Genomic DNA, 144,179 nt, shown 5'->3' on the forward strand with positions numbered 1-144,179 from the left:
AGATATTTGTCATATGTGGTAACACTATGATGTAGTGGAGCTGGGATTACATGAGTTTAGGAATGTGAAGGGTGACAGCTTGGACAAGATGACTATTGTTGAGAGTAACACCTGAACTGGTAGTAGGAGTGAAAACTGATCAGGAGGAGATGGAAACTGGCTCATCTCTGGCCAAGGAACAACTCGTGTAAAAATTTGATCTTTCTTTATTGAGCGGAAAGCGCAGGAGAAGTGCGTCAACGCTAAAAATATAGATGTGTATATATTTAATTGTAGCACGACATCAATTCTTTTTGCAGAATTTATAGCAAGAAAGATTAAGACAGGAGTAGTAAGGTGTGTGATAAAAGCAGTTTCTCTGCTTGCCTTATTTTTTTGGCTTTGCTTTTGCTTGTTTTTGTAGTTCAAAATTCAAAGACAACACTTTTTGTCTTGTGATGAAGACACACAAAGCACCCCTTTTAGACCATGCGATGGTAAATCTTCACTAACTGTCAGTAGAACAAAGCTCGTATTGGAACAGCCAAGGTTTCAACATGCTCAAGAGTGCGAGTCCTCTGCAGAGCACCGGTGCAAAGATAACAGCATGTTCGCATTTTTCAAATAACAAACCTCAAAACCTCTCAAAGCCATATCCCACTAGAATCAGCTGTAATGGATCCAGGTGGGAACTTTATGAGCAGTGAATAGTATTACTTTATTTCCAGACCAGATGGGATGCATTAGGGAGTAGGCCTGGTTAAAAATACAAAACTTTAACCCCCTTACACCAAGTTTGTTCCCAAATGCATTAGGTGGCCAGCAGCTGGGTTTTAAATCTTTCACTTTAAAAACAATGTGGAATAACATTTGGTGGGCTGGGGATTTTTTTTTTTTTTCACACATATGTAAGGTGTGTGTAATGCTGGGTGGTGAGTGGAAGTGTGTAGAGCAAGTGAGAGACTTAAACCGCTGTGCAGATGTGAAAAGGGAAGGAGTTATGTATGGTGATGTAGTGGTGGTGCCTGAGGTGGAACAGCATTTAGGGTTGCATACATGTGCACATACTGCCCAATTTTCAACAGAACAACACATTTTGTGTATTTATTTTCAGCGTTATGAGTACTTTCTGTTCCTTCTGTCATTTAACAAGTTAAAGAGATAGACTTTTATTCTCAGGTATTAATTATTAATAAAAGTTCATAAAGCTGTGCATTGAGTCTGTTCCATAAAGCATATAGTTAGGGCTCGATCAATTGACCCTGAATCCTCCCTTAGTTATGCTGCAACTCAGTTTGTGTTCATACACCACTTTGCATTTAAACACTAGTTATTATTCATCTCTGGCTCTCTTCCACAGTATGCCTTTTGTCCTGTTGTCCTCCCATCACCTCCAGCTAGTTGCGCCAGATGGCTTACCATCCCTGGTACATGTTCTGCCTGAGGTTTATTCTCGCTAAGAGGGAGTTTTTCCTTTCCACTGTTGCCATGTGCTTGCTCATAGGGGGGCATGTGATAGTTGCGGTCTTGTCTGTATCATTTTAGGGTCTTTACCTTACAATATAAAGCACTGTGAGGCAACGGTTGTTGTGAATTGGTGCTAAATGATTAAAACTGAGTTAAATTTAGTTGGAAAATCAAACAACAAAGATGATTACAAAGACAAAAACGTGTGTATGCCATTCTTGAGACACATAAATATTTTGTTTATATAATATTTCATGTAGTAAAAACATTTTTCTGACTGAAATTCTTCCTGGTGCTGCCAATTTCATAAACCCAAAATCTCAGTTTGTTCCTTTTCTTATTTAGAAATATCAGGACCAGCTCGTTATTGCTTAATGTCGACTTCGTTTTGTATATTTTTCGCATTTACACATACACATTTGCTGTAATGGTGATGAATGATGAGCGCAACACTGAGGAGGTTCTATTAAAAACTAATGTATACTCAGGAAAGAGACTTTAGTCCCTTATATCATACAGTCCACTGATGAATGGTGACGCACTTGTTGGAAACATTGATACAGTCTAATGTTTTGACCTGAGCATATATTTTACACCTCAGAACTTTTATAGATAAATGGAGAAAATGTCCTTTTGTGTTCAGAAGCCAACTGCCTGATGTGATGTCACTTGAGCTAGTAGCAAACTTGGAAAAAAAAAAAGAGCTCTGCTCTATTTTAAGACATTTTCAGTTTTTTTGTATGTTCCATTTCTACCAGGGTTTGTCTGTGTAGTCAACTGAGTTCTGATATATCCAGATAGAGACATTTTCACTGAAAAATGTGAGATAACGAATAGTATGCATTTTCTAGATTGTGTGAACCTTTACAGTCAGCATATCTGACAGGCACGTATTTCTCTTTTATGGTGAAATAATGTTGAGATCGGCGGAAAGATTTTAAATTGGCTAGTGGCTTCTCACATGCCGATCTTTATGAAAATGTGCAGCACATGAAATCTTTTATATTGTCGTGAGCTTTATTGATGGCTTTTCCAATAAAGTCTGCTGTTATTGTAAATATGACAGGCCTACTCTGCACTTCTCAGAGATGTTTTTTAAAAGGGAGTGGCTCATACACACACACATGAACATACACACACACAAACCCTTTTCATTGTAAAGGCAGTGTCGGCTGTCCACATATAATAGATGAAATTCTATAAAGGTTTCTCGTGTGAATGCGTGGGTGCATCGCCGTGTTGGGGTGTATCCATATTTTCGACAACAAGCGGTTGCTTGTTTGCGGCTCCACGGTGCATTGTACTTATTAAAGTCAGTAAGAAAGGAGTCTTTGTCACAGCCATCATCTAAACCCAGTCACACGGACCATCTTGTGCCAGAGAGCCCAACTCATTTTTACCACTGCATTCCTGGGCTGTTTGGTAAGCCCATGGGGGTCCTTTTCCCTTCTCGCCACCTCCCTCCCTACACCTCTCGTCTACATTCTTCATTCCATCTTCGTTTGAGTCCTAATGGGAACATTAGTTTTACATGCAAACTTGCCTTCACCTTTAAACTGACCAGTTTAAAAGGTGGCCAGCAGCTTTCAACAGTTGTCCTGACTTCGCTGCCAGCCCTAATCAGAGTGTTGGAGGCAGAAGGTGGCAAAGATTGTTTCTTAAATTTTCTCAAATGAGATCATCTTTGCTGTTTTCGCCACTTCTTTACTTTTAAAGTCAGCAGAAGAAACATATTAAGTGAAACAGAACTTAAGCTAATGCAGTGCTTTAGTCATTTATTATTTTTTTGTGTTGCTCCCCACATCGTTTTAATGGCAGACAAACAAACAATCCATTCACGGGATGCCCAGACTTCCCCAAGAAACTAGACTGTATGTTTATACATTCCTTCTATTTGCGAGGCTATTTGTGGTTGCGTTATTCCAATATTCCATGTTTCACTGTCTCCTGTTGTCTCTCTCAAACATTTTCCAGGTTTTCTCACTCCTAGTCTTCTCCTTCTCTTCCCTGCATCATGTCTGTCTCTTGCCTCAACACTGTTATTCTCTACAATATAAGATTGTTTAGTTAAGAAGTTAGAAGTTTTAATAGTCTTTTCATTACTGCCATCTGCAACTTTTAGACTTGGAATAAATTATTTTCTTTAAAGATACAGTCCCTGCTTTTTAGCTTTAAAATGTGGGTAAGTGAAATGTTTCCTTACAAATGAAGTAGAAGAGCACTCACACCACGAAAAAACAACAACAAAACAAAAACAAGCACACAAAAGCAAACCAAAGTAGAGATGGGAATCGAAAAGAATTTAGGGATTCTAATTCCCTCATTGATTCTTGCTGGCTCCAGTTTGAGAGTTAGTATCATCGCTAAGCAGCATATCAAAGACATATTTGTGCAAATTAATGGTATACTGTGTGGTCACATGTTTGTGCATATTGGAGGCATTTCTCCCCTCTCTTTGTTGTGCACACACACACAAATTTTAGGGTCAAGAAGTCATACGTTTGTAATGGGCGCAACCCACACACTCAACCATGCTCCTCAACCCACAAATGCATTTTTCTTATAAATGTGGCAAAATGTAAAGGGAAATACACAGGCTCTCCAACAGTATAGGATTTATTGTCAAGAAGCATTTATACAACAAGGAACTAATCTCCCAAACATAAAAGTTTATGTGATTTGACTTAAATGTATTATTACATTTCAAATTTTACATTGCGTTATTTGCTTTGATTCAGCCCTCTCGGTTTCCTGAAAGTTGGCCAAATAGTGACTCAGTTGTAGCCTGAGTCATAATACGTCTTTGTATACACACACCCTGCAAATTGCACTTTCTTGAGCTCACACCTTACTAGTAATAGATCTTCATATAATCACATAAGTAGTGTAGTACACCACAAGGCAACTATAGGTCATTTGGTATTTTTGTACTTTGGGACTCGTGTTGTTATATTAACCAATTTCTGTGTATGTATAATAACAAATGCATCCATTGTGCAGGGACTAATGAGATGAATGCAGCTTTTAAACTGGATAACGTGCATCAGACACCACATATTCTGCAATTTAGCATAAAGAATAACTTCAGCATAAATTACAAAAGGACTATTCTCAAGTTTAATCCAGGTTTTTAAGGCCATAATCCTCTCTGAAGTGATGATGAGCTCATTCTGCTGGTAGGATGGTGGCAAGGACACATATTGCTTGTAAAGCATCAGCCTTACACAAAGGGAACATTGTTTTATTTTTCACCCAGCTTTAGTCATTCATAGTCATAATATTTAGTATTTATAATGGCCAGATTTGGCCAAACATTTAGATAAGTTTATCCTGTTTTTAAGATTACTATCCCAGTTCCTGGATTTCTCTATCATAGACTTTATTAGTTTCATCTCCTTTACAGCCAAACCTAGTCATCGGGATTAACTCAATTCTTGGGGCCTAACTCCTGCCTCAGCATGCCAATCATTTGGTCAGGCCCGGACATATATGGCAAGAGGCTTTGTGACTCGATTCTCCCTTGTGTGTCTTGGCAGTGTGTTCTTCTTTGTATTATCTGTTATACCAACCGGCCTTTTCTTCTTTTGCAACTCACCAAAATTTAAGGGGCGACCGTGGCTTAGAGGGGTTGCATCTGACACCGGAAGGTTGCCGGTTCGATCCCTGGGCTCTCTGTCCTGGTCGTTGTGTCCCTGGGCAAGACACTTTACCTACTGGTGATGGCCAGAGGGGCCGATGGCGCGATATGGCAGTCTCGCCTCTGTCAGTCTGCCCCAGGGCAGCTGTGGCTATGACTGTAGCTTGCCTCCACCAGTGTGTGAATGTGAGAGTGAATGAATAGTGGAATTGTAAAGCGCTACATAAAATGCAATCCATCATCAAAATTAGACACCAGAAAAATGGATAAACATTTACTGGACTGATGAGACTTGGTTTCTGGATCGTGTGATCAGAATTTGACATGAACATCATAAAAGGATGGCTCCATCTTTCCCTTTCAGGCAGGTGATGATGTGCAATGGTCTGTGGGATATTATGTATGTGGTATGTGGGAGGAGTAGGACACGCACCATGCCATGAAGCTCAGATCATCTCAAACTGGTCTTTGAACATGACACCGAGTTCGCGATACTCAAAAAACCTACCGACCACATCACCTTAGGTTATATTATTTCCAGCACCTTGTTGAAATTTAGGGCACTTCTTGTCAGGCAACCTTCTAATGTGTTTTTCATGACTGAAGATAAAGTAAAACAAAACATACCCATTTAATATTACCATTGTTATTTAAAAAGTACTTACATTACTAAAGAACATATGACTATGTTTGACTTGCGCTCAACTGGGATTGTTGACTTACTGGCCTTTGGTGACGAACCAAATTTTGTTTTATTTGGATAGAAGTTGCATAAAACTAAACAATATAATCTCAGTGGACTTTAAAGCCAACATCTCTGTATCATAACAGCCTCTTTATTTGACAGTTACTATTGTGTTAGTTATCTATTGGCGTTTATTGATAATAAGGGTTTTTTTTTAACTCAAGAGTCAACATCCTTTGCCAGGTTCGTGTTACTATAAAATGTTAATATTCGGGCTGATTTGTTAAAACAACATGTTTGATTTTCTTAGTTTCGCAGTTTACCTGAAGAAAGTCCCACCCTTTCTTTTCTCATCACAAAACCTGTTTGCACAGACTACAGAGAAATCTTTCAGAGCTGAACACTCTTGGGATATTGCTTTCTTTGTTATATTAATAAAGCATTTCAAAGCAGGCCTCCAAGACTGTGAATGCACATTCTGTACTGCAATAAGTGAGTTGTTGTGCTTCTTTGAGTTGCGGAAACACAGAGTCACTTGGTTCCCTTGACTCTGCAGGTGCTCCAAGTACATTTCATAAACACCTGCTGGGAGTGAGAGTGTATGAAACTCTGTGACCGGTCAGAGCTTGACAGTGTTTGACTGGGTTAGCCCTAAAAAACAGGTTGTGCTGTCCATTAGCCACTTAGGTAACTTTGAGGCAAATAAGTTATATTTAAAAACATTTACCATGACCAGTGGAGCAGTTCTCTGTGGTCCTTGAGAGCCATAATTCTTTACAACACATTTGACATTTCCTTGACCGTATTAGTCAGGGGTGCTTGAAATGTTTCCGAGGACAGGCTAACTTTATCTGCTTGAGTTCCTGGATTGACTGCAATGACAGCACCAGCCCTAACCTCAGCATCAACCCTTCAACAGTTTACAGAGTGAGAGGAATGAGCGAGCTGACCCAAACTTCCCAGGATGAGAAAACTTTAAATCTAAATGTTATTCTTCTGGGTCCTCAAAGGATACATTGTGTAGGGATCCAGAAGGACATACCAGGCAGTGAAAGAGGCTCTTTCTTGTTTTCTGCCCATTGGCCCCCTCCCAGTCTCTCCGGGGCGGCCTGTCTCTCTCTGACAACAGCTGCTTGCTGCCTGTGGAGGCCGGGGGTGAGCGGCGCAGCTCCAGACATCTGTAGGCCCTGAGTTTGGGCCGCCTAGGTCTCTCTTTCTTTTTCACATACACATACATTGGAGCCCACAGTCTGCCCAGCACAAAGGACCACATTCATCCCTCTCATACAGTCTCTACTGGTGAAGAGGCTGTCTGAAGCTCCCAAGCTCTCACTCTTTTTTTTCCTCCTCGCGTCTGTATCTCCTGTCATTTTCTCAGATATTTCACCATTTTCAAACACTCTGTCTCCATTCCTTTATTGAGCTGAATGTTCTTCATTTTCTCTATGTGACTTACATAATCACTGAGCATTAGGAGCCGTGAATGGCAATGGAGGCTACAGGTTGGCAAGTAGTAAGGCGTATTCTCCATTTTGGGAATTATAGCTACCTGTCTTTTGCTTTCAGTGATGTTAACGTGAGGTGTGTCCGAGATATATGTTGTGGGAAAACACACATATGTCTTTGTGCATCTATCTTTGTGCATTTTACCTCCAAGAATAGGCATTCCAGTCAGGAGGACTGCCGACTTAGTTCACAAAAGGATACTGAGAGAGGCCAGGCCGAACAGAGATCCTTTGTACAGAATGAATGTGGCCATGAGAAGTTTGGGAACAGCGTGGTTCGAGAAACATCTAAAAGTTACTTTCAAAAAGCTCCACTGGTAGGAAACCATCTACGTTTAGGTTTTGGACGTCACGGTTGGCCACAAATTGCCTTTGACAAAGTCCGTCACTCTATAGAACACACACATTGTTTTTCCCAGAACATAAATTTAAAAAACAAGTACAGAATCGTTATATAACGATCATAGCGAATCTATATATATATTTGGCAGTTTAACTGAGCACCAAACTAAATGTCAGATTTTAATGGTGTGTCACAATATACTGATATTATAAGATCATACTATGATGGTCATAGCACATGTTTGTGTCCTTGTTTGTAATAATACATAAGTCAGCGTTCTCCCAGTACAATCCAAAGTATGTTTGCGGTGGCTCAGCAAATTGTCTGGCAGTGACAGCGATTAGATGACACATTGTTCAATGGCACACTCTGTTTAAACCTCGTGATTATCCCTGCATGTGTCTTGCTAAGCTGCCCTCAAGCAACACAATGATTTCTGACCACTTCACTGCATACTGTCAGGTGGCTGACAGATTTTGGTTGCAAAATCTGTCAGCCACCTGAACAGGTTGCTTTCTAGGCAGTGTGTTTTGCAGCCTGTCCCAGTTTTGTTAATATATCCCTCTGGACCTAATAAATGAATTCCTTTCATAAAGTTATTTCTCCCGACTTTTCCATTGAACATTTTTTGAGGGTCTAAGCTATTGTATTTTCTGTGTTATTATTAGACTTGCGGAAACATAAAACTTGTTCTCAAAATTCCCGTTTTACTTCCTCATGTCCTCAGTTTTCATTTTTAACAAATGAACCATTGATCTCTTGGGAGCTGCTAATAATACCTTGAAAAAAAGGGTAAACTCTGTTACAGTTTTACTATTAAATTATTTGTAAAGGAGACTGAAAGCTAATGTCTGTTCCCTCAAACCATTCCCATTAGTTTCAGATGATAAAATGACTTTGCAGTTGTTCTTTATTTGACCTTTGGGTGGCAGATGATTATCTTTCCTCCAGTCCCTCGCTGTGTAGCGCTACCTATTTGCATTTGCATTTGATGACACCAGAAACCATCACTTGTTTACAAGTGCATGAGGCACTGACCTGCCTAGATTTCCCATCCTCTGTTTTTATCACTTCCTCACTTCATTTAGACTCCCTTACCCATTTGATGGGTGCCACTAATGTGGCACTTTTACTACGCATACAGTAAAGTACTTAAATGTGCCAAATGTAAATCTATATTTACATTTCAGCCTGTGTGATTTTGAATAGAAATGATGAAGACATGCAGAAGCCGCACACAAATTTGTGAATAATTTGCTGACTGTGGTCGTAAAACACGACACTGACCAGAGTGCATGGTTTACATCAGCATGTTCTGATATCTCCATAAACTTTGTTTTTAACCTCAGTCATGTCCCGCAGGTCCACAGTAAAATCCATCTAAGCTCTACACAGTCAACCACACACTCATGCTCGCACTCACACACACAGTTGGTGGAAAGCACAGCTTGTCTGCTCATCTGCTTTTGATTAGTGATGACATGAGTAATGCCAAATGGGAGATATGGATCTCATTCGTCTGCAGACAAAGCCTTATTCATTGGCAGAAGGCTCAGATGTGGGAAGACAGTTTCTGTAACTTGGACTCAAGCCGGTCTTGTCCTTCAGGGTCTCATGTTATGTGAACAGTGGGGACGACCACATGTGTAAGAGTACATCAGACACTATGTTGTCTTCTTTTCTTAGGAGAGTAGAAAGTGGATTTGTTTTCCATTAGATAGTGTTGATAATGAAACCAGAGTTAATCTGGCATCTTATTGATCTAAGGGAATAATATCAGATATTTTTAAACAAGCTGAAAATCAGGCACATTTTGTAAGTGAAAAAAGAAAGAAAGGAAATTCTTCAAAGGCACTGACCCATAGATCTTGGAGGCATTAAATAATTGTCTACATTATCTGCTGATGTACTTACAACCATTCTTTGCAGTTAGCGTGCAACAAGCGTGTGTGCTTTGGATCTCCTGCAGCATACCAGTAAGCTTTTTATCCATATTTTTTATCCATTCTTGTTTGCTAATGATCTGTTTGGCCAGCAAGATATGTTCTAACCAAATGTCAGTGCGTGGCTGCAGAGATGGAAAGGTGATGGCACACCTTGAGAGGTCCGGCAACCTGCTGATGACAGCTTAACCCTTTTTTTTCCTAACTGCTTTCTGCATGACTAAAGAGGAAAAAATCAACGAGCGCCAGTGCTTGGATAAAACCTTAAGCTCCACCAAAGATGACTAATAATTCAAACAGTCACAAAAAAAAAAAAAAAATCAAACATCAGAAGCACACTCCTGGGCACAAATGTACACTTTACAGTTTAAAACAGCAGCTATCAGATCAGTAGAAGAGTTGTTGTAAAGCGCTTTACTGCAGTTGTCTCTGGTTTATAGGTTCACATTTGAATTGTGGTACAGTAGCTAAATGATAAATGTTGGTTAATTAAATACAAGAAATGACCGACGTCTAGCGCATTTTTCAATTTTACTTTTATTCCAAGCTTCGATTCTGTTTCAATTCTTTAATTGGAGATTGTTTTTACAGTGTGCATTTGTAGTGTAGTTTGCTAAGACTGGAGATGCAGTCATCACTTAGAGGTTGTTGACCTTTAGTCCAACTACAAGCTCATGAAACAAGGCACTCCTGTATGATTGTCCAGTGTCTTTTCACTATATAATCCCCACAGTTAAACTGCATTTGTGCTCTATCTTTCTGTCTCTCTCCCTATGGCTCCTTTCACCTCATTTCTGCTTTAACCCAGAAAACAGTCAGCTTGCCAGTACATATAATGAAATGTAATGGTGGCAGTTATGATATTACATGCACATTTGTTAGGCGATAAATGGACATTGGCACATTCATTTCAGGCCTGTGAGGCATTTTTGATTGTAATGTGTAACTCAAAGATATTCCATTCTTTCCCAGAAACGTACAAAACAAATTTAAGTAACACATGACTCTGTTTTTACTGGCTCGATAGGTCCTGATCAACAAAGCCAACAAAAGCTATCAGGCGTACTTGTTTACATACAATAGGAAGGGCTTACTTGGTTTTTTCCATTGTAGTATGTTTTCTCATGCAATGCACCATGTCATATCCTTCTAAGGCGTAACAATTTCCGTCTCCCAAACAAAACATGCTAGCGCCCGCATTGTGAAGTAACATGAGAGCAAGTGATCTTTTGTCTTTGTCACCATTGTAAATGAAAATCTGTTTGTTCTACTTGATGTCACTCAAGCATAATGCTTTCCCTGTGACAAGCACACTTTGACATTTTGCTATTTAAACATAATGAAAGAGACTAAAGTAACCTTAGCTAGCGTAGTATAATTGCTAACTTCTAATTAGATGAGTTAGGTATCCCTGCAGCTACTTTAGTTTATGCTCCAGTAGCAAATCCAGTTATATAGTAGCCTTAGTTAATGTTAACTGCATCATACAGTTTTTAACTTGTTTTTATATTACACTTCACAATGCACCAGATTTCTATGACATCTAATGCTATGGTAGGCCCACAGTTGTAAAGGCCTTGTGCTTGCAAATGTGTCTCATCCACAGTTCAGTTGCAAGTAAGACTTTTGCCCATTTCTACTTCTAGTCTTTTAATCACAGCAGATGTATTAGACTACATTCTTTTTCAAAATCGACCTGACTATAATACTTATCCACACAATCAGTTTGACAACAACTATGACAGATAGGCATGTAAAACAAGGATTGCATTGTGCGATGATGACACATTCTAAAACTGAAAGAGACTCGTGAGATGAAAACCCCTCACTGATATGTATATATGTGAAAGGTTTCTATTTGAAATATCAAATCTTTGAAAAAACGTGAGGAAGTAGATAAAAAAATATGAAAAAATATTTTGGACTCTTTGTCGCTGGAATGTCTGTGACTTTCTCTCTTGGCATATATATATATGTATATGTGGACTACTTCCACTCCTGTTTCCGTCTTAACCACATGAACTTGTAGTGCATCGATGCAAAAAAGATCGACTACCACGCCACCCGGTTTTTCTGTAATCTCCAAAAACAAGCAAATGTTTCGGGCTTTACTCTCCTGGGCGCTCCCCTCCTTCTGCACCGCATGGAGCAGGGTTCATTTGAAAGCCACTGTTTGTTAAGGCTTTAGCGGTTAGTAAGTGCTTCCTTTGTTTGGTGGGAGCATAGAGACGGGGGTTAATATCTCCCAGAGAGCACATACAAAGAAGGCCTTCAGCTTCCCTGGCCGGAGAGGGGTGGCTAGATGAATGAGGCATGGTCGTGGGGCAAAGGTGCCAGGGAGGGCACGGGAGGGTGGGGAAGTGCAGGGGGCAGGAGGCAGGCAGAGTCCAGCAGGTCACAGGGGTATTAGAACACTGCAGGGGGTCTGAGATGCTGCAGGCTGCTAGAGAATAAAAGGAGCGAAGTCTCAGTTTGGACAGTGACTCTTGATTCAGACAAGACACTAGACTGAGATTACCATCAGAGTCCGATCGGTCTAAAACAACCAGACCAGTCAGCAACTTTGTGATTATGACATTTTGACATTCTTCCTCTTTGTGTCTAGATTATAAAAGCTTTATGTACAGTAGTAAAAGTTTGATTACGTCATGTATTAGCTCTATTTAAACTATGTTATTTGTGGGATTGCCCTGTCCAAATGCGAAAGGTGGTAGGGCAGTATCTGTGCAGTTGCATCAGAAATGCCATTGATACCATCTGACTACACTCGGAACAGTGTGTAAGGGCCACATCCCTCTGAGAAACATAGAGATATGTAAGAGGAGTTGCTAATGAGGAAACTAGGGATTATCACTATTTAGAGCAGGGGTGGGTAATTAATTTTCCCAAGGGGCCACATGAGAAAATGGGGCTGTTGTAGAGGGCCTCATCAATAAGCTTAAGAAGTGATTCAATTAAAATTGCACAGAACTGAGTTTCTGGTGCAGCCCCCCACAACAGCCCACCCCTGCTTTAGAGGAAGAAAGATAAACTAAAAATGTAAATAAATGCAGTTAAGCCATCATGTGACAACTTATTGAATTAGGAGTTAAAATACTGTAATTAATATGTAAGCTTAAAAATTGTCAAGCTCTTGGTTTACATGTTCTTGTAATGTTTCCTCTGCTGTCCAGCGCCCCCGCCCATCTTCCCAGAGCTAATCTAGAATCTGTATCCATATGTATATTTTGGTGCTCCGTTCAACACGAGTGCAGTTTCCCAATAGAGTCTGATTGTGAAGGCTCAGTGTTGCATGATGGAGAACAATGGGATTTCTGTAGTAGTTTTGGATCAGATTCTATTTCATGGGAATTGGTGTGTACTTTGGATTGCTACATGTGTTGGCGTGGGTCATGATACAGATACAAATGGTGGGGGGGACTTGGCTGTGGGGGATGAGAAGTATTTTGAACTAGGATTTGGCAGAAATAAACTTTTCCAGGTATTGATGTACGTGATGTACGAGGAAACACAACTCTAATTATTTCTGTTGTTTGTTCAACAAGAACAGGAAGTCTATCAAATGTGCGTGTTAATAATTACAGATAATGTATTCCAGAGTTCCTCAGAACAATCTTTCTTTTTTAGTTTCACTTCCTTATTAGACGTGTTGCTAGGCTGCATGTCTTGTGTTGGTTTGAAATTATGCTCACAGTGTGTCAGCGAGGGCTGCTTGTGAGGATCTTTTTTGATGTCTCCTTCTCCTCTTCTCCGTCACAAACTCATTGAGAAGAGAGAGAGGGAGATCTGTCTCACTGAGCTCAGTATTCCCACGGAACTCCGACTGGATTCATGCTGCGTCTCAGCCAAACCAATGGTCCCTTTGTGCCTGTCCATCCTAGATTCTCTCTCCTCTACACACTGCCCTCTCTGTACCCTATAGTCCATGACCAACTATTGCCTCTCTTCCTGCTTCACACCCATAACCACTTCAGCAAATCTCAACAAGTTCACTACCCACCTTTGTCTGCAGGCTGGTTAATCTCAAGCTATGATTTTGAAGTATAAAGGTGTGCTTATTATACAATCAATATTAGACTAACTAAAATACAGCTGCAAACACACACTCACTGGCCACTTCATCAAATACACCTTGCTAATACCAGGATGGACCCCTTTTTGCCCTCATAATAGACTTAATTCTTAACTCTGATCTTATTAGCGTATTTACCTGTTTACCTGGGTCCCCCAAGAATAATTCAGAAGCAGTCATAAGAGCAGAATAATAACAGTAGCAAAACACATTTCTTCTCACAGCCTTATTAGTTGTGTAACTAGTGTCATCTAAAGAAAGAAAGTACTGTTGTTACAAGTAATTTGCATAATTTATTAAATTAAACAAAGTTTTCTTTCATATAACTTGCAACTTTTATCAAACATGTGCTCCACATTATCGTGGAGAACATGGGCCATTGCTCAATTAAGCCGTGGCACCAAATCTCTCCAAACAGCAGAGATGGGATCCTGAGACCATAAACACCACACTCGAAACTTTGGCTGTGCTTATTAATTCTGTCCATAGATAATAAGAACAAATCGATGAAAAGCACAAAACTATCTCTCCAATCAGACTTCTTGCTGGCAGTGCAAACCAAGCTCTCACTAAAGCTGTACAGGGACCAGTAACAACTAAAACAAGTAAAGCAAGTCAGGTTTTTACAAGAAACAGAAGTAATTATACTGTAAGAAATTTAGAGTGTACGTAATTTTAAGTGCTGCATTAAACTTTCCTTGTAATTTGGCAGAAAAACAAACAGTAAGTACATTGTAAGTATGGAACCATGTCATAACTTCCAGGTATTGTACAGTAAAGGAGACACAAACTGAGGTTGAGAGTCAACAAGGTGCATTTCTCAGAGACTTTGGTCCTTACTGACATGACAGCATCAGAGTTTTTATGGAGAAACAATTTTGAGCTTGGTGACATGCTGTGTTATCCTGCTGGACAGAGTTATCAGAAGATAGGTACACTGTGGTCATAGAGGAACAGTACTCAGAAAGTCTGTGGTATTTTTAAGATTCTCCTTCTTACTTTGAAGTCTCTCCATATATATCTGATCTTCTGCACATCGCCACTCCCTCCTGTACTCAGAGATTCTAGGGGTTGAGGGGCTGAGGTCGTTTTTACCTAAAATGCAGCCCTTTCTAAAATGTCATACCTCAAAAATAGATGCACTTATTGTGAAGAAAAAAAAAAGTATCCCATAACCACATAACACATGATGAGTCTGGATATGGAATGTTAGGACAACTTCACTCATTGGCAAAGGCAAGGCAGTATTTCTGTTAATGAATTTCTTTTAATTAAAACAGCAGTCTGTAAATGGTCTTTTTGCATCATCAACATTAACATAATCACTTTGCCATTTATGGAGTCAGTTGTCAACAAGTGTTCAACTTAAAGAGTGATTTCCACCAGGTGTGGTTACTTGTGTGTTTAGCACATCATGCTGTGTGACAGTATACAATCTAGGACAGCTAATGAGGTCTTAGCTGTAATTTTAAGGCTGCCTGAAAAATAACAAAAGTTGCAAATGGTCATTTAGCATGTTTCATAAGAAGATTTTATGTAATTGCATTGGCTAAATATTCATTCATATTTAGGATCACTGTCCTGCTGAATGAGGAAATGTTTTCAGGGCATTTTTATGAATTTGTGTACATAGAATATTCTTGAATTGCGCTCATGCTAGCTAAAAAGGTATCTGACCAACCATCAAACAAGCTTTCAGCCACAATGTGAAGACAATTGAAACCTGACATTATATTTCCTTATTTCCACATAGGAATACACCCCAAAAAAGCAATCAGGATTGGAAATTGATCACAGAAACCTTAACTGGAATGCCTCCAAAAGCTATTATTTCATCTAAGAAAGGTAAACACGTTGACTTATGTTTTATTCCTCAATCAGCTAGTTTTTTTCCTCTCTTTCTTGCTGTTTCCTGTTACTGCTAGACATTTTTTCCCTTTTTTTTCCCCGGGTCACTACAGCGGCATTTTCCCCCCAATGAGCTCATCCAGTCCTCACAGCTTTATGTGTGGTGTTGAGTTCTGATTCAAAGCAGGTCTGTGAAAGAATAATATTGCTCTGTTTAATCCCCTTCTCCACCTCTGCACATTCTCCATCCTACAGAACCATAGGAGTGTGCCAACAATAGCACCCCTCCCTTCTTCCTTCACTCCCCGCCACCTACTCTGCTCTCTCCCAGATAAAGTCAGCAGAATGGGTGGCAGGTGTTTGGGTAAAACACCATGTCCATGGGATAGGAAGTATGGGCATGACTTGGCTCAAAAGAATTCAAGTATTGTGGACCAAATGGGAATGTGTATGCAGACAGATACATTGCTGTCATCTGCAAATTACTTACTGTTAAGTTTCAATTCTAGAAACACCATATTAAAATATATCACAAGTGTGAATATTCCATTAGAAAAAAATGTGTTGAAAGGTATCACTGGGCTTTGACTGTTTTGCTTAGCTAAATTAATTTCCTCCAGGTGCGCTAGTGGAGCTCGGCAAGAGAAGCATGGGGTTCTTTGTTTTCAAAATCTGTTCAACTGCACTTTTACAGCAATAGCAGCACCGCTCCAGGTTCACTTAAGTTTGGCAAAGCCCTAAAAGATCGACTGTGACAAGAGAACCGACCATTTGTCACCTGTTGCTGCTCTGAGTCACGATCCAGTCTGCATCAGTGCTGAGCCCATTACACATGCCGTCTAACAACGGTTACCTGTTGTTTACTTTTGCTTTTAATAGAATGGCATCGAGAATAAGTGACCTCTGTACAGATAAAACAGTCGTATGAAGATGCTCTTTGGATTAAAAGGCTTTTACAGTTTCCCTTCATTCACATTGTTCGTATGTCCTGGCACTATGAAACGGAACAGTTTGCTCTTCACTGTCATAGGGAAAACCCAGCATAGCTCGAGAATGAAGTGAACTGTTTTGAAAAAAAAAACCCAGACTCACACGCTCTTTTCCCCTTTAGTTTGATGAATATTCTTTCTCAGGATCATTTTTCATCTGATACAAAGACTTAGGTTTGTCAGAGACTCCGAGGTCTGTGATGTCATTGTTTTTGTGGTCAAGAAAAGAAAGGGGAAATGAGGAGAGTGAGTTCACTATGACCTATGCTTGTCCTGGAGCCTAATACTTTGGTTGGGGGTTTGGGGCTGGGAGAGGGGTCAGCCCTGGCAGCGTCATGCTCTACTCAGCTCTTGGCTCTTTCATCACAGATTAGTCATGATCCATGTTACCTAAAAGAAGAACTCTTGATGCCTTTCTGTTTTTTTCTCCTTACTTCACTTCCAAGTCTGTGCTTTCCCACTTGCGGAGCTTGATCTCTTGATCCAAGTTTGACATTTCAACTACTTTACTACTTTACCCTCCGTCAGATTTGAAGGTGTTGTGAGAATATGGAGATTGACCACAGCTGGAGGAGTAGGCTAAGGTTTTGGGAGATAACAAGAGTATGTGGACATTAGCTGGATTTACAGAGATGAAATTTAAAGAGGGCTTGGCCTTTTGTCCAGTGATTATATTCATCGTGTTTGTACAACTGTCAGGAATGTTTATGAGGATTCCACTAATCTGCTAAATCTCTGTTAGTGTTGTACTCTTACTGATGCACACCCAGGCACAAACACTCACAGAGTCACACACCTTTTACTCATACCTGCTCCCATCAACAACATAACAGCCGTTACCTTTTGTTTTACCCCCCATCCCTCCTGTCTTTCCCCTCTCACCCTATTGCTTTCCTTTGTTTTCCTGTGCTCTCTGCCTTTCCGTGACTTGCTGTCATTAATCTTCCCTCACTAGGGGCAGAAACTTGACTGTGTGCCAGGAAGCGTTCATACAAAGCCAAGACAGCGATCCAAAAACAGAGCCGCTTTTCTTGTTTCCAGAGCACCACGAAGCTCACACTCATGCTGCAGCGGCCCTCGGGGCAGCACTTCTCCACACAGCAGCTGTAAGTGCCCTTAATGTTCACACCGAGCTTAACAATATTTCTGTATACACATGCAGGTTGCCACGTATGACGTGCATACCTTTTTGTCACAGTCACTCATGATTCTTTTAATCCATGTCCATTGTGATCAGTATAATTTTGATCTACGCATTTCTCAGTCAAATATTTCAGCAGACTTTGTCCACTGATGCACTTCGATCTATGTCCTGTTTTTTGCTTCACTCATCTGTACTTGTAATCATAATTTACCTTCAGCCAGGAAGGGAAAATAATTATAGCTACTCCAAGAACATGAGTCAACTTCTGTTGACATTTCAGTGTGATGTTATCAAACTCCGCACACCTATATAACATAATAACAGGTTTACAGGAAGGAACACTCGATGCAAAAATGCAATTCATTCCCAGCATAGTCCTACAATAATAATTAAGCTTTATTCAACATCTCGTGTTCAACGCTTGATTCCTGCATATTCGGTTGTTTGCATTTATATTTACGATTAAAATGAGTATGCCTTATTTGTGTTCTGTATTTTTCAGCCAGTGATGACCAGTCTGGGAGGTGAGCCAGAGTTCACCTGGCTGACTGGGATTCAGTAGGTAAACCAATCCTTGACGTCATCCTCAGTGTGTTGGCAGCAGACTCTGGACTTTGTGTCACAGGTGGTAATTGTGCATTGCAATGCTTGGGAGAAGAATGAGTTGTAATTTCAACGTTTGCCCCTAATAAAAATGCAGATCCTTCACCATCATAAAGAGCTACTGTGAGGTTTATAGTCCATTGTAAGCACTATAAATGCCAGCCAGTAGAAAGAGGTGAGACACCTAATGTTTGTTCTGTGTGTGTGTGTCTAATATATATTGTATATCAGTGGCTTACTCTCGCTTATGTATACATCATCCCTTTCTTTATTAATTTATTACAACCCAAACCTCTAAACCTACACCCACTGATTCCTAAATTATTGTGAGTGATGATACTGTGACCTCCGCATTTAAGAAAAGGGGCCACCAGCAGTGGATGTGTTGCAGTATCTCGTCTTTCAAAAGTAGTGCCCCATTCAGCCCCTATAAACCACACACACACACCAAAACACACGCATACTTTACTTCTTAGAATATATCATCCAACCTTTACAACCCACCACAACATACTACTTAACTTGCCCACTTCTCTTTGCCCTTAGATCTGTTTTCCCCTCAAACCCACATTATCTCGCAATATGGTTGCACATTTAAGTGCTGAGGGTGTATTTCAGATTGTGGGAAATATATACAATGCTGCCACAGATATGGTTTAGTTGTGCTTTGGCCCTGGTGTTATGTTTCTCTTAAAGTGTCTTTTTCTCTAACACTTTGATAGCCATCTGAAAGACAGGATTTTATAAGTTTAGAGTTCATAAAAACAAAGACGCATTCATTTTATATGCAGATGCACAACACCGCTAAGGTTGATGTAGACAGGGTCTGTTATCTTATGAGTCAGAAGTGTCGCTTTGTTCTTTTGTTGTATTTAAATTTGACATGCATCGGCGGATTAATTCATTCTTTTTAAACTCTCTCTGGACTTTGAATGTGCTGAAATACACTTATTTCAAGAACGACTACAGCATAAAATCAATTTCAAGCACGTTAAAAGCTGCCGTGGACTCTTTCTCTGTTGGGATTTTGAATATAGATTTAAGGGGCATACGTGTTAGAGGCACATAATGGTTTAAACAGAGATCATGGGACACTGTATCTACCCAGGGGGAGGGAGAGTATGCTTTCACTCATGGATTGTGATGATCCTCATGTGTGCACTGAGTCGTATACAGTAAGCGTGATATATCACACAAATTATTGCTACTTGACTTCTTAAATGCAAAGATAACACAAACCCCATGTAATTATTTCTTGAAAGGTGGGCTTGCAAATGAAAACCTTCAAATTGTTCAAACAGAACTTCCTTCTCTCTGTGTTTCATCTCTTCTGGCTAAAGGCAACAGTCAGTCACTCATATTTCCCTGTATTTGCCTGCAGGGAGAACACATTAACCTGCCTCTGCTGTCACGCTAGCTTACAGTTGTGTGAGTCAGCGTCAGCAAATGAAATTGGACCTCGGCATACCATTCTCACACATCAAAGGCGCATGCTAAAGTGACTCCATACGCTGAGCCTCCGTGGCATGGTGTACACAGGATTCAAAAGAACCAGTCGGGAAAGAAAACACAAAATGTTCTGAGGTCATTCAGTTTGCGGGAACCAAAAGGGGACAAGGGTGACAAAATAAGAGCTAAAGCTAATTATACTGATACAGTAAATCATAGTAAATGTTTACTTTTATTTTGAAGTGGTTGTTAAGATATATTTACAATTCAGAGCAAGAGGCCATGTTCCTTTTAAATCAGTAATGAGAAATATAGTATAAGAAAGTGGTGATTATGTCATAACAAAAATGAAATATGGCTTTCTAATTTTTGGTAGTTGGAAATCAGCTCTTTTTAGGTTTTTTTTCTTCTGAAAATATGCACCAATGATGACAATCACAACACACTTTTTGCTTTTTATTGTTGATTATTTTTTTGTATTCAGAGGTGCTTTGCCAATGTGCTTCTTTTCTTCTGCTGGAGCGTGCCAGACAGCAGTCATTATCGTCCAACTCAACCCTGTTATTAGATGACTGGCTTGTGGGGAAGACTGTTTGCAAACAGCTGCCTGACGTGACCAGAGAGAAAGTGACACAGACAAACAAGACAGCAACAGAACACCCTGAATTTTGCCTTTGTGACAGCTTTCTCTATTAATAAAACATTACAGTGTGGAAAAAGTGCAGCACTCACCAAATTTAACAAAAAAAAGAGAGAACTTTGATAGCAGCTTTCATTTGCGTGACTTTCTGTCAAAATTACATTAGCCTTCTAACTTCTCAAAAAAGCACAGTTTGTATTATTGGCTAATTTTATGGATACATACTGAAATATTTCCCACATGATGCGGGTAATGAAAGGGAACAATGGTTCCTTGAGGAGCCATGTGGTACAAATTTACAGAGAAAACTTGTTTCACTGTTTAGTTACCACTTTGTTGGTCTCCCTCCAAGCACACCTTGGGGTGTGAAGAAGGACAATACAGCCCTTTCAGAGCTCTGACCCAACCATCACACCTATCCAGGACGGGGACAAAAGCAATTGTTCGCAATGAAAGCAGAGAGAGAGAGAGACAGAAATGAACTCAATATGAAACAATGGACTCAGATGGCAAAAAATATTACACAGTTTAAGTTACAGGAAAGGTGGTGGATTGTAAAAATGTGTGGGAAATTGAGAATTTCTGATATTTTCATTTAGAGTGTTTGTGCCGTATTCAGTGGTCCAGTGACAAGCAGCTGTGGCTGTAAGAAATATCTATTTAGTCCCCTGCACCAATTGCTTCATATCCCCTATCAAACAGCCCCTTTGTGTCACTGTTTCGTCCAAGCACAGTGAAACAGTGAGCTGCATTGACGAGATGCAGACAGATTATCTTGTTTGAATGGCTTTTCCAGAGCAGCAGAAAGGCCAGAACAACAATAGGTAACTTGTTGTAGGCACAACAAATCTAATATTCATTTAACATAGCCTTGTTGTACGCTACCCGTGGGGGCTGCTCAAGCTGGTACAGTAACTGTTTGTATTTGCATAATACACTTCACCTCTGCAGGGCTACTAATTGGGCTGGTTGGAGGGAGCCAAAAGCCCCTGATGAAAGAGAGCAGCAGGCACAGTGATCACAGGAGACAACAATGAAGGGATTGAAATAATTTCTATTGTGGCTGTATGGGACTGTCTTTTCCTCTCTGACAGTCTGACTTTCCCAAATACAAAAAAGAGCAGACAGGGGGTTCACAGGGCAGTAAGGTGGTGCAGTGTTTAGCGCTGTTGCTTCACAGCATGAAGGTCCTGGGATCAAATCCACCTGTTGGCTGCGGCTGTTCTTGTGTGCTCTTTCTGGATATGTTTGCTTCCTCCCAAAGCTGTAGCCATGCATGGGGTTATTTAATTGGTCATTCTTAATTGAGCGTAGGTGTCAATGTGATTGGTTGTGTGGTCCAGGGTGCACCCCACCTTTTACTGCTATGACAGCAGTAAAATGCTGCGATTCTGAATTGGATCAGGAGGAAAAAAAACTGATAGATGGAGGCAGGACTCATGTATTACATTTATTTATCAATTAATCTGAAAGAATCCTAAATCTTTGTTCATATATGATCTAAGCATACTGGAGAACAGCGATGTGTATATGCAGTTGTCTCATGTGTGAACTTTGCAAGCACTTTTGGGTTTGTTACTACGCAGCATGTGAGTATGTGTACAGGCATGCATGTTTGTGTGGGTTTCGCATTGTGTGTATGCGTGTGTGTCCTTGACATGATAAAACGATTCTCCTTTTCTCTTGCATTCATTTTCAGTGATTTCAGCTCTATTCGATGCTGCTAACATTGGCACAGAGGTTTTGGTTTTCCCCTGCTTAGCCATGACGGTCATTAATCATGGATCTTCGTGTATCGGAACCTGACAGGACTTTTCATAGCTTCACAGTTTGTGGTGAAGTGCAGCTCAAAGGAAGTGCGTGACTGAGGTTGGCAGTAGTACTAGAGCTTGAGTCTGCAGACCAGATTTCGACTTGTTTTATTACCTTCCCCAGGAGTTTAAGTGTTAGATCATAATCATTCACGCACACACCAATAAATATTTTGGAAGTTATTCACACATATTTTTGTATGTCAGTAAAAGCTGTACCAAAACCATGTACAACACCTGAAACAGAAAATTGAAGGTTGCACAAGTTGAAAGCGGTTAAAACAGTATAATTTCTTTCTGATTTAAATCTGTGAGAAATCCATTTTTTCCCTTTTCTCATATTTTGGATTGTCAGATCACATCACGATGGTGGTGCTCAGTAGCGTTGCCACCTCACAGAAAGCAGGCTCTGGGCTGTGTTTTCATTTTTCCCTCACTGACCGTACGCACTTTTTAAGTTCATCTAAACTGTCAGTAGATGTGGTTTTCTGTCTCTCTTTTATCCCTATGATGGGCTGGAAACATATCCAGGGTGTACCCCCACCAATGTAGATTATTTTCTAGTGTGCCAAAGGTAATTTTGTTGGTATCGATATTACCAGAAGTGACAGCAGAGCTGGCATGTTTTCATCTTATGAGTCTGTGACAAAATGCGGTTCTTGGAGCACCGTCTATCGTGGAAACTAGCAGAAAGGCAGTTTTGAGTAACCTGGCTGGCAAGCTTTAGCATATGGTGCCAACTCTAAGGGATGCAGTCATGGGATGTGACATGCATGTAGTTGGCAATGAAATATTAAATATTAAGTGCTTGTATATTACTATCTAACCTTAGATAAATTCTTGAAAGCTGCAGGCAGAACCATCTAAGAGCCTAGACTACTACCTAGGAGGATCTTGGGGTTTGGTGTTATGCCCAAGGAAACTTCAACAACACACCAACCCCGTGTTTATCGTTCTCCGGTATCTGAGACTTTGTTGTGGCCAGTGTGATTCCAGGAAGAATTCTAGTTTTGATTCTGGCAACATTAACTTGAATTAAAAAAGCAAATTTACTGAAATAAGTCTCGTTGGTTTTGTCCATAACTTTGAATCGAATTGAATCTTTATTTTGAACATGTTAAAAAAAAATACAAGCACATAGAAATAAAAAAGAGACAAACTTCATGTAATGTAACACAATATTGCAGGACAAGCTGGTTAAAAAAAACCAAATACAACAAACAGGAAGGAGCAACACAGACAAAGGAGACGAACGTTCAGTAACAGAAAACGTGTGTGTAAAGTGTTTGTGAAACCGAATGTTTAGAGTCAATCAGATATTCAACCAGTTTCTCGAGCAACAGAAAGAAACTTCATGTCCTCTATAGGAAACAGGTGCTGAGTCAGTGAGGAGAGGAATTTCAGAAGAATGGGGAGGGAAAGGTAGCGTGTCAGAGGGTGCATGAGCGAGAGACCGAGAATGAGAGGTGTGTGGTGTGTAAAAGAGTGTGAGTAAGCCTTGGAGCTGAGGAAAGAACAAGGGGAGGAGACTCTCCGGGGATTGCGTGCGGACATCAAATGTTTACCTGTAACAAAGAGAAAGGGGAAGGTGTAGAAGGCAAAAAAGGAGAGGAAAAAAAGGCCGTGGTTTACAGGGGTGGGCGGGGACCCAAAGCCTAAAGCATGAGCTTCGCACGCAACTTAACAATACTACCTTTATGAAGACTGTATTTCATTAGTCAGTGAGCACACACACACTCACATGAGATAGCGTTGGTGTTATACATGCCCACAAGCACACACCGACACAAGTCAAGGAATTTAACAGGAATAGATAAGTGGTGGCATTCACACTGCAGCTCTCCTTGTCACACAATGGAAAAGGTTAAGGAAGATCAAAGGCACTTAGATTATTTTAAGGCAAACATGTTTTTTTTTAACACCAAATGGGACAAAATAACTGTTGCCATCTGTGGAACAGCTGGAGTTTCTGTTTGGCAGAGATATTTACTTGCGACTGTCCAAGCTCAACCCAGAACTAAAACTTCTCAAAGCAGATGTTTAGCATTCCCACACATTCCAGACCCTCCCCATAGTTACCCTGTTCATTTTTTTTTCTCTATAATTGCCCAACAAATCACAACAAAATGAGAGACAGCTTTTGTTGCTAAAAGTACAGAGAGTGTCAGTAATTCACCAATAGGCGACCCCCCTTTTACTTTCTTTGGGGGTCTCTCTCAATCTGCAATCTACAGTATCTGCATGACTCTCCGTGTCAAAATTGCCTTATCTGCAACGAGAATAAAAAGGCTGGAAAAACATGGGTTGGCGTAGAACTGATAATAGATTACTATCAACAAGCAGGTCATGTATTTACATTGTGTGCTCTCAATTATAGACCCTTAAAGTGACACCTCTGAATAATCTCTCTACGAATAACATTCACACCTATTGAGACATGTTTTTTTTTCTTTTTTTACCATTTATATTATTATGATTGTGTGTTGTATATTCCCCTTCACTTTTACAAAATCCAACATTTCAACTTTTTGGATATAAAAAAAATATCTGTCAGTCACTGCTCTGATTGGCAACTTGCGTGTAAAAGGCAGAGTTGTTGGGATTTAGCTCAGGGCGCCTGCGGTCAGCGCAATATGTGTACTGTAAATAATTTGGCTGTGTATCTCGTGTGATTGTGTGAGCAGGGAGGGAGAGACGGGCAAGCGAGCTACGCACACACTGGGATCAGGGCTTCCTCTCCTGCGAGTATCAGCAGTCAGAGCGCACGGTACAATAGGGAGCATTGTTCACCTGGCAGGCCCCTGCTTGCCGACTCCCCCTCCATACCTGAGCACAGAGACAGGTGTATTTCTCCTAGTCACGCATAGCCCTGCCACACTCCCAGCTGCCTACACACTGCTTGCCACCAAAATCTACCCCCCTGACCCCTCCCCACACACAGACATTTAGAAAAGCATCCAGAGGAAAAATTAAAAAAAAAGGCTTCATATGCTTATTCTCCAACTAGAGGTGTAAACTTACTCATAGTATTTCCCCTATTTGAACAATTTCAGCCTCACCTTCATTTTTCCCTGTTTAAAATTTTAAACTTCATGAGGGCTCTTTGTAGAGTCACCAAGCCAGAACTCATGCTCCTTGAAATGCATGCACAAGTATGCAGCTGCATGCCCCTTGGTGCTTAGTGTATTCATAATTAGAGCTCTAAATTTAGGTTTTTATAGACTAAGGTTTGCTCTTTGACATAGAAACCCAATAAACCAAGACACCTGCAATGGTCAAACTATGCTACACGCCAGCAAGGGTGTGTTTCTCCGAATAAATTCCGCCTGTGCCCAGTGAAAGAGTGAATGAGTCATACAGGCTACATGTCAGTGGTTCTGTAAGCCTAGTCCAGGCCAAAAGTTCATTTAATTTCTCCTCAAGTGAGAAAACTTGGTTGGGTAAACACTGGAACTCCAGTTACAGTTTGACATCTTAATGCAGGATGAGATAGGAAAGGCTTGAGCGAACTGATTTACCAAAATCTTTACGGTTAGCATCGATTGAATGAGAGGGTTTGAGGGGGATTGTGCCACTGATTACATGGTTTTCTTTGAAAGGCTCTCTCTTCCATAGATCTGACTCCCTAAGGTGCTGGAAGGAATCCAGCTCTATCAGTCTCATAGCACAAGAGGATTAGCTCTTTATCCTGGGTGATTCTATAGAAAAGAGGTACACGCCACATTGTGTCTCATTATGTAAAACTGGTGAAAGCCATTTTTAGTTTCACATGAGAAATTTTCACCCACTTCAGTGAGAAACCTTGCCTTGACCTCTGTTTTGCTACACTTTGCCCATTCCCACAGGCGTGCCAAAAAAACAGGCGGAAATCTGCATGTTGGCTGTATGTGAAATTACATGAGCTGCCAACATGGAATCTAACCTCATGTTTCCTGGCTGATATTTACCCAATTAATTCCCAGGCGGATGTAGAAGCAATAACACTCATGAGAAGTGGGAAAGTGAGAAAATAAAGAACGGAAACCTAAGCAGACTAGAAATTTTGTGGTTGGGGCCATACCAGAGAAACAGCATATAGTTATTGGGAAATATGTGTCATTGTGTCATCCACCCTGTTATTTCTATAAGGTCATTACCATCCTTCCCCCTGTCCCCACCTGTGATCCAGCTTATGTCCCTCTATAAGAGCAGAGGTATGGCCTTCAGTAATGTCTCTCTTTTAGTCTCATAGGCTCTTCTCTATATCCTGCTGAAGCTTAGGTACTCAGGGTCACATAAGGAAACATTTGTTCCCAGTCTGGTTGAATAGAGCCTTGTGTTGGATGTAGTCAAAGAGATACAAGAGGATAGGACATCCAAACAGTCCAACACAAGGGCTCTGCTCTGAAGCCCCTCTCTGTCTGAGCTGGGCCAGTAATGAATGTGCTCTAGTCTTAATCACTCTCAGAGCACACACTGGAGATATGACTGACTCAATTGTCCTCGTCTCTATGTTTTCTACGTTGAAAGCAGAAGGTCATGAGGGTCATCGCTTTCAGTAAATATTAGATTTGTTTCACCCACTCCAGGTGATGGCGGCCCCGCTTGGCTCCTTTGCCAGTAGATTTCCACATATCATAAGTTTTACACTTGCACGACTGTCTGTGGGTGTACACTCAGTCTCGTTTCCTCGGGATTTTTTTTTAATGCATTCCTCCTTTTTCCTCCCATCTGTGTGAGACGCATTCAGCATGGGTTTGTGCTCCCTGGATATGATTATCCTTGTCACACCAATCTGGAAAACATTTGTGTGCACATTAGCACATACCTACAGACGCATGCTGGCATGAGTGGAGACACGGTGTAGGAGGATGCACACAAGTGAGCATAAACACATTTGCAGGCAGTTGCACAAACAACCTGGAAATCCCACCCGCGCATGCTTTAGGGGATACACTAAGAAGCAATGCATTTTCATTTGATTTAATACTGCTGTTCAGCTGGCTGTTGGCTTAACATGAAAGCTGGCACACTGTGTTTACATTCATCACATTGTTTTGGATAAGGGATAAACACCTCTTAATTACCCCATGGCAGATAATTGCCTCAACTAATACTTTAATTCAGTCTTGATTAATGATTAATGAGCTACGAGAGAACTTGTGGAAGAAGCGAGGTCGACACAGTGAACCAGATTAAAAAAGTGCAACCCTCCTTTTCTTTCTTTTTTCCTTTCTTCCTTTTTTTAAAGGAAAGAAAAAAAAACCCTTCACACTGCAGCGGTGGCTTAGGAATGTGAGACAGGAATGCTGTTGAGTTACTATAAAGGGGGTTTGATCACTGAAAACAATGTCTTTGTGTTTTCGTCCCCAGCGCTAGTCACGCAATGCTGTGTGCGCAAACCTCCAGCAACTTTTCAACCCCTGCACACAAGAAAGCCATCAAGTACCTGCAATTGACAGAATCGCGTGCAATTCAGGTACTCCTGGACTGGACTGGATCGCAGCCAAAAGAACAAAGTAAAAAGTGGAATGGAACGGTGCCAGGCCCTGTGTGAATAGGAGTAATGTATAGGGAAGGAAAGTATAATAGACTGATATAACTTCTACGTGAATATACTTTTTTATTTATTCATGTTTTTTTCCCCTTTGGTTTGCGTCAGAGTTTATCAGCTTTACTCCCTTAATCCCAGCTTTGTGTCACTTATATCCTCTCTGCTGTGTTTTAGTCACAAACGCTTCATCAGAGTACTTCTTAAATATGATTAAGTAAAAAACACAACAAAATCACAAATCACAGCAAACATGCATGCAAGCTTTGACTCCACAGTCCACAGTGAGTGAGAAGAAATGTCCAGCTTTACTTAGCTTCAGCTTCTTGTAACTAAGTGGGTTCTGTTCTGATTTTGATCTGTGCTCCATTCCCGTGAATCCAGGCCTCGTTTTGAAGTTTGAGAGCGTGATCCCGGCAATACAAGCAAGCCTGGAGGTGGTTAGGACATGAAAGTGAGGTAAGAAAGACAAGAGATTCATTCATGGGAAGGTGATTCAAGGCACCGACATCTCTGTATCTCTGCACAGCTACAGATGATCATTATTACTCACACACACTGCTCACACGCAACCTGGAATGAAACTGACAGGTGATGAACGATTGCAACAGAGATTGTAACAGCTGATATCCATGACAGCTTTACTGATATTTAGAGAATAATAATACTAATACTACTACTGCTAATAATAATAATGATGATAATATGATCTAATTTCTAATGCCTGTAACTGTTTTAAAAGTTATTTTAAAACTTTTAAAAGTTTAAAAGTTATTTCACCTTTGCTTTACTTTCATTATTTTAAGGTTAACCTGTGAAATCATTTCATTGCGTTCCGTGTTTTCTTTCTTTCTTTTTTTGTCTTTAAAAACTGCTTTTAAGGTTTAAATCTGCTGCTGTTTTCCTATTCCAGTTAACTCCAATTACCGTCATGCATTGCGCAACTACGTTTGGTGAAAGCAGCATGTGCTGAGGCGCTCCGCACAAACTATGGCTCAGTGAAGCTGCGGCTCTTGACGAGAGCGCGTCGTGTCAGCAGAGACTCTGGCTGCAGCTGCCGCTGAGACCATCATTGCGCTGGACCCTAAGGAGGAATCAGCATCTTCGGAAATAATCGTTCTGATTGCTTTGCTGGATTTGCCTGGGCGTAAATCGTTTAATGCTGGGGCTCTTTGGACGCATTAACGGGATTAATCGCGACATTGACAAACGTGGAGAAGTTATTATTATTATTGTTTTGTGTTTTTGTTTAAACGTGATCACGATGGTAGCAGCTGATGGATTGAAAACTCCAGCTATGGATCTTTTCGCGTGTTATAAGGAAATGCTGACTTCAGTCTGGGATGAGTTTCTACTCCTGCCACAGATTCAGCTGCTGGACAAGTCTCTTGGGATATTTGGGATACACGCGTGGTCAAGTGCTGACATTTTCATAGATGGTTAATGTTATATGCTGATTTCGGAAATGAAATCTGTATTTTTTGGATTTTTTATTTTTTTTATTTTGCACAGTTGGATATCTTGGATTATGTTTTGGAAGCTGTGCTCCAGTGGATGTCCAGTGATTTGGATAATATGTGCGCATCTCCTGATTCCGCAGGTATGTGGACAACGTCAATATAAAAACCCCTTTGTCAGCAAAAAATATAAGTATGCTTGACCTATGGAGGTTTGTATTCATGTTATACATTCGTGACGTGACAATGATTTCAGCACTGTCTGCTTTGGCCAAAGGTTCTGTTCTTATCTTCTCAACACACCCACATGGGTGCCCATATCTTCTCTACCAAATTATAATTTATACTGAAATTCTTTTGGAAGTGGACTCATTAGGAACATACTTATACATACAAACACAGAAGGTGTGTTTCTGCTCATTGTCAGTTGGGAGCTGTGTATTTTGACAAAGGAAGCCTCACCAAACTCTCATTAAGTTCACCTGTTCAGTAGGTGAGAACTCTTCTTTATTATTCTCTAACATCATTACACATGCATCTGTAAATGTTAAAGAAGAAGGAAAATGGCTCAATTTAATATTTCACATGCATGTGTTGAGCACAGCCATTGGCTATGCACCTGCACTGCCGGGTGTTCACAGCCTAGAGCGCAATGACCTGTTATAAGTTGTTAAAGACCAGGTGCAGCTGAAATAAATCCACAGTGTGGATACAGTGTTCATAAAAAGGAGCATGCCCTCCCACCGCTCATACAGTAACTCCATTCAAGGTGAGAGGAAAGTGCTTTGAGCACTATAACGTTGACCTCAGTGGTACTGGAACACCTGTCAATCATCTATCTATCTATCTATCTATCTATCTATCTATCTATCTATCTATTTGGAATGTAATTGGATTATGTTGAACCTACAGGTCCATGTGATCACCCAACTGATAAACATGCTCAGAATAGCGTGACATAACCTGCTTTTACAAGCCTTGTGTGACTTAACGGCATTGCATTCATAATGGGTGCTGTATGTGTGTGTCTGTGTCTTCCTTCATTTGCTGAAGCCTCCACTTTCACCTGTCTTCATCTTTCAGTACCCAGTCCTCTCAATCCTACGCACTTCTGTAGCAATGAAGAATTTCTTCTGTTGTGGTTGTGGGAGGGCACAGAGCTCCACTATATGTCCGTATACAGCTTAGAGCACCGACTGAGCACCCCTCTGTCCACACACACACACACACGCACACACACACACATACACACACACACACACACCACCTCTATTAAAAATCTTCTCCAAACAAGACCCCCTTTCTCCACTGAAGAGCGACCCTCTGTCTAATGCCAAGTGACTCTCATGGCCAGCATTGACGGTGGGACACTTGCTTCACAAAAGGAGCTGAAGTGTCAAATAAACTCGGTCAGAGCCCCCGACACACAAGAATTCCTTTATCTGGCACCCTGGGAGGCAGACAAAGACAGACTTTGTGTCAGTGAGCAGGCCTTGACTAAACACTGGGGCTTTTTTCCCCCTTACTCCTCTTCTCACAACTTCTGCCTCTTCTTCCTCCTCCTCCTTTTGTAATTTAAACGGCAAAGCGGGAGCAATATCTGACCCCGGTTGCCCAGCATCTGTCCTGCGCACGGCCAACATCACCCCTTTTCCTGTTTAAGCCCATCAAAAAATAAAGATGCTTTAATGGAAGCCCACGAGTGATCGGATAGACATCAAAGCAGCCATGACGCTTCAGCAAGTGTATTTCTTTTTCTCATTCTTTTGTTTATGTTTGTCATAGCTAAAAATAGCAGGAATTTGCTTTCTCTCAGTTTTCTGTGCCGTCATATGATATGTTTGTGGTGAACCACAGCAAAGAACCATATACACACACTGGGCCAAGACTTAACAACCCTGTATTTACTCCAACCAACGTTTCAGGAGGACCTTGTCATCACTGGCAATTGAGTTTCAGCTTCAAGTTGATTTGTGTTGTCGGGAATATAATAAGCTAATCTAGTTGTTTCTATTTAGTAAGATGCAGCTGATGTTTATTAGACGATTAACACCAGTTTACACTGCCTGAATATAAATGTCACCTAAGCAAATCAGACAGCGCAGACACTGTTTCTACACTGTGGTCTGAAGCAGATTACATATCTAATTACTAGTGATGGGAAAGGATCACGTGTAGCTCCCTATGCTCCTCACAGATCCTCATGTAGCTGTGACAGCCATGTGCATCAGACCCCTAAGAGTGCTATCACAGGCAGATAGTCCCGAGCACCATGCTGTTAAGGTAAACGGATAGAGTTCATGTGGTCGAGCGTGTTAATGGTGTGTTTATGAGCTTAAGCTGAGTGGTGATTTATCATGTCTAAACTCAAGGCTTACCTCAGCTCCCTGGCCCCCGATTGAGCTCACAGGGTGACAACACGCACTGAGCAGCATGACCTCCTGGTGAACTATGACTCAATGTCATGACTGCTTTTGACCACCGAAGAGAAATGGAAGGCAATAGGAACATTTGTTATTCATTATTACACAAACGGCCCTCAGGATTATCTCATCCTGTCCTCAAGTTCAAAGCTTAAGACGCAGGAAGACATCCTTACATCATTAGTGTCAGATAACGACTTAATGAGCTCGAGAAATACCAGCCTTAAAAGAAAATGCTCTTGGTATCTTTTTATATAGAGCACCATTTAAACTTTTGTGTGTGTGTGTGTGTGTGTGTGTGTTTGAATGGGCCCTAAAGTTTGTCTGAACAGGAGAACTGTCATTTATTAGTAGTGCGGGAACAATGGGGAGCTTGTCTCCGGGGTGGTGGGGGCCGGAGGGGGGGGGCAGTGGAGCCAGGGGAGGGTGGCCTGAGATTGGGCAGCAGCCTCTGACCAAGAACAAGCCCCTGTCTGATGGAGAGAACTGCTGACCCTTCCTGAGTAAAATGGCACCTTTGTTTCGAGGTGTATGTGTTTGTGTCTATGTGTTTATGTGTGTGTGTGTGTGTGTGTGTGAAAGGGAGAAGGAGAGAGCTTTTGAAACGCTGGAGCGCTTTATAAAGTGTTTTTCTTCTCAGGGCTTTTGGCAATTGTGTCTCCATATGTGCTGTCTCGTGTTTAAAATTTTGTGATTCTCACACGGTTCAGCTGAAGGTAGGAGGAGAACGCAAACTGAACTGATACAGCAGCTAAATGGTCCAATATCGTGTCCTCTCGTCTTGCTCATAGTTTCAAATTCGCAGAATATTCTGAAGTTTAGAAATCACGAAACATCCTTCAAGAGCAGTCACATCAGAATGTGTACATAGCTTTTGTTAATAACACTGATAACACCCTGATGCTCTGACACCAGATCACCGTCTTAGATTTATTAGCTGTTTTTGGCGTCTTTTAACAGTCTGTGTGGTGCTTTCTTCCTGTAATGATCTCTCATAAGGGAGAGAAGTTGTTTGTTTTAAACATTGGGGTAAAGAAAAATTAAAGGGTACAGAGAGGAGGTGTAAATGCTGGTGGGTAATGGCAGCAGATTGCTGATTTCCTAAAGGGAAACCACAACTTAGAAGGTGGCTCGTGTGTGTATATTTGCCTCAGGGTGGTGTTATCCTGGTGTGGGAGTTACCAGGAAGTGTGAGGCTGAGAGAGGCATCCAGCCTGTGCTTAGGTGGGAATGAAGAAGGCTGTTTTAGAGGAAGTAGCAAACCTGGGTGGAGGGGTTTACTGGAGCGATGCCTGGGAGGTATGACACGAAACCTGACTTCTTTGGTTAAAAATTCCCAGTGCACTTTGTGTTTACACCTTTTGAAGTTACATAGCTGTCATATAGCCTGTCACTTCCTGTTATGTGATAAAAAAACTGTGTTTCCTGGAACTGTAATTGTGATCCTACTACCCCGTGGGCTTTTTACCTTTTGTGCATAAGAAAAACCACACTGACCTCTGCAGGAGTATAGAAGATAGAGAGTGTCAGCCCAAATGTTAAGACCAGAGAGCAAACAGTGAAAATGCACCTCTGTCAGCACGGGCAGACAGCTCTCCATTCTCACAGGATGCTCCACGTACCTCAAACTTGTCCCAAAGAGGAACGATGCTAAATAAAGACTCTTACTTTAATAGTAAAACTCAAATACAAACAGCCCGCTCTGATAGTTTGCAGTGTAACAATGATGACACTAGTTTAAAATGCATGTCTTTTAAAGCAGACTTGGAGTGGACTTTCAGGTGCATTCTTAACCGTCCTTGTATGGGAAAAAAAAATCTGATCGAGAGTTAGAAATACTTTAAATTCCTGACATTTCTCCTTCAGTTTTCTTGCTCCTGTTTTGGAGGGAAAATTCCTCCCTTTGTGTTTTGCTCTCATAAATGTCACATTCCACTGAACCTGTGACCACGTTCCTCCTTTACTTTGCTGGGTGTGGGTTGCCATGGCTGTGTTTCAGCGAGTCACACCTACATAAGTAAGACAGAGTGGGTTTCCTTTCTTTTCCAGTTCAGTCTTTCATTCCTCTTTTCTTTTCTTTTGTCTCCAGTCGGGAGGATAAAGGAGACATTTTCAGTGTGAAGAGGAGCGTGAAATTTCCTGCGTGACCTCCCTGGGACACAGCAGAACACCAGGCTCCTCAGACCACTGTTTATGTGTGTGTTAAGTCATGTGCTCGTGTTGGAGATCCGTGCAATTGCGCAAGCTTTTAGTTTCTTTAAAAGAGATTGAATGTCGTCAACTCGCAGTCGTCTCCACATAGAATGCTTGATTAAGGTTGATTGTTTGATACCTTTGGTTTTCTTGACGCATAGAGGCTCATTGTTAAATTGAAATTTTAGGCCTGATAAGTAGGGGGGCAGATGCTGAGCAGGCCAGTGTGTTGTGCTGTCAAACTATTACTTTGAGCCCTGACAGACAGGGAAGAATTTGCTTGCCAGTGTCACTGAACAGAGTCACAGACTTACAGCACCAAAGCAGTTAAATTGACTGGAAGCTGTCCTCTACGTGGGCTGTCATCAGAAGGCTTCAGTCAAATAAGAGCCATTCATGTTTCCCAGTGGACTGATTTATTTTGTTATCTTACATTGGCTTAAAATGAAATCTGGGCTTCATAGGTGTGATGTTAGTAGTCTGTGTAAAATAACACTGAGAGAATTGCTGTGCTGTAGTGCCATCTGTAGTCAAGCTTTCGGATTATCTTGATGCATGCCTTACATTCTGCTGCACTCTTGTGGTTAATGTGTGCAAAAACATAATCCTGGTTTTCTGGCCTGCATTTCTTTCTGTGGCCACTTAAAATGTGTGGTGCTAATTTGAAACTTTACTCCTACCTCCGGCAGCCAGCAGAAGTGGAAGGGTTGCATCAGGGATGGCATCCAGTGAAAAATCTATGACACAACGAACATGCAGATCTGTCTGCATCCCTGTGGAAGAAGAAGGTTTATCCCTCGGGAAATTAGTTTTCATTAGGATTTCTTTTTTAAGCTTTAACAGGTTTGTGGTGGTTTTCTTTGTGCCTTTTATCTAGCGAATTATGATCACAATATCTTCATTTATTTTGAAGAAAGAAAATCGGGGTTTGAAATCAAAGAGACATTAAAATCAATGACAAAATCATCATAATTACTAGTTAAATATTTTTTAAGGAATTCAAAACATTTCACACATGTCTGTGATTTTTTTTAATGACTTTCAGGAGTTATGAAAATCTCAACAATGGCATTGTCACCTTAACTGATTAAAACTTCCAGTAATTCTGGCTCTCCAAACTACAGCTGGAGAGATCACCCTTTTTTGTTCAGACAACTTTGGCTATGAGTTAGCATGCTAACAAACAACACTTAGAAGTTAAACTTGATAAATATTTTCTAGTGGCTAACAACTTGAGAGTCTTTGATGATATCCTCCTACCCTTCTATCCTCTTTGATCACGCTGTGTGCTGAGGGTTCCAGAGTAAAGCAAAGTAGGGGAGCTGCTGCCGTCAGATATGACACTGGGGTCCAGGTATTACTCATGCTTTGTGGACCTTATGATTTGGGTGCCCCCTCGGGCACTTTGTGCTGTTTGTACAGCGTGTGATTAATCACCCACCACCACATATATATTTAAATGTGCAGGCTGCACTGAAAAAAAGGGGCATTTACAGATTGTGCATTCTTTTCATACTTTTCATACTGTTATCATGATCTCCCATTGTAATGTACACTCACTACACTGAATCTATCTAATGTTCATCTGTCGCAAAAATTCATCTTTGAAATCTGATCTTCTAATTTACAGTGTTTGACAAATTTATATGACAGTCTGTAATGAAAAAAGGAAATCTGTTAAAATCTTGCTCGAAACGAAAAGTTTTATTGTTTTTATTAAGCAAATGAGACAAACTTGAATTTGTTAAGCATTGCAAATTTCATTTTATGTCACAAGCTAAATAAAATATAAATAGAGTCTAAAAATTGATAGACCATAATAAAATAGTTAAAATAAATGAAAATATATCATTTTGGGGACACATTCGCTCGCTCTCTTGTTTTTCTGTGCCTTGTGACATCCCCCACACACTTCCTTGACTTCACCACTAGAGGTCACAATTGGATCTTTTCTGTGGGGTTTCTCAAGGCCCCACTTTCTATTTGTGTTTTATTGTATTATTAAGTGGAATTAGATTACATATATCACCTGTCACAGTAGATAAACATGTTTAATATACAGTTATTACACCTCGCTGACTCTTCTGCCCTCGGTTTAACTGTAAATCACAGCAGAGCTTAATTCTTTCCTTAGTGTGTCCTCTACTGCTAGAGGTTGACTTTTTTATTACTAAAAGTGTTTTTAATATTTTTATACTTTTATACTTACAAATGCTTTGAATAGCATCCATTCACATCCTTCACTTTTCATTTTTTTGCAGTATTTGTAGAATGCAGTGCTGGAAGCTTCTGGTCTTGAATCTCCTGGTTGGCTGGGCCTTTCATTGTGGGTTTATGTGTTTTCCCTGTGGCTGTATGGCTTTTCTCTTGGTGCTCTGGTTTCCTCACACAGTCCAGTGACTTGCTGGTGATTTTATATTGGCTTTATGTATAGATGGAAGAGTTTATGGTGGTCATGTCTCTGTTTGATCCCTGGGATTGACTGAAAACTTTTCCAGGGTGTAACCTGCAGCTTTCTCTGTGACATCTTAGATGGGCTCGAGTCTGCATCCAGCTGACCTAACCTAGGATGGAGAAGGTTTAGGTTTGCTGTTAAGAAACTGAATGCATGGATAGATTTGCAGTAGGTTTCCATTGCTGGTCCGGGTACATGTGACCACTAGGTGGCAATGTGGTAACATGAAATGTGGCTCTCTGTCTGGAAAATAAAAGCTAGGAAAGCTACTTTGCATGTTGCAGTGAACCTGTGATCTATGGAGTAATGGATATAGATTGGCGTTATTATCTTCTTATTGCCCCTCATTCTAGCTCATCTCCCTTTGAAGATCAAAGTGGCCGTGTGCCTCTATGTGTACCGACACCGATAAAATCAGAGTGAAGTTCAATAAAGTTCACTTTGTACATCTGTCTCCCATGACCCTTTTCCAGCATGGCAAGTTGCTGTCAAATTACAGGAGACTCAAATATGCAGCATTTTTGATTACTGCTATCAAGATAATCTGAATCATTTCAACAAAGTTTTAAATACCTGATAATTTGATAAAGTGCTGGAAAAAAAACAAAAACAGCCTTCAACGCTCACTCTGTCCTTTAGATTTAACAACTACTGAGCAATCAATTCATTCATGTACTTCAGGTCTGCTATAAACTTCAGACATTAACGAACAGAGAATGAATGAAGCGGAGATAAAACTGGCCTACTTCAGGAACAGGTGGGGCAACATGACAAAGTGACAGCACAGTCATTAGTACAATGCAAGTAGAGTTTTCATTCCCACGCGTGTCCCATATGCATGTGTCTGCGCAAATTGTGTGTAGGCCAAAGTCATACTTTGGTCAAAGTGTGGCCAAAGTCATGCTTTGGTCTACACATCTTGGAGCTTTTGCTTACTTGTAAAGGTGAAGTTTTCCATGTCCTCTTATTGTGTACATCACATTGTTGTACGTTGACCAATTTGCTTTAAACAAAACAGGTGTGAAACTATGCAGTTTTTCAGGTTAGACATAAACCGTTTGAGATTAGAGATGGAAAAGAGTGTCATGGGAACAGGTTTTAATCACAGAAGAATTTTTATGTGACCTTTTGGCCCTGTAGTGTCTTTGACGTAAGTGTCTCAGAATGTCTCTCAAACAGTCTGTGCATTCATACTGAATGCAATGTGTGCACATGTGCAATTAGACATTTACTGTTGCATGCATTTGTGTATATGTAAAGTGCGTGCACTTTAAATGCAAAGCTGCAAGTCATGCACAAATGCACTATATCAAGTCATCCATAATCTACAGCCTATCAGATTTCTCTTTTTGAGTATGTCAGTCATGGAACTTGGACCTTTGACACTTAAAAAAAAAAGTTGAACACACACACTGAGATATGCAAAGCCTTCTTAACTTTAGTTATATTTCATGTACTGTAGGTCCCTCTTATCGCCTCATTTCTTTCTCACCAAAGCCTAAATACATTTCCAACCCGCGGGCTTATCAAAGCTGTTGACCATTCATATCTGTTCTTGTTGCATTTTCCATATACTTTCTGTTTATTCTTAGTGAAAGTGCAAACTTGTACTGCCCATATTTTATTTTCAGGTCTTTGTGGAAAGCTCGCTGACAATCGCACCTGAATTAAAACTCATTCATTCTCAGACAATTGCTGTATACAACATAAGCAAATGATTGCAACACTGCTTTCAGCTGCTTATCTTTCCATCTCTTCTAAGCTCTCCAGAATTACTCATCTCTTCATAATAATCGATCGCTGAAATCCTTCAGCAGCTTTTGATAACAGCTACTGCAGGCTAGCAGAGCTCAGAACCTGACCCGGCGTGTTCGAAACTGTCAGGCAGGAATCTTAGGAGCTCACTTGCCTTTACGGTAAAGATCTGTGTTTTTCCCCAAGCTGTTTACTGCAGACAGTTTGTTGAGGCATGGCAGAGCTGCAGAATGAGCAAGTTAGGGTGGAGCTTTGGTAGCGATATGAAGGAGGAAGTCTGTAGTGTATTTTTATGTGCCTGTCTAGTCAATGGCTCAGGTAAACCTCAGTCTACTGTTCAAGTTAATCATTGATTGTTCACCATCTTTCTCTACTTTGTAAGAGGCCAAGACTTTAGGAAAACATTTGTTCATTAGCTGCATTTTTTAGATTTCAAACCTCAGAAGGCTGGCTTTTGCATTAACCACATTTTGCAGCTGGGCAGTAAAGAATTACATTTCTCTGTAGCTATTTATTATTGCTCTGTGCCGTGGCTCCCTACAGTTGATTTTAAAAGGGGTGTTAAGAGCAGCAGCTCCTTGACTGGCCTTTTTCGGTGTACATAGCTTCTTTTTTTATTTGTTAAACTTTCCAGCAGGTCACCTCCACACAAGCCCTCCCTGGTATAACACTGGCAATACCTCAGTTTAAAACCAGGGGAAATCCTACCACAGTGAAGTACTACATCTTGCCCATCTGCTAATGCTCTTAATGGCTTCTGTAAAAGCACGTAACACTATTAACAGAGCGAGAGTCTAGTGCCCAACAGGTAGCATAGGTGAACTAGAGGCAGACATGTACATGCACACAAAGACACCAGCCCCTGCATGCAGACACCAGGTTAGCACTGGTGCATGTCTGTTGTGAGCTTGGCATTCAGTGTGGTGTAAGGAGAAAAGTTGGTGTGAGGTTAACACACGTTTGTGTGTGTTCCTTCAGTTGCTTACAAAGCCAGTCGTCCTTCACTGTAAACTCTGCCAGCCTAGCTTCTTCCAGACATCTGTCTCTCTCTCTCTCTCTCTCTCTCGCTCGCTCTCCCTGTCACACACACATTCACATGCCTTCCCACCTTCTCAGTAAATCCCCAAGTCTCAACAAGCTGCTACTTGAAATCCAACCCCCGTGCACCACAATGTGTGCATATAAAAACAGGTAATACGCCTTCAAATATAATTGCAAATGTGACAATGGTGCACTCTATTGTATGTAGATAGTGTGCTTTCTTTGTCTCGTAAAGCAAGGGGAGGTCTGTGGAAGTATTGATAGTGGTCACAGCAGACAATCTCAATGGCTTTGAAGACGAGGCAGAGGTCATTCAGGTGAGGCTGGCCCTCTCCCAGAACTGTGGCGCCATGCAAAAGATCAACTTCACTGAGCTCTTGAGGGCTGAGTCGTGTACAACCGGGGAGGAGAGGCAGAGTTTAGATTGTGAAAACATTTTGGAAAGTTTGAGTAAGGTGGCCAGGGACCTAGCGGCTACAAATGGCAAGCTTGGCTTCTGCCAGTTGCCAGCTTATCGCTTTTAATGATGTTAGAGAGTGATGGTCAGTCCCCCTGTCTCCTGGGTTTCTGTGTCCTTCATGCCTGCCAAGGCAATAAGAATGGCAGCAGTACACCAATAAAGCTCCACATGGTACTGATTGAGAAGTATTAAAGCTCACATTTCCTAAATCTTTATGATCAAAGAAATTCAGATATGTCCAGCACATTTGGTCATTTTTAAGTTGAAAATGGTTGCTTACTTCAAATGCTTTTGTGTAAACTTCTTTAATCGTCAGATTTCCGAGAGATTTATGAAAATAATCAAGATTCATGCTAGGACTTTTTTCATTTTCATTGCATTTATTTCATTTCTTTTAGTAAAGCTTTTCGTTTCGGGCGCCGCAGGTCAGATTGGTTTGCCTGTAATTTCCAACCTGCCTCCGTTCCTCCCCTGTCCTCTTCTCTTTGGCTGACCTGTTTTGGAGGGAGCTCCAGGGGTAGCATTCATTTAGGAGTCAGATATAAACAGGCATTAAAAAGCAGCGTGGTCTTAATTAGCTGAAGCTGCTCATATGTTTGGTGTGATTGTGTAATGTTTATATTTCAGTGAGTGCATGCTGTGTCAGGCCACAGTGCTAATCACCTAACCTTAGTTTTATTGCCCCGTGCGATGTCGAAGCGAGACAAGCGGAGAACCCTCACACGGAGACAGAAGATCGATGGACGAATAGTGATTTTAATGACTTATAGCAACGAAAAACAGCTGCTGTTGTAGCATCAATGTACGTCATCTTGCTTTGTGGCAGCATCATGATTACACGATCTCAAAATGTCTTCCATAAGGGTAGATCCAGTGTGATTATGCAAGTTGGTTTTAAGCATAGATAGGTCGTGTGTGTGTGTGTGTGTGTGTGTGTGAGACAAAACAGCACCAAAAATGCATGAAATAGATTTCTTTGCAGCACTGTGTTCTAGTGGAACTCAAGTACACGTCTATGAGAGCAAATGGTACCTTTCTGTGTGGGAGGACCAATCCTCTCCTCATCAACACTTCCTTATCCTAAACAAAGTTCCAAAACATCATAACTGTCTTGTTTTCTAGAGAAGTATCTGCCCCTTTTGGTGTACAGTGAAGCAATGACATTTGGCCGGGTCATAAAGGAACTACAAGAGCCATAAAACACCTTACGATGTCTGGGTTTCTGTAGCCAGGTTATTAAGCTGTAAAACCCTATTGTAAAAATCGAGATTGAACCGATTTATTTAAGGAGAGCGCTGCAAAGATGAAAAGGGCCTTACTCAGCCATACTTTCATAGATGTACAGTGGGCTTGGTTTGTGCCGGTAAGCACACAGGAAAATTCTTTGAATTCCCCGGCCTCACACCCTCGCTCTACTTTTGCCGCCCGACAGCCAATACCGCTGGCTTCATGTGCTTGTTTGCGGCACATTTGACGTCACGGAGGGTGTAATTAGCTCCTCAGGTTAAAAAGATATTTTGCTTTATAGTTTGTACATTGGACTGAATCTGTAGATAAGAGAAGCGGTATATGGGAATATGCACTTTTAACCTTGTAAACACTTGCACATAGACACATGAATATTCAGCTCCTGTGTAGGTGGGCCATATCACACCATCTGACCATACTGGAAGACGTCCACAAGTCTGAGCGCACCGCTTCCCTGCTCTTTTCCTTTGTCCCTCATCTCGTCGATCTATCTTTCTATATTTGTGTCCCAGACCCAGACATGTCCATAAATAAACGGGGTCTCCCTCTCCTCAACCAGACCCAAGCCATGTTTATGTTCGGGCCAGTGTTGGGGGGGACCATCTGGACCACTGGGAGTGTATCACCACCTTTCTCTGAGCTCAGGTGGAATCAAGATGTGCCGCCAGCATAACAGACTAACACAGGCTAAAGACATAGTTGGGCTTTTGAGATGTAACTTTAAAGTTTTCCTCGAGTACTCCCTCCCACTTTTAGTATTTTACGATCATCATCCTACAGTGAATTAACTCATCCGTTAAATACTTTTTCATCAATTATATGAGAACACAGTTTTAATTTCAGAAATAGGCTATTTCCTCCCATTCCTGCTCTACTCTTATGCAAACTTCTTAGAAAAGTCAGGATGATTTTTAAATATTATTTTCAAATTTCTCTCACAACAGACAGTTGATGAGGTTTTTTTGGTTTATTTGGTTTATTTACATTAGCTGGATGTGGTCTCCCGGTCTTCATTTCATTTGCTCCGGGAGCCAGGCTATTAAAACTAATGAACACTTATTGCCCTGAGTTGGATCCTGAGCGACTTGCTAAACATCCCTTCTGTAGCTGTTTGTTTTACTTGTACCTGATTATTCAAACAGAGCAGTAAAACATGTGCCCGAGCCTTTGCCTCTGGTCTTTACAGGTACTCTCATAAATAGCCTGAGCCACAAAATGTGATTGGATAGCCAGGGTTTTTGTTTGAGTAAACATGGGTGGGCTTCACTTTTCTTCACTAATCATCTTGGAAAGAATCCCAGTGTTTTTAATGCATGCACTGCGCACTGTGGTGTCCTGTGTATTCAGGTATCTGCGTGTAAAATCGCTTTTTTTTCTTCTCTGTTAAAAAGCAGAACTGTTTAATGCAGAACATTTCGTAGTTTTATTAACTTTTTATGGTCCTTGTCGTGTTGGAGGGAATGACAGATTTTCTTGGTATGCACTAATCAAGACATCTGCTTTGCAAATGTTGGGGGACATGGAGCCTGTTCTTCAGAGCTTAGCTAAAGCACAGTTTGATGTATTATGATGTTTAATAGCGCTGAGAATTACAGTCTAGAATTTTATTAGAAAGCCTGCTACTTTCAGTTTGTCCAAAAGTAGCATACGACATTTGTCTTCTTTGTAATATTCTGATAATTTGTTTCAACAGCTTTATTTATTTTTCGGTTTACAGCGCTTGAAAACACTCAACACCTTTTACCTTTAGCTGGTTTCAGCTTTTCATGCTTGATTGCTTTAGAATTGTTTGCTGATCGCCAGGTGTCAGGTGAAGTTTCTTGCACTAACCGACAGATGTTCTAGAAAAGTGTGCGTATATGTGCGCCTATGCCCATGTGCTCATGTGTATTTGTGTACACAACAGCTTGAATGTGTCACTGCCAATCATTAGTGGAAGTAGAGAGAGAGAGAGGGACTTGGTGACTGACACATGAAAGTGTGTATGTTTTTTTCTCTTCGCCGTGACCTTTGTGCTGCATAAATCAGCCGGAGCAGCTCGGGTAGTGTTAAGGGGAGGAAAGGCGCGTTCTTCTGACTCTTCTCCTGACATTTGTGGTTTTTAATATGATATGTGCATACAGAAAGTGTGCTCAAATAAACAGCGTGTAAAGTTTCCCGTGTCTGTACCAATCTGTCAAAAAGAGATGGGGCTTGACTTTCACCCCCCTCCCCAAATCGCCCTCACCCGACCCCTCCCACTACTCTTACAGCCCTTGTCATCCCCCAGGTGGAATTTCCCTAGAGTCAGCACAGGCTATTTCTACCTCTTTTAACCTAATTAAATAATCAGAGAAGGCATGCCGCTTAACAGCTTCGTTTTTTTCAAATACAAGATCAAAGGAATGTGCATAAAATGACAAAAAAGAGAGAGTATAGATGTAGATGAAAAGCATAGGAGAGGCAGAGATGGACACACACACTTTTCTAACTTTTTGTTACTCACATCACCCTTAATGATGAAGCATACATTAGCATTTTATGCAGAAACCTTATATGGTGAAATTACAAGGTAGGGCTGCATAAACTGCTACATCTAGGCCAAGGCAATAGTTCTAATGTTCTTGTATTACATTTCACTTAACATGCTCTCATTGTAAAATCTGTAATTAAATATAGAACACAAGGCGCCACACCTATAAATCTAGCACAATTATAAAAGCCTGTTTTGGCTTGATGCTCGGACTCCACCTACGTCAGCAGTGTGGGTGGCACTTGGCTACTTTGTGTGTGTGTGCTCACAGGTTATGTACTATATCAGTCCCTGTTGTACTTAGTCATTCTACAGATTTGCTCTAAAGAGTTTGGAGATCTCACAACAGCACGAAACTACCTTTTACAACTCTACTTTCCTTGTTTGTACCGAAGATCATGAACCACGCTGGCACCTCGGCAAACAATGGAAAGAACAGATTACAGCATAATGTGACGGCGAAGTGTTTAGTGCAAGAATGGGCCCTGCAGCTGTGTAAAATGACATAAAGAAACAGAAAGTGGGGCCAAGCATTGTGGGAGAACATCGGAGACAGGCTTTTGGAAAGACCTTTGGGTCCTCGGAGTGTCTTAACTGTAGCTGCTGGTGGAGGAAATACTGAATCCTCGCTGCAGGGGCCTTCCTCTGTTCTTTCCTGGAGAGAAGGTGCCCCCAAAGTGCCTGATAGCGCAGGTTTTTCTTGGATGCCTAACAAAGTCTCTTCACACATCTAAAGATGTATTTTTATCAGAGCACAGATGACAGGGGTAATCCTTTGGTGTGTTGCCACCCCCAACTGTCCGTCTACTTCCTCTTTTTGTTTTGCTTTCACTCTCTTCTTTACCCCCTCTTATCAGCTAATCCCTCCTTGGATAGAACGGTCAATTAAGGGACTTAGTTGATAGAAAACAAGACCATTTTGGATGCATGGAATGTGTGAAAATGTAGTGAAAAGGAGGGTTGTGACTGGTCCTCCAACCAAAGAAAAGAGGGAAATTGAGCTTTTTGCCAGGGTTCATTTACTAAAGCATAGTCTTTGTTGCCTCTGAGAGCTAAGAAACAAACTTCTGAATAGTGGAACAAAAACGGAGTCGAGAAATCTCACATCCTAAGCTCGTTTTGTTACACAAGTGGGTTAGATTGGGAATTTCAGGCGTCATTATCAGGCACTTTTATAACTGTAGCATTACATTGACCTTAGCATTCCTGACCTTTGATGCAGAAAAAAAAATAGAAAAATTGCCCGGCAATGTTTTTCAAAGCAAAAGCACATGTACACGCATGGTTTCTGATCTGCTTACTAAGATTAGACACAAATGACCGGGATTATGACGCTGTAGAATATTATGGTTTAATACGGTTTTAGAGCTCAAGGCCATCTACTTTTGTCTAATTCAGGAAAACATATTGCACAAGACTGGTTTGATTAGTAGAAGCCGTGAGTTCCCATAAACTTTAAGCTACAACTGCTAACCTTAAGAATGAGATATACCTGTAATTAAAAAACTATAAAACATTTTTTTAGTGTTACTCGTGTTCTAAACTGACAACTAGCAAACCTTTTTTCTTATTATCCCACACTTATCCCACACTTTTTAGCCGTGCAAACATATCTAATGCGGCCTCTTTTTTTTCAGCGAATAGCATGCCATTACAGCTGTGAAGTTTGAGATGCAGCTGGGGGTGAAAGAAATGTTTTCTGTGTACAAAACATAAACGAGATGTGCTTTGAGCACAGACTCTGTGCTGTGCTGCTTGGGGTGGAGAGAAGAGGTGAAAGAGAGGGAAGGGTGGGGGTAATTGGCACATTAAGGAAAAGGAATTCAAAATAAATTTAATCTCCCAATCCCTTTCACCCCCCCCGAGAGGTTTACAGTGAGCATGCTCTGTCTTGTTGTGAGACACAAGGAGAGCACAGAGAGAGTGAACCAGAGATGAGGAACGTAGAGAGTGAGGTTCTGATCGAAGTAATAAGCTGGCTTCCAGTCAGAAGAGGCAACTTTGAATAAAAATGTCTGAGTTGGTTGTGCCATTTTTATGTATGTGTGTGTGAAGTTGGACTTAGCATCTGGCCAAAGATTTGCGTTTGTTCTTCTACGCCATTTCTCGCACCACCTCACACAGTTGACTACTGCCATCAAGCCTACACACTACACAAGCCCACTGCAGTATCTGGCAACATGTCAAGAGCGGTACAAGTTTTGGTATGTAGTTCTTAGGTTGGGAGATTCTGAAATCCCAAATAGAGAGAATTAACACCTTTTAAGCACAAATTTTCCCTTTTGATAACTTCTTTTTTTCTTTAAAAAAAAAATAAAAACTTCTGGTGAAATGCCCAAAGCGAGGCAGCTTGTGAAGTGCAGAAGCCACGTTAGAAGGCCTGCTGGATTTTATTGTGTGTGGTTTGGGCTCTTACAAGGACATATGGTGTGGCATATTTTTTTATAATGTAATCATTCCTCCTCCTGCAACAACACTATTAAAACTGTCGGCATGCTGAGGCAAGAATTCAGTCAAGGACCCTGCTGACCCAGACACAGCAGAGTATAAACAATGCTGCTAAGGCTTTAGCAGCACACATGAAAGCACACACATTACCACACACATCATACATTGTCAGTACCCAAAAGCTGTTTATTTCTGCAAATTGTGCAGCGGTTCACTGCAGCTGTTTTTTTTTCTGATTTTTAAAATCTTTACTTCAGATTTGGGTCAATGCTGCATACATACAAACTTCTCGCTCCAGTGGTTTTTATTAGTGCTCTGTGTTTATTTTACTCGAATGCAACCCGTGATTTGCGGAGGTTAGTCATCTTCCGCTGCCGAGGAGGGACCGAGAGGTCACCTGGAGTTCTTTCATTCAGAAGCTGTTTGAGTGACACTGATCTGGCTTTCAGGTAGTAAAGTTAGTTGACACGGTTGCACAAGCCTATCATTATGCCTTCTCTCCATTTTGTCAATACATAGCCCTTTTGTCACACTTACGGTAATTTCTACGTGTCACATGTAGTTCAGAAAAGAATAATACTAATAAAAAAAACAGCCAACCAAAAAAAGTGGCTACTCTGTTTAACTTGATGCGTTTTAATTTGTTTGAAAGCTACTTCCTGTATAAATGACACAGCTAACAGGCTCCTGTGTGTCACAGGAGACTTGGCGGCATGATTGAATGGGATTGTCTTTGCTCTGTTCCGCCATCTCGTTAGGGGAAATACACCAGCCCGGATTTCAGGGTGCTGACAGCCTGATTTGGTGTGATGGGTTGCCCTGCGCATGAACATGCCATCCCCTCGGCTGCTGCGTGAACACTGTGCTCTGTGTTGATGGTGATGGCAGGCGCGCAGATCATCTTTCCAGCAGAAGCAGGAAGTGAGAATTGGAGGGTTCCTGCTACCAGGCCCCTTCTTTCCTCCCGGTACTACACCAGGCCAAACTGAAACCATGTGTGTTCTCACCCCGTGGACCTCCGCATACAGCCAGCCTGGCTGCCCGGCTGGCAAGTGATGTGGTCTTTCTAACAACATGTGATCTCAGGAAGCATTCAGCCCCTCCCCCTTCCACTATTGTTATTTGAATCCCGTCTCTGTTTAGCTCCACTGGGGTCTCTTGGGGAAAGTGGTAAGTGATTCCTCCCTGTGTCCAGACTCCAAAGAAAAACCCCTCCCCTTTTAAGCTTTCATTCAAGGTTAGGCACACGATGGATGTGATTGGGGAAGTACAGTAGTCTGTCACCCGGCCCAAAGGTCATTTCCTGCTGCCACGGGTTAACTAGGAGCAGATTAAGAAAAATGGCTCAGACTCAAAATGACAATGGAGGAAGTGAAGCCCTGATAATTACGTACAATTTATTTGTAATCACATAAATTGATCATTTTGTTGGCTTGTATTTGACAGGTGGAAAAAAATGTCAGTTGTAAAGTGGAGAGATTTTCAGGATGCACGTAGCAACTTCTGACACACCTCTCATGTAATAAGCACCTACTGTATGCCTTTACACGCTGAAGAACACAATATAAAAATCCCACTTTCAAGCTCAGTATAAAGGTCTTGGATTCAGTCATGTAATTCAGCACAAACATACTGTATTTTTGCTGTGGACTGTGTCTTCATTGAAGCTTTTTTCTAAGCATTCAAATTGTGTACATTGTCATCAATCACAATATTTTAGTCATGGCGACATGCTCGGGCATGGGAATACTCCTGAAGTGAGGTGTTTATGTTGATGGAAAGTGAGGGTGTATGGGGCTGATTACTCGAAACACCCGTCTTTTCTCTCAATCCTTCCAATTCAGACGACTGTTTACTGAAAACATTGGCTGATGAGGGGATAATCTGTCAAAAATATACTGCACAGTGTGCACTCCTTCATTGTTTGCCTCACTTTCTCTCTCTCTCACTGACTTCTGTTGCTCTTGCATCTTTAGGAAAGAAAAAAAAAAGTAAATTTAATCAATGCATGCAACTGACTCCGTTTGCAAAGCAAAATTAATGGAAACAAAATCTTTTTTGTTGTTATTGTTGTTGCATTTAAAAAAAATCATATTCTTGCAGAGTTGCTGCGTTGGCATTCCTGCTACTCCTGGTCTGTGAGAGATTGTTCGGGCCTTGCCCCTGCCGCGTTCCACTCCTCTGTCTCATGTAAAAGTCAGCCCTGACCAACCTCCCATCTCTCATTTTTTCCTAATGAGGCAGGCATTGTAGGGACACCTGTGGACTGCCATTTCCATTGAGGGGGGTTGAAGGATGGGGGTGTGGTGTGGCAGCTCTGCTAGCTTTTAATCGAGACGCGTTGACTAATCGCCCAAGGATTAGCCTCTTAGACAAGGCCTCTTTCATTCTGATACGCCATGTAGTGCAAAGACTCCACTTGGAGATGCAGAGGGTGGAGGAGAGTACTTTTTTGGGGGGGATGGGGGAAGTGCAGATGGCATACTGTACCTGGGTGTGCTTTGTTTGATCATGCCTGAGCCCTCTGCATTTACACACACACACACTCACACATACACATATATACAGACACATACTCGTATCCTGAGGCTGGATCTTTTCTCAGTCCTCTAAATGGAGACAGCTCTGCATATTTCTCACAGCAGTCACCTCCTATGCCTCTACCTTTGGAGAAGTGGAGTATATTTCCAAAAGTCTGCCCAAAAGCTATAAAGACATTCAAAAAAGTGGAGCGTTATTGATTTGTGAGCAACAAAACCACCTTGCCACGTCATGCTTTGCCGTGTTTTCACGCCTGTCACAAAGAAACATGCACACACATACATATTTGTGCAGTTATGCCCTGACTAACATTAAGTTTAGCATGCCGTGGATTGGTTGTGTAAGTGTTAGTGAGTGTGGACAGTGGACCTGTATATTGTTGTATGTTACTGAAGCAGAGAACATTTATTGAAGCTCTAAGGGCCAAAATTTGCGACTGATGTTACCCAGATCCATTTGCTATGTATTCTATGAGATCATTTATAACACATAGTGTTCTATATACATGTGCATAAGCAGCATGCTCATGCCAAGACATAATGAAGGCAGAGAGAAGAAAGCCTAACCTTGCTGAAGACCATTGCTTCTGTCTGCAAAGAGGTGCAAGTAAGAGAAAGCACAAGACTCTTTAACCTTCAATGTGCAGCAGCAAATTTCTACTTTTAGCCAATTTGTACTTTATACAAACCTCCAATATCTGTAATGTATGACTAAGCAGTATGCTACAATTTCCTACAGAAAGTTTTGTCAGTCTTAAGAACATTGGCACTGGAGATAATTTGCTTTTGGTTTCTGGGATTAGAAACTGGTAAGGTGTGACATGCTGTTTTTCTTGATTTTCCTTCTGCACAGTTTGCCTGTAAAGCTTGTGAGTTTCAGCTTTGACATACCTATCAGAACAGGTTGCTACACACTAAGCCGTCTCTGACTAGGACATAGTGCAGAACGAGCGAGGGCCTAACACAACTCTATTAACGTGACAGAAGATAAAGGGGGGCAAACATTACAGTGATCCGTGTCCTTTGAAAGAGTTTGTTGGGGCAGCGCGTCCCAGCAGCCTTCTTTGATTGATCCTCTGATTAACCCTGATTAGATGACGTGTTTGCAGAGAGAACCCATTAAACAGCAGGCTGTGATCTTCAGATATTTGCCTTTTTTTCTTTTCTTTTTTTTAAGGTGGTATATGGGTACCAGGTGAGCTGTGCTATGTGTACTGTGTGTATTGTTATCCACGTTTACTTAGTGGGTTTATATGTTCTTTCACTCTCAAATAACAATGGCCATCATGGATGAAGAAATCTACACGAGGAAGGCATCGCATTTAAAATATCAGGTTTAAGGATTCATAATTTGCTATTGAAACTGTATGAGAGAGTTCATTTCTTCCGTTGAGTTGAACTGTTCAACTTATCTGATTCCATTTCTCCAAACTGTTTGCTTTAGAGTACATACTGTGGCCTGTTGTTTGTCTAGTCACAGGAGCAGCCTGGATGTGGCTGCCAACTGGGCTCTGCAGGTTGTGTGCTGATTCACTCACCTTGTGGGGAAATGATAACGAAGGAAATAAATTAAATAGTACTAAAACATTTGCGGTTTGGGAGATAGAAAAGTGAGACAGATTTTACAGCAAATGGGAGGTGCAGGGCAGAAGCTGAGGCTGCAGGATATGAATAGGTGTTTGTGTGTGTATGTGTGTGTGTGTCTGTTTATGTATGTGTGCGTTAAAAGGCTGTTTCTATGAAGGAAAAGGCTGGGAACTAAGTGTTTGGCCCTCCAGGTGTGTGCGCCGGTGGTTGTTAGGACTTGTGAGGCCTTCTGCGGAGGTGGCTACGTGACAGTGGTAATGATAGGTTGTGGCGGGTGAAGACATGAGTGTATATGTGTATCTTGCTGCAGGCAAGTGTTAGCTTGATGACAAACTCATACACACACACACACAAGCCTGTGCACACAACAATGTACCTTATATCAGACTTCATATCCCACGCAGTGCAAGCAATTAGATGCATGACATCAGGACGAGTAAGCACTTGCCAAGTGAGGAGGGCCAAGTTCTTCAGTTTGGGGTCAGATAATCTTCAACCAAGCAGCTCTGTCTGATATGCAGGTGCTTAAATCAGGTGACTGAGAGGTCAAGTTCAGGTTGAGGTGTAATTTAGCTGAGAGAGTCAAGTGCTTCCTGTCTCATTGTCTTTGACCCGTTGACTTAACAAGTTGAGCAGTGCTTTTAATTTTTTAGGCGTTTATACCGAGTAAAGAGTGCCAAGTGTGTGCATATAAACATATAAGTATTTGTTTTGTTCAGTTGAGAATATTTGCATAGTTTTCATGTGCACCAAATGTGCTTTAATCGTGTATCTAATCTATAGTGTGCGCAGGTAAGAGTGACAGCTACAGGGTTTTTGTTGTTGTTTATTTGGTTTCAAAATGAAGAGTGACCAATATAAATCCATATATTAAGTCTTCATATATTCAAAGGCAAAACTATGTCTAAAAAAACACAAACTTGTATTTATAGGATCATAGTCAGTATGAGAGAGATTGATGGAGGAAGCACTGAATTGCACAAGAAGCTCATTGCAGCTTTTGTGCTCGTGGGTTTTGCACCATATCTACTTATCTATTACATCACCCAAGATTAAGAGTTTTAATTATGCATCTTCTGCACAGGTGCTTTTAGAAACAATGGTAGTCAGATAACTGAACAGACTGCGTGGACTGTGTAATGCACTCATTTTCTTTGGTATAAGCTTTCTGATCAACACAGTACATCCTCTTAAACACTGAGCTAAGATCTGCAGATGTTTAAATTAGCCTTTTTTTTTAACGACAGACACATACCTGGAGCTCATTAAATGTAATATGCACTGTACTACACTCTCCTGTCATTTACAGTAATGTATAAAGATAATAGCGCTGCTTGACAAAGATGTTCATTGTTGCGGCTGCGGCTTTGCACCAAGGCCTTGCATCTTGGGGAAACAGAACTGGCTGCGGCAAGTCCCATCACACAATAAAGCTCTCAGGAGGACCTTTTCATCCCCACGGCGTTCCACAATGGTCTCACCACTTTGGCCGCATCCGTTTGCCCCATTCTGCGCATCTTTCTTCTGTGATGTCGCAATATGTGAAAACACACATATGCGCTCGCAAACACACAGGAAGAAGAGAAGGAGGATAAGCAGAGACAACAGGCGAGCTATTGTCTTGTCGTACATAGGATAGGCTCAGAACTGCTCATGTCTGCATGTCTGTGGTTTAAGACGGTTTAGTTCCTAGTGGCGTTTGCCAAGATGACTCTTCAACTTGTCAGCTACCATGTAGTTTATTGAAAGTGGGAGACGTAAAGATAATAACACGAGTGAGAAATGATTTTAGACACCTCTCGAGTCATCCTCAAAATGGCAGCTTTCCACATTCCATCCTCAAGATAAAAGTCGTAAAAATAATAGTCTGACAGATAAACTCCGGGGAATCACTGGTTTGTCTCAGAGGGCTTTTGTCCACCAAGATCAGACCCCCTTTGTCAGGTGCATGTGTATAAGTGCTTGTGAGATTATTTTTTCATTAAACTTTCTATTATGAATCAGAGTCTAATGGGTTCAAAGACATCAAGAGGATATTTCCTGCTGTCTTACGGCACAGAGCTACTTCAAAGTAATCCATCTGTTGACGGCAGCTGGTCTTCTCTGGAGCTCCGACTTTGTCCTACTGTATGAAGAAGCTATTGCTTTGTCATTCACAACTGTACACATCCCCCACGTACCCCAGTAGAAAGTTTTATGCTGTGGACAGTATTAAGCTCCCTGGAAAGATATCAAAGCTTCCTTTTGCCATCATTGACTTCTCATTGTTTCTCTTCAATCCATCTCTTCTCCCGTCCCAAAGACGGCAGTGCCCAAAGGCAGTATCAGTGGTTATATTTGTGATTTTGTTGGCAGAGGAACAATGCTTCAGTTTAAGCAGTGCATTCCTGATTATTGACACACTGTGGTATGGCGAAGGATTAGCGAGTGCCTTGGCTTTCTGATTCTTCAGCTTTGGCCCACGAGCTACACCTGGGTGTATCTATGACAACAGGCTTCACAATGGACAGATATTTCACCACCAACCGGTTCGACAGAGAGTCTGTAGCAAAACTTGTAAAAGGAGTGTCACTTGAGAGGAGAAGAGGGAAATGTTTGCTTTATATTACTGACTGTGGCTCAAAGTGAGCCTGTTTAAAGATTTCTAGGAAAAAGGAATTGAGCTGTCACCACTTTAAAATGATAATCATATAATGTGTTTTCTTTCTTTCTTTCCTTTTTTTTCTTTTTACAATGTTCTATCTTGTGTATACAGTAGAAATAGTTTAGTAGGGTGTAGCTGGTGGTTTATAGTTTTTGCAAGAGGAACTGGTCCTATTCTGACAGCCCTGATTACCTGTGTCCAGCTATCCCACATGTGGTCTGTGGTGAGATGGCCTGATATCTGGAACTAAGGCATTATTGTTAGCTAACACTGAGTTTGCTGAGGGTCTCCTTCTGACTTTCTCTCAGTCTTATTGCTAGGAGGCCACAGGATCCATAAGCATCCTGGAAAACACTTCCACTGACACCATGGGCTTAGGTGGGAATTGGCTACTAGATTTTGCAAAGAAACATTAAGACAATAAGAACCTGTGTTGTTTTGCATTATCAAGGGCAGAGACTAAATGTAGGGGTGTCATGAGAATTTTTGCATTTAGAGTAAACACAACAAAAATGACTCCGTTACCCTGGAGACATTGTGTTTTGGGGTTGTATGTCCATTTGTCCAGATTTCCATCGTGCTGATGTTAATATGTCAGAAAATCCTGAAATGAATGTGATTCAAGCAGGCACAAAACCAAGACATATTTGGCCATAAATAAATTGTCAACATTTGAGTTTCTGCAATATTTCTCACAACTGTTTAATCGATTGAAATTTTAGCAGCATCAGTGCAGTGTGGCATCGAGGCCGTCAGCTTATGGCTCTACTGAGATGTTATTGAAACCCAGGTTGCTTTGATAGCGGGCTTCTGTAAGTTTTGGATTGAGTGTTTCTCATCTTGCTCTCGACAATACAACATACATTCTCTGTGGGGTTCAGGTCAAGCACGTTGTGTAGTCAGCCAAAGACAGTAATAATATAGTCAGCAAATCATTTGGTTGTAGTTTTGGTTCTGTGGGCAGATGTTAGAGTGCTGCTTTTAAAGGAAATTGGCATCTCCATAAAGCTTGCTAGCAGATGGAAGCAGGAAGTGCTTTAAAATCCTCTGGCATACATCTACGTTGATTTTGGACTTGATAAAACAGGGTAAACCAGCAACCAACAGATGACCTTTGTATCTGTTTCTTTCCACACTTTTTTCATAAACTAGTATCTTAATTTCCAAATAAAATGCAAAATATAATTTCATATGAAAAGAGGATTTTGGACCAGTGAGCAACATAAAATATCTGTGCATGGTGGCTCTTGATGCATTTTCTCAAACTTGAAATGGAATATTCTAAGAATTTGAGATGCACAATTTCAGATTTCTGTGAGCTATAAGCTATAATCATCCAAAAATAATACACAAAACACTTGAAATATAGAATATATTCAAATTCACCTTTGATAATAAAATTCTGAAATAAATTAACTTCTTGTTTAGTTTTGTTTTTTCAAATGAACTAGAGACTAGATTGATTTTAAGAACAATTCAGAGTATAAATGTAAACACGGCTTTCCCCCCATCAATATGGACTACAGATATTTAATCTGACAGCTGTGGCTGCATTCCTGGAAAGAAAAAAATATCTCCATATCATTTTAATAAACAAGTGTGGGAAACATAATGCTCTCAAGCTTTTGAGAAACAGCCACAGTGGTGCCATGCCACCAGATCTATTCCTAAAACTAAAGGTAATAAGATAATTACGTATGGTAGAACTGATAGGACTGAACTTCTGTATCCTCCTCAGTGAAGCACAAACCTTGAGAATAAGCTGATAGATATCATGTAGGAAACAGTATCTTCATGTGGATACACTGTCTATACATCCAAGAAGTGACTGTTATCTACAGCAGAAACTTTATCTCAAACTTTTTAAACTGTGTTTCTAATGTGCACTGATAAAAGAGGTATTTGGGCCATTCCTCAGTCTAGGTAATATTGCTTAGCAGGACAGACACCTGATAATCATGCCAAGTGGGGGGGAAACCCAACAACCTGAAGCACATTTGAGTAAAATTTTCACGTCAGAATATGTTAATCCATGTCAAAAGTCTCCCCTAATAAAATTCATACATGTTTTTTTTTGTTGTCTTTTTACTCACAACAAGTGGTTTTGTTTGGCACTACCCCATTGTTGACACTGCCAGGTTCTCATACTTCTTTGATTGCTGTTGACAGACAGGACTGTGGTGACATGATCTCCACAACGTCAGCGCCACTGTTTTACCATCGACTTAACCAGAATAATAGCCGTTCTAATTTTAGATGTTCAAGAAAATTTCATCTTTGTCGCATTACAGAAACACATGTTCAGTAGAGTATTGTTATTTTTTCTTGTGACACTAAAATACAGTACCTTGATATTTTCTCTAGACTCCACATGAAGGACAGTGTGGGAATGTTTTCCCAGACGTTCTTTTGTGTAATTGATGTGTTAGTCCTGCCACGTGAATGAGGAAATTTAGTATGGTTGTTTTTTTAATTGTTGCTTTTTGTTTCTTCTTTTTCCTTATGGCTCATCCTTGTATGGGCACTGAGGCACTGCCCCTTTGGGAAACAAAATTCCCCTGCCTATAATGAAGTGTCACAGGCTTTAACCATGGTCTTGTGGTGAAAGGCAGCGTGGGAAGTTTGTTGAACTTCCTGACCCCACACACCACCACAGCACATTGACCCTCATCACGTGATAAAGGAATGTTCCTCATCTTTTGTTTTAACATCCATGGCACTCATAGGGTTGAGAGCAATTTTGCATACTATAGAATGATCACTAGCTTGGCATTTTGCCTCCCCATTCTCCTCCGGCGTTATTATCAAACAGGATTTGTGGGCCGCTCTCTCCTGCATCTTTTAAATCACTTCAAGCGCTACTGAAGCCTTTTTCACCCAAAACGGGCACCAATCTAATGGCATCATTTGGGCCTGCACACATCAAGAGAATCAACCCCCTTTTTTTTCCATGCTTAAGGTTTTGTGAACCAGGGGAAAACAAAAGGCCGGCCCAGTGAAGCGCATCTCGCCTGGCCGGCTGAATAGAGGGGCCCCTTTCATGGCTGTTTATGAGCACCCCTCTTCAAAAACACACATACAAATCACATCCAGTTCTCCCAGTGGCTCCTCTAATATGAGGGTGACGGCAGGAAAGAAAGGGGAAGGGACTGGAATCTAGTTCTGCCTCTTTCCACTTATTCTGTTCCAGTTGGTTAATTCCATCAACCAAAAAATTATGTAAAGTTTTTGACATGTCACACATTTGTTAGGCATTGTTTCTCAATAAAAACGAAAAAAAAAACCAAGCAAACAAATAAACGAAGAAAATGCTAAAAATTATTTAACAGCTTTTTAGAGAAATCAGCTGATTTCATGTGACATAAAGATACCAGAAGAATTCCAGCATCCTCTAAAATGTGTGGCAACCAATGAAGAGATGAGTAATATGCACTCTGTTACAGTAACAGTGTTCGGCACAGTCATCTGTAGTTTTGTTAAGAATCAAAATTGCATAATGGAGCTGAGTAATCATCCCCATTTGAAGTCGCATAATAAAAATACTAATAGCAGTAATAGCACTTTGGGCACGTCTGCTGAAAACACTGATAACAGACAGAAGAGATTAAAATTCAACATTACAAAATAGCCACTGATGTATCAAATGTCAGTGACATTCAATTTATCCTCTTTGTGGAAGTACAGCAAGTTTCATACATTAGAAATAATGTCCAGAGCAGATACTGTGTTCCTATTACACTTTGCGGATGTGTGCATTGACATGTACGCGGAGGAGGAGTGAGCTGTAGTGTCAAAAACTTTTAATAAATTGAAGTCCTTCTGCAAGCTACCTTTCCCGCTCCATGTCAAATGTTGTTCAACAGGTAGGGTTTGATGGACAGGAGGAATGCGGGCGGGATTTGTTTTGTAATGGCAGTCCATTCTCTGGGTGTTCTTGAGCAAATAGTGTGGCGCTATGTCCTGTTTTTACGGGTTTCACACGTCACTGTTCAAACTCTCAAACAAACTGATCCCCAAGAGTACATGGAAGAATGGAAGAGAGCAAACAGCGCTCTAATACTTCACCGCTCCGACCTTCTGCTAACTTGACATACACACAGACAAACATGCAGTCACACACACATACAGCTTTTTACCTTTTGCTGAAGGATGTGAGTGTGACCCACCTGATTTTTCAGGACAGTCCCACTCATTCTTAACTTTAGCTGAATCCTTACATTCTCTCTAAACATTAAAACATATTATTTATTCCGTTTTTAGATTCCCCATTGTCTTCACGCAGGGAATTGTTTCTATTCATGCACAACAGGTCTCGCAATCTCTGTTGGTGGCTGCTGTGTGTCATGATTAAGCAGCAAACGAACGCCCCGGTTTGGCTCCGTGTGCCAGCCTAATTGAGTGCTACTTTAATGCGTTTGGGTCAAACGCACGGAAAATGGTGGGAATTCTGTGGGAAAGTTTGAGCACTCATAAAATGATGGATTTTTAAGCACTCCCTTTATTCCAACAAAATGTAATGAAACAGCCCAATGTGTTTTTTTATTAATGGCATGGAAAAAAAATATATAGGAAACATGTAGGGGCTCCCTGCTTGGTGCTCCGTGCTGTGTGTCTCAGTCTGATTTAGTTTATACAAGCATTTGTTAAGCAGTCAGGCGTGTATGTGTTCGGACTTGTGTGTCACTGTTACACTAATGCCAAGCTCCCTGCCATGTTTTTCTTTTCTACAAACATAAAAGAATCAAACACCTACTGCTTCCATAGTTGCCTCTGCGATCCACTCTTTACTGTTCTTTTCTTTTGTGCTCGTTTTAAGTCTCTCTTTGATATAGCAGGCATTCCTTGGCAGTTGTGTAACATGATTTGGGGCAAAAGGAGAGAGAAAATGAGATAGAAAGAAGGCGAGAGAGAGGGAGAAAGAGAGAGAGGAGGGAAAATGGTTTGTCTTGCTGCGTTTCGTGTCCTGCTGTGCGCTCATATTTCTCAGCCCACTTCACAGTTGTGGGGTAGCTGGCTTATCGTGGGGCTCCTCAGCTCTTTCCATCATGCGTGGCCTAACTTAATCTCTCTTGTGTACTGTAAACTGCACCTAATAACCCTGCACACGATTAAAGCAAACATCTTAATAATGGCCTGTCTCATTATCAGCTCGCATTGGGAAAACGAAAGGTTCACTCTTACCTCTATAATGTGGCTCACAAATAATCCAGAGAACAAGGCAACCTGCTTAGTTAGTGTCTCAAAGAAAACCAAAGAAATAACCACAAGCCTGACGTTTTAAACGGAATTATCTGCATTTTAAGTAAAGCAAATGTTGCTGATTAATCCTGTGCTTGAGCAACGTTTTCTGCACGTCATGCAGAGACCAGGAGTGAGATGCAGGATTGAATGAATTGTGTCACTCTAGAGGGTGCTGTTTGCTGAGGAAATGTGCTTTCCTCCCTTTTTTCCTTTCCTGCAGCTCACACTAAATTCTGTTCCTCCTGCTTTCTAAACGTGAAGTCTTAAACTTATCCGACCAGTGTAAAGAAGATCGTAATAGATACAACAACCCACATTTAGTGGATATTTTACGTATTGTTTGTTTCAGATTGGACTCGACTCTAAAGGCAAAGGAAGGAAAAGATTTCGGGGGAAATAATAAGTCTTCGAGAGACTGTGTGGTATTGTGCTGCAAGGCATCTTTGACGCGATGTTAGGCCACAGTAATCCTTCTTTGTGTGTGTTCTCCTCACCTGTATGTCCCACACACAAATGCCCACACGATGTTTACACAGGTTTCATGCAGCCAACGAACGTGGAGAATGAGCTGCCAATCAGGCCTCCGCTGGCAGAGTGGAGACGGGGAAGAATGCGTCCGCGATGATGGTTACACCTGTGCTGTCAGTGATTTCCTGCGGTGGTATTGCAGGGTGTAATCCCTAACATCGCTTGTGTTTATGCTTGTGTTTTAGTTACAGCCTTGATACACACATGCTTTTGAGCTTAGATGGGACTTCTGCTTCATTTACTCCTCATCTTATCCCCGAGGGCATCCTCTGCAGCTCTGACACACACACAGGCTCATCTCCAGAATGTATACAGCAAACTCATGTATCCTCAGTCTCCTATTCACGTTAGATACACAAAACAAATATGCACAGAAACTAAAGACAGATGATTCTCTTTTTTTTATATCTTTTTCTGTGAAGTTATGTAAAAGGCACATTTGTACTTTTACTTTGTTCTAAATATAGAAAGCAGGAAGCTATATTTTTTTGTTGTTTTTTGGCTTGCCTTATTTAACCGGATCATTTACAGGAAACGCTAAAGTGTGCCTGTTTCCTTATGTACTGAGTATTTGAGGAGGTCTTTTTTTGTTGTTTTATATGGTTTGTGTTTCGTCACGAGTGACGCCGGCTGCACCACTGAGGTCACGAATGGGCAGGACAAACTCTCAGTGCCAGCGACTGAACTCACTTTTTATTTTAGCAAATATGCTAAATTTAGAGCTCAGCCGCAGCCAAAAGTTTGTCCCAAACTCCCTGAATGACACACCTTTCGAGAAGTGACTCTTAACATCTGCTATGTTTATCATAATTACACTTTTCCCTCTTGTTTTCCTTCTGTTCTCTCTTTTTTTCTTCTTCTCACAGACACAGTAAGTGTTGCTCTGTTTTTCATTTATAAGATTTGTTGGCTGCGTTATTACTGAGAGGATTCTAAAGGAAGGGCATGCTTCAGCTGTGTTTTTGAAAACACTGTGCTCTGACGTTAGTAGAAGTGAAGGACCAGTAAAAGGTCTGCTCTGTTAACACACCCTCTATACACCACTGCCCAGTGAAAGGCCTGTTGTAATAGTGCCATTTCAATCCTTCAAAGTCAAAGACGGCCAATTGGATAATGAAATTTGGTTTGCCATTCTGGGGAACAGACCAAGTTGTGACAGTGCGTAAAGTTACATATGAGAACTTCTGCTGAGTGAGACAGAACCCAACACTACGTAAAGTCTAGCCCAAAATAGGTGCAGCATTGAAGTCCTGTGGTTTGTCTGTATGATGTGACATTGATGAGATCCACCCATCGCTCATCTGTTATTTTTTACTCTGATCCATTATGGATGTGAGTCTGCGCCACTACACAGTGGGTAATGTTTGAAACCTGTTGAGTATTAGATACTCTGTCACTGTTAAGGAGAGCGAAGTGTAAGCAATGTAATTGTACCGCATATTATCAAGGTGTGAACTGACATATTTCCTCTTCTGATTTGTCTTTACAGTGAAGGAATCCAAATTCTTCAGATGAGAGTTCGACCTTTAATTGCATGCTAGCGATCTTCTGGTGAGTTTGTGTTTCCAAAGTCACTGCAAACTTTTTTTGATGAGCTTGGGATGTTTTAGTTTTAGAGTCTTCTCCTCTAAACCATTGCAAATCAACCTTCCGTGAACTTAAAAGTGTGCATGAGTGTTTTATTTGCCGCATTTGTGGCAAAATCTTCTGTAGCAAAGAGGACACATGCCAAAGACTTATGGTGTTACTGTGGTTTAGGCTTATAAAACTGACGTAACTCCTGCTTTTACTGTTGGCACAACAGTAAAAGTAGCCAAGTGCTGTTAACCATTTAGCTTAGAATGATGAATAGAAACCGAATTTCCAGGGTGATGTTTGTTGTGGTGTCCTTAAAAGATTGTTCTCATCCTCAAAATGGCATCTTAACACAAGTCGTCTAATTACGCTACTTTAAAAGGGCACAACCATCAGTACCGTTTGTGACTGTACTATAGCCCCCAGTACTCGGTGTGCCTCGCCACTATCCCACTTCCAATTAGGCCTCTTCACCCCCCCCACCCCACACTGGTAGCCCCTATCCCTTACTCCCTCTTTCAGCTGGTCCACCCTCTGTCTGCCTGTCAGTGTGTCACCCCGGGGTAATGCCCCTCTCTCAGCCCCTTGGGGCCCTTTTGCCTCCAGGGCACTCCATGTTTGCCCAATCATTTGCGAGCCGGATACGGGGATGAATTGTTAACTACAGCAGGTCAGCCAGTGCCCTGCAGCCCCCCAGCCCTCTCTGCTCTCCCTCGACCTGCTGTTGACTCATCTCCATGGCAATGGGGCAGGAATTTCTTCTTTTTTTTTTTTTCTCATGTGTCTGCTGCCAGGCAGTTACCCGCCACCCTTTGCCACTACCGCTTCCTCTTCTCTTCAATCCCTTGGTCTCAGAGCAACCAATCAAAAGGCAGCTGGAGAGAGTCACGTGGTCAGGAAGTGTCAAGGGTGCCCACTGTGTAGCGTGGTGCTGTCTCTGGAGCTTGGCTCAACTAGGTTAGAAAGGCCTTAGAGACAAATAAGTGCCATTTGTTTAGTAGGATTTCCTGACACACAAAGCATGCAGATATTTTTTTTAGATTCTTGCACAATAAAATGTACACTGTGCATGTCCTCTTACCAAAGGCATTGTGATGGCCTAAGTTAACACCATTTACCTCTGTTGATACAAATCTTGCATTCTTTCATGATACGGTGAGTTTGTCATTAAAAATGTTACATGTGACTATCACTGAGATGGTCCTTTAAAAGAAAATTCTGATGCTTTTTTTATTTAGTCATTGTGCAATCTAATTCCCATCATTGTTTCAGCGTATTGACAAGCTTAAGTGTGTGTTTGTCCCCACACATGTTATTAGCTTAGGGCAGGTGAATGTTTGCCTAGCAGTCTTCCCGTATGAGATCAGTGTTTGCCTAGGGAATGTACCATGTCCGATTTGTCATATTGTTTAGCTCATCCAACTGGTCCCTTATGGCTGAGTTGCTGAGTGCCGTTTCAAGTGAGAAATGTCCTTTTTGTGTTTTTTCCTCTTTGGTTCAGGACATGTTATTGGATTGTGTGACTTGGTGGAAAAGTATTAACGATGGCATATGAGTGAGAGGAGTCCACATCGCCGTTAAGAAAATCAATGCCAGTGTGAACATCACCCATTATCCTCCAGGCACATCCCGTAGATGCAGATGAACTCTGAGAGAAGCTGGCTCTCTCGCTTTGTGGTTGTGAGGAAGGCTCAGCAAACTCATTTCTCCCACTGCACTTGAGTGGTTAACCAGCCATTACCCATGGCATGTGCAGCTTTTCATTTAGTCCCAGAAAGTCTTAATCTACAATATTTACTGCATCTTAAACAGCATATGTGTTTGCATTTAAAGTGTCATTGAGTAATGGTTCGGTGTTTTGTGGATGTCTGTTGAACAATGTCCATATTAGTCACTATTAGCCTGCAAGTATATTCGAATAGCTGTGTGCCTTTTGTGAGTCTGCGTGGCTGTTGTCCTGTGCCACTATCTGGGTGGTCCTTATGGCTGATTTGATGGTAATCCGCATGTCCCATAAATCAGTGTCCAGGGTTTGGCTGGGAGCTGATGCTGTGTTCCTCACTGGAGCAAGCAGCTTTAGGCACTAAACCGAGACCCCAGCCCCTGCCCTGCCCTGACCTGGCCACACGTCAGCTCTCCACACCACCTCTAAAATAACTCATCATGCATGGCTGCCTTTGGAAAATGGCCTCACTTCTGAGCACATATGAGCCACCAACATTATAAACTGTGTATCTGTATATTGTGATTTCAGTCTTCCAAGTTCTCAAAACTTTTTGATCATGTATATTTTACTTTCCGTGAATTATTATAGAAAGTTTTTTTATTTTCTTTACTAACGTTACACTTGTTTGTTCTGACTCGTGGCTGACACAAAGTGACTCTGATAGGCTTCTAGAGCCCTGCCCTCAGCTGAGATGCCTTATGAAAGAGCTAAGATTAAAGTCAAATCTCAGTCTTTGTAGGGCCTACACTTCTCTCAGAGAATGAGGAGGGAGGGTAAAGGCTCGTCCGGCTGTCTGGCTTGCATACAGCTCTCTACTGAGCTTTTATCTAGGGAGATTGCTTGCAGCTCTGTCCAGACCCGACTCCTAGGGAGTGCACAGTCCTGAGACCTGTGGCATTAATAAAGATAATGCTGTTTGAAATAATAACAGTCAATTCTACTCAAGAGAAACAACAGACACAAGTGGGCATAATACAAAGAAACCTAGATGAAAGGCTGGGAGGTAGGTCCTTGCACCTCTCTGGCTCTCTTGTGGGAACTGATGGAGCCTATATCAGTATGCTCAAATACAAACAACCCTGAGTGGGACCCTATATCAATTTTGACGCTTGCTGCCATGAGGCAGAAACACAATTTGTTCTTTTGTCTGCCTAGATCACAGAGGGAGAATGGTGACTTGTCTTTCCTTTCATTTGTTTCCCTTTCCATTCTCTCTATTCTTGCCTTCAGTGAGTACAATTTAGTTTGATGAGCAGGTGGTCTTTTTTTTAATCTTACAGTGCTTTGGGCTCCCACCTCTGGCGTGTGGGGCTTTCAGTTGGAGTTAGTCATGTAGGCCAGAATTAGAAGGGTGGAGGAGAAGGAGGAGAAATAGGTCCAGTGTCTTGGTATTGGCAACCTTAGCACCCTGCAGTCAGAACCATGCAGTGTGCAGATTGAAAGAGTTATTTTGTTACTCAAGCTTTCAGCCGCACCCCAGATGGCTTTTGTGCTGGCCAGGGACATACTTGGGGACAAGGTTAAAGTAACAGAGTCCTTTAGGCCCGTTGAGTCCCTGGGCACAGCAGGTAAAGCACTGTGGACGAGACAATGAAAGCGCCGCCTGCTCTGCACTTTTCCGTCTTGAATCTTAACACTGAGCCAAAAGAAAATAGGTGGTTTCGAGCAAAGGGAAACTTTTACTTCTCACCACACCCACAAAAAACACACATGTACACTGCATGAAGGTGAGATTCAGTACTTTCACTGCTTTACCTTTGATTTCATGTTTCATCACACAGATACTATTTACTCAGCTCTGTTACTACTTATAGGAATTCATGGTCAGTCACAGTATCTATCAGACATGATTTTGCCATAATCTCCATGGTGACACCTCGACATGCGAACGGTTTTGTGTCAATCATCCTGAACAAAATACAGTGCTCAGCTGTCTTTTGCATCAAAAATGTCTTCTACTTCTAACTATATTTATTTTTGTTATATTTTAACAAAGAAAAACAAACATGCTCATATTTAAGAAACTTGGAAACTAGTTCAGTCGCTCTTCTGAACCACCGCTTGTGATGTTGAAGTCCATGTGGTCGCATTTACCTATTTAACTAGTACACGACTTGGGAAAAAAGTCTATTTAATCGCATTGTCTGTGTATCTACTGAATTTTTGCATTGCTGATTGCATGCTAACTAATTCAGCCATAATGCTATGACAAACTTGTCATTTAAGTGTCTAAATATGCGACCGTCACTAGAGATGGTCAAGGCTAAATCACATCCCCACAGAATATATCATGAAGGTAGTGTCAGAGTGAGTAATGAAGTGGCGATAATATGGTGAGAATGCTGTGCTTTGGGCCTTGAAGTCAGATCTGTAAATCAAACTGAGAGGAGTGATTTGGTCATACTGATCTGTTAGCCATTCTCGGTTTGTCCCCCAAGTGTTTATCATAGAGCTTTCACAAGTGGCCACTTCTGCTTGCACTGATAAACAGCACGGATTGGATCCAGACCCTGCTGGGTTATAGCTGGAGCCCTTGGGCTTGTAACCACACAGACTGAGAATGTTAGTCATTTGTTTATTATTGGCAATATTTGCCTGCTCCTAATCTTTGGCTGGATTAGCCAGATTAGGTGTTTCTCATTCTACCTTTTTCCACTTTGGCATCTAGGGACATTTACATTTTGCATGTTTTGCTAATGCCTGCACTGACAACATGCGCATGCATAGACATGCTTTTAGGCTTGTGCACTAATGCGCAAATGTGTGTTTAAGTAAATGCTATTGCACATGAATCGCTGAAGGATGTTTGTAATCAAGAGTTTGACTGATACCCCCTCTAACTTCTTCTTTATTGGAGGGATCAGGGTCAGTAGGAAAACTATTGCTGTGGCTGATATTTTATCCCATGCCAGGTCATCTTGCTTTGTGGTCAATGCTTGGAGCTGAAGGAGTGTTTGGATCTAGCAATTTAGGGCTCCAGAAAATATTTTTTGTCATTTATATTTTTCAAACGGAAACACTCGCAAGAGCCCTGTAGGAAACAATTAATCAAAGAAGCTGAATGTCAGTGCGGCGTCACTGGAATCGGAAATTAGTGATGTCATGAAGATGGAGAAAGTGGTCAGAATGGCGATTTTATGCCAGTTCTGTGTGCCGTGAAACTACTGGCCGAGAGTCACCTGGATCAGAAAGGGAATAGGGTTTACTGAAATGAGCTAGCTTGTTTAGTGTGACCTTTACAGAGCTGATCCCAAACACTACATAAATCTGTTTCCAGTTTCAAAACACAACCACGCACATGCTCATTAACATGCCGTACTGCTTCACCCAAACAGTGTTTTTGTGGGTGAGAAAGTCCTGCAAATCTGCACAAACGCCCAGCACATAATTCACGCTCCTCAAATTCCCCCACAAACATGCAAAGAAGCATGCACCACTGCTGCAAGATGGGCAGACATATAGGAAGTTTGTATCTATGCGTACGAGTGTGAATTTTGAGGTCGAAAGTTTAAGAATGATGGTTTGGAGTAGTCAACTTGGGTGAGAATCTGATCTCACAGGGTGGAGGAGTACAGTAAGTCACTAGATTTATGTTAAAACTGCTGCTTTCTGGCTGTTTACGGCATGTCAGACTTCATTAGTTTCTAAGTACATTATTAGTCTCTCTTTTTTTATTACTTTTGTCTCTTTGGGTAATTTTCAGGGAAATAATCTCACATTTAAGGATGTTATGATAGTTCTATATAGCCAGGGCTAAATGCTCTTCTTATAATATAAGAAGATACTTATATAAGGTTATATAAATGTATAAGGTTTTCAAAAAAATGTTAGTGTGTGATTTGTCATTACTGAGCTCTTGACGTTTCTGTTTAAAGCCTTGTTTAAAGCGAGTTGTATTTTAGAGCCCTTATGACCCACCACAGAAAAGTCCTTGCTGCACATGTAAGCTCTTCAGCAGAAGCAGTCACAGCTGAGCTTCATGGGGTGTTAGTTAATTGGCAGTTTTTGGTATGTGCAGATATGCTTCACTATGCATATCTTCCTTAATGTCCCTACCACTATTTGCTTTTTTTAAAGTGTCCTTTAATTGGCTGCACAGTCACAGTCTCCTGCCTTAACTCTCCCCTGTGGAACCTAAATGTGGCCTGTTTGACCTCGAGGCCTCGGGGTGAGAACCTTGTATTTGCAAGCTTTAACCATCTGCTACTTACAGTTTTTCCCTCATTTCAACTCTTTCCCTCTGTTTCTGCTTTCAGTGTGAGTTGGTGATCTCTTTTTCATCAAAATAGCATTGGGTCACTGAAAATAAAATCCGGTCTGTTTCAACACCTTCCCATAACCCTGAACTATTCTGGGTTTTTTTTTGTGTGTGTGTGTGTTACTCCATCGGCCATAGTTAGGCCATGCTGTCAACATGGTAACATGTCTGCCTCCTTAGACGTCAAAAAAGGCCCCAATGTTGGACTCTAGAGGATCAGTGCTAGATCTGACCATGCATTCTCCCTACACACCAGTCACTTTTAACTGGCTGTATCAGCAATACTCAAAGACCTGAGAGTACTCTGATCCCACCATGGGGTGTATAGCTGTGGCTCCGGCTGTGCTACACTTTAATCCCCTTTCCTTTCAACCACAATGGGAAACATGTGCTTACTCTGTGTAGGGTACAGGCCCACCATGGGAGAAGCTGTTTACCTTTGCTCTAAAACTAACATTTCATGGATCTTGTGACAATTCTTGGTCACTGCACCTTCTGGTTTAAAAGGGTCGTAGAAGGTGACACTTTTATCTGAGACTAGATGAATCTTTACCACAGCTGCTTCTGAATAAAACTGTTTCCTCACTTCACACCTTGTAAAACTTGATACACATTTTTGTCCAAGTATGCATGGATAAAGGGAAGAGTTCAAGGCCAGGTTTGGAAAACAAAATGACATAAGGTACATTTGAATGAGTGAGGGGTGCAGCACGTTTGCTTGATTCACACTTTCCCAGTCGTAGGCCTCGGTTTCGATCTTTGTCTAACATTCTTCAAGTGCAGTGTATGATGGTTAATTAATGGCACAGCAAGTGGGAGTTCCCACTCAAACCTCCAAAAACGGGGGTTTTGCACACCCTTAGAACTGAATATGTCTTATTTTAGAACCACCTGAACTTCATTATCCTCCTACGTTTCAGTAACACCAATATAACACAGATTTTTGTACTTTCTTGCTACTTGGTGAGATAAAAACTATATCCAAACACCAACCTAATCCACCATGTGGACATTTTCATTAACCTAAAGCTAAGGTCATGACCCGTGTCACCAAAGTTCGGTCCCAGTTCTGGTGATGAATGGTTTATATGCTGCCAGAAAACTTCAACAGAAAGATTCAGAGGTGTAAAACAGAAACAAGTAACCATATGTCACACTGGAGGGCAGGAAATAAACTCCAGATGAAGACACTACATTGTGGTTTATTTTGCTTGGGTGTGTGGGTGTGCACATACTGTAATGTAAGTGAACTGTAGGACTGTCTTTTGAGTTGCACAGCACACAGCATCTCCATTTCCACCAATCTATTCTAATTGTAGGATCATAACAGTTTTTTTTTATTGATCTATTGGTCTATGACTTTATCAAATATCCTAAATATCAAAAATAATGACAGCTATCATCACAAATTATAATGTGGAACACTGCTCGTTTTCTTATTCTAAATAGTACAGATAAAACCATAAGACATGAGAAATTCAACTGGCAACTCAGTGGCTAAGACTGTTTTGATCAATGTCTTGCACCATATTACAGCTGTTTAGACACTGGACCTCTTACATAGCAGATACTAGATACCCTTCACCTTCATTTGTTCTGTTATAACAAAAATAAGGCATATGGTTGTAGAGAATAATTTCTTGTGTTGTTACCTTGCCTTAGATACAGGGATAAATCAGCTTTTTTGATAAATTACTTTTACTATTACTTGATTGACATGATTTGGATTGTTGAAGCTAATAAGGTTTGTGTCATATATTAAATATTTGTATCGTTTATTTTATTTTTTGGGCAACACAACCAGAGCTTGCACTTCAATAGCTTTTTGTGGGCATTATGCTATCTCAATTTACATTGACTGTAATCTGAGGCTTTGGTGACCAATTCTAAACTTCTGACTGGTGGCACTGTGTGATTTAGACACTGGCCTCCACAGGTGTGGCAAGTGATCTGAGAGATGAGTGAATTCTTCCTGAGTAATGGTAGCCATGATTTGCTCCCCATGTTGCCCTGCTCAAATCTTCCCCTTCCCGTTGTCTTATCTCAGCATCCAGTGCAACCTAAACCAGGGTGCGGTGCCTCTGTTCCTCCATTCCCTGTGCAGCCGGTCCCCATTGCTGGTTTTCTCAAATATCATTGTGAAGAGAGAATGACCCAGTTGAGTTGGACTGACTGACAGAGTCCTGACACCCCATTGTAGGCACCCTGTCTCAACCTGCCACCCACAGCTTCCCACTTTCTGACCTTTGTGGCACCAAGGGCAAAACAGGCAAAGGCATTCAGCTATGCAGTAGATCCATGAAGAATTTTCTTTGTTTTTATAATGGAAACTGAAAAGTATTGATTCTTCCTCCAGACTCAAAAGTAATTTAGATTTCCTTAAAACATTTTTAAAGACATAAATGGTAGGTGGTAGTAGACGGAGAGTAGACTAAAAAAGTAGAGACTTAACATAGATTGTGTAGAGACAGATTATACTTCTCCAACTGTCTGGATTTGATTAAGCCAAACAGTCCACCAGCATCAAGCCAAGCATCCTCTTTAACACTGTAACTTAAAAAAAAAAACTGCAAATAGTTACGAATCTGACCACTGAAGCTAAAATGCACAGAGATGTTAGATGTGTTCAGCAGCGTATCATAGAACCAAGCAGTCATTAAGGATATGCACACAGAACTTGTGTATAATAACTTTGCCACACCGTGCTTATTTATGTGCTAACCCAAACTTCATTACTCCATAGAATAATAAGGCTTGTTTAAAGTAAAATCATTGACCAAAGCCAAATTGACACTTACTTAAGCTTGATAAACTGTTATTTTCCTGGAGCATGGTAACTTGAATAGGATTTGAATCATTTGTGAATCATCTATCATTTGCATTCCTGCCAAATACGCTATAAACATGTTTCCGCATGTGTTCATTCCATAGCTGATCTGCCAAACAGCAGTCGAAGGCTGCTGAAAGAAGGCTTATCTCAGCCTTCTATGAAAATATATATTTCTTTTTAATGAAATGTGGAATCAAAGGAATCTGCGATAAATTTACTGGATATTGCATTTTTTTAATGATTATTTTGGCCAATGTCCGATGCTGTCAATTTTTTTTTGTACATTCACAAAGACAGGAAGTTTTGTGGGGAAAAATCTGATTAACTGAGTGCGTGTGTGTGTGGGTGTTTTTGTGTATTTGTGTCTGAGTATAGCCACCAAACTTTGAATGTGTGTGTAGACTTGCAGACCTTAGCTCAGCTCGGAGATGTAATCTGATTTGCAGAAAGGAACGGGTCGTTTCACATGACTGGTTTAAAGGACCGCTGGCGCAAGGTTGTGCCAGTGTCCCTGACTGATTTGTGTGTGTGTGTGTGTGTGTGTGTGTGTGTATGGATATATGTACTTCAATACTTGTGTGTATACACCTACAAGTATTTGTTTTCACAAAGTGCAATGCAGACATATGAGCATTTGCTACTATAGGCTTGTCTCCACTAGAAAAAGAGAGGTGTTGAAGTTTGCAATGTGGTCAAACACACCAGAGTTTTGCTTTTATTCCGTTGTTCTTCAGTTTAAACACGGTTTATTTGCAGAAATAAAGCCACCACTAATTAACAGTCAATTACACATCTGGAAAAAAGCAAAGCTCTGCTACAGACTCGGATGAAGGTTTTGTTTGCAGCTTTCTGTTTACACATCTCTTATAATCAGAGCTTTATTTTGAACTAATGGACCATCAGAAATTATATCAAATAATTGAAATCATCCTATAGCCTGAGCCCTTTTTACAAGACTGCTAGGATTAAAATCCCCTTAAAGCTTCCCCTATGAATCTGCTGGGGTTTTTTTTTTTTTTACATAAATAGAAAAAAATGTTTATTGATGTTTTTGTGGTCGAGATTCTCAGATGGGTTTTTTTTTTTTAGCTGGAAGAGGTCCATCATGTGATTTTCATTGGAGAGTGGCCGGAGGAGACGACCACAATAAAAACAAGTGAGCGTGCATGAGCGTGTGTTTGTGTGTCATCTGGCCTTGTTAATAACTGCAGGTTGTTTTCCATCTTGAGGTCGTCAACTGCGGTCATGGCATACACAAATGGCAAAGAGGAGGCCCTAGGAGGTGATATCAGTGAGTGCTCCTGGGAGTGTCGTGTAAATGCATGCACAGGTCTTGAGAGTTTCTCAGTAACTGTGCTTCTGAGAGTTTGTGAGAGTTGCAAGTGTGTGTGAAAGTGTTGTTGCTTGAAAGTGTTTTCCTGTGTGTGGAGAACTCATAAGCAGGATGATGTAGCAAGCAGGAAGCTCTGATCCCAATAGGCGTGTCAGCAGGAGTAGTTTTTCATAAGGTAGTAATCTGACCAGACAAAGGGGTGTCCAATATTAAAGAGAGCCCCTACCCCTGAGCTAATCAAGACCTGACCAACCCTTCTGCTGGCTCACCAACTCTCTAAACATTACCTCATCTGGAGGCTTAGCCTAGCCACATGCAGCTCCAGTCTGCTGGTGTACATGATAACTCACTTAGCACAGTATGATAGCTAGAAAAAAACGGAAATATAAGAAAGGATATAAAAGAAATGGGACCAGCACACAACTACCTATGGTGCCTAGTGCCAGGGAAAGGTATTTTAAAAGGCAGAGGAAAGAAAGAATCATTTTACCATGTCCTCCAGAAACTCTGGGAAGCAATTTGCCGGTATTCAGTTTCTCTCCCCACCGTCCTGTTATTGCTGTTTTCCCCTCAACTCTTGGAGCCTTCAACCTGAAAAGGAGAGTTTTTTTAGTTTAGGCTTTGTGTCACTTGGAAACAGTGCCTTTGTTGCCAAGGCAACAGTTCTGGGACAATGAAACTCAGAAGCAGAGAGCGCCTTTGTCTTGGAATGGATGAAGAGTGACCGACGCTGTCTTTGGTCCAGCCTCTTAACGTGTGCTGTAGAAACCTGCAAGAGTCTTGATTCAGTATCTACCTGAACCTGTTGACCTCATAAAATAAAACCAGCACACCAAATAAATTTTAAATGTTACAATGGAAAAGCTACTTTGGCTGCTTAAATTTGCCCGGGCTGCCAGGTTTTGCAGAGCTCCCCTGAAACCCTAGATTTACATTAAGCAAAGATGAAACGTAGATCTCAGTTTCTAATCCGGATTTGACTTTTTTTTTTAGTTTCTGCGAAAGTACTGCTTTCACTTATTTTTATATCCAGTCATGCATATATGAGTCATTTTCTGCTTTTGTTCTTTTTCATATGGTTAACTTCTACATGTACAACATGCTCACAAATTTCAGTTATTAGAGCTAGCAAACAATAGTGCCCATAGACTCCATATAAAAGAGGCATGTTAAATTTCTTGAGTTTAAAGTGGCTATGTTTAGGGTAATTATGAGCTATTAGTTATCAGCTAATGCTAGCAAGCTAGGTTAGCAAGCTACATCTGTCAGCTGTATGGGTCCATTTCACAGACAGAGATATCAGAAGTGTACTGGGGTTTCACTCACAGACAGTGGAGCAAAGCTTTGTGCACAGATTTTACCAACTCATAGCAGGATATTATTTCTCCCATTTAGTGAATTAGCAGAGGTAAAGACTAGAAAACCGGTACTGCCTTTAGCTGCCTATGCCAGCTGCTTAACCCTGAACATGCCATTTAAAAAAAAAGACTTCTACATACTGCAGCTTTTTTGGCTCTAATTTGAAATATAATTTTCCATGAGTAAGTGACTTTCCTTAAATGAGTCAAGTCACTTATGATTTGTATGTCTGTGAGAGACCTGTTGTTTTTACAGACACTGGAGAGGAAGCAAGTTGTCTTATGTACTATTCATTTATTTTAAAAAGATAAAGTGCACATGACCTGTAATCCTTATTGTACTGTTGTTTCCTTCTCTCTGTTTTTTCTTGTTATAATATTTAGAGGCCAAAATGGGAAACCATATAATTAATTATAGGAATATTAACATAATCAAAATCAGTTCAAGCAAGTGTACTAAATGATTTCATTTTAACACCCAACAAGACTCAGAGATTATACAACACTGCGGGTTAATCTTATGGCATCTGTAAATCAAGGGAACATTTGCCATTAGTCATTTACAGTTATCAAAGTTTCTTAATACAAGTTTGGGCAGTGTTGGTCAAGATAAAATTTGACTCCAGTTTTTTTTTCTTTTGTCTTATATGTGCACCTCTCTCTGAATCACTTTATTTCACCATTCTTTATCTTTTTCAGATGATCACCAAGAAGGGGCTGAGTAATGGAAACATGACCTCAAGAGATTCAACAGGTAAGATTCTGTCTTTTGTTTGATCTTAAAGCCTAGGAGTACATGATTACACACACTGTCATCTTATGAGGAGCAGCGACTGTTGCTATAAACAACCACAGTATGGTATGTTGACTAAATAAACAGACGAAGAAGTGGTAGTTCACATATATGAGAGATGTGATCAGGGTGGTGCCACTGGATTCATGCCCGTGTTCTTGCTGTTTTTTTTTATTGTGTAACCCAAGTCATGACAGCACAGTAAAGAATGCAGGGACACAGAGATATCACTTCAAACACAACTTCTCTCAGGAGCCTCAGATCCTTTCAGTGGAACTGAATGAAGATATGCTTTGATGGCCCACCACAGAGTCGGTGGCTTTCAAAGAAACCTGTTGATGGGATTGCACAGTGCACCCAGCCAACTGAATGAGTGGTACTGTATTTGTGCCTCTCAGGATACTCCTGGGTGTTCTCATTGGACGTCAGATCTGCTTGACCTCAACATGAGTAGTCATTTTCTGTAGATTTTTTGGCTTGCCTTATCTTTTTTTTTCTTCCCTTCCATCTTGTTCTCTCACCAAATGGAGGAGAACTGTGTATGGATGGCAGGGTGCCAGCAGACAGGTACAGTAGATGTGCTGATGAGGGATGGTGATAGGGGCAGGCCTCAGTTGCAGCCTCAGGCAGAGAGAGACATACACAGGCAGGCGTAGACTCAGAGGCAGGTTGAAACCTGGTGCTGTATGCTGATGTTTCTCTGCTTGGCTGTGCTCCAGGGTGAGGCATGTGAGAGAAACGTGGGAAGGGAAAATCCAGAATGGAGGCCAGAAGAGATGCACAAAGTCAGGTAAAGGAAATCTGTCCTCCTTTGCCTGATTTTCAAAACTAAAACCACAATGAAAAAAAGAAGGGTAGCTAAGAATGTGTAGTGGTAACAAAAAGTGGGAGAGGAAGTAGGCGCATGAAGAAAGAGTACAAGAATGAGGCTATACTGTACGCTGATGGAACGTGACTACTCACAGGTAAACCAACTCAGAGGTGCAGACAAGCAGAAAGAAGATAGGAAAAATTGATAGATGACTGCTTATCCTCTGACATGTTCCTTCCCCGGGCAAAGAACAAGCAGGGCAGGCCCGTCCTGCCACTTTTCTGCCATAAAACATGCAGGGTTGAGTGGGTGGTAGACAACGTCATGTCATTTTGTGGAGGGTAAAGCAAAGCCTGGATTGTCAGGAGAGCACCTCTGTGTATTATGTCATCTTAAAAGCAGATGTTGAAGCCACATTAGATGAGAATTCAGAAAATAATTCAGCTGTTCAGCTGCTTATTAAGCAATGTGCTTATATTTCTATCTTTAGTCTTAAAGATGGACTTATCTTTCTTTTCTTTTATGAAAAATAGTTAGTTTCATTTGCATGATTACCTGGCCTGGTATGCTGTATCCAACAAAGGCATCTGGAGTTAGCCAACACACCATAATGTGATAATTTCAGCAGCGAATGAGGTTGTGGGTAATTCTTCTCCTCAGGCCCATTTCTTTTGTCAGCAGTTTTTTGAAAAGAGCCAGTTCTGTTCTGCTAAAGTAATCAGCTGCGCAGTAGTTGATCAGTTTTGATGTTTTATTAATTTAATAATTATTTAACGTAACTTTATAAAGCCTTGACTCAACATTTTAAGCAAAACATTGTTATAAAGGATCCTATACTTATCTTTTTTTTTCTTAAGCGCGGGTATGAGAAATGTCTCAATATTCAAGTAAGTGGTTTTGGGCTCCAGTCAGTCATTAGTTTCTGTCTTATGTTTCCAGGATCATACTAAATCCCGGTTTGGACTGTTGGACCAGCATCCTCTGAAGCAGATGTTTGCTCCTGGCAAGGCTGCCGACAACATGAGCTCCCACACTGGCAATCTAGCTCTCAGGATTCAGTGAGCAGCGTGAGCTTGGAGAAGCTATGACATAAACGCAGCAGGACGGTGAATCGCGTTTTGCTGCTCAGACATCATGGAACAGATCAGTCAGCCCCATCTGGAGAAATGCTCTATAGAAGAGTCATATATTTACCATAGTTACTTTGATGGATACAGCATGTTGTTTGACTTTATTTTTCTAATTGATTTTAATAGAAATGATAATTTCCCGCCATCTATGTATCTTCTCTTGTTTTGCAGATTTTAATTACAGTGTCGCTCATTCAGTAACTTCAGCATTTACTGTGTCATTTTTGTCATTTTTGGTAATGTGACTGTTTTCAAAGTGGCTCTTCTAAAACTTTAAGAAAGTTTATCCAGGGAGGAGCACAAAAAATGTCTCCTACTGTGTAAAAAGACTTAATGCACATGTGATTGAGATTAATCAGATGAATCACTCAGTCAGTGGATATGTGATTTTCATCTTCTTACTGCAGCGACAAAGAAGCCATTGTCATTATTGTAAAACCATGAATTCTCCTTCTTATGCTGCATTTCATTGTGACACATTGGCAGCTTCTGCTAATTTCAGTTAATAATCCTGTCAAGCAGTTTATTCTCATTATGATTTATGACTCCATAGCTTTTGTTGTTTTTGTTAAGCCCTGTTAGCAGAAATTAAAAGGTGTATCCAAGCCGCTGTTTGTTTGTGTTGTCATTCCAGATACATGAGATAAATGGTTGGATGTTTCAGTGGTGTTCGTTGTTACGGTTATTCATGCTGGCTTCCTTACTAGTTAGGCCAGTATGTGCTAGTCTAGCATTTGAGGAATAAATGGGGTGTTATCTTTTTTTTTTTTTCTTCAAAGGAAGACAAGGTAAAGGTGAACTTTACAGTAAAAATGTACTATGTTACATTTAAATTGAAACAGTGATTTTTAATAGTTTTACTGGCAATCGCAAAATACTGAATGTATATTTTTAGGTGATGTTACAATGTAATGTGTAAATGCATCACTTACTATAATCACAAAAAAATTTGTAGAAGTAACAGTAAAAAGATGACATCATTTTGCTGAGTTTACACTCTACAAACGTGTCACGTATGATGTTGATGGAGAAGTGCTTAATGTCACATAATAGGTCAACGTGTGTCAAAATGCAGGGAGTTTCCAACCATACTGTGGAAGAAATCCCCACAGATCCCTCGTCTTGTCCCAAAAATATTCAACATACGTTAATGCATGCAGTGTTTTCATTTAGTATGAGTGACTTCAGCATTTCGGCAGTGACTTCCCATTCAGCTGTCTTTCGCTGTCATTTCAGTTACGATTCAATAAAGTCTGCGTCAGGGTGGGTGGGAGCTAAGGGCCATGTGGAGAGAGGGAATGCCACATAGGTGAAGGAGTGTATAGTTGCTAAGGGTGTAATTATTCCTCAAGGGGTTACTTATTGTTGTCCTTGCCTCAGTGATAAAACAAAGCTGACTGGGCAAGTTCCATTACAGTTTGTTCAGGCTTTTATTCTAGTGCTTGACAACTTGTCTCGGGCATCATAGGAATCATATTAAGACTCAAATTTGAGGTGGACGAGGTCATAGCCGTCTGAAAAAAAAGACGACAAGCGGGATAAAGGCCCCGGTGGTGATGTTTTGGAAGTTGAGCTTTGTGACATCTTTATGGCCCTGCTTATGTTCAACAACATTAGCATGTCCACAATGCACTTCTCTGCTTGTCTGCCTCCCCCCTTTTTTCTCTCCTCCCTTTTCTCACACACATACACATTTACACAACTCAGGGGGGAAAAAATGACCTCTCGGCAGCTCTCAATTCACTGCACTTCTATAGCCTTGAATGGACCGGCTCAACAAAAGGTGACATAATTTTCTCAGGGTTTGATTGGCCCCCTCCATGCCACAAGATGACATCATGCGAGCCTCCCCCTCAAACACTCTACCACCACCTCCAGCACTATCACACAACCCCCCCACCCTCTGTTCTTGGATGCTGTGTTACCAAGACAACAGAGCTAGGCCCAGGCCATGGGGCAGGACTTGGCAACGTGTTGCAGCTTGGCTGTCCATAATAAGCTCAGGCAGCGTTGCTGTTGTGTTTGTGGTAAACAGTCTTGGGAAATGATACGGGGGAGACGGGAAGAAGGGATGGGATAATGATAGGTTGCCTTTTCATTCAACCTCTCCTCTACATGGAGTATTTATGTAGCTATCAGCATCAGGAAGTATTTCAACAAGAAGTGTCAAGTCACAAACCTTTGATGTGAAGATTCTTGTCAACTAGTGAACTCTTACAACTTGAAGCCTCCACATGGTTCTGGTATAAGGTTTACTCTGTCTCCATTTATATTCAAGTTCAAGGAGAGAGTATGTGCCCACAAGGCATGGCTAATTTGCTTTTATTAATTACAGATTTTTATCCTGTAAAAATATGTGATGATTAAAATACATGATTTTTCAAAGCTGTACTTTGTACTTGTTGCCTTTAAAAAAAAAAAAAAATGTCAGCATATGTATTCCGAATTTGACAGAATATGACACTTTTTCTAAAACTGTGGGCAGTGGTGGTATTTGTCATTCGACTGGTCTATGACATCAAATAATACATCCTAGGTTCTCACACAGAATCAGAGCCAGAAAATCTGCTGGCTGCCTATGGCTCAGCTCTGTAAAACCTGTGTCCCTAACTAATGAATGCCACTTTTCATACTGGTATGCATCCAGAAATATTACAGCCCTTGTATACCAGACTATCACACACATACAAATGACCATTTCCCCTTGGAATTGTCATTAATGAGGATAATTTGAAGGTGGTTGACATACAGCTCTGAGCCAAACCTTGTTGGTTCCAAACTCTCCTGCAGCACTGATGCCTTTCAGCACGCTCCAAACCATTTCCTCAAATTGGTGCTGTATCCCAAGAAAAAATGACACAATTACCACTTGGTCTTGGAGAGAGTCCATGCTTCATGTTGAACATTACATATTGCACTAAAGAGTCGTGTGACGCATGTGCCTCTGCTGGTACGTATTGATTTAAATAGTCAATATAAGGTAATTTTTTTCCTTCTTTCCATGCAGGTTTTTGTCTTTATCGTGCCCATCATGTAAAGTCTCTTACCCATTTTAAAGTGCTCCTCTCTCTAGTTTTCATACTTTGCCTTTCGTCTTTCCTGTGGTGTGATGTGATTAACTGTGGTGCACAGGGTTGGCCCCTTTTTGGACTTTGTTGGACGAAAGCAGCTTTAGTGGGTTTTTGAGCTTGGTTGAACACCGACTGGGTATCGGTTACCTCTGGCATGCCGAGGATGCGTGGGCTCCCAATGTCCATGACGTCGATCCGCTCAGCTTTGCTTGCAAAAAAGAAATGGTGGGAATCTGCTATACCCTGCCCTTTCTCCTTCTTTTCCACAATTGTTCTTTTATGGAGAAAACCTATTTCCAACAGGTTTTCACGTGTCATGAGATTTACCTTGAGTGTATTTTGGCTGTATTTTCCCAAGTAAGAACTTCATCAATAAAACGACTTCAAAGTGAGAGTGACATTAAGGTAATAGATACTGCACAGCTTATTCACTGTGACAGCCTTGACTGGACTGGAGGGGTGACTTAGATAAGGTGGTTGCATGACAAACCATCCTTCGGTCTGGGCAAGCACCATCTATCATGCTCTCCATCACTTGCCTCTCTTACTCACTCCTAATCCTCATTGAGTAGGGGAAGGAGAGACTCGGTAAGCAGCAGAGGATGAGGAGGAGGGGAGTGACAGAGCAGGCCAAAGGCTCCACTGACATCCATGGGAATCTGCAGATCCATTCAGTGGTAATTATCAGCATCAATGCAAAGAGGCAGTGGCAAGGCAAGGGGTGGGGGCAAGGGGTGTGGGAGAGTTTTGGGGGTGGGATTGGGGAGAAGGAAGGGGGTTGGGGGAGGATAGAAATAATGGTGCAGATCCAAGAGTGAAAATGAGAAGAGGCGGTGAATTAGAAAGAATTGTGGGTTTACTTTCAATTATGGTAAATATGACGTGAGCTTCATGTTATGAGAAAGCACATGTTGATTGAAGGCAACATTTCCCTTTAGCTTTCTGGAAAAGTGATTACCAGAATATATTTATACGACTATCTGTAACAGACATTTTATTTCTCTGATTAAGTCGCTTCTCATTTTGTTTTTGGTCCAGGTCAGTGCTTTTATTTAATTACTGTCAGTGGAGATTATTTAATTTACTTAGACTTAAATTAAACCATCTTTCAATTTTAAAAAATGCTCTCAACTTCTTGCTAAGGGCACATCTGTAATCTGAAAGTTTTTTGTATGTACAGTATTTTTTTAAATTGATGTTTTAGAAAGAAAAAAGGTTGCATGGACATATATGAGCCAGTGTAAAGTGAAGGAGCATGGTAGAAGTTCTCAAGTCCAGGATGCCAACCCTCATCCCCTCCTACATCATACATCACTCTGACAGGCCATTTCACTCCTGGATTCAGAATCCAGGCTGAGAGACCACCTCAAACACTCTGGGCTTGTCACTGCATGGTGAGAACGTCACTCCCAGGCCACTGAACACCACGTTTGAACTTTAGCCAGCTGGCAGAGTCGAATCTGTTCAGCTAAGAAAATTATGACAAATGATTGTTTTTTTTTTTTATTCCCTTCCCTAATTTTACACAGAAAATCTGAAAATTTTCCAGCAGAGGGAGATTCACCGCATCAGCTCTGAGTGACCTTTAACGACTTATAAAGAGGAAGAATCAAATTTAAATGGAAAAGACTAAAATTTTTGGGCGTCAGTTCTCTCAAACAGAGTTGCTCATTCCTTTTCTCTGTGGAGAAAAGGTCAAGTCAAAGGTCAGGTCAGCACTTGTCTTCTTCGTTAGAAAGTCTGGTGATACTCTGGACTTTACCAAAAGAAACATTGTCAGCTAGAGATGTTTCATTATGCCTCTGATGAATTTAGAAGGATGGTGTCAAGCTGTCAGCTCCAAGGATAAATGATGTCTTAATGTCAAGCTGTCAGAAAGAGGTATCGTAAAATATGGTGAGAATGCTCAGAAAAAAAGGCACTGTGGTCAGACTTCTCCTTAGAGGTGTGTGGTAAGTTAGGGTAAAAGTAAAATTCCCCTAAAAGCACATGTAGTCACGTGTTGTTTATTTACAGTTTATAACGTTTTATAAATGCTTGAGAAAAAAATAAAAGATCACTTCCTTTTTAAATGGAAGAAACATCACGTTTGAATCCCAGGTAAAACACCTTTTTTTGTTTGTTTGCTTGTATGTTAGAAATTTCTATGACGTTTCTTGACTCAGCAAGAAACAAAAACAGGTTCATGTTCCTCATCATTAAAGGTGGTTCTTGAAGTTTTTATAATCAATCTTTAAGATTGAATTTTCTGTATACACATGAAGGAAGCTAATTACTTCCTGAAAATAGTAAATTTACCATTTTTTGTTGCATAATTACAAAATATAGTGGGATCTCATTTTGTTGTAAAAACCAGCATGACGGTTTTCTGCCTCCCACACACGCCCACCAAAGCAGTCCTCTTTGGTCAGCGATATAGAGTGACCCTGTGACACACACACACCCAAAGTTCCTTTTTACACACAGCACTTGAATTTCATTTCCTGACGTGTAAAGCTAACAGAGCAGCGCGGAGCAGCGAGATTTCAAGTAGTGATCTGTCACAATGATAGCACAAAGATGGTGGCGGTGCCAGCGTGTTCAGTTTGCTTTCTTATTTATTTCTTAAGCTTGCTCTTTGACAGATCTGCAGAGAAAAATCCTAAAACACACCGTGAGTTGTTGCACACACAGAGACGTACCGTATACAGCCAATCGCGTTGCCAGATAAGACCTGTCACTCCTGTATCTGGACTGGTTGATAGCCATCACGTCTGAAGCTACCCAGCCCTTGTTTACACAGTCTACACACATGAGTGAGGCCCTCAGTACCAACACACACTTCTGATTCAGCTGCTACACACCATTTCACATGCATGTACACCAAGGTCGCCATCATATAGCCATCTTTGCACTTTGCAAGGAAAAAAAAAATCACAGCTTGGGAAAATCAAACCATGAACTTGTGCCAATCCTGTCCTGCATTCAATGTGGAACGCTTAGTGGCTCCTCTGCTCTTACAATGTGCTGAAAAGCAAGAGATATGCTAAAATAAATATTTCAACACTCCTATGTCCCCATTAAGGCTTAACATTCTGGTAACTATGGATAAATAAGGTTAAAGCCATGATGCACTCTACATGTGCAGAAATCATAGGAATCTGACACAAACTTAGATGCGCTTTTATCTTGAAACAGAGGATGTAAAAATACTGCAGACTCAGGGCTTTTCTTCCCTTGTGATTGTATTTCAAAGGCAGCTTTCTCTTGATATTCATCCTGCTTGAAATGTAGCCCAGAAAGTTGATGTTATGTGATCTTATCAGAGAAGGCCAAAACGTCCCTCTTCTTATTAGAAATTCAAAAAGCTTCCCACGTCTCTGAAAACTCTGAATTCCAAACAATTGAAAATTCGTATTTGTTTTTCACTTTTAATGCAGTGTCACTGCATTTCATTCTGCACCTTGGACAAGATGTTTTTTTTCTGGTTAAATAATATGATGGATAATAGCGTAATAATGCCTGCCCCCTCCCTCCCCAATTAAAAAACCATTGAGTTTCACAACCTATCAAATCATGAATCTACATTTTCTAAACATCTGTAAAATGTCTGTCCATGACTGAGCGATTCACTTTACAAAATGTGTTTACTTAGCTGAGCCACTCCCACAGTTTACTTCCCCTGTGTGCAGAATCAAGCGTGATTTCACACATTTAAGGGAAATTTATTTGGATGGAGAAACGTGTCACACTGGCCCTCTTCCAGTCAGTTAGTTCTGGGTGAAATGCAGCAGGAGTAGTAGTCAGTGACAACACACAACGCTTAAAACAATCTGATCGGGGAAAGTTAAATACTAAAACCCTTTTTTTTCCGCTAAAAAAAGTGAGATCCTCTTAATATTAATGTTTTGTGTGATATGTTCAGATGCTGAGACACTTTTTTTTCCTGAGGTTTCCAGGAACGTACATCAGTGTCTGACAGTGAGCAGGCTTTTAGGTTGGTTGGGTAATTTTTCCAGCAATTGGCTCCATATGCCCTCTCTTCGGGAATGTGTTTCTGTAGGGGAGGTGGATTTGCCTCCCAGTGTAAAATGACGGTTGCAAGACTTGCGCCATAAAACTACCTACGCTCACTGTTAATTTTCTTTATTTCTCAGTTGGAGAGAATGTAACAGGTTGTATTTGTGCATGAGCTTCTTTGTTTATGTGAGTCTGTCACGTGCTTGTAATCTAATTTCCGGCATTGAATGAGTCAGCCCTTTTTGTGAAGCTTCATTGTACTCATGGGAGCACCCATGTTGAATCCTCCTGAGAATGGCTTTTAGAAAACAGTCCCATCTCCACCAGGAGCAGCTTGAATGACACTGTCATCTCTGCAGGTTATTGTTATTTGGCACCTGTTTTGGATTAGGCCCAATTTCTCATGGCATACAGTGTAATGCAACTAACTTCTAGAATGTACTACTCTGACTGAACACCTTTCATTATTTGCTTTTTTGCTGTGAGAAAGAAGCACGCTAACCAGTGATTCAACCTTTTTTCACACAGTTACGCTACCATCTGATCTTTCTCTTAACATCTAAGAGACCAAATGCAAATTCAGTCTGATCCTGCTACTGAGCTTTTGCTTGACATATAATAAGAATCACAGCATTAAATTCCCCATAGTGATGTCAAACTATTTCTTTTCCTGTTTTGATACAGTCTGCTCACACTTCACACTATGCCTTTGAAGCACCTGGGAACTCCCCAGAAAGAGGGAAAGCAAGAGATGAACTTAATCAGTAAACAGAGGGAAGTAACAATGACCTTATGGTGTAGGGGGAAAAATCTGACAAATCCCTCCAGTATAGCAGTGTGCTAAGTGTTTAAGTGTTTACAACCGGGGCATGTTGGAGTTATTTAGCAACGGACATGGGAGTTAAACTGTGGCTTTACAGCTGGGGCCAAGCGTGATTAGTGTGATGGCCATAATGACAGTGGTGATGGTGGTGAGGTTACCAAGAGGTTATGATGGGCTGAGGAGGAGACAGAGTTTATTGCCACCGGGAGGAGTGCATTGTATGTATTTGTTTTTAACACCAGAACCTTTTCAGAAACTGGTATCCCAATTAAATGCATTATTTATAGCTGTGACACTAAAAAAATATTACAACTCAGCTTTTATGAGGGGGAATAGCTTGAAATGAACATAAGAAAATGCTTGGTATGATTGATAACAACTAGTGTGGGATGGATGGGAGTGATCGAGCGTCTTGGGACTGGAGCACATCCTGTCAGCTGAACTTCCTCTTCTTTTCTCCCTCCTTCCATTCTCTTCTAAACAGCTGGCGCTCGCAACTGCATGCAGGGTGATGTGTGGGTTGAAGGGGTCTCTCTTCAGGATTTCCAGCTGAATCGGGGCTCAGCCTCGAAGAGTGCTATGGGGTTAGCTGACCTTTCGGCCCCTGGGTTAACCTATCAGCTTCATCTCTCCCCAGGGTCAAACCCATAGCCATACTGAACACATTAACCCACTGACCTCCTCTGTGCTCCTTAGTACACTCCATTTTCACTCAGTAGCAGCAATGGCTTTTATAAACACTGATTTGCAAATAGTGAGATATAATGAATAATAGGTTGAAGACTAAATGGTCCCCTTGCATGTGAGCAAAAGATCATAGCATCATCAGTGGACGGGGCAGTTTAGGACATAGCTGCACCAACTACAAGCTCAAAGTCTGTTCAGCTAGACTTAGCAGGAACTGTTCAGCAGCTCCTGATTGGAGCTGAAGGCTCAATTTCCAGGCCTGCGGGACGCAGGGCTTCCAGGCTGGTCAGGTGGAAGGCTTGAGGCTGGGTGACTATCACAGGGTAGCACCAGTCCTCCCTCCCTCGCCACTGATCTGCCCAGCATGCACAGGACTTAGGGCAAAAGCCGGGGATTATCTCCACTGCACTTCCACCTCTACCACCCACTGCCTGCTTGCAATGCAACACCACACTGCCCATAACTCACCTCCTTTCTTCCATCCCTTCTAACTTGACACCAGGCAGGTCACCCACACGCACACATGCACCGTAGTTTCGTTGTCAGTACTCAACATGTTGAGTACACTTTAGCAGCAGCGTATTTAGAGCCGTGTTCCTCTTTCTCTCACTCTCATAGTCACATTTGTCCAAGCCAAATTTCTCCTGAGGGAGACAATAAAGACTAAACTAATCACCGAACAAATGATCTGTAAAATAGATTAATTAATAACAAATTCACAAATGAATTCATAACAAATGTCTTGTCATTGCAGGTTGAACGCTTTATTGTTCTTTATTATGTATGGCTCCTAGTGACAGACAGGAAACAATACTTGTTTTTCGTGTTCTGTCTCAATGCCATTTTAGTTACTCATCCACACACACTCACTCACTCATCACTCACTAATCAACTCAGATAGCATCTGGAAAGAGACATAATGTAAGACTGAGATGTGAAGATAAAGTCTGAGCACCTATATTTCTTGTCTCGTTTTAATTGTAGATCCGGCAGCATTAATTCACTCAATTAATTAGCTAATTTATTTATTTGCACCACTTTATTGGTTTATCTGTAACATATCACCCTTCCTACCTACCCTGTGCATCAGTGATGATTTCCAAATCTATCTACCTGCATCTACAAACACTTCTTTAATGTTAGTTTTGCATTAAACGGTAGTGCCGCAGCCTTTTAACACAGTTTGAACAATTAGATTGGTCCTTCTGTTTGTTAAGGGTTAAGGATAGGATCCTTTTTTTGTGAAAGAGATGACAGAGGGAACTAAAGGCCTCTACCTTACTCTCTGTAGGGCTTCTCTCCACATGGCACTGTTTTAAAGGCAGCTTATGTTTCATTTCCTCATAACTCGTTGCCTACTGTGTGCTCTGCATTTCTCCCCATTTCTTCCATTCTGTCTCTGTGCTTCTCTGTCTGACACGAGATGGTCGTATCCTCCGAGTAACTGACACACTAATGAGCCACCTCTCGCTCATTATGTCATGTGTGAGCGCTGACAAGCGTCTAGCTTCTGTGTGGGTTGAAAAACAAACAGTAGCTGAATAAGATGACTATTGATAGAGACACTACAACAAATCAGAGCTCACAATCGGATGACATCAGTTGGCCTGTGGCTGACCCGGCAATGCTGCAACAAACATTTGGAGAGATAAAAAAAAAGAAAAGAAAAAGAAAACACTGGTTTTATCAGACATGTAAGAGGAAGTGATAGAGCTCTGTTTAGAAGAGAAAGGATGAAGTAAATGACCTCATTATGTTGGAATAGGGTTGTATCTCTTGCAATGATTCATTTTTTTCTCTCCCTCTCTTCTTCTTCTTCTTCTTCTTCTTTTTTTTTGCTGTTGCTTGGGTTTATTTCTTTGGCTGTCTTTGAGGATTTACATTAGTGATTTGTGTCTGTGCTTCCAATGCAGGCCAAAAGCTGCAGTGTTGCAGCTGTGGGGTGGGATCCACTTGGCGTGGTGACATGCTTTCTGTGTTAAAGCTTAAGTCAGAGAGATGTGCACTATTCCCAGCCCATTTCTTTGCGTGGTGCTGCTGATGTAAAACGATATGAAAAAGATTTCAGCTGCACTGTAAGACAGGTTCAGAGCAGCTTTGCACTGTTTGTGTTCAGTTTTAGACAAGTTAAACGAGCTAAAATGGCCTCCGAGAAAGTGGATATGTGCTGACATGTTTTCACAAAGTCTGCTTACTGCAGACATTGGCTCATTCTCCACGGCAGAGGTGGCAGCGAGTATGCATGTGTGTGTGTGTGTGTATACACTGTATAGGGATGCTTATGTTTCCTACTAGGGCATGGAGTGACAAGGAGCACCATCAACAAATGATTGGCCTGGTGCCAGAGGAGATAACAACACTGTTGAAAAGATTTTTAGGGTAATGTGGTGATAGTAGCAATGGAAACAATGATGTCATCGAGGGATTTTGGCTGCTATCTAGAACCGCTGGTCTCCTAGAACTAAAAGAAAAAAAGGAAAAGGAAGAAAAGATAAGGGCTAAAAGGGTGGTTAAAAGGTTGTAGGTGCAGAGGCGGAGAGTTTCTATGACTTTTGGAATATAAGAAGGGCTCTGATGGTGCGAACTATAGTATATTGTTTACCTCACTCTTGGTATGCATTTGTGCATAATGTGCATGACATATCTATAGTCAGAGCATGGTGGCAGAGCGTAGTTTATCATGATCTATCCTCTGCTCTTTCTCTTCCTCTGTCCCCTTAACCTGGCCTCTGTAAAACCACTCTGCAAGCACGTAGTCACTGCACCCCTCCCTTCACCTGCTTATGTCTGCAATCACACTGCCCTCACATACTGCTGGCAAATAGCCATTTAAGCAGTGCAGATACCATACTGACTCCAATGCTACCCACACCTGACAAACAGGAGGATTACAAGCATCAAAGTAGCAGCTGCACAGCTCTGGTTTTGCACCGCGCTCAGTTGCTGAAGATTAAAAGTGTGTATCAAATTCAGAGCAGAAACTCAAACAAAAAGTCAAGTTTGTTCTGCTTCTTTTATCACGCAGACACATATAGTACTTCTAAAACAGAAACAGGAAGTATTGTGTGTAATGTAGGAAGTTCAACAAAATGCCTTAACCTTACTGGTTGAACAGGAGCAGGATTTACAAAAGCCAACAAATTTATCTAGAGTGGTTTTGGGTTTGGCATCCGTTAGTTATATTAAACCTGCCCAAATGATTGGCAGCAAGCACCGAGCACCTCCATTGAACAAGCTTACAGAGGACTTAACGAAACAAAACAGTCCCTGCCCATAAAACATAGAAATGTAACTGAGATTCATAGTAGTTGAAATATAGATGTTATGCATGACAGGGTATGAGTGCACAAAGGTTAGCTCAATTACTTAGCCCATTACTTTCATGTTATAGTTTGGATGCTTAAGTGAGAGGTGCCTGCAGCTTGAGGCGAAACCAAAGGCCTTACAGTTTAGGTGGGCCTATTGTGTTAGCTTAGCTCTGACAGCACCTGGGACTGTTTAGCATTCTGGCTAGAGCTAGACATTGCTGCTGGATAAATTTCAGCTCTGTGGGAGAGGAGCAAAATCTACAAAGACAGAAGGAGATTTCTGATGTAAGCATAACAGGATTGACACCAAATGTTCTCAATTCACACATGCACAGTCTAATGTCTCGCTTACCAAGCATCATGTTCAGAGTGCACTCTGCAGTTGCGTCACACAGGCCCACTGAACATTGTTTGTGTGTGGACCTGCCCTACAAATAATACAAGAGAAGATGCACACTATTTGATGAGAACACAAACAGTAACTGACAGTCATGTATTTCTCAGTTGTGAATCAAAAAATGAGACAGCAATTGTGAGAAAAACCCCTTCCAGTCTCTCTGTCAGTGGAATGAGATTTAGGTTAAAATAAACTGTATATTCAACTTACATAGCATTTTTTGTAATCATTTTCCCATTTTTGCCTCAGCATGATGTGAGGTTGCCTCACTTTATCCACTAAGAGTACAGTTCCTTAATCCCAAAATGGTCCTTCTACTTGCTCTCACATCCAGCCTTACTTTTCACATTAGTGCGGGGCTTGAGCAGTGGTTCCACCTCAAAAGCTGTTGGCTGTGATTCTTGTTCCAGGTCCAGGGTCTGCACCATTACTGCAGCATGGCAGCTTTGTCCAAAAAGGTTTCAAAGACAAAGGCTCTGGGTCAGAAACAGGGGCTTCTCTTTGTGACGCAGTCATGCCAGAAAACAAGGGTAAGCCTGCTTTACTGGATGGATGGGGCAATGTTCTGCCTTGACCAGTGTTGACCTGACTAGACGACCACAAGCGCTTGGCCGACTTCAGTTAATTTTCGGGCTGCCATCCCACCTCCATGTTCTGTGCTCAATTTGGGCTTTCTTGATCCGTCCCAAACAAAACCACAAAAGTGGAGGGGCTGATGCAGTGAGACTGTTGAGAGGCTCTACCTCGCTGTGAGGTCATAGACTGCGTGCCCCAGCCTAATACTTGGCATGTTGCATGAGAACTGTTTTAAATCCCATACCTCCCATTCCCTTTTCTTCTCCCTCTGCTCCCACTTCTTTCTCTCCACTATCACCCGGCTTTCTTTCAGGGATCGGGCATCTTAACACTTCATCATCCTTCAACCTCCTGATCTGGGGAAGAAGCAACAGAACATATGTTATCTGTATCATGGTCATGTTACTCATCAAGATCACATCCATCTTCACACAGCAGAAATCATTAGTGTGTCTGCTTCTTGGCATTACAGGATGGTGCTATGACGTGATATGTTAGCATAACACCAGCACTGCCAAGGTGGCTATATGGTAAGGCAGAGGAGCTTTTTATGTTTGGGTACAGTTACATGCCACAGAGGCCTATCAAGTCTCGAGCCAAACCTCTAAGAAAGCACCATATCCCTCATCTCTCTACATGACTGCCTTGCTAAACTGGACATAAAGCTCAGACATTAAGACGGAGATTTAATCATTGGGACGGCGCTGGTGTTTATTTTCAGTGATCAAAAAGAGATTTCTTCCAGGGAAGGAAAGGAGGGAAGCTGATGAGTCGCAACCAGGTACAATAATATACCTGAATGCAAATTACAATGCATGCTGGATTCAGATCTGTAGCTTTAGTTTGACAGTGTTATCCGATGCAACAAGCAATTATAAACAGGAAAGAGGAGAACTTTAAATTTCCTTCCAGGTCTCCTTTGCAGCGACTTGTACACAGAAGTCTGTTACACTTCCACAGCTCAGTTACTGCCTGGGCAAGCTCCAAGGGCAATTTTCTTGTACCATACCATGTTGAATGGTAATATCGCCACTGCTGCTCAAACTGCGGTGAACTTTTATACACGATGAGACACGCATGGCTTGGGAACACATTGCTTGTCAGTCATACATCACCTTGTTCTAACACCTTAACAGACACAAAGGTGCCAGTATTGTTTCTATAACGCTCCCTCCTTTCAGGGTCTGATTCTTTATTTTACAGTGGGAGAAAAAAAAAATCACTTCCTGCATTAGAAAGTGTCATGTTACTGTCTCACACAAACAGCTCCTTGTCTCCCCGTGCAATTTACCTGTCCCATAGCCATAAGGGCTGTTGTTCCCCTTCGCTTCGTCAGGGCACAGAGCTCAGTTCACTTGGAGGACAGGCTTACTGTTGATGTTGTCTCTGTGATACACAACCGCTAGAGAATGAGACGGAACTCAAATTATGGGATGTCATGTATGGGAATAGTCAGCAGTTTGCAGCAGTTATACAAAGTTTTCCCAGGAACCTAAGCAATTATATTTTGTCTTGAATTTCACAAAGGCTTTGAGAAGACTTGACATTCAGGCATTTCAAGCAAAACAAACTTTTATCTCATTTAATCAAAAAGAGATCCTCAAATAAAATGCTCAAAAATACTGCTTTTATTATCGGTGGAAAGTTTTGTTGAATTGAAGGACTACTGTTTGCTCACCAGAAGTGTGAATATTTTGCTGTCTTGCCAGGTCTGGTCCAAGACTAATAAGTACGTTAGCCACACCCTTCACTGCCTGCCTAGTATGCCGAAGGCCTTAGGCCAAGGGTTATTAAACAGTGTATGAATATACTCTGCTAAGACTTGTTTTGCCTGTCATTGTAGCTCAAGAGTATCAACCCAGAGGAAGTGTCAGTAGCTCTATATCCAGTGGCTTTGTGCTGGGTGTGTATATGTTTGCACACTTGCACAAATTGGCATGCATTTTTTAGAACCGCATGACTGTGCAAAATTGATTAGCAGGAATAAAGTGTGTTTGTGTATTGTCTTCATCGTCATGCTCTCCCAACGCTCATGTATTTGTACAGCGCGATGTGTACTCTTCTGTACTCGGCATATATTGACAGCTGTTTGTGTTAACAGATTGGATCCAGCAAGTTTCATAGCGCTCCCTCATTCTTTGAAATGTGATTATTTTATTGTGCATCACATAAAAAGCTTCCTCCGAAGTTCTGTCATCAGATTGCAGCCATTCCAGTTCTTACTAGAACATTTTATTATCCCGCTGCCTTAAAAATTAAGAGCAAAATTAAGGGTGAAGAGAATGAGATGAAAGAACTTGGCTAGGGGTGCCAAAGTTTTACAGTATTATCCGGCTCGTAAAAGCACACTGGTGATGATTACACATTAGTGGAAAATTATTCTTAAGTCATGTAGCTGCACTATGACCAGTCTCTCAGAGGCTCGCTTGCAGGACCGTGACCTGGAAATATGTTGGATTGCCAGAACACATTAAAAAAGAAACAAAGCAAAGCTAAACAGGCTACACGGACGAGATGGGGTATGTCAGAAAAAACCTTTTTAAAGCATTTTAATAAATTGTAAACAATTTTAATGCAGCAGTGCTGTATATATAGAAGGTGTTTAGATGTTTCTTCCTTATTGGCTTGGTCCAGGTTGGACCGGCAACTCAAATCTTGAAGTTGGTGTGTATATGAATGTGAGTTGTTGCCTGTTTCTTTGTGTCAGTGACAACACGGTGCTCTGTCCAGGTTGTAACCTGCTTCATAATTGATGTATGAACTTTATCCAATGTCTTGTAAGACATGAACAATCAGGTATAGAGAAATAATTTATCTCTTGTGAAGTTTAGCATATGTATCGTGCACTATTGAGAAAACAATGCATAAACATTAAAAGAACATATTAAACATGCATACCACAAAATATCTTATTACTTACCCTTGATCTGATAGTTACAGCCTATCATAGCCATTTAAAATCCAGCCTTTTTGCTGTGTGTTGTCCACCTCAGCTTACTAGTGTTTCTCCACCTCTCTCTGCTGCTGCTCTCTGCAGCATATGTCATTTCATATGAGAGTGAAAATGAGAGCATGCAATTGTGAAGAATTCGGATACACAGATCACTGTCTTTTTTGTCTGACATCCTGTTGGAAAGAGTTGGAAAGGACTGACACATTTGTTGCTATGCATTCAAAGATGAGCGTACACAACATTCAGCAAGTGACCTCACTTTAGCAAGGATGCAAAATGTAGAATATATAAGATCTTAGGCTAATGGATGCTTGATTGTGAACATCTGCAGCATTTTTCACACACAACCAATTAAACCAGGTCAGTTTACCAAAGGTAAAGTGAACCTTCAGTTGCCCAAATATTTTCCCTTATTGAATATTTTTTTCTTCAGCCACATTTGTTTCTTGTTGCTCAGTATCTATGCAAACAGGCCACTAATCAGAAAATCTGAGTCATGCAGAACACATAAGCTGACAGCTTGTGCCCAGTCAACTGTGTTTGGTGGGTGAAACACATGAATGGGTACTTGCTGCTTTATGCTATACTCACACTCACGTATTTTTAGACAGAATCATTTGCCTTGACGTTAAAGTGAGCGACAGTGTTTATTGTGGGTTGTACTTGCCAGCTCGGAACATGCTTTATTTTATCTGAATAAATTGTATAATTTAAAAACACATTTGTAGTTCACTGAGGATGAAAACTGTGTTTGTGGTGCAAAAAAAACCCCTGAGTGTATAATGCTAGATAATGACGCCTTAAGAGGATATTATGGTTGTCCAAGGTGGGAAAACTTGGACAGCCAACATCCTTCCTTCTTGTGCTGTCTGTCTGTTAAGCTAAAAACTAATAGAGGTGTGTCTCAGAGAGTGTAAGCGTGTTGGCGAATAGAGTTACTGCCAATAAGAAGCTATATGGAAAGAGGAAAATGAAAATGAGTGGAAGGAAAGGGAGAAAAAAGTAATTTTACAGAAAGATTCAGTTGTTTAACAGAATGTGGAGTAGAGGTGAAGAGATGGTGTGATCCTAAATGGCCGAGTGGAAACTCTGCTCTGACAAGGGGCTCTCAGCGCTCCCAGCAGCCATCTCAGAGCGCTGCCATCGCTATGGTGACGGCAGACTGTTTTCTTTAATAATAGGCAACTGTGAGTGCGTAAGCGTTCCCGCGCACGGATACTCAAACATTAAGGACACCTGTCAAAGAAAGCCTGTCCTGTGAAATTTGATGAGCTCAACAACTACTGTGGAAATGCACCGGCTTATGTTTACTGTGCACCTCACAGATGAGGGGAGTCGTCAGCGCGGTTGATGCGGACATCAAACTGTTCATGAAAGGGCCCTGAAGGAAAAGAGCTTTGACAGAAAATTTGTCTCACTGTCTCCGCTTGACAAAAAAAAAAAAAAAAGCTTACGTACGTTCAGTGGAACTCAGGAGAAGTGAGAGAGATAAAAAAAAAAAAAGAAATCAGTGATATTGTTCACGGAGGGATGTTTGGGGCCCGCATGTGATGTTATCACTCTGATGGTATCTCACCTTGAAGAGGTCCTGGGAGATGTGCAGCAGGGAGGCTTGGTCACGTCTCATTGCTCTAAGCTGGATGACATGCAGCTGTTTACAACTTAAGGCAGCCCCCAAACCCAGAGATAGGTCTCCTGTCACATCTGCACTTTTTCCTTTATTTCCGACGGATGTCGCTTCACAATCGCGTTTTGTGCTGTGATTAGATGAGTACGATGTTTTGCTCACTTCCATATACACTATATTATCATTATCGAAACATAAATCTGCCACTGGCTGACTGTGCGTTAGTCTTAGAGTAACAGCCGCAATCATAAAATGTGTTTTTTCATGTTCCCGTAAGTATACACAGAAATGATAGCTGGTGACGCTGCTTATTAGGCTTGACTACAGAAGGTGCTCATTAAAGCTGAAATTGATATGGCTCTCTGTGCTCAGTTGCTCAATGCTTTTGTTCAGTATGGGAATAGTCCTGTAACCCAGAGTGCTTGGCAGTAAAGCAGTGGGTCGTTTTGGCTCTGTGGTCTGTTGTGTCTTTGTCAATCACCTGGCCCTGAGAGGAAATAGCTGTGTGGGACAGCAACATCCTGGCAAGCACCTAGGACAGCTGATACCATGGGAATGTCTGTCAAATAGAAACATCAGGCACTTGTAGGATTGTATAGTATTATTGTGTATGGAGTACATGGTGTGAAGTGAAGTGAAGTTTCTTATGGGAAAAGAAGACTTTTCATAGCTTTTTCTTTAATGAATTGATGAAGATTATTTGCAGGATTTGTAGAACTGCATTGGCCCAACTTTGCTTTTATTTTTGGTGCCGGCTTCCTCTGGCACTGATATTTAGATGTCAGCAGCTCTTACATCTCAATATCCTCCCAGTTATTGTTTTTTCTTTGTGTCTATGCCTTGGTTATGTTAATGTAGATAAATATAATAATAATAATAATAAAGTAAGGTATTATAAAGTATGGCTTTTCCATGGTTAGTGAATAACACATTTGCCTTTCATGTAAAACTGGCTTACAGTGTGATTCCCGGAGGAGATGAAAATACAGCCTCAGGAGGTCAAAGTCAGTGTACTCTTGGTTCCTGTCCCAAGCCAGGATAATTGGGAGGGTTACATCAGGAAGAGCATCCGGTGTAATATCTGTGCCAAATCAAACCTGCAGGGCAGATCTACTGCTGTGATGACTTCTTGGAAAATAATGGAGTAGTTGAAAGTACCTTTCAAGTACCTTGAAGTTGAACATTTTCTTCTTTTGCCATGAAGAGCAAATTTGCAATAGCTGACAACATTGGTAATTATAAGTTTGCAATAAATAAAATGTAATCATCCAGTGAAGTTATCTGTACATTTGTGTCTTTCTGTGCAACTGCATGTATCACCACTTGCATATGTTTTAAGGTATCTATAAAGGGTGTGCGTCTGGGTTCAGATGAAGGGTAACATGCATTTGTCAAATAATCTACTTTGGGATTTATAGTGGCTTGGTTAGTAACTAGCAGCAAGTGGCATATTAATAACTTAACAACTTGGCTGAAAAACACTTTCCGAATGATTTTATAATGAAAAACATTTTGCACTCAATTCAAGTGCAGCCAGTACCTGAATGGGATAATGCTTTTGATTATTATGCCTTTTATTCAATCATACAAGCTTTCTAATCTTTCCTTTATGATCCGAAGTCAGCGGAGCTCTTCAACAAGCAACAAGCCAAGAATTTAGCAACATATGGCTGGCTACAGGAGAACACATTACTAGGAGAATCCATGTAGTCTGTCATCATTTGATGCAAAGCCTAGTCTTGATCCTGTAATCACACTGAACCAATATAACAAAGAACAGACCATGCCAGTAAATCTGATTCAAAGCAATTTGTTCAGTTATAGGGAGCTGGAAAGTGGAAACTGATACCCAGTATGAGACTTTAGTTCCACTGCACTCAGGAAAAAGTGCTAAAAAAGACCCAAAAAATCATTGTACAATATTATGGCTGCAACTACTTCAATTGTTCCATTGGCAATTTGTTGTTTTGAGCAGCGATACCTGAACGTACAAGATAAATAAAGGACAACAGCATGTACAAGGTTTACTTAGTAGCCAAGACAAACTCAGACAAACAGACAAACAAACAGCATCCAAGAGTATAGCTGAGGAAAGAATATTTCACTTCCTCTAAAAGCTATATATGAATTATCCTATAAATATTAAATTAGCAGAGCTGTACCCATATACCAAAATATGCATTTAAAAAAGAGAATGAAACACCTGATAACTCTGTGAGTTAGATATTAACAAATACACAAAAACACTTAAAGAACTTGGTTTTACTGCAGACTGTCATTTAAAAGTCATGTTCATCATTTAACTTCCTCTATGAAAGTAATAGCCGTGCGTCTCTTTTAAATCAAAGTCAGATGGTAATAATTTAATTTGGCTGAATCATATTTAAGCTCAGAAGTTGTTGTTTTTTTCCCCTAAGTCATGTTTCACATGGTGGAGACAATGTCAGAGTGATCAGATTTTTGATCTTCAAAAGACGCTTTGACATCATCACTGTGGGCTGAACACAGACATTATGCTCTTTCACTTCTCTTTACTTTCTCATGCCTGTCTGAAATTACTGATATGATTCAAGCACTTTTTATTTTTCACCCCGCTCAAGAGGGGAAGTTTGAGTCTCTCACTGTGCCTAAATTTTCATTTCCACTGCACAGTGACGTAACATGCATGACAATTTCTTTCTAAGTAGTATTCTAATATAACCTCTGTGGCTTGTGCTTCTCTTTTCTCTGGAGCTGGTTGGGAGTGCCCTGTGGTCTTCAGAGGTGCATCCCCTTTTGTCATGGGTTGTACATATTTCACACATTCCCAGCTCCTCCTAAAAATGGGGATTCACAGTTTGTGCCTCAGCATGTTTACTCCCTTGTTCCCATCTCCTACATGCCACTGTGGCTGAATGAATTCCAGACCACACCAAGGGTTAAAAATTTCCACTTGCCTCAATTTAAAGTTAATGTTTGTGTGTCTGCATGAAAAATGTCAGGATTTTGACAAGAACAGAACTGAAAGGCATCAGCAAAAGCTTTCCTGTAAAGTCCAACAAAACCTAATTAAACATCAAAGGTCAAATGTTGTTTCGGAAATTCCAGAATCACTTCTTAGATTGCAGCTTTTGCGAGGAATCTCACATGCAAATAAAGCAAATATAATCCTGTGCATTTGTACATAACAACTGTGAGCAGGCGCACATGCGCACAGTCACAAACAAGAAGTACTAGTGAAACTTGTGTAAGTTAGTGTTCTAGGGATCCAAATTCATGGTAAGTATCGAGCACCGAAAAAGCAAACAGAAGTGTAGGATTTTTTTTTTTTTTTGTACACTACTTATGATGCTATAAGGCTAAAGGGTGCCACACAAGCCAGTTGGACAGCCTGATAGTAGGACTGTCAAATAATGGCTAATTGTTGCTACAGCAACATCACAAACCTGTCAATTTTGTCTAAAATCATTTCTTTTTACTACCAAAATTGGCATGTTACAGAAAATACAGCAGTGTGAAGCTGTCGTGTGAAACGGTGACCCCACTGGCAAGACACCGTTGTGTGTGAATGGAAAATGGGAAGTATGGAAACATGGAAAGGAGCACAAACAGCTAAAACTCAGAGAGCCAGGAACCTTCATCTCAGGTACCCACACCAGCTAGACTAGCTCATTTTGCCAAGCGCTTACTTCACTCGTGCTCATGTGTGCGTCACAAGAGCTGCAAGAGGTCATCTCTGACAAACACATTCTCTGGTCTCCCCATAAATAATCTGCTCCTTGTTTCCTTTGATTTTTTTTTAAGTAATCCTATGACCCCGGGGATGTAATGAGTTGGGATTAATTCATAATGGATGTGCTGGATATGCCCAAGGCTTCCATGTTGCAAAGCCAGCCTAACTGGGTCAACTGCCAAGAGGAGGTGATTAGGGTTTGTCTGTTTGACAGGAACCCAAAGCCTGACAAAGAGAGGTAAACTTAACTCTGGCGCCTTATTTTTCATGGAGGTGAAAGATGAAGGCACACACCCAAAAAGCCATACGCATTTAGTGACAGAGAGCACCGTAACTCTGATCATTTATGCACCCATAACCCCCAGCACTGCAGTGAGCCATAGCTATTAATGTCATATTAGCCCTATCAGTTTTACATTTTTTTTTTTTTTACAACACAGCATTTTATTCCAAAAAGATACTGAAATATCTGGCTCATAATCAGAGCCAAGCCTAGCTCTGTGATTGAAGTTGATAGGAGTCATTTTTGGCCATTAGCAGGAGATATTATGGGAATTACTTAATTTCAGTGAGTGGCTGGTGCTATCTTTCATTGGGTGTGTTAGATCATCAGTGGCATAAATGCTTGTTGGGACTCGCAATATCTCCCAAGTGTAAAAGCATGACTTAATCTGTCCAGTTAATGCCAGCAGGCCCACTGGTGCAACACGCCTGCATAGGCTTGGCCGTGACTATGCTGGGCTGCAGTGTGCTGAGCTGGCTACAGCTGGCTGCAGCTGGCCGACATCTCTGACTATAGCAGGCAGCAGACCGAAAGATGAGGATAAACAAAGTCAGCCTGCATGGTGTGTTTAAAGTTGAATCTAAAATATGGTGATGTTATAAGAAATTGATGTACACATGTTGGTGAAACCAGTAACCAGTGAGCTGTTATTTGTGGTGCACAATGTTAGTGAATTATGTGCCCATAGCTAAACTCTTCAGAGAAAGTGCATGCACTGAACTGGTACTGGAAGGAAAGGGAGATTAGATAGGTAGTAAAAATGTTCACTATCCTCAGTTGCAGCATTGATTTTCTATATTCTTATGCATGCATCAACTTAGGTATATATGACTTTAGATATACCATATGGTCTGAGGTTTACCATTTCTTTTGCCCTGCCTGTAATGTAAAACAGGTGGAGGCAGTGCCACTGAGGCACAGCATAGGTGGCTCCCCAGTTTGAAAGGTGCAGCTCTTGCCCATATATCATTAGCTAATCTATTGGCTATCACCCTGCCTGCAATGTCCCTGCCCTCACCCCTTTTTAGCCAGACCTGGTCTATTAATGACATCCATTTTAGGAGGCGGTGAGCTAGATCCTTTTATGTAGAAGCGATAAAATAGCTTTTTGCCTGTGCTTAGCAATGGTGCTGATCTGACCAGTAGACCATTATGTGAAAGTAAACCTAATTATTTTCTGAGCTGCTGTACTGTGGCCCCCAAAACTTAGACTTGTGCTCTGGCCTCAGCTCCGGGGCCTAATGAAGCTCAGCCTTCCCCAGCTCTGTAAAACTAACCCAAAAAAGAAAGAGTGATTCGCTTAGCCAATAACTGTACCAATGCGCTTAACTCTCAAATCATAACCATGATCAGATTCTGTCTACTATAATAATATGTGAAGTGTCCTCTTTCAGTGTATTGACTCCAATCTGATGCAAGATGTTTGTCAAAAAAAGAAAATCAGAGAGAATCTCGTAAATCTTAATCTAATAATTCTCATTTGGGCATGAATGCATATGCAAATGACCCTGAAGGGGTTGTACAGAAAGGGAAAAATGGTGTAAGTCCTACATGCTACAAACATGAACCACATGTGCTTCTCTCTTTGTCTGTAAATGTAGTCAGATGGCTTTGTTCTTGCAGTACCCCCTAGGAGAGAGTTCTGCTCAGCCCGGGTCCCTTCAAGCAGCCACAAACCTCTCTCTTGCTTGCTTCAGCCTTGTTTCCCAGAAGATCCTCCTCCCAGTGTCCCCAGCCAGATGAGGATAGTGTGGGTAGTGGCGGTGTTGCAAGAATAATCCTGTGAAATATCTGTGACCAAGCCCAAAAAAACTACATTATAAAAGGGAGGTGGACCGGAGGAGCCAGAAGCCATGAGAAGCCACAGTTAGAGAAGAAAATAGATAGGAAATAGATGTAAATCCACTGCAAGATATTTGCATCTACTCCCAGAAGCTGAAGGTTGGCCGGGTGGTCTGCTGCACCGGCCCAACCATGGAGGAAGTTTCCTTCCCAGTGGGAAATAGGGCTCATTGCTTGGCAGCTCATGTGTACTGCTGGGAATGTGACAATGACCAAAAAGGGCATTGCTTATAAGTCTTAATAATGACAATAATAATCGCTTTGCACTCTGTCTAGACGAGGAACGGTTAAATTGGGTGTGTGAGGGTGTTCGGGCCCTGGAAAGCGGGGGTGTAGCGGAGGGGGGCAGCCACTGCTGGAATGGGTGAGTAAAGTGAGCATTCTATTGAGGTCTTAGTTTGGCTAATCTCCCCCATGTGACAGCACAGCCAGATTTGCTGCCATGGAATGCCACAGGCTGTTGTGCTGAGGACAAAAAGAGACAGAGGCTTAAGCTGCAGGGGTGCAACACTTCGTGGTCCTGGAGAGCAGCACAGCTATGCCAAGAGAGAGAAAAAACGTTCTCAGGGTTTCCTCACACACCCCTTCCTATCCCGCCCTCAACCACCTCCAAATATTCACCTTCAACAGTCATGAGCAGCAGCAGCGCTCACTCACCACCAGTGTTGGTCAAGTTACTAATTACTGATTACTTCCCCAAAAAAGTAATCCCATTACTTTACTGATTACTTATTTTCAAAAGTAATTAATTACTTAGTTACTTAGTTACTTTTTAAAAACACGATTTACAACCTGAATAGGTGATAAAGCGATAGATCTTTCAACCCAATTCTACTTTTTCTGCATAATCCATCATACAAAATGTAATCAAATGGAAAAGTCTCCTTTTTTAAAACTTGTTTTATCAGTTTTAATCTTTTAACTTTATGCATCAAGCAAAAATTAAATTATATGCAACATTCTCTGACTTGAAGAAATTAGTTTAACATTTTAACCTATTTTCTGCACATTCCAGCACATAAAATATTTTTGTGTTTACACTCAGTCTTTCAAATAGATGCAAGTAAAACACAGCAGAAAATAAATAAATAAAATCAAAGACTAGAGGTCCTGATGCTCTATTTTCACCTGTAAAGCAGGAGTAAGTTAGGCGGAGGTTTACCCTGGTGCAGGTGTGCCGCAGCGGTCAGTGGAAGAATCCGCGAGTTTCTCTGTGAATTTCTCATTACGTCGTTGCGCACTCGGTGCTTGTTTATGGGTTTTTTTCTTCCCACGCACAACGGACACTAATGTTTTTGTCACTTTTTATGGAATCAAACTCAAAATAAGGTCAGTACTTCCACGTTTTAAACGCTGCACGCTCATACTCTCTCCCCCACTCGATATATGATCCATTGTTGATCTGCACACAGCTGTTGTCACGAATGTCGCACTTGCTTACGTCATTGTCATGAGACATTCTTGCAAAAAAATCACCGTTTTAGTAACGCAGTAACGCAGCGTTCCTACGGAAAAGTAACGGTAATCTAATTACCGTTTTTGCAATAGTAATCCCTTACTTTACTCGTTACTTGAAAAAAGTAATCAGATTACAGTAACGCGTTACTGCCCATCTCTGCTCACCACCAATCATGATGCATGCGCACAGTTTTCACCCACCATCTGAGGTGTTTTGGGAGACTTCTTGCACCCATTTGACCCACCGCTCTCTTTCTGTCTCCCTCCCTCTGTCTCCAGTGCCTACAGTTGTTCCTGTCATGCTACGCAGTCACTTTAGGACCACATCTGGTCTACAGCCTTAGAGACTTCCCATGAATACCAGAACCGTGGCAAGGACAAACAGTACAGATCCTTAGGGTGGATGGCTCCTCTACACAACAGTGAATGTTTTTCTACCTTCTTCCTTTGTAATGCACATTATCTGAATGGGTATAAGCCATCAGCAAATGTCTCTTAATTTCCAACCGCACAAGCATTGCAACAATCAGTTGTTTTTATTTATTTGTTTTCATGAACAGCTCCAGTTCAGCTCAAAGCAATCCCCCTTTGGAAATGCATAGAATGGTATTAATAAAAATAATATACACACACGTGTACAGACAGGATATGAAACATAATAAGTAAGATATTACCTCATCCGTAAATGCTCAATAGGCATTGTCAGTGCAGGTTATGCATTCTACGTATTGTTGGATGTGCAGTTAGTCAGCTTTTCTTGTAACTGAGTCAAAGATCTTGTTTGAGGTTCAGAAAAATTATAAATATATATGAAAACCCTGGGTCACAGACTGAAAGACTCAGCCTCAATCCCCAGCACTTCACAAACCAGCTAAACCCCCCCCCCCCCCCCCCCCCCCCCCAAGCCCCAGATATCCAGTCTGGGCCGGACGTGAGAATTCTTGTCTAGTAGGGGTAAGTACATGCAGTTCTATCAGTGTCAACTCCACCCCTTCTCCCCTCTTGCCCCCCTCCAGTGCTTTAATTAAAGAAATAATCAGCATTTGCATCACAATGGTACCCACAGCTCTTACCATTAGTGGCCTGTTTGCCATCTAGTCTAATGAAAATATAACATCACCTAAGCCCTCCTTCACAGATTCTCAGATTAGCCATTGCAGACTGGAAGAGAAAGCTTGGACCTTGAGTTGGTTTAATTCTTTTGTATGATAAGCACCCCCCCCTCCAAATCCGGCCCAGCCAAATCCTCTCAAGAGGGTCTAAGTGGCAAGGATGAGTGAAGAGAGAAGAGGAAAGAAGAGAAGAGGAGTGGGGAGCACAGGGGAGCAAAGAGGAGAGAGAACAGGAGAGGAGAGAGCATGGAAGCAGAGAGGATAGTTGAGGAGGGCAGGAGTGTAGATGGGAGGAGAGAAAAGGTGGGCCGGTAACCAAAACATCTATACCATGCTCAGGTCTGGCTAGACCTCTCTTCCCTCGCCTGCCTTCGCTCCATTGGCCTCCCCCCTCCCTCAGCTGTCCCGGGCCACAATAGGCTGAGCATCTTTTGTGGCATTAACGGTTTGTAGGAACGGGAGAACAATGTATGAGAAGTGAGGAGCGCAGGGTTCCCACACACAGGGCCGACATGTCCGCACACCCCCACCCAGCCACAGCTCAAAGACGGCAACCTGCACACAGCTGATCACGGTCCCCTGCTGCGACATCCCCCCCCCATCCCCACTCACAACACTTGCACAAAAAATTTTTCCTCCACATGCATGTGTCAACACACACGCTTACAAACCCAATGCTCACATGCACTCTGCATACATTGCTGGTGGGACACAGATATTTGCTCATGTGTAAGTTTTGTAGTTTTATAATCTTAGTGTACAATGGTTTTATCTAATTGAGTCTTTTGCGAATGTAAAGCCCAACAAGGGACAGCAAGAGCTGAAAATCAGCAACAGCTATAAACTCTGCGTGCAGCGCATCAGTTTCATGCTTCATATTGGATCTATATTAAATTGCGTTGTTCCTTTTAAATAAATGAAATGAAACATTTAATGCATGAATAAAAATTTATGACATGCGATGCCGTTGTTGAATGTTTCATTCATATGTGCACGTACACTCACACGTGTAATTTATTGCCTGGAGGGGGCCATACAGTGCCAGGGAAAATCTTTTGTTGCATGATGGGTGAGGGTTTGTCTGGGATCGTGATTAATTTGTACTGTCATATGTGGGAGGGGTCCTTCACCAGGGGTTACGAGGGTGGGAATGCCACTCACCCAAGTTCTTTTATGTCAAGTTTAAGTTTGCCAGTGCATCAGACTCATTAAAGAATCACCATTCATCAAAATCAAATAGAAATGTATATACTTGAAAATATATGCCTTGTGATTTTTAAGAAGGGAAAGTTCAATTCAAATAGATACTACTCTATTACTCTATGTTACACAATGAGTTTTAATATTGGAGTAATTCAATCATTCAGTAAAAGCTGTTTAAACCACTGGAAAAATAATGCGATGTTTTACAGGGTAAACTTCAATGCACCAGTGTACATTGCACTATACACTTACTGGTAATAAATAACATGAACCTCTAGCTTGACTAAATTAAATGTTCTAAAACAGCTTATAATGCGTTAGTAACATTAATTAAGCTTTGAAAACTGTTAAGGTAACCTTTTCTGACAGTGCAAAAAATCTCTCCCATTGGGGATGAAGTTTATTAAGTTCTTCAAGTTGCTGAAATGACTCAGTCACATCATTTTTAATAATTCTGTGATTATAAGATAATGTATTTTATGTCTGCTGTTTATTTGTAGTTTTTAAAGACTTGTTGCTGTTGCATCTCTTCTTTCACTGACCTGCATCTCTCTTGGCCTGCAGATCCATCTGGTCACATGATTATGCCAAGCAGCAGTGAAGTGGTCAATGTAACAAAGTTTTTCATGCACTCAGCTTTGAGTGAAATTTGTGGAATGCCCAGCAAGAGTTTATTTGACAGTAAGCAAGTCATTAAGGTTTTGTATGTATGAATACATGAATCCTTGTTATTTGCACTGAACCGGAACATATGCTCAACATATCAGCAGCTGCATTGTTAACTTGAGCAGTGTGATTACTTTGGGAGTGTAATTTATTTACATAAGCTATAGAAATATGCAAAACTTGAATTGCCCAAATGCCAACTGCATCCTTCTTTATTAAGTATACCTTATCGCCCTGTCAGAATGTAATCTGTTTAACAAATGAGGGATTCTCTGTATGAGTGTATGTGCGACAAGGTCTCTCTTTTCTATGGTTCACTGTTTGCTTCAGACTTGGCAAGTGGATAACAGGAACTTGCTAAAGTGGACTGTCAGTCATAAAGTTGTTTGAAAATGCTGTCCTCATATTTTGTTTAAAGGTTATTTTCCATTATAATTTCATAACAGTCAGACTTGCAGCCAAAGAGGTAAATTTGTGAGTTGTTAGTAGACCATGAGGGCTGACAAATTTTACTCCAGGTTTCAAAATTTACTACTGTGACCACAACCATCTCCATCCCATTCAGCCAACACACAAATTTGCACCTCGGCGGGAAACCTTCGGAGCTCATTTACTCACTAAAGTTTATTTTAAAGTGAGATTGAATGTAGGAAAAGGTATTAGCGCTTGACGTGTGATGTTCTTTAATAACAATCATCCGTCCCACCGAGTATTTATCACCTCAAAGGTTATGTCAGAGAAAAGGAGTTTCCTTTAGTTTGTCATGGGGTGATACAGTAGTTGGCACTGTTGCCTCACAGTTAGAAAGTTCCTGATTTGGACCTCTTGGGTGAAGTTGAGTGACATATTTGTCCTACATTAGTTAATCACGTTAGGGTAAATGGCAATTCAAAGTTGGCTGTAGAATGTATGCATGCGGTTGTGTGCCTTCTGTGATGGACTGGTGAGCAGTACTTTGCCTCTTGTCCCACAACAGCTAGATTCTGTGGTTGCATAAGCTTCTTAGAAAATGGGTGGCTTGCTTGGTTAGCATTAGCTCTGCTCCAAATGCTGGTTGCTTAATAGCAGCAACAGACACATGCATTCAACCCCATGAGAGTAACTGCGTCCTCAAAGCTGTCTTTTTCAGAACAGCAATGTCGTGCACATGTGTGTGTGTTAGCTCTGCTCTATAGGCTCGCTTCAGCCATTGTTGTTAAATGCTATCCTATGTGTGTGATATCAATCTTGATAATGTCATATATCTGGATTGCAGTTCAAGGCTGATGCTGCTGAATCATTTCATTGAAATGCATCATTGAAATGCTGTCATTCCAAATCAGTTGTGTATTTTGCTGACATAATCCATTCTCCCTGCTGCTAATGACTTCAATCATTCACTCATGCTGCAAGACGCAGTTTGGAACGAGTATGTTTTAAATGGGACTGCCCTAGTTGCAATAATGTGGAATAATGTTTCTTTTCCCCTCCCTCTCCCCTTGGCTCTTCTTTGCTCTCTTTCCCTCCATCATCCAAATCTGCTGTGTGTGGTACTCAGTGGATTCCCACACTCCACTGCTCTTGTGCTGTCATGCCCAATCAGTGGCCGGATCTGTATTGATTTTCAGCCACCTGTGCCAGGCGCCCTGCTGCTGCGAGGGCTCCCTGCTCCTTTCCTCCTCCTCTGCACTTCTTCGCTACCCTGAGTCTGCCACTGTCTCCTGGGGCAACTGACGCGCAGTGTGCAGTGCAGTCCATTTGTCACCAATTGTCAGCGTTTAGTGGGGCAATGATGTGTGGCAAGATGGGAGGGAGGGAAGGAAGCAGAATAGGAGCTTAGGATGTGGGGGTAGGTTGAAGGGGTGAAAGAGCTCCCTCCTATGGAATGAGAATCACATCCCACCGTGCAGCCCCTTGCACTGAGGCAAATATTTGTGAGGTTGCACATGGTGTCTCCTTCTGGGGTAGCAAACTGCAAAGCCTCCATGTGAAATAGACACATTTCATTTACTCCAAATATTATTTGGCTTCAAATTCACATTCCTTCATAGACTAAATGGTGGTCACCATTTCTGAACGTTAAAAATTATCATAGCTTCACTTGATTTTTGTGATTAACCCAGGGCAGTATCACACAGAGAGGTGTGTGTCTGATGTCCTTGTTTGTTTTCCTTAATAACCAAAGACTTTTTAAGAATGTCAAGGGTTGGATGTCTGAAGTGAGGTGCGGCTGGTTCCTAGTGAGACTTGGTCTGAGTTCAGCTTACTCATTTCCAGCTCTGAGTCAACAGGGAATGGGCAGTTTTCTGCCATGACATCCCATCCTGTCTAGCCTCTGAAAACAGAAAGGATGGGACACTAACAGAGGTGCCCCAGTAGAAAAGGAGATATCAGTGTAGTAGATCCTCCAGTGGATCTCTTTTCATTACTGAAGAAGTGGTTATTTAAGTAGACTATAGGGAGAGCCCCCATTCTCAAAACATCCACGGAGGGGTTTTTAAGCTGATTGTGAAATGATGTATTTCACTAGCTGGGCCCATGTCCTCATTTTAGGCTTGACAGCATTTTAGTAGGTAAAGGTGAATGCTTGGACATGAATTGAGCTGCGGTTTGGGGAAGGCCTTAAAGGAGACTGGCGACAGCTCCCGGGCCTGGCAGATCCCCATGTACTAAATAGGAGCGAAAGAGTTAAAGAATTGAGAACAAGGAGGGAGAGAGGGTGGGGCACGTAAACGAGAATGAACAGCTTGCAGAACTGGGGGAACCTATATAGATGACAACCGGAAGGAGCATGTTTGGAGGCGTGGTCCCGCTCCTGAAATTCAGATACATAATCTCCAATAAATTAAGGCACCGCTATCAGGAAGACAGAGGAGAAAGGCGTGATAACTGTAGGTTGTCCAAATTGCAGATTTTTTCTGTGACTGTGAGATCCCTCAAGTAGTTTTAATATAAATCCCTCAAGCAGTTTAATGTACCTTATTTTGTGTCCAACACTAAATTCCCCAAAAGTACTTACTGCTCAAAGTTTACTCATTTTTTTAACAGTAAGTTGTAAGTAATTCAGTCAGTCGTACCAGGTCTAATTTCCACATTAGAATTTAGTTTGGCAGCAGAACTTAGGAGACTTTATGGTTCCACCTTGTTAACGTGAACTGACACTTTCTTCAGTCCAAGGTTGACAAAGAAGCTCATATTCTACCACCTCAATGTGACACCTTCATATTTTCTTCAGTGTTATAAAGCAAACACTGAAGAAAAATTTTGATACACTTTTCCACGCAAATGGCTCTCTTCATACATTGCCAGGTAAAATTTGCTGACTTGGCTTTGACTTAAGTAGCTTCCAACAATTATGAAAATATGAAGCGGGGAATCTTTCATAGTGCTTTGCGTGTTTAAGTGCATGGATCAAAGTGCATGGGTGTTTCTTGGTCTGCTTGGTGTCACTGTGAAGACGGCCTTAATGGATCTCCATTAGGGTGCCCTGATTTGCCAGTTGCCTTTGCCGGTTGCAGTGCCAGAAAACAAGTCTCTGGACACATTTTGGGGATCAGCTCATGTAAACACAGACACACTATTCCTGGATCCACATGGAGGAAAGCACCCAATAGACAGTAATGTTATGCCTTTTGCAGTGGAACTGTGGGATCACATGCTTTCCATCCCCATTATTTCCCCTAAATATCTACATGGTCCTTTTTCTTGAATAGCTCTTTCAATATGTCAAAATGACTTGCAAACTGACAGGAGTACTTCTACATCCCTGAATGAACATCTATCCTCCCTAGATTATATGTTAGATGCAATTAAACTGACTCAAATATACTCAAGATCAAGTACAAAAGGCTGTATACTTGTCCAAATGCTTACAGGTTGGACTGCAAAAAAAGATTACCAAAAGACATCCTCCTCTCTCATGTCCTGAAGCATAGAGGTTAATGACCATCCGTGTAATTACTGTGCAAGGGACCTGTTTCTTCTCATCATGGATGACTGGCTTGGGATTAACTCATTACCCCCTATCCTGACCATGCAATTAGGCCTCACACCACAATTAAGTCTCTATGTTACGCCTCACTGGTCACTAGACACAGCGATCATTGCCAGGGCACCATTGCTGCTACCTCTTATCTCCGTTCTGTGCATGATTACTGAGTTATGGCTTGTAATTGTAATGGCACTTATTGTTTCTACATGTCCTATCTGGTGCATGTTATCGATTAGGGTGGTGTAAGCCAGAACTTTTGAAGGTTGTTGACAGACAGGCGCAGTTGCCGATGTTGTGGTTGTCTGTGGCTGCTGTCAACAAGATTTTGGCTCTCACAGGGTCCTTCAAATGTCTGTCAGGGTGGCCCAGGAACAATGATGCCCATCTGGAAACAGACCTTCCCAACTCTGGACGATCTGATGGATGGGGAAATTTCTTCAGGATGTCCAGCTGAGCCCACAAACAGAAACTCAATCAATCACCCCACTCTTCTGTCCCTACTGACGAGCACCCACCCAAACCGAGACCCACAGGTCAAGGGTTCTGTCAAGACATCTCCAGTTCCTTACACTCATCCCTTGACCAGAGGCAAATTAATCTGATCACTTTAAGTGTGTCTTCATACACCAAGTGTTCATTGTTCATTTTCTTACTGTCATCTTATTTAGATACTCAAGTCTTACTTACTGATGTATCACTCTTTGTTTCTGACGTGGTTCATTTTCCTAAACCAACTGAATCAGAGTCGCATGTGGAAAATCCAGGAAACGACTATGTACTCGGATAAATGTGGCATTCTTCATCCTACAAAGTTGACAATTTCCACTACTCTAATGAAAGCCATAAAAGAGATTTTCTCTTAATAGCAGCATTTACAGTAGCTGCAGTCTGGAAAATCTTAGGCTTGCAATCAATATGTGTCCTCAGTCAAGTATTTGTGACAACTTCACAATGTATTATCTTGTCAGGATCTTAAAGTAGTTGATGAAAAGCACTTTTTTCATCCAATCTCCTTTTCTGTGATTGATGAGGTTTCAGGCAGATTTTCCATTGCTCCGGAGACTCTGTATGTCAAGAAGCTTCTCAGGTTCCTGGCAATAGTAATCCGGTGCAGTTTCAGAGATGTTTTCAGACCTAGTTTAAAATATGGGAATGCAAAGATTGAGAGATGATGACAATATTTGTCATATTTTTACATTTGACAGCATTGGTACTGATGCCAGGAAACAGTATTGGTGGCATTTTAGCTTTTTCATTTCTTCTGTCATTGTGCACTTAGGCATTGAGATGGGCAGTGAGGCAGATAAGTGATAGAACTTTGTATTGATAGGCGAAGCTAGTGACACAGCTAGGAGGTCAGAGGGAGACCCTTCCTCCTCCTGGCTGGCCCAGCTTGGCACTTATCAGTCATAATGACAAATGACAGCGTTTGATGAAACAGAGGGGTTACATCATCACTTCCCTAATGAGGGAGCTCACAGCAGGAGGGGAAAAGATGGAGCAAGACAAGCAGTATGGAGGGAGAGATGGATAAAAGGAAGATAGACCACTTTATAGTTGCCAAATACCGACGGTTGCCCAGAGATTGTCTATGTTTATCAAGGAATAGATTTTAGGATTGCTCTGGAATACTAGACCTATAAAACTATAATCAGTTACATAAAGGAAGTTTTTCTTAAATGATTGCTTTTGCTTTTGTTTCCAGCTTAATTTGACATTTAAGTATCCTTTTGATCTCATCGAATAGACGTCTTAGGACAGATACTTGAACCACGCCACTGTACTGAAAGGATTAGAGTTATTTGGAAAGCCACGTGGAAAGAAACAGAGACAGTGTACATTTAAACAGTAGCTCTTAGTTATGAGGCCAGTAGGGACATAGCTAAAGGAGTTTGTTGAAATATATCCTTTTCATTCATGATATTATCTGTCATAGCATTTGGTGTGACAATAGAATAGCAGCTTCGGAGGCAGCCAGGCCAAAGGACATTCCCTGTATGCCCGTGTCTCTGTGTGTCTTTATGGTTGGCTTTGGACTTGGCGCTGGAGTCCGAGGGGGAGATTATCTGGCCTGTCTGCCTTCAGGAGCTCTCGGGGTTTGTGTCTTTGTGCAGCATTAGAGCAGGCTTGGAGTGCGCCCACCGCGAGAGGGGAAATGTGTTTGACATACGCTCAGCGCACACGGTCGGGGAGACTGGAACAGCAGGATACGATTAATGACCACAGAATCAGATTGTTACAATATGGCTTCCCTCACCCCCACCTTCTTCACCATGGGGCTGTCATATTTCACAGACTTGCCTGCCTGTGTGTGTCTGTGGCGTGCTTGTGTGTGTGCCTCAGTAAGGAAGGGGCCCTTTTCTCCTCCGTATTTTGTTGTCTCTCCCTCCGTCTTTCATTCTCCCTCCTGCACTCTCACTCTGTCTCTCTCTCTCTCGCTCTCTGTCTTTCTGTGTTGTTGTGGGTCATTTATATGCAACAGTGCATTCTTGGATCTTACAGGAGAGTCTGTTCTCATGGGTTTTGTGGTGTAGTTTGGCTGGTTAGACACATGGAAGCAGGTTCCTGGGTCCAAGTTATCATATGCATATAGCCTGCAGCAGACCCATCAATTTCTATTTGTAAAATTGGACACACTCATACAAATATTTATATAGCTTCTATATATATATCTATCCATCTGTTCATTTTCTTAACCACATATCCACCACATATAATACATGCATATAAATGTTATTTGTATTTTCATAGAATTATTTCCAATCAAATTTGATTTAAAGTCGTAGAAAAACAAGTTTGTTTTCCACTTTCCACATCCGCTGATGAGGCTGCGTTTGATATGCATCATTGTTAGGCTCATAGCTGTAAAAATATGTCCAGCAAAACCATTGTCAAACATAATAAAGAACAGTTTTAGATTAGGGTTCAGGGAAAAACAAAAACAAAAAAAATCTGGAAGCCAAATGTTCCAAGATTGTTAGGAGGCTCCTTTAAGGGGACTTCAGGGCTTTGAGGTCAATGACCAAAGATCAAAAGGTCACACTGAGCATGGATGTGCAGAGGTAGAGAATGCGCGAGGAAGAAGAGGAAAACCTTGACAAGGTGTTAAACAGGCACGTTGGATCTGCGCACATAAGCACACGCATAACTAGACCTGTGCTGTGATGTTTGTTGACACGTCTGGGAGAGAAATTCGAAGTGTTCACAGGTATCATCAATCAGGAAGGGGCATGATTTTTCCCAGGGCTTCATGTCACTCTCTGGTGGTCAGTGACACCGGGCTGCATTACCACAGAAGCAAATTACGAGAGCGTCAGAAGAAACAGTGTTCTGTAGTATAGTTTCAATGCCAGGGGTTAAACAACAAGAAATTAAAATGATTCGTTCAATTCATGCATTTTTTTTTTCTTTTCTGTTCTTGAAAAACAAATGTGTCCCTACTGATTCTTTACTTCCTGACGTCTACTTGGAATTTCACAGCAAGTTACAGAAAGTGAGAAGGGCAGAGAAAGAAAGAGAGAGCTGGATGTACTGTCTGGCACTTTTGGCTCTGTACCTGGGCACAGCACTCACCCGTTTATTGAAATCCCACTCTGTTATCCTGCTATAAAGCGAGCGATTCAAATTTCTCCTTCATCTAGCCCACGTCAAAAGAAAAAAAGAAGAAGAAAAAAAGAAACACCCAGTCTCTTCTAGTTTTAATTCTTTTCCCACTGTCTGTTTTTTTCCAGATGTACTGGCTACTTTCTTCTACTCTTATAATCTGACAGAGACACAAAAACATGGCTCCCGTTGAGGTTAAGTTATATTTTTCTTTCTCTTTCACTATTGCACTGTTTAAGTTGCCTTTTTGTGTTTTATGCATCTAACTTGCTGCAGACCTCATTACCCTTCACCCTGTGCTCACTACAAACACCTGTTCCCTGCAGCTGCTGCAACTTCATTGCACTCTAGGACATCCGAATTGCATGTTTTCCAAACCTCTTGTGGGGAAAAAAACACTAGAAATGGTTTTTAGAAACGTTTTCTTTTCTTGGAAATACATTTGACACCTAATGAAGAGTTTTAAATCACAGGGTACGATTGTGCCGGACAATCACCAGCAAAGGGAGGGGGCCATCAAAGTATCTGTAAAACAAAAAAATCGGAGCTGCAGAACAGCTAACATCAGCGTGCTCTCCTGCACCTTGCTTTAAAGTATTCCCTTCTGCTCGCAATGACGCTAAAATTGCTGATCCTTCAGAGGTAGTTGGAAAGCATTAAACTACCTGTGGAGAAAATAATAGAGGCACACAGCTGAATCATACCAAGCCCTTTCTGATCGCCATCCCAGTACTGCTACCAATTAATGCTCTTAAGAGGCTGCCTGCATGGATACATTATTTTTCTTTGACAGACCTATAAAATTATATGATAAAATGTTATAATTACCAGAGCTCTGCTTTTGTCTGTAGACTTTGCTTACACCCTGTTGTCAGCCAGTTTTGTAAAAAGTCAGATTTCCTGCAGCTATAATCTGTCGGCAAACAATGAGCACCAAATCACAAGACACAAGTCAGAGACTAGCTTCTAAACTAAAACCAGACTACTGATTCTTTTGGTCGCAGTGAAATGATAATGATAAAAGTGATTTAAGCAAGTTCTGATGGTAAATATGCTGTTGGCTCTAGTTAGTAATACTCCTGGCCTTCTGCTGATATTCAAAAGCTCCACTCTCAAAGGAAAAGAGACAGCTCATATCTTAACACATGCAGGCCACTGGGTTCAGCAAAAGAAAGAGCTGTACAGAAGGAAAGGAGGAAAAAAAGTAGGACACATATAAATGCTAAAAACAAATAAATACACATGAGCATGCAAAATCTCTTTCATTTCTTCCTTTAGTACAAACTGGCTGCTGGTTTGGTTGTCACTTTCTGTTGCTGTGACAAAGAGTCTCTCTGTGTTTGATTAATTGGTTTACTGCCAGGTTAGGTACTGGCTGTTTCTCTGGAATCTGCATTTGGCCATGAACTTTACTTTTACATGTTGGTTGAGGTATTAACTTATTTAGACTGGGGATTAAGGCTTACTGGTTGTCCCGTAGATGGAATGGACAAACATAGGGGAGGTATGTTTGAGATACCGGGGTCTGTCAGTAAAGAACAGGCTGCTGAACGGCTAATAATGCTCTGCAGCTTGTGTCACAGCAGTGGCTTTGCAGACAACCAACAAAGATATAAGAAACACAAACAGTGCACTCCCATTTCATGTAAAAATTCTCCCAGCCTGTGCCCCAGGAAGAGAATTAGATAACTCGATAGTTAAGAAGTCGTCGTTTATATGCAATAAAAGAAACGGACAATTATGATCTAAGAAAACAAGCAACCTAATATTTCTCCTGTTTATAATTTATGAGCTAAAAAGTCTTATTAAAAAGATGAATGCAATAGTAATTCCACTATATTTATTTTATAAATAGGTGTGGTTTAACACTGAAACAAAACAGGAACTAGGTTTCATGCCTGACTTACATGCCACATAGTTTCTCCATGTACATGACAGCTTCGGCTTTGTCTCAAGGATCAGCTAGCAGAGCTTGGCTTATTTCAAGTCCTCATGCCCTGCGAGAATGGCATCAGTTTTACCGACATGTCAGTTTGACTTTTCTCAAACAATCTGTCCCGAATAAGCAAATATGGACAGTTAAATGATATGTTCTGTCAAGACTTGTCAGGTACAGAGTCGCAGTAAGAGACAAATTACTATATCTGTGGTTGATTCGTCAACAAAACTTTAAGTGTCTTAACTGGAAACAAATGGAAACATGGATGGAAAATCTCATCTCTATTACTGGAGAGAATCCTTCTTTGAACAATGAGGGATAATAGAGATAAGGATGAGAAACCTTGATTAAATAAAGCTTATAGACAAACCCAGTTGATCCATGTTCTTGTTTAGGCCCCTGGATTCAATTATGGAAGACTGTCTTGCATGTTTACATGTTTTTTTTCTGTAATACACTGCTTTTTGTTTGTATTTTTGTATGGTTTTTTTTGCATATTACGTACCACATACTCATATAAAACACATGCTTTAGGCATGTTTTTGACTGAGACCAAGATTTTACTCATTTATTTATCTTTGACTTATCTTTGACTTCTTAAAAATAAAAAAATAAAAAATATATATAAATGCCTAAACTGCCAGTCTCATCTTATTCATTGGCTGTGCACTTTAGCACAAACCACCCACTGCCAGACCTCACCTACCTTCCTCCCAGACTGAGCTGGGGCTCATGAGGCCTCAGACACACTTAATGGGATTATGGTAATATAATTTTGTGCCGCTGACCTCGGGCTGGTGCCAGGTTTCTTCCACATCCTCAGACAAAGGCACAAAACTCACCAAGGGTTCTAGCAGGCTGGCCCGGCTCGGCCTCTTGGCACAGGCCGCTCTCCTCCTAGGGCCTGTGGAAGATGGATGGCTTTGGGGCAAAGTCTTACTTCCTAAGTCTGCTCCGACAGTAACAAAGCAAAACTGAGCAGTGACGGTTGTGAAATTTTATTGTAAATATAATCTCACAATAGCAAGAAGACTCTATTGTTGCTCATGTAATCACATTGCGATTTCGGCTATACACCACCTAATGCAGTTCAGGACGGAGGAAATGTGCCCTTTTTTTGCTCCCCATTTACTCCCACAGTAGTTCTTCAGCTGAGGGTGTAGCCTCCATGGAAACAGCCTTGTAGTCAGCTTGTCTTGCCATGTGATTTAGCGTAGTTCATCTGGATGTGTCTTAATAGTTTCAGAAGCAACTTTATGGACTGGATGAGCAATTTAAATTCTTTATACAGGACATTGAAACAATCCTGTCATCAATAAACTAAATATCATCCATAATTTTTGGTTTCATTGAACATCTGCAGTATTTGTTTTTTAAAATTGATGTTTCAAGCAAAAGACAAGCGCACTCACAAAGTCCATCAGCGTACGGTGTGCTTCCAGTATGTTGTTGAGATCGACTTTTGGTTTGTATCGTTTTACTTTATTGTGTATCTTATTGTCGTCCACTCACCGTGGGTGTATCACCAGATTTTTTTCAGCTTTTCTTTTCTTTTCCTCTTCCTTTTGCCTTTAGAAAGACCACCCATAGGGTTCGGAGGGGGCAGACGTCTCTGCGGAATAATAATGGAGTCGTCCTGGGAAAATTGCCCATGGAAAGGCCTGTCTGAAAAAAAAAAAGAAAGAAAGAAAGAAAAATTTGGTCTTGTTTCCGATCCTTCTCGGAAACATTCATCAGGGCACTCCTGCTGTTTGGTGGGCAGCCCCATTTCAGCCCCAATCCACTCACTAGCTCGGCAGGCTGGGACGCTTGGTTTAGAAAGATGTTTTTCTTGTTTCTTTTTTCTTTTTTTTTGCTGTGCCCAGATTTGTTTTTAATATAGATCCCCAGTAATGATAGGCTGTGACTGTATATGTCGTTTCCTGAATATCTGATGTTGTGCAGTTGCTTTGAATTGTTAACAGAAGTTATAATCAGGGAAAATGTTATTATCATTTCTTCTGGCAATTTTTTGGGATGAATTACATTAAATTTAACATTACTTTTGACTCGCCTCTGGCCAAGACCGCCTGTGCCTGCAGAAAAGCCTGAGAAATGAATCACTGTGGTCTCACACAGGGAAAACCTCAATACTGATGTCATTTCCTGGCGTGGTGCTACCATTTGACAACACTACATGACACATCATTCTGATGAAATACGATGAAAGTCGCTATCATCATGTTCTCTATTATCCACGTTATCTCTTTTTTTCTTTTTTCTACTGAAGTCAGAGGCTGTATTCAAACATGTCCTATCCAGACTCTCTGTGAATAATAAAAGATAAACATTCAAACACCTTTCCTCGGTAACAGAGTGACTTAGACTCACTTGATTCACCCTGAATCAATCAAGTGAGTTTAACTCTCATAGAAGGAACAACAGAGAAACAGAGAAAGGATCAATGAAAAGAAATGATCAAAAATATACTTTTTAAAAATATTAAAGCAAAAAAGGCAGGCTAATATTTTACCAGAAGTGTTAATATGATCACCTTATGTGTTCTGAATTGATCTGGATTGATTTTTGGGGGAGCTGGACTTGCAAGTGTAAACATTTAACATTTTCCCATGCACTAACACTGCCAACAACCTGAGAGTGAAACAATTTAGCAAAAATGTTTTGGTCATTTCCTATAACTAGCGAACCTGTGTTTACTAAAGTTGACTTTTTTTCTTTGTTTACTGAACAGAAATGTTGGCCCCAGTTTAACTTTCAGGCAGCAGTTTTCACGAGGAGCCAATCATGTCCTTAGCACTGAGTCACGCCTGCTGGAGCAAGCTCAGGCAGCATCAAGACATTTTAAGTCAGGTAACATTTTATTTTCATTAAGAACTCGTGCTTAACAACTCTTGATGGATTTTTTTCCCCTGAGATTTTCTGACAATCGGTGCTTTTAATGATAAAAGGGGCACTTTTCTTTAATGTTCTTCTGTCCTTTTCTCATGAACGCCCACATCACCGTTCTGCCCTGCTCTGAATCAGCGGTAACTGCCTTCCTTTTGCCCTGCTAAGCCCTGAGGCCCTGCTGCCCTGTTGCCTAGCTCCACGTTTGAGCCACTGGAGGTTCAGTGATGGATGTGCCTCAGGGGCTCTCTGTGGGAGGTAGGTTCAGGGCCTCACATGCCCCGCATGCTCCTCACTGTTAGAGGGGAAGTTTACTACCTTTGTATTTAACCAGAGACACCAAAGTCAAGCCTTAGGACAGTGTTGTGTCCTCAACACAATAAACCTTAAGTGACCGCATATGAGTTTCTGAACGCTTTACCAGAAGCCACAGAAAATCCCAGATCAGATGAACGAAGTAAAGCTGGCGTTATGATGTCACAAAGCATTACTTTTATATTTTTATTACTTTGATCATAAAACTAAATGTTAAACAGCCACTAGACATTTTTCACTCAGAATAGCAAACAGTTTAGATTATCTAATAAATAAATTAGTCTGATAGACATATTTTTAGAGAAGCAATTTCATACATAAGAGTGCAATATATGGTTAAAAAAGAAAAGAAAAGAAAGAAAAAAACACATAAAAAACTTTGGGAGAAAGTCACTCAGACCGATTCCAGTCTGCATTACAATGAGGTGTTGAAATGGTTGATGGGTCTAGTTAATATATCTGGCTCTCTATCCATAATACAAGTTTTGTGTACCTTAGTATGATGTCTAATAAGTAGCTACAGAACAAGCTAAAAAAAATGTCCAGTCATCACAGTGAAATGAAGTGCAGCAGTGGATGGCAGGAAAAAGAAAAAAAAAGATTTTAGTCCAGTTGACGTGAGGAAAGAGACGTCATCTGTGAATGTGCCTCAAATTTCAACACAAACCTATAGTACCTGATTGTGTTTACACTGTCACTGATTTATTAAGGTCAGCCATGCTCCAGTGTTACGAGGCCAGTAATGACTAAAAAATATTCAGTGTTTAGTTTGTTTCTTTAAGCCGTTGAGTATACAGGCGAGGGGGGCTGGGGGTGGACATACATCTTGGCAGTAGTCCATGGTAATAATGGACCTGTGACCTCACGGTCTGAGAAGGCAGAAGTGTCGATGTGCAGTTTTACCAAACTACTGCTGTTGGTGGATGACAAGCTGGTTCCAAGTAATGCAGAAATTAAATTATCTGTGTTGTCCACCCCCCCCCCCCACCCCCCCTTTTCTGTTCCAAGGTAATTCAGACTCATCCAGTGGCATTGCCAATCTGCTGATCTCATGTCAGCACCTTTTTGTAACTGGTTTGATGGGGATGTCTCTCCTCACATCAACTGAACTAAATCCTATTGTTGTTCTCCATCTCCAGTGATGACTAGATGCCTTTTTCCATAACTACTTATTGCACACCGTATTAAGGTACCCGTGCTGCCAGAGCACCCCTGAAACTCTGAGATGTGTTGGTGAGAAATGCTGACAGATGGAAACCACGAGCAGCGCTGTACAAAAACACAGGGCGAGACAAGACGGCCACATATTTCTCTGTTTTGCTTTTATTGCAAACAAATATAATACAAAAGATAAGCTTTTAAGAAAATGCCATGTTTACCTAGGGAAACTGCATTAAGAAGATGACAAAATGGGAACTAATGAGACAGAATATAAAATGGGGAACACAATGTTTTTGATAAACAAACAAACAAAAAAAAAACCATGTTGATTCCAGCAAATTCTTTACAAAACGGCTGCTTTTATATTCATTTAGACATTTGTTAGAAATAGAGTGACAAAAGGAAAGACTTCCAGTTTTTCTTTTTACTTACTCGTGTAATTATAAGTATTCTGTACATAACTAGATCATGAATAAAAGAAACTTTTATAAGGAAAACATTTACAAATGATAAATAAACAAATTTGTACCACATATGGCAGCAACCTATTTCTCCTCAGCTAGCTGCTGCTGAATTAAAACGACAATTGCAAATAGTTATTTTCAAATAAAATTAATGCTAAAGAATAAATTAAGACAAGGGTTAGGAAAAAAAAAAGTTGAGGCAGAAGGCTTGATAGAAACACACCGGACTCAGACTTGATGGTTGCTGAGAATAATGGGGTCAAAGGTCACTTCTTGTATCTCATCAAGCAGGAAGTCAGAACTATGCTGTAGTTTTCACACTGCAATTCAAAGTGGACGAAGCCTCACTGCCGTAGCTCTTGAGGCACCAATGGTTTCAAGGCAAAAAAACAAAACGAAAACAAAACAAAGCAAGCATTGCTGTTACAGCTAGCAACACAGTAAGGCCCTTAGGAGAGTTACATGGCACCTGCTATAGCGTTTCCAACACAATAAATTTGAGCTAAAGCAAACAAGAAGTAGAATATTTGACTAATTCACTGATGACACGGTCATATCATGGCCAAAAATTCTAATCTATTTCAAACGTGCGTCGCTCAATCCTTGCATCTCATTGGAATTACATTAAAATATGTACAGTACAAAAGTTCAAAGCAGAATATAGGCTATTATGAGACGGCAGTGTCAGTAAACGGTTTCTTACTTCCTGTACAAAAATACATTAGTCAGAAGTAAGGCCACTGAAGGGTGTTTTTACCCGGCATTCCTGCTCTGTTACGTTTGTTAAACCTTCAAATCGTGACGACGAGGGTGCTGATGACACTGAATATGATAGTAATGACAAGAGCAGAACACATACACAGTACATACTAATATATTTATAGCCAGTATGTCCTCACAGAGGATTTTACTTTTTTTAAAACATTATATCTAAAAAAATATAATCACAATTCAAACCAATACAAAAGGCACTGTTGTGAGCCAATCCAAAGATGTGTTTTTTCAGAACCTTAAAAAAAAAGTTCTTGTCATGTTTTTCTGTTGGCAATGAAAGGTGTGTGACGTAACGGTGCAAAGGCCACCTAGCAGAAAGAAGTCTGGGATATATGTGTTGTATAGTCAGTGCTCAGGCTGCCTCCTCAGGGCCTGGAAAGTTGTGTGTAAATGGGCTGCTCCCAGTGCTGCGGACTGTGGGTCTGCGGCACAGAGGGCACCCCGGTGGTGTCAGCAATTGGGGTGTACATCGGCCTCTGGCTGGGGCTCATGTAGCTAAAGGTGGAGTACAAGCTTGAGCCTTGGCCAGCTGCGTGACTGTAGTAGGAGTTGGCACCACTTTGGTGGTCTGAATAGTCATATTGTGATCTGGTGATGGAGGGGTAAGAATTGGTGCTGTAGTGCTGGAGGTTGAAGGACCCATAGGTGACATGCTGTGGGGAGCCCTGCTGCTCACTGTAGTGGCTGGGGCTCAGCTGCTCCGTCTTAATCTGGGTGGTTCTCTGTTGACCCTGCTGGCTTTGCTCTCCTCCTCCACCCAGAGTGGTCAGAGAGAGCTGCTGTTGCTGTTGCTGCTGCTGCTGCTTGGACATCCAGGCGTGGGCTCCAACACTGGCTGGCTGGCCGACAGAGGAGCTGTTGATAGGGTAGCCGCTGCTGTAACCAGCCTGCGCTGCACCATTCACCCCAGCATGGCTGTGTGGTGGCAGGTACTGATCAAACTCATCAACATCGAAGCTTCCTATATTGGAGATGACATCAGTGCTCAGCTCACCGATGTCCACAGCTCCAAAATCAATGTTGAGCTGGCGGCTAGTGCCCTCCTGCATGGGCCGCCCCTCACGTTTCAGATCAGCTTTGCTGGAGGGAAGGTCTGTCTTCGGGGTGGTTGGGGGTGTTGGTGGACCCTGTGACTGACCTAGTGAGACAAAGGCAAAGTTAGACATTTGTTTAACATAACATTTTTCTTAAAAAAGTTTGAATTTAAGAACATGTTTCCCACATGAGATATAAAAGCTTAACTGTACATGCCTCGAGGAGAGGTTTATTGTAACTACAGGCAGGTGTATTTGCATGATGGCTTGTAAAACCTAATAATCATTAACTACTAATCATTAACAGTTCTCCAGTTAAGGCCCTGAGGGCTTCTAAAAAATATCTTTTTAATCCAAACTGAAACTTTTGAAAAAACATAAACATTACAGAAAATATATTTGCTTTTTATTTCTTGTTCCCTCACCTGAGTGCTCTCCCGGAGAGTGCACCTCGCCCATACTTGAAGCCGGGGAGTCGGCCTGCTGCAACGCCTTGAAAATGGCATTTGGAGAGATATGAGTTTGGTCGTTGTCCTCCGGTTCGCTTTGCCCGTTCTTGACAGACTTTCTCCGCCTTGGCTGATATTTGTAGTCGGGGTGATCCTTCTTATGTTGCACTCGCAAACGCTCAGCCTCCTCCACAAACGGGCGCTTCTCTACCTCATTGAGCAATCTGAAAATAACACACGGAATTGTACAAACTTGTTAAACTGCGCTTCGTAAACAGTTGCAGAAGCTAAGCACACTGATTCAATCTGTGCAGTTGGTAATTAGCGCTGATCATTACAAAAAAAAAAGTTAGCATCGTAATTCTTTAGAAGTCATTGTATGCATAACAATGAACTTAAAATACTCATAAAATCAAAAGCATAGGTGAGTAGAAGCATTCAAACCAAAATACTGCAAAACTAAACTTGAAAGAGCAGGAATCTGTACGTTAATAAATAATGTGCCGCGCACAGCGGCGCGTAAAAGTGCATTATAAAAGTGAACGATAAACTAAGGCGAGCCTACCTCCAAAGTTTGCCCAGGGTTTTGCTGAGTTCTGCGTTGTGCAGGTGTGGGTATTGATCGGCCAACTTTCTCCGTGCAGCTTGAGCCCACACCATGAACGCGTTCATGGGTCTTTTGACGTGGGGTTTGCTTTTACTCGAGCCGTTGACGCGCACCGGCATAGGCACGAGCGTCCAGTCGTAACCCTTCAACACCTGAGACACCGCGTCTCTGATACACACGGGAAACTTTTCCTCTTCGGTTTCCTTCTTATAGTCTTGACCCATGAGGAGGTGGTTGTCGGACGGACGAGTGTTTTCAGTGTCCGAACCCGACCCGGACGGACAAGGCGAGCCCGCGGAATCCTCAGACATGCTTGGGCTGGGAGCGTCAGAGTGACACTTCTCCTGTTCTTCTGTCATCTTCAGGTAAGGGTCGAGGAGATTCATGCGAAAAAATTAAAGAACAGCTTCTCGCAGTTAAAAAAAAATAATTAAAAAAAATAGGAGGAAAAATCCTTCTTTCTATATCCAGGTGATATGCCCCAAAGCTGCAGTGTCAGCTTGCCGGGGGCAAACTTTAAAATGAAAAAATAAAAATAAACAAAAAAATAAGAAAAAATAAGTAAATATGGAAATATTTCTGTTCCGCTGAATGCTCACAATTTCGCAGAGAAGAAAACCATCTGTAAGTGGTCGCTTTCAAATACTTAGCTTCGAAACTGTGACTTTGAAGACAAACGTGAGAGTACTGCTGTTGCAGGATTGCTGAAGAGTCTATAGACACGGGAGGCGATGCCTGGATTTATGTTTTAACGGCAAGGAAATGATTGGGGGAAACTTTTTAGTAGGCGGGGACGTAATTTGACTCTGCTCCAGAGAAGTCTTGCAGTCAACAACCGAAAACTCAGCTCAAGTTAGGAAAACGTGTTTTTCCCCTTATTGTCTTTCATTTCATTTCAACTTTGTAACTTTGTACCTTTTTAAAAGAGCATGCTTATGATATAAACTGATTTAGTTACTCGTACATTAAAATCAGATAAAATGAACTTCCTTTTTATGGTAACAGGCACAAAACCCGCCCTATCTTTAATATAGGTATGATTCTCATTAAAACTCTTGTATTTTTCTTTTTTTTTTAAACTTGATTATAAAATCAAGTTTGTTTTTGTTTCTTTACTGAAGTCATACTTACTAATCTTCAACCTTTCTTCAACTTCTTCTTCTTAGATTTATTTTAATACATTTGTTGGTGGAATGTAGATTTGGGATGTTGCAGTTTTAATCCTTTGCTTTACCAACTAAGTTTATCCTTGTGTTTCTGCTATTTTTCTATGATAAATATTGAGCGGTGTGAGTAATTTACAGGAAATAAGTAAAACATTTTATTTATTTATATTTTATAAATACAGGGTCACTTACGTTGAATCAGAGCTGAGGAACCGATGAAGAGTAGAGCTGATGTTTATGGGTCTTTGAATACAGGGAGGCAGTTATTGTCAAAAACTAGTGCTGCACAGAGACAGCTCTGCCAGTGAGTCCCTGCAGAGCTGCTCCGGAGCGGCAGCCTTCAGTCATCTCAGCTCCCTGCACAGTGCACATTGACCAACAGGGGGAGACAGCAGTCCAGAAACTTGAGAGGAAGCCGTGGATTTGTGGCGGTGCTGCAATGATTAAAATGGGTATTTAATTTATTTTTCTTTTAATAATTTAAATGTAATCGCCAGTTCAAAATTGTAGCTTCCTATCTGTGGACAATTAGTGGTCCAAACAGGTTGACCGCTCACCCTCATGTTTTCCCCTAAACAAACTCAACAAGTGACATCACTGGTGGTTATTTCTAACGTCATTTAGACAGACTTTCAGTATTATTTGAGTGAGGTAGGTTAGCTTTGGATTTAGAATTGGACGGGTGATTTGTCTTAAGAACTTACACGCAGGTTATATTTAAAAAAAGGTTTTGTCACTCTCTACATATTTAGACACTAACTTCTACTATAAGTAGATGTACTGTCTTTAAAAAAAATAATCAGAATGCATAAAACATTCATTGATTTTGTTTATACATTTCACACATTCAAAGTGAGGGCAACTTATTTTTATAAAAAGAGTGCATGAAAAACATGTCACAATGGCAAAATCTACTTTTCTGGATTTCCTCCAACACTTGTTTTCCTGTGGACAAAGGACACTTTGTTCAGAGTTCAGTCCCTCTAATCCATGTATTCAATTTTAGAAATGAAATCCAACTGTAAGTTATGAGATCACATGGAGCCACACAAAGGGACTGAAAGCTTCCCATTTTTATCACAACTTTATGATTTGGATTTCTATTAGTGAACATTTACAAATGCCACTGTGAGAAGTCTCAAAATCTTTGCTGTTAATACATGTTGATATAGCTTTAATGTTGCTTAAATAGAGAATATTTGTCATGGTATGGTGTAGTCAAAATATGTGCTTTAAACATGTACATAAACTATTTTACACATGTTGATTAATCTCTAAATATTTTAAAGAACTCCTTTCCCCCCATTTAAGTGTTCTCTTTTAAAAGTAAACGTCTATTGTTTCCTGTCTTGTTCCCATGATTTTCATTACATTTATTTTAATTCCCTTCTCATTGTGCTCCTTGCCTTCTTGGTCGACCAGATGTTGTGGCAGACGGCCCTTACAGCTTCCCTTCATATAACTAGATGACATAGATTCAAATGTAAAAAAGGCTGTTGGAGAGAAATACAAGCAATAGAGGAACATAGTAGAGGTTTTTTGTTTTTCCTTTAATACAGCCTATAATCTCATTAGAAACTGAATATTTGATCTAATTTACAGAATTTGCAGCTTTTAAACAGATATGGGAAGTGCAATAAGAGCTGCTGCCTTTTCAGTTTGCGAGGCAGCTCGTCTCGACACACTGAGGAGTAAACCCTGTGATGGCTAACACAGAGGCATCAGAGGAGTGGGACATGTTCGCACCCTCACAGTGCTGACTGCTAAGAGTTTGAGGTGCCCTACACAGCGGCGTACGCTCGATCAAGGGGACACACATCCTCAGGGGCCAGGCTCAGCGCTTTCGCGGAACACCCACCTGCAGGCTGAGCAGGTCTTGGGAAACTTCTCAGCTTGACTTCGAGCCATGGCGTCAAAATGTTGAGGCAAACACTGAGGGTAAACTGCCAAATCATGTCTTCCACCTCTCCTAGCGCTCTCAGATTCCACTGCAACCGTCTGAACAGACCGCCCCTCATTTTTTTTCCTTCTTTTTTCCCCCCCTTTCATTTGTGTGTGGATGTGTTAGTTTAGTGGGTGTGCAAATCTTTGTGGTGTTCCTATTGAAGTGTGTGAAAGAAATAGAAATGATAGTTTTTATGATGAGAATTGGTATTGGCATTGATCTTTTGTTTTCCATATTCTTGTTCTTTTTTTTTTTAAAAAAAAAGATTTTATCCAAATATCTTAAATAAAATAAATAAATAAAAACAAAAAATCCCCCCAGAAGTGGCTTCAAGCACTCGCAACTGACTTCACATCTGTTTGAGACGTACCACAACTAGCACATAATTCACTTGAAATGCAAAAGACCACAAGAGGGAAAACTAACAAAATCCTTTTTGGCAAAACAAATCAAGTGTCCTTCCGGGTACTTCCACAGTTTCGCTGTAACTGATTCTTAAACAAGTTATGTCTGAAACAGACCACACTTGTTGCAGTACCCATGGCATTCTCATAGGGATGGGCTTCCTCAGTGTTTGCCATTCCAGGTCAGAGTGCTTCGGCACTGCTTTGGCATTTTGCGGTGAGTAAAATTTAAGAGGGACTTTTTAAGACTTTGCCAGCCTTTTACTCCCTGCTCGGACTCTCTTGCACCTCTCTGATATCCCATTCAGAACCACAACAGCTCCACTTCATCAGAAAGACAGAGCCTAACGGCTTTCCGCCCAAAACACTGCAGATACATTTAGAGGTCAATATTTCAGGAAAATTCTGATTTATAATTAACATCATTTTTAAAAAGCTGATTTAAAATGATACTAAAGTGCGACATGCACTCACCTCACTCATGAGGTCAAATCAGATTATAGCTTATCTATGTCACTAAGGAAATACCTTCCAACTGAGAAGCAGATGTATTCTGGCCTTCACCCCTGTACAGGTTCAGCTGTGTGTACTAGTCACTGCTGTACACTTTCTTGCATATTTTCTTCTTGCTTTGACCTCCCCTGGAGATAGTGCAGCAGTAATCTCAGTCTTATCTGCTCTTGGCTTCTAGTAAACTGAAACATTGACGGTACCTATTGATAGTGTATCTGTAAGGAAGGAAACACACTCTGATTTGGGAAGACAGTGGAACCAATGGTACTTGGTAAACATAAGCTGTTTGGATAGGTGCAACTGCCAAGCATCAGTTTTTAAACAATATTTTTAATTATTTTCTTTCCTGGAAGCACACCTGAAAAGAAAATCCAATATTGAACTCAGCTGAGTGACTTTCAGGTACCTTTCATGCCTGCAGGTGAAGTGGCCTCAGACTCAGTTTGAATGACAATGAAATGCTAATGAAAGCAGAGTGTGATATCTGTAGGTCACTGGCCTCCATTTCCAATGACAGGCCTTGACCTATAATTATGTCTGAATGACAATAGCTCATTCGGAAGGTGTTGACAAAATGTTATGACATTACCCGAGTCTTTGCAGAGGTCGCTAAGGTGATTGCACTCTCAACAGGGGACCTCTGGAACGAGAGCAGGTGACAGTCACAAAGCATTACTTGAACAACATTAATGAGCTGCTGCTTTTCTTTTGACGTCTAGAGTTTTATTTTTTAAAGAAACACAGTAGATAATTTTTTGAAAAACTACATAAAGAAAGTAAAAAGTTGAAAATCATACTCAATAAGCTGCACTCTTGTTCAGTGTAATATACAATCAAACAACCATAAAAAGCCTCATTGCTAAGATAAAAATGTCACAGTAACATTTTGCATAACAAACACTAATAAATTGGAGTTTTTCTTTTTTGTTGCCAGTGAAATACTTTACCCCCCAAGGGCCGGGCCTTCTTGTTTAGGTTATTTTGAGCAGAATGCTGGCAGAGTTGTGAAACTCGTCTCTGTCATGGATTTTTGCACGTTTGTGTCTAGAGCGTAGCGCTGACTCAGACTGGCTGACAGTGCTAGCAGCTTCCTGGCACCACTACACATAAAAGCTCCCATCCACGACTCTGGGTGATGTCAGACCAGCGCCTACCCACAGAGACACTTTTCACGTTGAACCTGTATGCGCCTGGGTCTGGTCTACGAAATGGAATATCATACCCCCTCCCTCCACCTGTTTCAGCGATCAGGTGAAAAGGAGACTTTTGTTGTCGGCCGTAATGTCGCAACCTAAAAATAAACTCTAATGTGTTTCCCCTACTTCCCCTTCTTGTCTACGTCACCTGCGCTTGTTTAGATCCCCATTTGTTTATTTCTCAGTACAGCGTTTGTTTATGTGCTGGCTGATATTTGCTTATTCTCAGTGACATTAGAGTGTTTACACTGTTATACACGTGGGTTTAAATACTAAGTAGAAATTACCCACACTGCACCTATTTACTCCTCTGTCAGCTTTCTCCCCCCTTTTCTCTTGTTTCATTATCCTCCCAACTTAACCTGGCTCTTTCAGCACGGCTCATTTTCTGGGAGCACCGATGAAAAGGGGCCATTCTTTCCACACGGTCATGGAGATACTAGAAATACCAAGTTAATGAAAGAGTGATGATATCTAATCACCTTCCAGAGCATAGCACCTGCATCAGAGCCAGTGCCCCAACCTTTGCAGAAATCTCGCAAACGGATGCTCTACAGATGCACTTCCTCTTAGCTGCTCACCATGTGCCTTTGATACCGCTTGTTGCAGGAGAAGCAGGAATATCTTGTGTGGTCAGAAAAAAACTAGTCTTCTTAGGTGTTCAGGGATTTCAGCATTAGACCGTGGCAATAAGATTATTACATTCAGAAAGGGCAGAGGTGAAATGAACAATGACATACTTCAAGGGCTTTAAAACAGTGTCTTATTACAGTGGGGTGGGGTGTGTGTGTGAGTGTGTGGGGGGGAGCCAAGTCTATTCTTGTTAAAACTTATTTCAGAGAAAAGGAAAAAGAGAAGGTGAACAAATTGCTTTTAGTGACTGTAACCTGTGGAGACGGGGTTAAATTTGAATTTTGACAACTGACAGCGAGATTCTGACTCCAGACACTTTGGATTAGTCCCACAAAATATGATGCTTTTACTGTTATCATTTATGTGCAATGGAAAAGATGGTTTACATAGTGGGTTAAGTGTAATAATACAACGTTTTAAAACTCGGTAAGTTACAAATTACCTAATTGAAAAAAAGGAGCAATCAATATCAACTTTACTATTTTCTTTACTGTTCCTACACCACGCAGTCCAATAATTTCATACACAAAAAGCATGAAAACTGTTCTTAAATATGAGAGGCTTTCTCCTCACATTAGTCTTCTGAGTTTTCATCTTTTTATTTTGCTAAACTTTTTGGAGTTGTCTAATGATCACTTTGCAGCATGACCCGCAGCACATGTAGACTGTGAGAGACATAAGGTGATACGTGCCAAACATAACACAGCTCTCACGCCTGTGTGTATGTATGTCTCCCTTCTCTCATTCCTCTATTTCTTCCTTCCAGCTCCCTTTGGGTGCTTCTGTGTTCTGGCTGGGTCAGACACAGCAGGGAAGCGCCATCTAATTGGAGCAGCCCAGCGGTGCTGGCCCTGAACCTCCGGGAGCCAGGCTCATGCATTCTAATGTTACTCTGAAAGGAAATTGTTCTCCACTATTTCCTGATATCCAATATTTGAGCAGTTTGGTTACCTTTCTTAGTAGGAGTAAGAAAACTGTAACTGATTTACTGGATTTGCTGCACAGTTGAGTACCATCTTGTTTGCTGTAGCTTGCTGTGTCCGGGCATCAGTTTCTGGGCTATCTGTATTTTAAAGAGGAGTTTACACTATTAGCCAGTCATGCCAAAAAACTTGCAGATGGTGGCTATTGGAGCACAAAGCAAAGCACTGCTCCTGCTCACGAATAATTAACTAGCAGAATTGGATCATTTATCTTTAACCTTTAAATGAGTGTCTGAACGTGTCAGTTTGGGAAACTGCAAGCATGCATGTAAAAGTGAAAACAAGGAGGCAATAGTCAAATGCATAAATATGTTCTCTATATTAGCTGAAGTAAAAAATAAACCAACAGGTAAATATAATCCACTGTGGCAAAGCTTCAAAGAAACTCTTGCAAACAAGAGATGGTGAAGTGAGGCGGGTGCAGCAGAGGAGCAGATCAGATGACTCTAATGATGGGACATGCAGGCAAGAAAGCATCATTAAATTTAGCCACAAACGAGCTTTTTTTATTACTGAATGACTGAATGAATGAAACCCAAAACAAGAGAAGCAAGCAGATGGTGACTCTTGCTTTGATTTTAGAAGAAGTTGAGAGATAACACTCCATCTGGACAGAGAAGAGGAACATTTGAATCATGAAAAAGAGTATCAGGAAGCTATGACCCTCTTATTTCACTGCCACGGACACACTGTAATTAACCATCTAGAGTTACACAGCACCTACACCTCAGCGCACTCCTGTGACCTGAAACTGTGGCTCCAGCGCACTTTGGTTTGGTTGAAGTTGCTCACTGAAGCTTAACTCTTTTTTTTTAAACAATAGTATCTATGTAGAAGAACATGCAGGTGGCAGACCCTGAGAAGGAGCTGATGAAAACCAGTGGATGTATACGGTGTTGATGAGCATGTGGGGAGTGGAAGGTCTGGACGGTAAACCCAATCCACGTCTCTTGGGATGGCGCTTAAAGTCGTGCACGGAGCAGGGAGAAAATGGAATACCTCCGCACGTTTCCCACCAGCCCAAAGATCACAAGTGCAAGGGAGGGAGAGCTTGCAACAGAGACTGCGTGCAGTCCCACAGGGGGTAAAATGCGCAGTTTTTAATGCTGGCTAACAGCAAGTAAGAAACAACAACATAAGGAAAAAAGGAGAATATGAGGTGAAAGGGAAAGAATGTTACTTGGCAGTTTTAGTTTAGTTTATATAAGAATTTTGCCATCTGGCTTTGACATATATATAAGCGAGAGAGAGATATAAGAGAGAAAACAGAAAGCATATACATATACAACTATTTGTTTATTTTAAGAAACAGCTGTGAAATCCTTCATTCATATTGCATGGCACACATTTGGCCACTTTCATATTAGTACGAACCAAAAGCCAAATGTGAAAATGGAGATGTAAATCCTCTTTTTAGGCGTGACTAGGAAGAGTTTTGTCCGTGGCGGTGACAGGACATACTGTACTCGGGCGCCTCCTCAGCAGGCGCCAGCTGATTTTTATCTGTGTTGAAAACTGTCTCCGCTTCCCCAACTTCTCCGCTCTCTGGGGTTCTGCATACATTTCTCACTGGCATGATTGAAATCAGGTATTTCTTTATCAGACCTGTCCAAAATCTACTATCTTTTGGCTTGATCATGAAGCAGTTATTACTTCTACTTACTCTACTACTTAACCCATCATTAAGCAAATCTAGCAGAGTAAAATGGATTTTCTAGTCTGTTGATACTATTCTGTTTTGTTTTTGTTTGCATAGCTTGTTTTGCTTTCATCCTCGCATTAAGGCAATCCATTTTTGAACTGTGCCATGCATCAGCGTTTATGTAAGATACATAGGTCTTTGGCGACTGAATGTTGCTGATATATTTGTTATGGATACTGTTTTGCTTATGAATATTTAGCAGCTGAAGGTTAAAGTAATCCCTTTGTTGCATCTGGGTGTGTGCTGAGTGAAACCGGGATTCCTGTGTATGGAATTAAAGAAAATCCTCTGGGTTTCTTCTTTTTCTTCTTTTTCTTTTTTTGTTTTTGGAGGACTTCTGGTCTTAATTAGCCAGTGAGGTGCTCTTTGCCTGAAGGTTGGCAGGGTGGCTGTCTCAAATACAGTGGATCTCAGTGCTCTGCACTACCATTACAGTTTCAGTGAAACTATAATGGTGGAGCCAATTGGATAATAATGTTCTCATCCATCTGTAGTGGAGACTAGAGAGGATTAGCATTCCTATAATGTAAATTGCTTAATGGGTAGACACAATGCTAACAGAGTTTTGCCTCCATCTGTATTATTTGGATCAGTTTTTACTATGAACAGCAGGATTATTAATTTATCTTTTTCAGTAAAACATTCTGTGACATCAATGTTATCAGCATTATCATCACCACTATCTATAAAATCCACAGTTTGATTACTGAGGCAGCCTGAAAAGTCACATTACTTGGGGGGAAAAAGCATCAGCATTGCTGGATTCATCCCTTCACTTCCATGCTCAGTGGTATTAAGTTTTTTTTTTCTACTCAGGCAGTTTACTATGCAATTGATGAAGCGTTACTCCCAAATCAAAACCATAAAGGAATGTCCTTGCCTGCAATTCCCTAAACCATCTCTTCCCTGTTCTTCCTCTACTCCTCTCCCAAAAAACCAAAAAATAAAAAATAAAAAAATCTCCCTGCTTTACCCTTCGATGAAAATTCAGATTACTAACCTCACAGCCATTCACTCAGACAGACTAATGGAGGCCAGATATGCCTTACAGTCTGTCATAAGATTTCTGCAACACTCAGAGCCTGATCACCATTTAACAGTTGTCTCACCAATTATTGCTTATGCTCTGCAAAATGCTACCTATTGCATATGAAAAGGTAGAATACGGTGAAACCAACAACAGATGTGTGAGCACCGCCTGCCTGAAAGAAAAAGGCCAACAAAGTTACCACAGGACACATGAGCAGGACCGCTGCCAAAAAAGCATGCATTTAGGTTTGAAAGAAATGCATCAATAAGCTGATTAGCCACTCGGTGGCATTAGGAGTTCCAGCTTTAGTGAAAACCTGCATTTTCAGATGTAGCTCTGTTGCCGTATTAATATTTCACATGACAATTATGATATGCATACAAAAATTTTACAGCAAGAAACCAATGTTGATAGTTAGGGTCCAACAACAGTTTATCACTTTTTTTTCCTGTGCAGCTCGCAACATGAGTTTTTGTGGTTATGATAACATCATTGGACAGGAAACACGAGTTGTCTGATGATAAAGTTTTTAATTATGAAACCATTAGCAGATTAGATAACAGCAGTATTTGAAGTCAAAACATCAGCATTGCTTTAATGTTTCTATTACAATTCGTACTCTTGTAGGGAATTGATGAGTGTGCAGCATTATAGAAACCAAGTAACAACTGCAACTTTTTTTCAGAGGGAGGTTTGTGATCAAAAACTTGTTTTTGCTGATGTTGTTGAGTTGTGAGAGTTTACCCTTGAATTTGGTATAAGGTGGGAAGATATCCGACGTCTTCCGGGCAGCTGAATGGTCCTCTCTGCCTTACTTCCTGAAGGGCACGAGGTGTTCCACCCCGAATCTTTAAATCCTAGGGGCTGGCTATAGCACCTCCATTTTCATTACTGTAGCACAATTTGTGATTTGCCTCAAGCAAATAATGTTATGGTTTTTAATTGTATAGCATATTTACAATCATTAGTAATAATTTATTTTACAGAAGACAAGAAAAGGAAATGCTTGCAGCCTTGTATTTAAGTACATGTCAAAATTGTCACGTTAGCTACTGTTAATATTTAAAGGCAAATGTTCCTGAGATCATTTCATTTGGAGAAGATTTTTATGATATTTCCACAGCCATTCCAAAGCTGTTCTATCTGTTACATCTTCTTCCACTTTTAACCTTTCCGCAGCTACTAATCGTAACTATATTTTGTCATTACCACAAACGTTAGCCATGCTTGAATCCTTGAAAACACAGACACACACAAAAAAGAAAACACCACTCTGTAAGGGGTACATCAATTTGGTCGTAAAAGCCACTTGTGAAATAAATGTATCCCTTAAAAGTAGTGAAATGAATATTTATTAGATCTTTGTGTATTAGATGACTTTATTTTAAAGGGGGTTTTTTTACGCTTCCTCGGGGTGACTATAACCTTTACCTTTATTTTAGGGTAGTTTTTATTTGTATTTGTGGAGGCTTTCTCGAAAATCATCTAACAGTCATATACTTTAAAAAACATTTGCCATGTTGTTTTCAACTCCTTTTTCGAATGTATTTTGCAGAATCAGCACGGAAAGAGAGACAGAAAGACATTTCTGCTGTGCAGCCTTTACACTTTCTCAGCTAATTTTCAGCCTTGCAGGCATTCTCCTGCGCTGAGGTTTGAGCTGTAACGCATGTGCTTGGCAGTCATCTCATTTCTCTGTTTGAGTCCAGATGTTGCTTTGGCTGATGCACAGCACACTTGTCAAATGAAACCTAGTGATGTTTAAGTGGCAATTAGTCTCTTTGTGCTCAAGTGTATCTACACACTTGAATGTGCACAGACACACATACTCAAGCAGAAATCTGCCAACAAATCTGCATTTGCCAGGAGGTAATCATTTCCATGTTGCGCTATAAGAACTCAGCAGCTTTTTCTTTGCAAGTGTCTGCAAACATATGCAAATTAAAGCAATATTGCAAAGGTTGCAATTTAAAAGACCTGTGGTAGGAATGTTTGGTATAAAACCCTATCTTGGAAGGAAACACAGCAGATTTTGCACCTGGTATGTGGTTAAATTACTTGTGCTATAAGTCCAATTTTTATTTCATCTCATAACATTTGATCAGTCGATCAATAGTTTTGCTTTTCTTTTAAAAATAATGCCAGCAGTTGCTAAAACTTGAATTTTGTTGGCAATCCTGTGGAAAAATTTGGGAGGGAAAGGAGTGGCAAAAGGAAAAGGGTGGAAACACTGGGTAGGAGGGGTGGTGCAGTGGCTGGGAGGGGCTGCTGGAGCTGACATTCCAAGTCCTCAGCCCTATTTAGGCTTGTAATATTTTCTTCATGTCCACACAGACACTGGTCATAAAATTGTCTTTTGACTTATTGCTTTATTACTGGGATATTTTTCATACTCAGATCAGGTAACTGCAGATCAGGCAAGCTTGATTCTGAACAATCACTGCTTTTCCTGCTTATACTGGAAATTACTCACGTTGAAACAAAGCATCCACTGTGGTTATTTTTCTCCATCTGTGGTCTGACCTCTGATCTCCAGCAAATAAATCAGCTCTTATTAATCCCCAATTGAAAGAATCACGTCCAAAATATTGCCACAGCATGTTTATGTATGAATTGTCTATTTGTCACAACACTGAGAACACGTGGAGAAAAAAAGAGTGATCCCTGGGGCACTTTTATGGCTCCTGGTTTTATAAGACAAGGGTGGAATGGTAGAGGTGAGGGGGAGTCAGTGAGCTTTAACAGGCACTTGGGGTTTGATAGCTGCTGAGGAGCTACTTGAGGAGTTGTGTCATTTTACAACTTGTGTTATAGAGGCGCACGGCTAAGTTGCATCCAAGACCTCAGCTGTGTAACAGACTGGCTGGGCTGTGAGTCACGCAAGTGATGCTTTTCTCCTGTTATATGGGGAAAAGTGGGAGCTGGGTGGTGGATATAGTGTGAGTGTGAAAACCTAAATAAACCCACTGTAGGTTTCAGGAAGGGAAATACTACAAACACCTGTTACCTGGGTGTGAAGTGCCAAAAACCAATTAGATAAAAATTAGGAAATGGGAATTTGAGTATTCCCCTGTACACTCTGGGAATCATCTTTTTATAGAGGGCAAAAAATCTATGAATGTAATCTTTGGAAAGCTATGAGCTATGAGTGACCATAACTGATCAAGGAAGCAAATCTTTCTCTGTCGTTACATCAAAGGGTGAAAAAGAGTATAAAAGTATAAAAACACTTGATGTGAGAGAAGCTTAAAGGTTTGATGATTACTCTCTTGATTACCTAACAAAATGCAACACTTTCACTTAGCACTTACTTGTCTGAGTAGTAAATCTGTTTGTTTGTTCCGAGTACACGTCTGAGGCTTGAAAACAAATCTTCCCCTCATTTGATTTCATCTATTTGGAGAAGCTCTTTTAGTCTTGTTAGCCTTGTTAATATGAGTGCATTAAGACTGTATGACAGGTGAATGATCACTGATCCCAGTACACAAACCAGATGTCCTAAATGTAAGTTTAAGGTCAGAGGTTAACGTACTGCTAGAGGCAATACAAGACAGCGTTCAATATGTGGGATTTTATAGGATTGCCACTGGATCCCAGGAATAGAAATTTATCAGATGATTTGTCTCAGTTTCCTGACAGAGAACAGTGGATTTATATCCTCAAAATGTTATTTAGATCTAATAATTAAGATGCCACATGGATCAACAGCTTATTCATACATCAATTATGATGTTTATCTAAAAGTTTGCTAGGAAACTATTCCAGCGGTAAAAAAAAAATTATTTTAAAATCTCAGTTATTAGATTGATTGTGTTTGACTAATGCCTCATATTAAAATAAAAATAAAGACATATACAAATAAAGGGCAAGCATCTGTTGGTAATTACAGACCATGTAGCAGTGGCCTTGATGAGAAAGAACACTTTTCTCACTGCCTCTAAAGAAAAGTCAGCGTATGCCAGAGAAAATTATCAGTGGCTGTGTCCCTTGAGTTCTGCAGCTCTACATGCAGACCACCTGAATAGCTGTGAAATGCTGACCTGATCAGGCCTTCCTGTTTCCCTTTGTGTGAGCATGCATGGCTCAGTGCAAAGCAAGCACAGAGATGCTACGTGTTGGGCTTGCTTCAGGTCCTGCAGTCAACCAACTGTGTTGAGACAGATTGAACTTTTGTTTGGAACTGACATGTCGGGCCGTCTGCATCTTGCCAAGTAGCCTTCAGAGACGAGGAGGGAAAGGAACTGCTCAGTAAGCCTGTCTCATCTCAGCATCCACCCGCTCAGCCCCGCTTTCCGGCCGGGGCTTTTAATTGTGTCTCTAGGTGAAGTGGTAGCGGCCCAGCAGTGGGGAGCTGACACCTATGTGTGATGTGAATAGGACCACACACCGCAATTACATGCTTTCACACACACACACACACACACACATTCACACAAATACTATTATGTATGCAGTACAATCACAGTTATAGGGATTAGACATGACTAATTTGGGATATTTAATGTCCACAGAAGTCCCTAGCACATACTAAGCTTCACCTAATCATGACGCTTACACGGAGGCAGTGTAACCTCCAATCCAAAATGATGTCATTGCTCAGATATTTTGAGAATACTTCAACGTTTCATGTTTAGGATAGTGTGTATATAAGCAGAGCCAGAAATACCCAAGTTGCCTCCACCTTCAGAAGGCTATCCCATAACAGTGATGTCACCAAGTCTTCCTCACACCAATCTGAAAATTGTCTTTTTTTTCCAGTACTGACTCAGGCTGACCACAGTCTGGCCAGCTTCCTGTCTGACCATCAGCAAACACAGAGAGACGGGTAGTAAACATAGGGGCATCCACCTGTTAACAGTGCCAAATCACACAGCCAAAAATAGCAGGGGAGACAGGATCAGCTCCTAATGGAGATATGTGCATGTTATAGGGTTCGGGCTGAACTGTATTTTTACACCATGATAGAAAACCTTTGTTCCAGTTTCACGCTTCTTTTTCTGTAATGTCAATGACTTAACCATTTAACCATGGAATACAGTTGCGGTGAATAAAATTACTAATAGTAGCCTCTCCAAAACACACAAAGATTGGCACAGCTCGCAGTTTTTTTTTAGCATTAGGCTCAAGCTCACAATCTTTGAGCCTTGACGTTCGACCACCTAGGTAAATTTATCTTATGCGTGTGCATGCAGCCGACCGGCCATCGTGTTTATGTAGCAGTAATTTGTAGACAGGTGGGATGAAGTCCTGTTGTTTTGCTTAACCTTCTCTGTGGTAATTCAGAACCCAGCTAACTAGACCTTACTTAACCCCCTGACTTTAGCCCCAATCAACACATGGATATTAGCCGCCATGTACCCCTACTTTTGTGTATCTGAGAACTGGTTTGTAGTAAAAACCTGTCAAAATATCCCACTGTCATTTCTCTTCAGCAACAGCAACAAGAGCTCTACAGTAATTTCCAGAAATCTGTCGAAATTGCTTAAGTCTTAAATTATGTATAATTGGTCCCTGCATTAGGTTACTGGGGGTAGCCCCCAATCATGTGGTTGTAAGCAAAAAGGGCTCTAGTCACTTCCAGCTGGTTAATAGCCAAGTGACTGCTTACTAACATCTCGCCAGTTGCTGAAGGTTAGCATAGATGAGTATTAGCTTGATGTAAAGTAAATTTACCTAAATGGCAGTGGCCCTTAAACCCAGCTCTGGTGAATGGCTCTCGTTGACTGTGAACAATTTCAGTCATTGTATAATCCTGACTTGTGCTACTTCTCAGTTTCTCTTCTGTGACAGCTTCCTCCTTCATCTTTCCTCGGCGAATTAACTTGCTTGAATTTCTTCTTTGCTAGAGAACGTTTTGTGGATGTTCTTACTACTTCCTCCTAACTGAACCCCCCCGCCCACATAAGCAGCATACGCTATGTCAGTATTATCTTTTTAGTACCTGGCTCACCTGTAACCTGAACTCACTAAAAAGCAGTGATAACAGGCTTCTCTGCATGGGGTCACACCGCATTAGGGTGAAACAGACTCTCTCTTTGTGCTTTACCAGTGAAGTTTAGGACCACGGCTAATCATGGGGGTGAAAGCGTACACCGTGCCAAATCAGCTCCAGCCAGGCCAGCTAAATTTATCTCAAACTTATTAACTTTGCTCAAGGCACAAATTGAAACCAGCTCGGGTGCTCACGCTCCAGAGGTGCCGAGTGTGAGAAGTGACAGTATGATTTACAGGGGGAGCCCTGCCACAGATGCTGCAGAAAGGGGGAAGGAGGGGTGAAGTGAGGCGTTTTATATCAGAAAACTCTGGAGTGATCACTGATCAGGGAAACCCCAAAGCTGAATTAAACTCATTTTGATGGCATCATTGTGAACACCAAGAGGTGGTGCCGCCATATGAATATTACTACTTAAATCTGCATTAGCAGGAAACCACCGGGCATCATCACATGAAATGAAATACCAATTAAAATGCCACCTATATCCTTTGAAGCCCAATCAATTTTCTAATTTACTTTTCAATTTATCAAATGATCAAATTATCATGGCTGTTCTCCTTTCGCTTTATTCAGAATTCAGAGTGTTTTTATGGTGAAGTTGTATTGGCAATGATGATGACAATAATTAATATACATACATATAAAAGTTGTGATTATCATGAATGCTCTTATTGTCCTCTTATTTTTAGTATTACTTCTACTGAGACTTCACGCTATATGTCTGATGGCGTCAATAGGAAATCCTTTTAAATCCCCTCTTGTTCAAATGATTTAGTTGAAGTCAGATAGCGTCTGTGAGTGTGTGGTTCTGTGGATGCATGCCTGCCTGCATGCTCATCCCTCCCCTTTTTCTGGGCTTTGTTAGGCCAGGTGTGCCTGTTCTCAGTGCAGTGCCCGGGGAGCCGTGAGAACGCAATCGCTGGGCCTTCTCTCCCTCCTCTATCTGATTTATTTCAGCCTCTATGGCATTTCAGCAAACAAAAGTGCCGCTCAGTATTGATCTGGATCTTTCCCATTTCCCCACTCTGCTCCCTTTGTTTTGCTCAGGTCTAGGATGGCTGCTTTAAATCAGACCCTCTTGACGTTTGCTTAATGTCTAATTAGCCATGGGTGGGCATGGCCTTTGATTATAGGAAGTGCCTGGGGGTGGGGCTGCAAAGACGGCTGAATTTTGACAAAACACTACAGACTGATCAATCATGCCCTGACACATTGTTTTGTCTTTAATTTTAGAGTGCTTGGTTAAGGGATATGTCCTCCTGGTCACCCTCTCCTGATTTCCTCTCACCAGCCCATGTGCCACTTTTCTTGGACCATGATGCGTGTCTCAAGATCCACTTACACTGACTCCAGGCTGTGCTGTGACTGACTCATCAATCTAAAATTCACTCAGTTGATACTGATAACTAAACCTCATTATTAGTATCACAGTTGTTTGTATCTGATCTTAGGCAAACATGTCCCCCATCATAAATGCTACTGAAGGACATTATTTCTGTAACTAGTGTATTGTGATAAGGACAAAAGCAAGTTTAATTTATTCAATACAGCACCAACTCACAACAACAGTCGTCTCAAGGTGCTTTATATTGTAAGGTAGACCTACCATGCATTTTGTTTTGCTAAGAGGTTTGGATCGGGAGTATTAAAAATACAGCTTTCTCACTCAGGCTCCACAAGCCTTCAAGGCTTTCCCCTCTATCCCAAACACTGGCCAGATGGCCGGAAAGTTGACTTTATTTAAATCTGGTAATTCTGGCTCCTTCCCTACCCCTCCCCACCCCCCACAACACTCCACTCCCACCACTCCTCCACTCCTTTGCCTTTCTATCTTCTCTCTGAAGATCACAGCGGTGGTGTGTCAGTGGGTAGCAGCTTCAGCTTAGCGTGGACCTGCGAGAATGACACGGCGATGATATGGATTACGGTTTAATTCACACACAGAGAGCGCTGAAAGGAGCGCAACAATAAAATGAAAGTCAGCTTAACAGAGAAATGTACTAAAATAATCATCTCAGGATGTACAGGGTTTTATTTTCTCTCCAAATGTTTAATTTGACCTATTTTGCTCATTATACTGTGGATACCGAAGAGGTAAAAAAAAACAGCATTTTTTTTAAAAAAAGCGGGCAAAACATTGTAAACGGTGACAAATTTGCATCTATTATAATGTGCATACTGTACATAGCAAATACTTTTTTGGCATGGACACCTCCCACTTAGGCAACTGCCACACTTTGTCTGTTAGTTATCATTACTGCACCTGCCTCTCATTGTCTGTTTAAACTGTCATCCCACCTGCAGTCCTCACTACAGTGGCTACCTGTCATCTAGCTTTTCACCTTTGACCGAGATGCCACGCTGACAGAGTAATGGCACTTATTACAGCCTTCATTAAACTGAAGGTCATAGGTCAACAAGCAGGCCACGGGACATCAGGCTGTCATTAAGGCTAATTGCTTGCTTGTGATCGTCCTCTGTCCCACAAAAGATTCTGTTTGGTCTTCATGACTATATCGTTTCATTACATTTCCATCAGAATCAAATTATAAATGACTGCTACAGAAATATTTGAAAAGATCAGATCTGTGGAACATAAAGTAATCATAAAGATCTATGTCACTCTTTCATTACTCCCTACCATAGCAGGTCTGCCTTTAAGCAACCCATTTTCTGAAAAGAGAGTACTCCACTCCACCAGTCCTCTACTGTGTGTCCATCTGAGAAGGAAACTGAATATAAATCCCAAACAATGGGCAGAGTGCCGGGGGAATAGGTCGAAATGGCCATTTAACAGGTGCACCTTCGTGGCCTCCGAACAGTTCCCACACATATCACCGAGACTGGTGGCCTGCCCTAGAGAGTACCCCTGAATCACCATCCAAGATCAAGTAGCGATCAATTAATGGGAGAACAAGGTATCCGCTGGGGGGATGTCCAGTGTCCCACCCACCCCTGCTTTGACTCATAGAAGTGCCCATTTGCAACCCTATCTGTGTGGTTGCTCCATGTCAATGAGTGTGTGGCTGGAAGGACGGAGATATTATCGGGGTGACTGTGAGAACCGACACTGGCATTTTCACCGGGCTGACCTTTGTTTGCGTGAGCGAGGGCTGATTGGCGAAACTGTGATGAGGTCACCTGGCACAGCAGCTGGGGGTCCCATATCTATTGTTTACCTGAAACACAGGGATGAGAACTAGGGAGGGGTGACAAATAGACTCCCTGGCTTTGTGAGCACACATTAGACAGGCGACTTCACAAAGGTTTGTGGCCATTGTAGCCAGACTACATGGGAAATTGTATTTTTCTCTTACATAACATCAGTCGAACACTTGCAGTCAGCTATTTGGAGTTTTAATTGTATTTGACATTCCTTTCCTATCTGTTTAAAGTAAAAAACAAAACTGTGTTTGCTCATGAGCTGTTACCGATAGGCCAGCATTGATCAGTGAGTGTGACTGTGCTAATTGCATTCTTGTCCCTGAGCAAATATACTTAATCCCAGTCGCTGATAAAGTCATGAAAGCAAGTCTTACGCTGAAAACACAAAATGAAGGCAGTGACAATACACGAGGGAGCCTATAACTCATATTGAAGACTCGATAACCTTGATAATACACGACGGGTACAGAGCACCTCCTTATTCCTAGAATCTTCTTGTTATGTAAACATATACCTGTGTTCATACCTGTAGATTTTTCAGTTCACTCCCAGAATCCAAGTTTATATCCATATTGTGGCTTTTCTTTTTAAGGCTGGGAATGTGGTAAAAAGTTATTCATAGCTTTTCCAACCTTAGCAGCTCCCAGGTGGCAGCACAGCCACCTCTGAAAGCCCAGGCAGTGAATAAAGCTGTAAGTTATAAACAGCCTTATATAACTTCACATCCTCAAATATCACTGGAACATTTTTCTTTTTTTAACTTTTGGGTAACCAGTGAGCCTCATTAATGCAATGATTGATGGCTAAACTGTTCTCTCAAATAACCTTTAAAAAAGGGAGTAAAATCACAGTATTTATGCTAACACTGTTAAATATAAGGACGCACAGTAAATATATTGCATGTTCTGTATAAAATATCCTATATGATATTTATAAGATACATCAGTCCCGTTTCAATATTGTAGTTATTTGAATTCACATCATTGTGATGAGTCCCCATGCAATATGAGTCTGCTTTCCCCCTCTGATTAAATGGACCCTATACTTCCCAGCACTCTGCGTTTTCCTTTCTTTTCACCACCAACAGACCACGGAGTGACTGACAACTAACCTGCAATTACTGTGACCAGACAACCTCAGCAAACTAGCTTATAATCACTAGTATCAGGCAAAGTAGGAAGACAGAAGACAGAGGAACACCCCCTAACACACACACACACACACACACACACACACACACACACATATCTGATTTGTCCATTGCCCTATAAGACCAAAGGAGAATTGCACAAGGTATTAGTAAACAAGGGAGGTCTCCAGATTCTTAGGGGTTTCCTTTTGTGTTCCCTAGACAAATTAATTTAGCACCTCTATTACAAAGCTGTTACTATGGCAGTTATCATAACTGCTACGTTATCACAACTGGAGGATGTCCAAAAAACCCCAAGAGTTACATGTTAGGCTCTGCAGGCCACAGCTAGAAAGTTACATATTAAAGTTCATGGCAGCAGTTTGAAAAAAAAAAAAAAAAAGACTGAACAACTGAACAACTCTTTTTGGTTAGAAGTGCTGCAACAAACAAATTCCGGAATAATGTACTTTGAATAGACAGGAACAAAGTGGAGATGTTTAGCCATAACACATAGTGACACATTTGGCGAAAACCAGACGCAGCATATCAACAAAAACAGCGGATATATCAGCTGTCAAGTACGGCGGTGGAGGCGTGGTGATTTGGGCTTGTTTTACGGCCACAGATCATGGACTAAATTTGGTTGTGCAAGAGGACTAAGACACTCGTAAATCTATAACAAATGGCTGAAAAAAGTAACCAAGGTGTTAGTGTTAGGCTCAATCAAGGTCCAGAGCTCAAATAAAATGATTTGGGGAGGACCTTAAGAAGGTCGTGCAAAAATAAATCCCTGCAACCCTCAATGAGCTGAAGCAACATTGTTAAGAACAGTGAGCTAAGATTCCTCTATTGAGGGAGAGACTGATCAGTATACATAAAACAGTTACTTCAGGTTAGTGCTGCTAAGAGTGTTTCTACATGACTGTAAATCATGGAGTTTTGTGTGTATATATATATATATGTATATATATATATATACATGTATACATATATATATGTATATATGTATATATATATATATATATATATATATATATATATATATATATATACATATATATATATGTGTGTGTGTGTGTGTGTGTGTGTGTGTGTGTGTGTGTGTGCGTGTGTGTGTGTGTGTGTGTGTGAAACAGAATCAGTATTCTCAACAGTTCAGCCCAGGTTTGATGCAAACGCCTGTGGAACCTTTTATGCAACCAGGCGTCCAGGACTTATAAAAATATTTTGCTTTCCACCCTTTTGAGCCTTTTAGCCCTTGCTAGAGGAAAAGTCTTAGCTCCAAAATACCCACACCGAAGAATCAAAAATCCACAGGGTCAAATGTCCTGAGTAGGCCATTTACCAAGTTTGTTCCACAAGCAGGATGCTCACACACAGACTGGCTCCATCCTCCCAGTCCTGCAGAAACATATGAAAACAGGAACAAATCCCAGCACGAGGGCTAGCACCAGTGGTCCGGAATATAAGAGGGTGTTTTAGTGTAGGGACACTGTAGATCACCCAAGTAGATTAGCGTCAGTGCTACAGGGCCTTGTGAAAATCTCTCTTTAATTGGCAAGGGAATTTAATTTGACTCATGCACTGTGAGAGACCAGTGCTCATTATTGCTGCCCAGTTAATGCATAAACAGAGGTCTCAGCTGGTCTGCACTAAGTGGTACCAATGATCAGATAGCAGCCCCTTGGTTTGAGAGGCTGTATTAGGCTAAATAAGTCACAATAATGCACATTCATTTGAAAGCCACCATTGTAAAATGTGATGAAAGTGAGAGCAAGTATACGTTTAAATGTAAATAATTTCAAATATAGAGTTTGACTGAATCATTAATGCTCTTTTACGTCTGTCTGTTTTATTTGCACACCACTGCTGAGGGGAAAATGTGCATTTGAGGCAAATCTTGGTGATGATTCATAAATATTAATGATTGTTTTTTTATTTGAAGTGATATCTTTTCTCTTGTTTCTGTGCCAATGAAAGAGCGAGTTTTTAGACAATATGGTTTTCAGATATAAATGTAAAAAAACATCCTGAGTGGCTTCCTCCCAGTTTTAACCTGAAAGAATGTTATCAGCAGGATGAGGGGGAGTGCATTTGTTTCTGTATGTCCACCTGCAGTGGGAAAAAACGATCCCCAGTGCTCCCAGTGTGACTTTAAGTACTTTCAATGAGCAAGAGTTAAGATTGGTTACTAATTTGACAAAATTGAGGCCAGTGAGCAGCATGACACAGCAGGCTCTGACCCTGTGGTTAGTAGCAATCATGCTGAGTTTGCCCGCAGGCAGATGAAAGAGTCACAAGGGAAGATGTAGGTTGCTTCTGGAGACTGTGGCGGAGCCAGCCACCCACCCTTGGGCCCCGTAGGGGTGGAGGAATGAAGGCCCAATAATCCAGGATCCATTAAAGTGTGACTGATGCCATTCTTTTTGGATCTTATGACTGGATATCTTGCCTGTGGCAGTCTTGACATGGGACAGACAGACCCACAGCAGGCTGCGAGCAATCCAGATTATAGCCGTCAGACACTGACTTCACTGTGGAATCTGCTTCGCAGCCAAATTAATTTTTCCATTTCACTAATGGGTGATCTCAGTTTATACCAGTAACATATTTAATATGACAGCTTGTAAGAACTGCAAATGAAAGTCAAACTTGGAAGCTCAAACTAAATATCGACACACCCTGCTATGAGCTAAAAGGCATTTTTTGTATGATTTTGTTCTGTGTGTGTGTGTCTGGGTGTGCGTGTATTACATTCCTACATTCCTATATCACATTTATTTGGAATAGCCATCGAATGAAACAATGTGCAATACATTTTAAAAGCATAAAACATTCTTGAGCTTTTGCTTGTGATATGATTAAAGCTGTAACAGCGGGCCAGGTGACCTCAGGTTTGGCCTCAATTAAGAAATGACGGACTCATATTAAAGTTAATCACAAGTTTGTACAAGGAACTGGAATGAAGCCACTTAAAGTGGTTGAAAATGAAGGCCTATTATTGCTTTTTTCTTTCTGTAGCTTGAGTTCATTTTTGTCTATTTGTGAAACGAAATAAGAGATTCAATATATTCATGGGTCTACAGTGATATTTTTCAATTATTATTCAGCACGACTGAAAATCTTTGTTTCTACTTGGTAGTTTGACCCACATAATCATATAACAGACTATTATTTTATTATGTCTCCACTTTTAAGAGAGCACAGAACTTGGGGATCTCTTTAAGTAGCTCTACAGTTTCATCCTTGTAAGCCATGATAAAGGGGTTTTCACTCCCCAAATCCTGTTTAAGCCAAACTGTGCTAACTTGCCCTGAAGATCACTTCAAGCAGTGAGGCCACAGGGTCCACTTTATCCCCAGACACTCAGTAGACATGTCTTCTTAATGGTTAATGTCTCCACCTGTGGTGCTCCTGACTGTTGCTCAGATCCTGGTTATATTGGTTGGTGGCAACTGGGGAGAGCTCCTCCAGGCTATGGCATTTACTTGGGGTTGTGACACCTTTTACCAGAGGTGTGGTAACCCACTGCTCTGAGGTTAACCCACTGTGAACTGCAAAGCGTAGACTCTAATTTGCTGACTATAGAATACAGTCAGCCACATTAGTATTTTAAGCAAGCGTATTGTGACGACATACATAATGAGTACAACAGGCTATGACATACAAGAGAAAAGTCTCTTAGATAGTTTTAACACTTGAAAGCAAAACTCTTGTATTCTGATCACGACATTAGGTGGTGACCCCTGTGACCCCAGACCCTGGGAGATCTAGCTGTAACCAAGGGAACTGACGAAATGATGAGAACCTTAGAGAAACCCAGTCTGAGAGTTGAAGCCAGTGGTGTAGATAATGCTAATTAACAGTCATGCAGTGAAACAAAATGGCTTAATTGTACTGGATTCATCTCGTGCTGAGCCACAAAGGCTAGGGGGAGGTTACGCTTCTAAACGTAGATTATTGTAATCCCCCAGTAATTACTGAGCCACATCTTCTCATGGGAGCAGTGGGGCACACAAGGGGAGTGGACTTTGCATTTTTATTCATTATGGCAGCCAATGATGATGACAAACTGATACAAGTAAAAGTTTCCCAAGAAGCTGCACAAAATTCATTGCATGTCACTAAAATCATGCATATTTATGTGGTCCATACAGAGCTGCCTGAGGCGGCAGACAACTATGAAAGTCCATGTCAACAGAGCTGAAAGCTTTGACTGGTTTATGAGACCTTGTTGTATCTCAGAAAGAGCTATAATGTGTTTTATAAGGCTTCCCCATGCCACAATGGCCTTCGTTTTTTAGCCTTTTCAGAGCCTTGAAAATGTTACGCTTCTATTCTCCCTCTGAAGCCACAGAAAGCACACTTGGCCAAGCTGGCCCTTTCTGGCTTTTGACAGGAAGCTCATGATTTTAAATGTACGGCTCATGCATAATGAATAAGCCTAAACAGGATGTGAGGGCAGTGCATCGAGAGAGCACCTGGGCCAAACAAAGATGCCCTTTCTGCCATGGGATTTGTGCCCTGGTACCCGCTGTCACCAGCACCCTGCTCACACCCAGCTGCGAAGCATTCAAGCTCACCATGCACATTCATCTCGTCAAAGTTGACTCCAAAAAGTGACACTGTCCACTCAGACATAAAGACCTCTTTATGGGGTTATTAATGATAGGCTGAAAGCTGCAGACAAATGTTTTGGAAACAAGTTTGCTACTGTGTGTGGGTTTTGCTTTGTTTTAATGCACGATGCCCTGGTAAGGATGCATTTTAGTGGTATGGAGGAGCAATATTGTGGGTGTTGCATTTTTAAGCGGTTAGGCGGCACGTCAAATTGTCATACTGTGTCTAAAGTCTGGGATCTGCCTCGATACAGAAGTATTCATCCAACCTTACATCAACAACTGCAGGGATATCTTGCAATTATTCCAGACCTTTACTGACAAGAGATTGACAAAATTAATCTTGGACTTGACCCCTGCACATGACACAATCTTGTCTGGTCTTGTTCTGTAGACAATGCAAATGAGGCTGAAAGGAATAATTAGCATCGTCTGGGATTTCATTTACCCTCAGTCTGAACAGATGATAAATGCTTAATATATTCAATCTAAAAGACAAAAAAAAAGTCCTGGTAGCTATAAACATGACCACACAACAACAAATTATCTGTGAGCATGTGTGCGTCTGTGTGCATTTGTGTGTGTATGTGCAGGGCCAGCCGACTTGGCATAGAATGACTCAGTGGCATTGTTGCAGTGTGTGCAGCCTCAAGCATGGCAAGATTTATGCCGACGGGGGTGTGTTGGAATCCAGGCTCTCTCATCCAGCCCAGCTGCATAGAGAACAAAACCAAAGGCCCAGCTGCAGATATTAGCATGGGCAGCCACTCTCTCCCTGCCTTTGTC

The 144,179-nt window shown here is 41.2% G+C and overlaps 1 protein-coding gene and 2 long non-coding RNA genes across 3 annotated transcripts; 2 read left to right on the forward strand and 1 right to left on the reverse strand.

Moving 5' to 3' along the window:
* The first annotated feature begins 15,387 nt into the window (after positions 1 to 15,387).
* LOC148102967 (uncharacterized) lies at positions 15,388 to 18,496 on the forward strand. Its single transcript, XR_015718992.1, has 3 exons — positions 15,388 to 15,476; positions 17,424 to 17,574; positions 18,115 to 18,496. It is a non-coding gene; the product is annotated as an uncharacterized LOC148102967 (long non-coding RNA).
* Positions 18,497 to 27,370: 8,874 nt separating this feature from the next.
* On the forward strand, positions 27,371 to 74,590 carry LOC102796266 (uncharacterized). The gene is made up of 6 exons (XR_015718991.1): positions 27,371 to 27,573; positions 28,030 to 28,104; positions 28,559 to 29,245; positions 59,667 to 59,728; positions 71,957 to 72,011; positions 73,801 to 74,590. It is a non-coding gene; the product is annotated as an uncharacterized LOC102796266 (long non-coding RNA).
* A 41,136-nt stretch (positions 74,591 to 115,726) lies between these two features.
* Positions 115,727 to 119,616, reverse strand: LOC102795974 (transcription factor Sox-9-like). The gene is made up of 3 exons (XM_006791412.3): positions 118,869 to 119,616; positions 118,280 to 118,527; positions 115,727 to 117,958 (listed from the first exon to the last, which is right to left on the reverse strand). The coding sequence occupies exons 1-3, from the start codon at positions 119,294 to 119,296 to the stop codon at positions 117,186 to 117,188; spliced, it is 1,449 nt and encodes a 482-aa protein (XP_006791475.2). The 5' UTR covers positions 119,297 to 119,616; the 3' UTR covers positions 115,727 to 117,185.
* Positions 119,617 to 144,179: the final 24,563 nt, after the last annotated feature.

This window comes from Neolamprologus brichardi, chromosome 4 (assembly GCF_056152115.1).
Source record: "Neolamprologus brichardi isolate AB-2024 chromosome 4, ASM5615211v1, whole genome shotgun sequence".
NCBI lineage: Eukaryota > Metazoa > Chordata > Actinopteri > Cichliformes > Cichlidae > Neolamprologus > Neolamprologus brichardi.

Bases quoted from the DNA above. Each gene is read 5' to 3' on its own strand.
- LOC102795974 (XM_006791412.3), bottom strand. From the start codon at position 119,296: ATGAATCTCCTCGACCCTTACCTGAAGATGACAGAAGAACAGGAGAAG. The intron at 118,528-118,868 runs GTAGGCTCGCCT...TGTTATTTTCAG, and splicing joins ACCCTGGGCAAACTTTGGAG to ATTGCTCAATGAGGTAGAGA. The intron at 117,959-118,279 runs GTGAGGGAACAA...TTGTCTCACTAG, and splicing joins CTCTCCGGGAGAGCACTCAG to GTCAGTCACAGGGTCCACCA.